The sequence below is a fragment of the Vigna unguiculata genome, chromosome 6 (genome assembly GCF_037176805.1).
Source record: "Vigna unguiculata cultivar grain cowpea cultivar isolate G323 ecotype 2 chromosome 6, ASM3717680v1, whole genome shotgun sequence".
Classification (NCBI taxonomy): domain Eukaryota; kingdom Viridiplantae; phylum Streptophyta; class Magnoliopsida; order Fabales; family Fabaceae; genus Vigna; species Vigna unguiculata.
Genome location: NC_140797.1, coordinates 40,318,008 through 40,450,430, shown reverse-complemented (window position 1 = coordinate 40,450,430; position 132,423 = coordinate 40,318,008). Strand labels below are relative to the sequence as shown.

Genomic DNA, 132,423 nt, shown 5'->3' with positions numbered 1-132,423 from the left:
GAGGAGAGTTATGCTGTTGCACTTTTAGGGTTAGGAGAATTTGGATTATCTGTTGGGTTTTGTTCTTTTGTTTCTCTATTGTGTTTCCATAATACACTGATTACCACTAATTTTGATGTTTTAAAATATATTGAAAAGGTATTTAAAATGTTAACACAATGTATTTGTATATTTTTAATGTTCATCAGAGAACAACAACAAAAAAGTCAATAAAAAATCTGGACTCGCGTTAAAGTGAAGTGTGAGTAAATGAGTTAGTTTTCGTTAAATAGAAAAGAGAGAAGAGTTTAATATTTTTTTTTTATATTTACTGCTAGTGAAGGATACTTTTGAAAATTGAAATCGTTTAGTGGTGCAAAAGAAATATTGGGGTGCAATAAGAAACCCTAATTTATCATATACAAGATGTGAACAAAAATGCCCAAAATAAAAGTGATAAAGTAAAACCGGCCAATCCTAAAAATATCGAGGCTTCTCCCTGCATCTCAAAATACTGTTTTGTACCTCCAATTTTTTTTTTTTTCTATTTTATCCCTCGATTAAAATAACAACTTTTTTCTCTTTCTAACCGACTCACTCCAAGTTTTTTTTTTTTTTTCAACGGATGTTGTCGACATCTAGTACTTTTTTTATTCTACAGAAATTCATATTCTATATTTTTTATTTAATTTTTTTCTCCAATATATTGGAACAGTATTTTATTTTTGTTCTATGGAGTTACTGGATATCGACATCATATACATATAAAAAAAAACTTTTTATGGTTTTATTTTATTTACTTTTTTAACCGTTAATTTTCTTAAAATTTATTTTTATTTTAACTTTTTAATTTATTTAATATATATAATTAATTTAGTTTTATAAAATATATAAAAAGTAAATAATATTTTGAAATAAATTAAATCAAAAAATAATTTTTTTAACAAAAAGATATATATATATATATATATTTTTTTTTTCATTTATATTTTATTCTTTAATTTACATTTAATTTTAAATTTTCATTGTTAATTTCTTTAAACTTATTTATATTTTAATAAATTAATATATATTACTTTAAAATTATAAAAAAATATTTTTTTAAAAATGTTAATCGGATTTCCACAACGGTTAACATATAAAAATTTATGTTATTTTTTTAATTTATGCTAATTTAAATATTCAATAATTTTTATTAAATAAAAAATCAAACAAATATAACATATTTTATTTCATATTAATTAATAAAAATATTAAAAAGTTATTATATTAATATTTATTAATTTTAAAGTTAAAAAAAATATAATAAGAAAATTTATTCGGATTTCCACAGAAGGTTAACATAGGTAAAATTATATAAAATTGTGTTATTTTTTTAATTTATATAAATTTAAATATTTAATTTTTTTAAAATAATAAATTAAAAAAATAAAATATATTTTTTATATTAATTTATATAAATATTTTATAAATGTTATATTAATATTTATTATTTTTAATTTAAAAGAAACATTTTTCAAAAGAAATTGTTAACCGGATGGTTAATATTTGTTAAATTATTTTAATTTAATCTATTTTAAAATTGTATATATTTTTAATATATTGTTATTAAAAAGTTATATTAAACAATTAAAAAATTAAATTATAATTAATTTTTTTTTTAAAAATAAGAGTAAGAAAATAAAATAAAAATAATTGTATTAAAAAATAAAATAACAAAAAAAGAAAAAAAATATTTATATTTAAATGATGTTGACATTTTATATATATATATATATATATATATATATATATATATATATATATATATATATATATATATATATATATATAAACTATAACATTGTAAAAAGTATTGTGCTATTATAGTTGTGTAAAATAATTGTTAAGTTATAATTCACTTTCAATCATGATGAATCCTTAACTTATGTGATGATATGTTTTATACACATTGTGTATTTGAGTAGGTGGTGTAGTTAGCAAGGAGGGTTTTTGGATCTTGAGTTGTTAAGTTTTTAGTTTTTGAAACAGGACCAAAACAAGAGGTGTACTTAGGAAAAAGTAGCGCGTCCTTATGTATTTTGGAAGACCTCTCTTTTTAAAACTAAAACAAAAACTCAATCTATACATATTTTCCTAAGATCTTTCCCTCTCCTCGTTCAAAGACCCAAGGGCAATTTCTATCGTTCCTAAAGTATATTTTTGGAGCCTTCAACCTTGTGAAGAAAAAGTATATTTTCTATTTTGGAGAATGACTCTGGCATAAGGGTTTTTTTTTTTGCAATATATTTTTTTTCTTGAGTAACATGCATATGTTAGAGTACTCGTTTTTTATGATTTGATTTTAGGTTTTGAAATTTGGATTTGGTTTACTAGTTTTTCTTGTTATGCATTTGACTCCTTGTCTTAAAAGTATGGTATTCATAATGTGAAAAAAAATAAAAGTAAGAAAAGCTAGTTTATGTTATTATAATTTATGATATAAGAGTGTACCTACACATGATAATATACTTTTGTCAACTTTATAATTATAATAGCTACAAGTGGGATTTTAAGTTAATCATTGTTTAATGTTTGGTCTTTAGAGAGGGGATGTTCACTAGAGAGTGAAAGTTATAACATCAATGAGACTTGAGTTCAACTACATAAGTGATTGACATCACTATCAACTCAAAACTTATATAATGAGTTTATGGATATATTTTTTTATATGATGTTTCACTTTCTCATTTCTATCAAATGTGAACTTAAATTAATATTTGAATTTCCAGCATTCAACTATGTCTTGTCTCGTTATATCATTATTATTGCAATTACATGTTGGTGAACAAAATATAAATGATCATTTTTTGGAAAAGAAAAAAAAAACAACATATACTACAGCGTTGCAATCTTAATTAATATAATATGTGTAATCTTGATTAATTTATCTTCCTTTCTTTCTTACTATATTTTAGTATCTGTTTAAAACAGACAATTGATCAACCAAAATTTTTGAAAAAACATTGATGAAAATGAAGTTTTATATGAAACAAGTAATATAAGTTAATTATAAACATATCCATCAAATTTTTATTGTTTATTTACTAAAAAATCATATATCTAGCTAATAGAATAAACCAGCACTTACAATATATACTTTTTATATTCAGGAATAATATATATCTTTGAAAAATGAAACTTGTTGTTGATCCAATCCACATTATATTTTCAATTTACAATCTTAAGTACTAACTCCGACATATTTTAGCTGCCAAATTAACAAAAAAGAAAAGTATAATATTTTTGAAGTCAGTATGAGTGAATGATGACGTATAAGAAGGAAGCAGGGTCCATGAAAAGAACGATGAGAGGGTAGTAACTGTGTAAGTAACGGAGTCACGTGCATGGTTTTAAGCCAATGAAAAGCATCGTTACGTACTTCTCTACACTAACTTTGACTTTGACTGAGCTCTACAATTTCGTGGGGCTAAAATCAGAATCCAAGGCTTCATTCGTAGAACAAAACAAAACTCTCTAAGCTTCTGTTATATATCATGAATGGATCCACTAAACAAAAAACATGCAGTTTTGAAGTCATGATGAGTGAGCCATGACGTATATTAAAGGGACCATTCACTAGGGTTTACAACAAAAATATATTATTGTTAACGAAAAACAAATAGTAACATCATTCTCCACATCCTAAAATCAAAAAAGTTATATCTGGTGGTTTAAATTTGATATATCACCCACTTATACGAAGTATTATTTTAGTTTGGTTATGTAAAATTCCAACTAAATCAAACTGTAAACGTTCCACACATTTGGGACACAGATTATTATTAATTTAAAAAAGACATAATAAAGAATATTAGTAAGGCAATAATTGGGACATAGTTGAATGCAATTTTATTAATTAATACTTCTATAGTACGCAGTATATTATTTTACTTGGTTCAATTTGGTATGTAAAACTTCAACTAAATCAATCATCCCTGATTTTTGGGACAATATTATTAAAATTTGAAAAACAGATAATTAAAAATGGTGAATGCAGTAGTTATTTTGGTTTTCTTTTTTAGTATAGACCAATCGCATTTTAATTTCTTGCAAGATAATGTTATTGAGTTGGATTAACAACATAATTTTAATGTTGGCTTATCTTATATGACTTCCATTTTTCTTGTGTTATTCTTTCTTTCAACGATACCTATAGGCATTAGCTAAGTACTCATTATATTCCTTTTTTCTATGTCATATATGTTAGGTTTATAAAGGGATTTTACCGGAAAGAACAAACACTAATGAGACATGAGTCCAACCACATAAGGCATTAACATTACTTTTAACTTAAAACCTTAAGAAAATGAATTTATGGGTCTTTCTTCTTATAATGCTTTACTTTCTCATTTATAGTTAACGTGGGAGTTAGATTTACACTTAAATTCCTAACGATATATTTGACGAATAAATTACTTTGTTGCTTGTTTCATGAAATTTAGCTACTTATCCAAGATTATTGCATACATTTCAGTGTTTCGTTGGTTTTCAAATATAAATTCATTTTGTTAAACAAAATAAAATTAATTTTAATTTAATTTCAACACATCTTTAACTTATAATCTTAGTATCAAATAGTTTAAATTTAGCACTTTTGTTAAAAAAGCAAATAATTTCAAATAAAGATTCTGCAACTACTCAAGTCTACAATAATGAATGATCATTAACAGACTGCTGTAGACACTACTACAACCTCTGCCTGCACTCGCCACCTACTATAACTACATTATTATTGTCAATCTCTGCTGAAAAAACAAAACATTATTGTCAATCTCTTTCTTACAGTTATCAATCACAACTACGTATACCTTGTTATAATCATTCTCAACGTGTTTACTATCAGAATTACCAATCATCGTTATCACAGCAACAACACTTTTCATTGCACCAAAACCCATTTTCTTCACTGTCACAAGTCTATGGTTTGCTATCTTGCCACATCTATTCCTTGCTGTTGGCTTTATCAACGAGTTTTAAAAAAAAAAATTATGAGCCAGTTTCATGAGCTATACATAGCATGTATTTGATATTTTTTTATTATTTTGATTTGCAGCATTTTTAAGGAGGAATAAAAGAATTTTGAAGTCAGGATGAGTGAATGATGACGCACACAAGGAAGAAGAGCTCATGAAAAGAAGGAGTATAGGTAGTGGTATCTGTGGAAGTAACACAATCACGTGCATGGTTTCAAACCAGTGAAAAACAGTGATAACATAACACTCCGTTGGTTACATAGTTACATTTCCACGTACAATACACCTGGGAAGTTTGACTTTGGGTTAGAATTTTGTGGTGCTAAAATGATGAACCAAAAGGGTTCTATTTACTGTGTGTTTGTGCTGTCACCATCCATTGCTGTTCCTCTGCGTCCTCTCGTTAGCTCCCAGTTTTATACTGACAGGTCAAAACTCAGACAATAAGTCAATTACGTTTCTCTTCACTCAGAGTTACATTTGTTTTTGTGCAGAACCAAGGAAAAGGTTGTAACACTTTTAGAAAGATTTTGACTCGCATTCAAAATAATTAAAAGGTTAAATATAATTTTGGTTTCTCTAACTTTTTTTTTTGTATTTAAAAAAAAAAATATATATATATATATATATATATATATATATATATATATTTATCACTCTTTTTGTTATGAAAACAGCCATCCCAATCTCATAACCGTTATAATGCATAATTAAAAATATCTTTCATTAAATTACTTATAAAAGTGAACAATTTTAACAAATTTTATCTTTGGAGTAAATTACTTATATTTATCCTTTTACTTCTCTTTCTAAACAATATATTATTTTTGTAATTAATTTTTTGTTTTAAGCTTTGTAAATATGCTGTTTTTGTTTTTAAGTCTCACGCGATTCTATAAGTATATATTGACATGATATTTGATTACATAATCGTCGGTATTTATGTAACAGTGAGGGACCATAATAAAATTTTAAAAATTATAAGGACAAAGTAAATTACATAACTATGGTTATAATTACATATATTAAAGTTATATTTAATCCAGTAATTGAATTAAGAACTTTTTTAAAAACATGACAATGATATATTATTCATTTTTTATGAAAATGAGTTAATATTACTTACACTCTAGGTGACAATTTTCCAGAAGGCATAATTTTTTATAAAAAATGGAAATATTTTATAAGTTGTTTGAATAAATATTTTTGAAAAAAATTAATTGAAATTTTATAAATTTACTAGACCAATTTAATTATTTAAAATTTGATAATTTCAAATTTCAGTTAAAAATAATAAGAATTTGATTTTTTTTTCTCTCCTCTCTCTAATCCGCATTTTTTAAACTATGTTTGCTTAATTTACTTTTAATTGTTTTTTATTGATGTTTGGAACAGTTTATTTTATATTGAAATGAATAGTACTTTTTTCAGTAAGTTCAATTCATAAATAATATCGTTTTGAACATCAATAATATTGTTATCAAAAGCGAATCTTCCCGATTAACGATAACATATACTTCTTTCCATTTATGATATTTAAAGTTGTTTTCAAACTATGTGAATCAAATAGGTTAGAATTATTTTTCAATCAATATCATTTATTAATTAAAATTGACATTGGTGTTTTCCAACTGATTCCAGCCAAGATTTTTTAATTAGTGTGAATTAAACTTCTCTATAATTGATAGAAATCAAATTTATCAGTTGAAGCTAATATACAATTTTTTTTTGTATTAATTTAATGAATCTATTATTGATGTAAATTAATTTTTTTGCCAGATGATATTAACATGGATTATTATTTTTATTTCAGATTATTGTATGGAATTTTTTTTATCTATTTATATAAGTCATAAGTATATTTTTTAGTTCGTATAAGTGTGTTACAGTTTTCTTGATTGGATTTTTTTTAGATAGGTCAAATGAATACTTTTAATTCAAATTTGTAGTAATTTTTTTTATCAATGTATGTAAGACTAAAATAGTAATTTTTTATTTAATGATAATTAAAGTATTTTATCTAAATATGAAAATTAAAATTAAATACTAAAGACGGGAAAGTGTGGGAAAAACGTAGTTTTAAAGATGTTTTGATAGGATAAAACATATTTAGTACAAATAATAATATAAAACATGTATTTTTAAAATAATAAAAAAATATTTTTTATTTTATTTTGGAAATATAAAAATATTATCTGAGTTATTATATTTCTTTATTCTTTTTTTAAAAGTATAGAAATTATGTTTTTTAATCAATGAGCGTTGAAATATCAGACTTGAATTATTTATAAAAGTAAAAATTATAATAGTAAAAATACCCATAAATAAACAAACACTTTAAGGATTAAAAATATATTTAAATTAAATTGCAATAGGTATTCCAAGATTTCGTAAAATTACATTATTATTACTAGCTTTTTGAATATCTAAAACTTTCCTTATAGTATATGTTGCAATGCTTTATAAAACTTAAAAGAGTAGTTACTATAATTTACTCTCAAAATTATATTATTCTTTATTGAAATACAAAATGATTAAATTTAGGCAGACTGTTGTAGATAACTTAAACTAAAATTATTACTGGTAAAGTTAGTACTGGTCATACATTTACCGAGTCATTGAATAAATTTTGGAATCTCTTGGACTATATATCTGACATTGAATCAATTCTGTTTCACAAACTTTTCTAAAATGTTATGCTTTTTCTCAGTTATGACATTTTGTTTAATTGCTGTAAAAAAATGTGTTTATAAACATTATTTTGTCATACGTGCTTACTCCGACAAAATAAAAAACAAGAAGAACCACGGATCATATATATTTCCAAGAATTTGTCGTTGTCCTCATTTTGTTCTGCATATTGTTCTTTTATGCAAATGCTTAAATCATAAGTGTATCTCTTCTGCGAGCATAGCTCAAAACGGGGAAGATGTTCCAAACTTCGATCATAGTGTTAAGGTCTGGTTAGTGTTTATACAATTTTGAGAATTTTGAGATGAACGGCGGTAGTTTGACACAAATATTACTATTTGATATTCATATAAATTAATATTTTATTTAAATAATATTTTATTAAAAAAAATAATGTCAAATGGTAATTATTTGAAAACGGTGGTGTCGAAATAACTTTTTACTTTTGAGATATATAAATTTGATATACTCCTAATATTTTATATATTCATTTCAGATTGGTATAACTTGTACAATGTCATTAGTTAGCATGAAACCATAAATGGTTATCTCTATTTATTATCTCTGGTGTTATATTCATTACTTGGAACTCAACCACCTACGTACGAGTGTTTTTGATATAACTATTAAAACAACATTCTCAAGAACTTAAAAAAATACTAAATGTTTTCTCGGAATAATTTGCCACAATTATTTCCCACATCAAACATTTACGAGAACTCCATGTAATTTTATTATCACAGAACAGAAGAAAAAAAATTGAATCAAAGATATTCAGAATACGATACACACACGTAGAAGAATAAACTTCAAATACCTTCTTTCTAATGTGTTATCACCAAGAGAGAAAACTATAATATAAGATGGGGATTTTAATAAAGAGATGCAAATGGGAAAAAAAAAGTTTGAAAATGATTATTTTCTTATAAATGCTTGATGTGAGGTGTATATTGCACCACTTGTTTATTGCGATATACAACCACCATTTGGCATTATACACAATTAGGGCGTGCTTTTAAAATAAATCATTGCGCGTGATGTGGACATTTTGATAGAAACACGGAAAAACACTAAAATTGAGATTGCGGTTTAGAGTTTATAATCACGATTTCCAAAAATACACATTGTAATAATAAATAATCATATTTATAATCAATTAATACTATGAAAACTAGTGTACGAAAAATTAGTAAAAGAACTTAAGGATGAATGAAATGAAGGAAGCAATGTGTTACATATGTAGGGTTACGTTATCATTTATTAACATGTTCTTGTGATTACATTTTCAAATATGAACCAATCCATCACTGTCATAACTCATTTTTTGTTGAAGACATTCTGCTATGGAAAATTGGAAATTAGAAAAGAACTCAGAAGCTTTAACACCAATTTTTATAAAACATTGTTTATGTATTCCCATGATTAGTTAATGCGGGTTGAGTTTTTCTTTGTCACTCGAAATCTCAAACGATTAAAAAGTGCAAGACTCTTGAACCAGTTAACCTTTTCCATTAAAACTCATTCAAGAAAAACCCAAAGCTCTTCTTTTTACCAATTATGTACCAATCCAAATACAGGGAAGCAGTTAATGATAAGAAAAGACAAGTTTCAATGAAAATATATTAATACTACTACTGATGATAATAATTATTATTGTTTATGACAACAGGAACAGTTGGCATATACGATGTAGTAATACTGATAGTAACATATTTATAAATTTATAAATAAGAAACATACCAAACCCTGAACACCATTAATACAGATACAGATTATAGACACGCCAGGAACGACGGTTGCTGCGGCGAAAGCTCCTCCTCCGTCCAATCGGCGATGTCGCCGGAGGTGATCCACGAGGATCCCCCGGGGCAGCCCCAGCAGCACTCGCCGTCCATCAGCTCCGGCAACTCAATCTCGCCCCAAAAATCGTCGCCGCCGCTGTCTCCGTCATCATCGGCAATGCTGCTTTTCACGTCACTGCCAGCCGCTTTCATCATGCGCGCCGCCTGGGCCGCCGCGGCCTGAATGTCCCTGGCCGTGCGGGACGGCGGAAGCGGCAGGGAGTCCACCTCGTCGGGGAAGTTGAGCTGCGCCTTCCGACCCTTGAGGCAGTACGCTGCGACGTCGTACGCTCGAGCCGCCATCTCTGGCACCGGAAAAGACCCCAACCATATGCGGTTCTTTTTGCGCGGCTCCCGAATTTCGGAGACCCATTTTCCCCAGCGGCGCTTGCGGACGCCGCGGTAGACGGGGTGGCGCGTGCCGGACCTCGCGGTGGCGGTGGTGGCGGCGGTTAGATCGTCATCGGGGCAGGGTTGATGGTCCATTCACAGTGTGTTGGAGTGGCATGCGTTTTGGTGTGTCGGAGATTTATAAGGTTGATGAGACGCTAAAGGGGGTGGTGGATGAGATTACGTAAGTACCCTCGCAGATTCATAAAGGGTTTTGAGACTTTAAGGGACCAGATTACTCTTTCGACGTAAAGACCCAGCATGCAATTAATTATGGATGCCATGTTTCATACATGACTACGCGCGGAGTCTTCGCTTCAAACTTTTTTGAACCACTTTTCATTTTTATTAATCAATTTTTCGAATGTTATAGGCTTTCAAAAAATAAAAAAATTGTGGATATCTGATATTTTAATAAAATCAATTAATTCTTTATGTTTCTAGTGATTTCAAACGGTATGCATGCATTTTTATCTTTTAAAGCGTCTTTTTAGATGAGCTGGATCAAAAGTATACACAGCAATATCTTCTTCTTTTTTCTTTCTCCTTCGCGGTCTCTGCTGTAATGTGACAAGTGTTGCTGAAAATATCTACGATCGTGGTCAAATTACGTTAATCTCTATTTTTGTTTTTCTTCTTTCATTCATGACTCGCGGTTGAAGGTTTGACGAAGACACACTAAGAACATTGAAATTAACGCGACGACACTGGTCTTTAACTTGACAGATTCAAAAATAAAGTAAAAATTCGTCCTTCAATTTAACTTGCTAAAAAATGGGAGATAAAGTTATAATAATAATAATACAAGAAACATAAAAACGACTTGACTTATACATTTTAACAAGCATGTTGGGAGCTATATTGAGAAAGAAGTGTGAAATTGAAATTAAGTAATTGAATCGAAAGCATGGAAAGAACGTGAGAGGCACGGCATTGAGTGGAGCATATAAAAGTGTGTGTGGATGAAGAAGATGATGTTGTGGGTGCAGTGACGAATGTGTCCCTGCCTTATTTGGTTGCTCACAGCTTCACATGGGGGAGTGTGGCACGAGAATTGGGTGAATGTTTCGGCTTTTGGTTTTGGTGGGTGGGATTATGGTTCGATTGATAATGATATAATTTTTTTTTTTGCTGATTATGTGATTGATAATGATATGAGGTTATTATGAACATAAACAAGGCCAATGTGTCAGTGTAATAGGCACTGGCTTCATCATAATATTGCCAAATCACATTTAATGCCCAATTTATGTTAACATTTCGGTATGATTGTCAAACCCACGTACTATACCCTACGTACTTACGTTTAATCATATTACTTAGCTGTAATCAAGATTATTAGCAAGTGCTTTTTTTACTAAATTCCCGTTCTTTTTTTTTTTTCGTTCAGTCTTAAACTCATAATTCGTTCTTCGATTTCTGTCCCGTGACAAAGATTGACCTAATTTATAGCATTCATGACTTTTCTCCCTGCTTCTATGTTAAACTTTTAATATGATCTTTATACGTTTTGCTAATTTTATGATATAGCATTCAAAATGCAATAATTTTGTTCTGTGGTATGCAGCTTATAATTAAATCCACACGTTGAAAAGAAAATATCTGAGTAACTTCACTTATAATAATTATGCACTTGCCACAGCTTAGTTTTATTTTCTTCTCTCAATCTAATCTTTCCTGTTTTTGGAAATTATGTATGGTTTCGAACTCTTTGCTAGTGCGAACAATTAATATTTTCTTTATATCATAGTAAATTAGTGATGCTTAGAAAATATAATTGGAACAGTTAATATTTTGTAGTTTTTCATGGTACTTTTTGTAAATTGAAAATTTTCTCTTTGTAAAGATGTCCTTAATAGCAACCCTTTTTGTGATTATACTCGTATACTCCCAATACACGTCTTGGTTACGGTCTACGAACCACAGTGGATATTGAAACAATTAATTTTGATAATGCTATAGTTAATTTTTTTTTTTCAGATTATGGGGTTAAAAAGACCATCTCTTTAGTTAAAGGATAAAAAATAATCTGAACTCAACAATAAAAAATTTAAACTTTTTTTAGTTAACTGTATAATTAACATTAAATTAGACATGGTTCATTTAATTATTATGATAGGTAGATAATTTTTCTTTTCTTTTTTTTTAAAGTATTTAATTTTGAAAGGATATAGTTGAAAGCATGTTGGTCATCCATTAATTAATTTTTACATATTGTCAACAATAACCGAGTTTATGAAGTGGTGTCTTAAAAAATAACCTAATCCCATTTGACTAAAAAAATATATGAGGAGAAATTTACTCTAAACCTGTGCTGAGAACCTTTATTGATAGTGAGAATAGATTATCCTTTCTTATTTATTCTCCGCCGTATAAGTAGTAAGTAATACACAAGATCCACTTGCAAGGGTGATGATGGGAGACTTTTTTTTTTTTCTTTTTAATTTATACAATATTTAAAATTTTATTACATTTTTTTTTTTGTTTAAGATTTCTTATAAAATAACTAATTCAAATGATGCTTATTTGTTTGTTTCAAAATTAAAAATTAGTTTATTTCCTTTTAATATACATTTTGAAAATATATTGACATTTTTTTTTCTTTTTAAATGTGCAGTTTTCTAAAATTCTTTACTGTATAGATAATTGTATTTGATTTTCATTTTTTTCGTGAGATATTAATTTCTTTTTAGTTTTTCTTTTATTTAAAGTGTTATTATCAATACTTATATATATAAAAGAGATTTGCATCTCCACAATTTATTTTTCAATTTGCCTCTTTAAATATATTTTTAAAACTAAAATAATTACTTTATCAATATTATTTTTTGAATGACATTTAAACTTAACCGTTTTTTTATTTGAACTTAATATTTTTTTTAAATAAAAAATTATCTACAAAATACATAAAAAATTTTCATAATAAAATTACAAAAACTATTTATATTTATTTTTATAATTATAATTATAATAATAATAATAATAATTTAATTGTTTTTTATTATCATATATAAAAAAAAGTTTACACAGGTAAAAAAGTGGATTCACATACGTTAATCTTTTAGAACAATAATTTATGTTTAAATTAATGTTAAGACTAAAACATATTTTCCATTATATTTTCTTCTTTTGAAATTATTTGTGACAGTTGAATATTTGAGTCTAGACTTATTATGAAATTTTTAGAATATAAATAAAATAGATATGGTCTTGCATAAATATTTAAAATTTATTTTGTAGATAGTGAGACGATTATCAGGACTTAATATTTTTTCTAATTTTAAATTGTTTGAAAATAAATTACGTTTTAATGTAAAAAATAATATTAAAAGTCTAATTTTTTAATTTTTATTTTCAAATTAAAAATTTATTTTCATTCTCATTTCTTATTTAATTGGTATCAAATTTTTATTTAATCGTTGTCACCATCTTTAAAAATTAATTAAATAATTTTTATAAATAAATTAAAATTACAATGAAGAAGTATTATATTATCAAGAATTAAGTATAAATATACATTTTATTTTCTCCATTGTTAAATATATAAAATAATTTACAGTTACACAAATATTACATCAGAATGAAAAATAATAATTAATTAAATATAAAATAATTATCTAAAAGTATAAAAATAATCAAATGCATATTCTAAAATAGAACTAAAATATTTAATGTAAAAAAATTAATTTAGTAATTTAAAATAAAACTTAATATCTAAACATATGTAGAAACAAAACAAATATATACATACTTATTTCTATCTTCAAATCAAATTTAAAAAACTCAAATACGATGTATATTAAAAAAATCCTTATCAAAATTGAACCAAATTGAAAATATAAGTAGTTGCCATTCCTACTTTTTATTCAATAGCCTTTCAGAAAATAATCAACAAAAACTTTCCTTAAAGGATTTATGTACCCTTAAATTTTATTTAATTTACAACTTATAAAATGAATAAATAATTATAATAACTTTTATTATTTAAAGAATATTTAATTATTTTATTCATAAATAATACATTTGACCCTGATCATATGAAAAGTTGGTTGTTTCCTAATAAATTTTAGTTAAATTTTAAAAATAAATAAATATAATTTTTTTAACTTAATTATATTATTAGATTATTTTTTTACATATTAAACACGTTTTTATGTAAACATTAGAATTAGAACATATCAATGGGTATAAATAACTTAAATACCGATGCAATAAACATTAAAGCAAAAATATATCAAAGAGTATAAACAGTCCAAATACTAGTATGAAACATGTTTTATATGTAATTTTTTTTATATAATTAGATTAAAATAACTATATTCATGTATTTTTTAGTTTGAAACTAAAATGATTCAAAAATTCACAATAAACAAGTTTCATTTTCACACAAAAGATTGAAAACATACTTAACTCTAAATTATTAACGAAGACATTCACCATCAATAAAATCAAAGGATACCGTCTTTTCTTATATTGTATCCGAATTTTAATTTATACACAAGTTTTTTATTATCTCATTATCGTGTCAATAGATATGACAAATAAATCTGTATCTGTGGGTATCACTTGAATTCATCTCCATTTTAACGGGAATCCCCGCAAAGACTAGGCATGGATAATACCTGAAGTTTTCAACTAGGGGTTGAGATGAAATGGGGATATATATATATATATATATATATTCCCACCCAAATACCTGTACCCGTTTAAATTACTAAAATATTTATAATTTATTAAGTAATCTAATATATATATATATATATATATATATATATATATATATATATATATATATATATATATAATTAAAGAAAATAAAAACAAGTGCAAATAATAATATTTAATTTTTTAGCTTTTTCTTTAATGTTTAAGCATATCTTCAAAGTACTTTTTCTTTTATCACAATCTTAATTATACATTTATTTTTATTTGTGTTATGTTCAAATTTATATTTTCAATTTCATTGAATCAAATTTGGGTCACACATTTAATTATCTTTACTCCTTTATGATATTTTTTATTTTCTGTTTGATAAAAATGTTTGACTCTCAATTTTAAGTATTCAATTGCATAGACCCTTAATTCAATTCAAGATCAAAAGATGAAGCATCTATGTTTAAATTTGAATTATTATTAATTTAATTTTTTTTATTTGTACTTTTAGTACTCATGGTCAGATATTAACTTCTCACTGCAGTCGACTTCATCAATATTACTATAGAGGTGATTTTGATGTGTACAAGAAATACGATATGTAATTCAAAACATCTAAGTAAGTTACTCAAATTTATTAATATTTATTATTAGTATTTTTTTTATGAATTCTCATTTAATATTATACATTTGGTGTTTGTAGGAATTAAAAAATTAAAAGAAAAAAATGTTCTCATGAGTGAAAATGAATCTGTTGAAGAAGGTACATTATATTTTAGTAATTAAAATTTTTAATTTTAATTATTATATCATATCTAATATTTTATTTATTTTCTATGTGTAAATGGATCGAATGCAAATGAAACTACTAATCGTTTGTAAAATTAATAAATATTTTGGTTATTATCAAATTTTAGTAATGTGTAATTGTTTAGTTTTATATAATTATTTGAAGTTTCTCTAGTTGTTATTTGATACTTTAATTTGAAATTTATATTATTACAATATTTTTTTTAATATTCAACATCATGAAAAGAAAAAAAGAGAATGACGTTTTAATATTGAATATTTTGATAGTATCATGATTCCTTTGATGTGATTTTTAAAATTTTTATAAAAATTATTTAATTGATATTTGGAAATGTGAAAAAATGAGCATAGGTATGGATATAAGAATATACCCGTTACTCAGTGGAGATGAAAATAAATAAAAAAAGTTGTATACCCGCTGAGTTTGAGATTAAAGATGAAAATTAATTTTTATTATAGGGATGAGAATAAGATCATAATACACGTACCCGCTCCGTCCTGTTATCATCGTTACATGTCAAAAAATAATTGAAAAATTATACAATTTTTAATTTACCTTCTCGAAAAGATCAAATAACCCTTAAAGAAGAGAGAGTTTATAAGTTTGACGGTACAATAACAAATATAATAAAAGATATTGAGAAAATGTAAAATATATGAAAAGGAGTGTGTAATAATAACTAAAAGTAAAATGTTGTATGGAAGTACGTATACAAGTGGAGGAACCATATATGAATCCATGGCATGGCATATAAAAGTTTCATCTGTGCAGAAAAATAAACAGAGAAACAATGGTTATATGTGAGTTGTAACTGGAAGGTCCTTGAATATGAGAAAAATAAATAAATAAAAAAGTGAATTAATGATAAGGTGGTAGAGGTAGGATTAGGATGAATTGAGTTGAGATAATGCAAAACCACCGAACCAACATCGTACAACTACAATCAATGCGTAAAATAGTCTTCCTTATTTAATGAGAGCCTTGAATTGTTTGGCCCAATAATCCATCCTTTTATCCCCATTGGATTTTATATAAAAAGAAAATAATAATTACGTTTATATAAAAGAATAAATAAATTTTATTATTTTAAATAAAAATATTATGTTTGATATTTTACAATAATTCATATCGATGACGATATCTTGTTATGCAACATATTTTTAATGAAAATGATAAAATTTATTTTTAAATTTTATATTAAGAGCAATATTATTTTACGATTATTATGGTGACCATTTCTTGTTATGAAATACATTTTTTAATTAAAATAGTAAAAATTATTTATAATTTTTATAACAAATACAACATCATTTTATATTAATTACAAAATTTCACATTTTAAAATATAAACATAAACAGATAAAATAATTTTGATAAGACAATAATTACGTCAATCAACAAAAATTAAAACACTGAAAACTCAGTTAAAAAGTATAAAATTTTAAAATATTCAATAGATAAAGAAAACTAATAAAAATTCATTAAAAATATTCAAATTTACAATGTGCTAAAAGCTTAATTAATTAACATAAAAAAATGGTCCTGGACAACTTAGTTTACACACTCCTAAAGAAGTCTATATTCAATACCTCTTCATATGAATTTAAAGTGAGTAGAAAAAATGGTATCATTTAATTTAACCTTCTTTTTATTTTACATGTTTTAATTCATTTTCATGCTGCTCCCTCCCCAAGGTTGTTGGCATATGTTAAGAGGTCAGAGTCATTTTTTACTATCTTATTTATTTATTTTCTTTTTATTTAGTTCATATAAAAATATGGCTTAAATATCTTTTTGGTCCTCATTTTCGTAGTGTTTGTTGCGGATGATCCTCATTTTGATAGAATGTTTAAAATGGTTCTCATTTTTACGAATGTTTGACATGGTCCTCATTTTCGTAATTAATGTTTTATTTGGTCCTTTTCTGTAACGTCGTTTAAATCATTAACGGAGCATTGTACAGGTGACACATTTTGTATTAGGGTGTATTATGTGTACTGTACAGGTGACTAATTAAGGTTAATTTTTCAATTTAGGGAAAATTTTACAATTAGGAAAATTTCTTCATCTTCGTCTTTCCTAAACTCGGATTTGCAGAGGAAGTAGCTAATACTTGACCTTTCATCATTGGATTGCAGTTGCGCTCTTCATTTCAATTTTTCAATTAATCATCATCAACGAGGTAAGTGAGTTTAGGGTTTTCTGGGTTGTGTTTGCTCGTGGGTTAGGGTTTTCGTAATTCTATTTTGGGGTTTATTTGTCTTTTGATTATTGTGATGTTCTACATGGTTTCTAAATTACATGCTGAGACTGCACCAGATGCCCAAACTTCTGAGAATGCACCAAGTGCTGAAACGGTTGAGAATGCACCAACTGCTGAAACGGTTGAGAATGCACCAACTGCTGAAACTCAAACAACTCAACCACCAAGGAATGAAGTGGAGAGTCAAGCAGCACCGCTACCAACACCAGAAGAACCATCTCAGCAGTTTAGGATGAAATTACAGATTAGGAGGAGGCCATGATAGCAGTTACAAACGTCTTAGTTATTTTTTGGAATTTCTGATATATAATTCATTATTGATGTACTGTATTTTGACTTTCCTTAAACTTCGTTCAATTTCACTTTTGTCAAACATTGATGTAGTACATTTTGATGAGGATGAATTAATGTTATGAATTTAATTTTTTTCAGACTTAGATCAATTTAATTTTTCCCAAGCTTAGATCAATATCACTTACTTCAATGCTCAGATTAAGATGTCATTTTGAACATCAAACTAATTCATTTCTTCATTTAACAATAGTACAAAATAGATTGGACTTTAAAAGATTACATACAATAACACTACGAATAATACAATAACAACACAAGTGAACCATATTACTAATTGCAGCCTCTTCTCAGCAACCTTCAATGACTTCTCCACATCATTAATCTATCTCATTTGTGTCATGATGAAGACATCCTTTTCATCAACACCACCATTTGAAAAAGTTGCAGCCCACATTATTGAAACCACCACTTTGTAAATCAATAAACCAAAAATTAAAACCAATTTATTATTAACACAAAAATAAAAACAAATTGTACTGTTCTACCAATATTCTTTGGAGTTCTTGTCATCCTCAAAGCTGCCATCTCTCCGTAGCCAGCTACAACTCGGGTTAATCCATCTCTCGTTGAACCACCAACAGTGCACGAAGATTGGGACCGTAAAATACCTATATAATGGGATTGCAGTAAGAAGAAGATTGCAGCAAACACCAATTGGGAATGGAGGAACAAGATTGCCAAAACTCACCAACTGCCCAAATATTCCTTACCAAAATCCTAGCTCACTTATTTATTCCCAAATATCTAATTACCACGCCTGTACAGTACACGTAACACACCCTAATACAAACAATGTCACATGTACAATGCTCCGTTAATGATTTAAACGGCGTTACAGAAAAGGATCAAATAAAACACGAATTGCGAAAATGAGGATCATTTTAAACATTCGGTAAAAATGAGGACCATTTTAAACATTCTGTCAAAATGAGGACCATCCGCAACAAACACTACGAAAATAAGGACCGAAAAGGTATTTAAGCCTAAAAATATTTAGAACCTTTTTTTCTTATTTTGAGCTTTGAACTTTAAACCTTCTCACAGGGATCTTTAGTTTATATCTTACATAATTTTTGATTTAGGAGATTACTGACCTTAATGTTATCATTAGGATAATACAAGAAAATGAATACCGACTCTTTTTTTTTTTCTAAAGCCTCGTCATAATATAAAGGATAATGATATTTTAATCTATCTTTTTTGATTCACTTTTAATTCACTATTTCAATCATCATTAAATTATCTATTTTTATTTTTTGTAGTACTGTAATGTGATGATCTAATGATGATTGAAGTGATAAGTTAAAAGTAGATGAAAAGAAAATAGATTAAAGTATCATTGTCCTAATATAAATAGTCGGTGTTTCTGATCTAATAAATATCTTTATTCTCTTTCTCTCTTTTTTTTTTCTTATGTTAGATTTTGCTTAGAACTTGTTAGTTGTCATCTTTAACATAATATAAAAAAAAATTGTTTAATTCAAAAATATTGTTGGAACATATAATAGTACCTTCTTAAAAGTGTTGTCAATTATTGAAATATTGAAGAATTGTGTCTTCATATGTTTTTCTCAATATATCAAATATTCTTTCATCAAACAACTACATGATGGAAACCTCTAAAATTATATACTAGTTATTCACACATGTTGCAACTATAGATTGTAAGACACAAAGGACCACCTATTCAATAATGAAATACACTAAATTATCAATAATTATAAACTAAGAAAATATCACATATAATAACAATTCAAATAAAAAGGACATGTATGCATATTAGTGACAAGAATAATTCTAGTCAAACCTGTAATAAATTCTAGGGCTTAGTTTTACTGTGTGTGCAAAATGTTGAATGTAATATTCGTGAAAATTGAATATATATTGAGAGATTTGCAAATTTGTGTAAAATAATATCATAATTATTTAAGATAATAAGTTTCATTAAATTTTTTGTTCTGCTTAAAAGGAAACTCGTGACCTTTTTTATCATAATGATTGCAGATATTTTTCGAAAAAAAAAAATTCACAAGTTAAAATACAATGTAAGGCGAAATATAATTCATTCATTTCATATGAAATTTATTTTTGGTCCTATAGTTCCATGAATAAACAAATTTGATATTAGATCGAATATTTGATTTTTTGAGTTTTTTTTTTTAAATCAAACAATTTTTTGGCCCCATTTCATTATTAAATGAAAAATAACACGATGTTATTATGCACCACATAAGTAATATATATATATATATATATATATATATATATATATATATATATATATATATATATATATATATATATATATATATATATATATAATCATCTGTATCAACAAATCATTGAGTTACCAAATAGACTTGGACATAAAAGAAAAAACAGTTAAACAGTTACAAATATTAAAAATAAAAACTGTAATTGTATAAAATAAAATAAAAATGGATAATAAAGTAGTATTTTATTAACATACACAAATATTTCAGACTTAATTATGAAGTATAAATTCGATTTAAAATTCATATAAAATAATAGTTTAAATACCACAAAAAAAACGACCCGATTATGTATTATGCAGCTACAACTTTTGTTGACCAAAATATTTTATATACTGATCCAGAAATTTTTTATAATCCATCACAAGATTACGAAAGTTTCTTTTAAATATATTAATATATTGATGGTGACAATATAAATACGAGTTAAGAGGCTATATATATATATATATATATATATATATATATATATATATATATATATATATCTTTGAAAAAAATATTAAATAACAATAAAGATTTAGAAATCAATAATAATTAGTTATTATATTAAATAATTTAGACATCATTTTAAAAATTAAAAGTGATTGATATTTAAAATAGTATTTATTTTTAATAAAAAATATAATGAATAATTGTAAGCAATAAAAACTTTGAAAAAATCAATTTAAATTTGAATTCACAAATTGATTATAATTTTTCATTAATAATAAAATTTATTTTAAATACTAATAATTTTTAACCTAATCAATATAATAACTAATTATTTTGTTTTTAGTTTGTTTTTTACAGATAGAGTAGTATGATTTTAGAAGTGAATATTTAAGAAAAGGCAATAAATAAAATAGTGTGTTTTACCAGTAATTTATCATTTTTTTGTTATCATTGCGCAATATAGACGTTTTCTTTGTTGTTGCAAATAAAGTTTACGTTTTTTTTTTGTTATGTTGGAAAAATAAATGCTTATATTTTGTAGTTGTAAAAGTATTCTCCTTTATCTTTTAGAAGAAATATACATTATGATATTAAGCTGACACTGGCATGATGTTATAATTAACATATTTTAATATATTAAAGTAATATAAAGTATTTAAATTTTACAAATACAAAAGTCATGTAGACTTCGAATAACTTAACTACATACATTATAAAAGTCACTTAATTTGATAATTTGATAATCACTGTGACTTTCCATTTCATTTGCATCATCATTTCTGGTAGTCACATCACCCAGAAACTAAAACTGAGATCTTATTTTGTCGGTTTTTTTTATTTAGGGGTTCTTCTAAATTTAAATTTATAAAAATTGGTCGGTTGAATTTTTTTTTTTTGCAAAATAGAGTCAAGTCGACATTATAAGTGAAATCGTCTTCCACCATGCCGGTTTCTTTTTTTTTTTTCCAAAAAACGAAACCGTGCTCTGAGAGACCGATTTTCATTCACTTTAAAAGTGAAGTCGTCCTTATACATGGAAACTTCACTTTTTGATTTTTTTTTTTACGTTTTATGTATATTTTTTAAATATATATTATTTATTTATTTTTTAAATATTTGTCTACAGTAAAAATATAAAAAATAGTTTTAAAAAATTCTAAAATACGTAATCGTTAAATCTTAATACAAAATTAAAAAGATAAAATAATACAAATAAAAAATTATTAAAAAATCGTTTGATAATTATATTTGAATATTTAATTTGTTTAGGTTTATTTTATTTGTGGTTTAGTTAGTCTACTAACTATCAAGTATCATTTAATAAAATACTAAATTTGTAAAATCAAACGAAGAAGTAGAGAACGTTTTGACCAAATCGGAAGAAATTAGCGGAAAAATTGCAAAGGAGGATGTCACTTTGTTTCTCTACTGTAAATAAATATAATATATAATTAAATATATATATATATATATATATATATATATATATATATATATATATATAAAGCTGAATGTAAAAAAAAAAAAACAAAAAGTGAAGTCGTCAGGCCCAAAGACGATTTCACTTTCAAAGTAAATGGAAACCAGCTTCTGAGAGCACGGTTTCGCTTTTTGAAAAAAAAAAAAAACCGGCACGATGGAGGACGACTTCACCTTTAATGTTGTCCTCTACCTCGACGATTTGACCCTATTTTGCAAAAAAAAAAGTCAACAGAACCCATTTTTACAAATTTGAATTTAAAAGAATCCCTAAATACAAGAAAAGTATATTTTGTGAAATGAAGGTTTTGTTTTAGTTCAACAATATTGTTCAAAATCTGAGTTCTTCAAATTTTGAGTTATTCGTGAAACTTTGAAGTTTCACTGCCAAGACAAAAAAAAAAAGGCAGAAATTAATAGGAACTTGAACACTGGATTCAGCTGAAATCCAAAATGGTAGACACGGATAAGTTTGCAGATATTGAGTAGCTATTACCTTCATAAATACTTCCCTCTTTGTCTTTTCAAACTTCCTGTAATATTTCACTGTTCTTGGTTCTGGTTTACAAGTTCAACAAATAAACTTTATACTTAGAACAGACCGCAACCATTAACGCTCAAAGAAGAAAGCAAGAAAAGTTAGTGATCCCAAATTGTTACTAACAAACAAGGATGGATTTGTATCTGAATTACATGTAGCAGGAAATGATCATGATAAAAACATTAACAGAACCACAACATATATTCCAACAGGACCAATAACGGAAGCACGAAAACACTTTGATTCAGCCATAAAAACTCAATCTTAATTACCAGTGTTCGCATGGTGGGTTCATCCATTCTCAGTTTCCTGTCATCTTTTTTGTCGGCATTCTTTATCTATAAAGCTTTGACCTGTTCAAGAAGAAAAGAATTAAAATTAATTTATATAAATTATTTTATTAAAGTTTTACCATATAAATATTAAGTATTTTAAATTTTAAAATAAAATATATTTATCTTCTTCTTTATAATTTACATGCAAAACTCATATTTACATGTTTTCTAACTTTTATTTTGAAATATTTTTTAAAAGAAAAACATTAAAACAATACGAATTGAATGAAGTGAAACATCCAAGTTAGTTCTAGGAAAAATACTTATTGATGTTTTTCTTTTGTAGGACACAAGATAAAATGTTAAGAAACATATTATTTAAAGATTATGTTCTTTCAAAATTATTTAATAATTTACCCTTCTCTATGTAACTAAGTGTGTCTCTTAGACATAAGTTGCCAAGCGATATTATATTGAGTTCCCTTTCACGTACATGTTTAAAATCCCATGATTGGAATGGGTCAATTAGATAGAAGGCTAATTGAAGCCTGTAAGTATCAGGCCTAATGGGCTAGTTGCATTTGGAAGCCTGTCTCACGATTGGGTTCATTTCTCTGCCCAAAGAGCGAACTTATTTATTGGAACTGTGTACAGGGCCCAATTTTGCGAAAATTGCAAAGCCGACTTCCGAAATTTCAGGCCAGATAAAGTGTTTTTTCTATTTGTATTGGTGAAAGAACTCTTTATCAAAGTAAATCTCAAGGAACTCAAATCTAGTAATATTACTGTTCCAAACATATATTCATATTTAATTTGAATATTATTTTTAAAAAATATAATTAATTTTTTTTATAAATTTAAAAAGTTAATTAATAGTAGATCTGTGCATTTCGGTGTATTTTTGTATGTTAAAACAATCATAACATTTTCTTTTTCAAAGGAACTGTATCTTTCTATTCATAATATGTGTTTTGGATAAGTAAAATGTAAATTATTATATATATATATATATATATATATATATATATATATATTTAGTTTAAGTTAATATTATTAACAGAATGATTATTTTTAGTTGTGATTTTGCAGTAAAGTTTTTTGAAAATAATTAGTCTAGAAAATTCTGTTATTGTTGGAGAGATTATCTGTCAAATTCAGTTTTGAATAAAAAGAATATATAAGAAATGGTTTATTAAAGTAAAAATAAACTAAACAAATGTACAATGAACATGTATTCGAAACATAATTATTTAAAAATAAAAAGTAGATTCCGTAGGTAATAAAAGACTGTGAGAGGCCAAAGAAATTATTTATGAGATATTTCAAGAAAATTTCACTGCAAATACATAGGAAATATTTAATTCCAAATACATAAGAAATTTTCATAAATCTAAAAGTAAAAAATATGAAACAAGATCAATATAATTTTACCTGTTAATTTTTTAAAAGTTTTTTTTGAAAGAAGAGATGATGATATGATTGTATTGGCAATGGATTATTGGACGACGCGGCGGTTTGCATTGCTAAGTGCGAAGGCACGCAACGTAACTTTAATGCACACGCCATCCTTGTGTTACCAATATTCTCTCTTTCTCTCTCTTATTATTCAATTCAGAGAGGTTTAAATGCACTTCACGTGCTTCATCCACTCAGTTCCGATCCCCTTCACGTGCCTTTCATGAGTGGGCCCACACGGCTTATCGTCTTCAAAGCTTAAGATGAATGATCTAGATCAAGACACGTGGAGAGGTGAGTTCCAAAATGAGGCACGTGTGAATAAGTGTGATGCTTGGAAACGTGTTCGATAGAAGCCTCACTGTTTGCGTGACGCTCCAGCTGGCTGGCACCGCACACCGTTCTGTTCTTTTCACGCGCCACCAATGCATCTCATCTTAGTGTGGTGATGAAATCAAAGCCTTTATCCAGTATCTGCCAAAATCACCATGTGATTTTTTTAACCGTTTTCCACTTGCCCAACCATGTTTCTTAAAAAAAAAAACATTTTTTTTTCTTTTTCTTATACGATACTATGTACTATTTTAAAAGAAAATCATTCCATATTTAAGTAAAAAATTGCAGTACTCATTCCAAATTCCAGTACATCATAAGATGTATTTTCAAAATTATTGATAGAAATTGATTTTCTTTTTTATTTCTTTTACCTATACTCCTAACAACTCTTGCTAACATGATCCATTTTAAATCATTAGTAACACTACTAAAATAAGCTCACATATTTCATATTTAACAAGATTCTTTGATTGCTTATACGCTAATTAAGCTAAATTCTAAAATCATATTGGTTTAATTCTTAACTACGTGTACAATTTCTTCACTGAAAACATCAAATTTATTTCAGTATTTTATATTGCTCCGGCAGAATAACTTTTTATGCTGTTAGCAGATACGTGAGCGTTGAGTGCACAGAAAATATATACACTCCATTTTAAATATACAACCAATTAATTATTTATTTCAATTTTTAAAAGCAATTTATTGGGTGCTGATTAATCTTTATTGTTCTAAAACAAGTATAGTTATTTGAATCATTTGATTCTATAAATTGCAACTAATAAGTTTAATTAGGAACTTCAGTTTCAGTTTAATTTTCGAGGCACTAATTTGATAATTTCACTAATATATTTATAATTAAAACTGTAAACACAAACAAATATTTAATATTTTAACTTTTAAAATTCAAAGGCAATAATATTTTTTTTCTAACAGCAAAAAAAAAAAACAAGGGTCAATACGGGTCTCCATCAATATAATCTGTTTCGGTACTTAACTTCAAAGTATACGAATTAAATATAAAAAAGAACACCAACAACTTCAGTTTTGGGTGACTTTTAGCTTTTGTTAGCCTTGTGTTCCACTCAAATTAGAAGCGCAATGAGGTATATTGCGTTTTTATCTTGAGAATTCTAAAGAAACCAAAATGTGTACAATTTCCTAGGAATCATCTTTTGTTTAACTTTTGACATCATTGTTTGATAAATTAATGTTTTTGAAGGGTTTGGTTGTTTTTCTTTTGATTAATTAAGGTTTGGAAACAGCATGCAGCACTTGGTCAAAACCGCTTTTACTTTCTTGGTGATCACACTTGTCTTTACATGGTATAATAGTAACAGACCCATCAGAGAAAGAGGGAGACGAGTGAAAGTTTTAAAATAATTGAAAGATAACAAAATCCAGTACAAGTTTTTATTGTTACAAAACTTCACAACAATATAAAATGATAGGTTGGCCTCTGACCCAAACATTAGAGTATACAAAAAAACTCTTGTTAGAAGAAATCAACTCTGTAGTTGGATCCTACTAATGTGAGTCACACAGGTTTAGTCTCTTGAATACATAACAGAACTTTATTCTGATATCTTATAGATTTAATAACACCTGGAGAAAATGTCTTCAACAAAAACATCGAATCTAAACCTATCAATCTCAATTTATTTTATTGGGAGTAGTTAAAATAAAATATATGATACAAATTTTGTTTGAATATTTGTTTTTGTTAGAATTCTCAAATACATCAGAAATAATTTTAATTTAAAGTACATAAGTGAATATGAATTTTGTCTTGTGACTCAGTTTTAGGAAGTTTTATGAGATTGAGTTAGATTTAAAATTTATATTTAATCATGAGTTATATAGATATCGAGAGATTGTTCTTTTATATATAACATTAGTTTTACACATACAAGACATTTGATATAACTTTTAACCTAAAACTTTAAGGCAATAGTGTTATGGATCTTTATTTTTATATAATGTTTAACTTTGTCTATTCTATCTAATATGAAACTTTGACTCACAATTATATTATTTCAAACAATCTTCCCTCAAGGACGAGTCTCCTATTTTTTTCTTTTTTTCTTCTTTCTTTTGTTATGGTTATGCGGTCAATTACTCCGATAACCTTCTTTTTTATGTTATATTTATACTATCAATCACTCGTCGATTTTTATATTAATGTTGGAATTATATTATATTATATGTATTATAGATAATAAAAGTATATAACTAAATGTAAGTTCATCTTACAAATCACATATTCGTAGGATTAAATTAAATTTAGAGTTTAACTTTTAATATTTTTTAATTATAAAAAAGAAAAATAAAATAAAATAATTTTATAAATGAAAAGTAACTTAATGCACGTTACCTTTCTTGCTTCTTGTTTGCAACTGTTTGTAGGTAGAAGACCCTAGCAACCACATGACGCAGATAATGATGTGGAGGCCTTCATACTCACTCTCCTGCAAATGCTCCTTTATCCAAACATTTGCAATGCCTCACTCAGGTTAACTTCAACACATTATCTTAAAATATGTTACCGTTTCAAACCGAAAGAGAATACTTCCATATGAACCATAAAAGAAAAAAAACATTTTTTTTTTGTCTCATAAGTATATGTTTTCTACATTTAAACTATTAAAAATAACTTTTTGGGCGTGTGTTTTTATTAGCTTTTCCAGTGTATTTTAGAATCATAATAGGTAAAATATGATCAAGTTATAATTTAAACTTATTTGTAAAAACTAAATGCTTATTCCTTTTTCATTTATTTTAATTGTTTTACCATCAATTAAACCAATTATTGTAACTAAATGTAAAAACTTTAACGTACGTACATGTATTTTTCTTTAAGATTAAAAACATGTTATTACTATATTTTATTTTTATTATCATTTAAATGGTTTAATCTAACTTTTTTTCGTAATCATTTCCAACACCGTTACTTGAATTTTAATATTTTTAAAAAATATCAGTGGTTAATAATAATAATAATGATCTTAAATTTAAAAAATATAATTTATATATTCAAACCGTTTATTTATCACATATTTGAAAGTTCTATTTATTATATATCTTATCATACAATAAACATGTATACTATACCATATATAGGCTAAAATAATATTTGTTCAACGATTCTTCTGCCCTCAAATATAAAATACATAGCAGTATTTAAATGCTTTCTTTTCAATCAAACGTGGATAAATGAATAAAAAACGTGGATAAGAAAATTTGACAATATGTTCCATTTAATTAAATAATAAGAAAAAAAAGGGTGTTGAGGGCAGGAGGCATGGTTTGATAATTGTTGCATACTAACTATGGTAAAGTGAGAAAGGTAGGTTGACCTAACCATGGTTTAACGTTTTGCGTTTTGCAGTTAGAAGTTGTAGAGACTATAGCAGAGTGTAACCTGCATCTTTCAATTCTCTCTCTTCTCGTGTGTTTCTCCTTCTCTACCCTTCGTGCCTTGCTCCCTCTTCCTTCTCCTTTTCTCCAATTTTCACATTCCGTTACCAACCAAGCAACAAAACACTCTTTTCTTTTCATTCGGTGGCGACACACCTCCTTGTCTCTCCTTTTGTTTCCTTCCACTCGCAGTTTTTTCCGAATGTGTGTTTCCCCTCACAACTTTCCTTTCTCGTCCAGTTTTGTCTCCCCTTTCCCAGCTTAACCTCATAACTGAATCCCACTTCCTGTTTCTATCTTTGTCTCTCTGTTTTTCTTTTGGCTTTGGTCGGCGAAGCCCAAATCTCAAAGATCTGAGAGCGCCTTCATGAGATGGAAGCGGACAGACAGTTGCATTTCGGTTATTAAAGGAGGTTCGTGGTGTTCGATTGAGGGCGTTGAAAACTTGAGATAATTGGTTGGTGGGTGGTAGTTTTAATTTGTTTAGGAGATGAAGATTGACGCGGGGTTAGGGCGCGTGGTGTGGGACGAGGGGGAGAAGGCCATGGTTGGGGCTGTTCTTGGTGGTAGAGCTCTGGAGTTCTTAACGACAAACTCCGTGTCGAATGAGAGTGTTTTAATGGCGGTTGGGAGCGACGAGGGACTTCAGAACAAGCTCTCGGATCTGGTGGAGCGTCCCAACGACTCAAATTTCAGTTGGAATTACGCGATTTTCTGGCAGCTCTCGCAGTCGAAATCCGGTGACTGGGTTCTGGGTTGGGGAGACGGGTGCTGCAGGGAACCCAACGAAGAAGAGGAGAGTGCGGTGAGAGGAAAGCTGAGGCTTCTTCGCGTGGACGAGGAGATGCAGCAGAGGATGAGGAAGGGGGTGTTGCAGAAACTGCACACTACTTTTGGAGGTTCGGATGAGGACAATTACGCCTTTGGCCTCGATCACGTGACCGACACCGAGATGTTCTTCCTTGCTTCCATGTACTTCTCTTTCCCTCGGGGGCATGGTGGCCCAGGTAAGTGCTTCGTTTCCGGGAAGCATTTATGGCTGAAATCTATTTCTGATTACTGCGTGCGGTCTTCCTTGGTTAAATCCGCTGGAATTCAGACCATTGTTATGATCCCTACCGATTTGGGAGTGGTGGAGTTGGGTTCTGTGAGAGTATTACCCGAGAGTTTTGAACTCGTGCAGGCCGTTAAAGCTGTGTTCTCCACGCAGTGTTCGCCGTACCCTGGGGTGAACGTGAGCGCCGGTGGGAACGCCGTTTTTACCGGTTTGGCAATTGGGGATGGTAGTAAGGTAGATGGCGGAGTTCCAATTCCCAAACTTTTTGCAAACGCATCTGGCAATCGGACGCATTTCAGAGAGAAACTTGCAGTTAGAAAAATGGATGATAACAGGCCTTGGGCAGGCCATGGCCTCCCCAATGGGAACAACCTTAGCAACAATCCGAATGCAAGGAATGGTCTTCATGTTCCGGGTTGGGCAGTGAATTCGGGCGTCAGACAGGGTGGTCCTGTTGAGATTTTTGCTTCGAGGGCATCCTCGAGCAGTGTTGCAGCGGAGCTGGCTAATGGTGGTAGACAGGATTTCAGGCTGGGCAACGGCTATCAAGCTCAAAGGCAGGTGCAAATGCAAATTGATTTTACCGGAGCCACTTCTAGGCCCTCTCATGTGAGACCGGTTGTTGGTGATTCAGAGCTTTCTGATGTTGAGGCCTCTTGCAAGGAGGAGCAACCCAGTGTTTTGGATGAAAGGAAGCCCAGAAAGCGGGGTAGGAAACCTGCTAATGGAAGGGAAGAACCCCTGAATCATGTGGAGGCCGAGAGGCAGAGACGTGAGAAGCTCAACCAACGGTTCTATGCATTGAGATCTGTGGTCCCTAATATCTCCAAGATGGACAAAGCTTCGTTGTTGGGCGATGCCATTGCCTACATCAACGAGCTTCAGGCGAAGGTCAAGATCATGGAGACTGAAAGAGAGAGATTTGGAAGCACCTCGAAGGATGGATCAGTTTTGGAAGCTAACTCAAGATCTGAAAATAAAAATCAAGAGAAAGAAGCTCCTGACGTGGATATTGAAGCAGCTCAAGATGAGGTAACTGTAAAGGTGAGTTGTCCTTTTGATACTCACCCTGTTTCCAAAGTAATTCAAACACTCAGAGAGGCACAAATCAGTGTTGTAGAATCAAAACTTGCTGCCGCAAATGATACTGTTTTCCACACATTTGTAATTAAGTCCAAAGGACCCGAACAACTTACAAAGGACAAGTTGATTGCTGTTTTTTCCCCACCAGAATCCAACCCATTGCAGCCATTGTCATCAGTTGGATAACAAAGGAACTGCAGTTTAGCAGTTTAGCATAGGCAATAGGGATTCATACATAGAGAAAAACCGATTTCTAAAGCTTCCTCAGAAATTTTTGTTACACCGGGAGGATCTAAAAGTACAAGCGGTGGGAACTAGAGTAGTAGAATAATAGTTCCCATTAACCATGTAGGCAGCCATTTTATGTTTTGTCTATAGTGTATACACATCAGAAATATTGTTCCTGTTATGTCAATTATTTTATTTAGTTTAACCAATTTAGTTGTTATGGGTAAAGAGTTTGTTTATATGTCTGATATCATGTTTTTAAGGTTTTCTTTTTCACTCTTGTCCGAGGGGAGAGTATTAGTTAATTTTTTGATTTTTTTTTTATATTGTTTAGATGTGTTCTTTCTTACTAGAAACACATATAATTGTAAATCGTTTTTATTCTGTATGTTTTAAGTTGTTTTTCCCTTCATAAGTATTCAAGTACACTTGTTTCTCTGGTTTTGGTTTTGTGTTTTATTCGTTATCCTGGAGAGTTTGTCTTTCCTGTCTTTCCAATCTCCACGAGGACATAAATAATAATAATAATCTGAAAGAGTGACATCGGAGAACTTAAATGCTTTATTTACTATGAGCTTGGACATAAGGTGAACCTTCATTATTTGGTTGACTAGTGGCAGTGTAGAGATAAGAAACTGAACATTTATGCAAAGTGAGTGGATTGTATTTTGTGGTACAAGTTGCACTTAATTTGTTTGATTTTGTTTCGTTCCCCACTCACTTTATCTGCAACCAAATGAGTCCGAATATTTGATGCACATGAAAAGGAAGAAAAGTATTGCCATATTGGTACTGCTCTTAAATTCTTGACCGTTCCTTTGTTATTACTACCTTTCTATGGAAATCGAGGTATCTCTATTTCATGTACAGAAAGGAACATTAGGCTAAAAGGCTATCTAGGAAAAAAAGAAAAAAAAATAAGGAAGCTAAACTTGTCCTATTTATTTTATTAATATTCCCGGGCAGGAAATAAAATATACGAAAACACAAGTACCGTTCTGCAAAAATAATAATACTAGCATATAGCATAGCATTGTGTTGAGTGGTCCTGCATCATAGGTGTCGGTGTCCCTGTTTTGAAATTTGATATTTTGGAAAATGTTCACGTGCTAAGGTACTTTTGCTAATGAGTTCTGCAATGACAACAATCATGTGGTGCATGTGTTGCCTTTCTAAAGTGATTGAAACTTGCAACTTGGAAAAAATAAAAACAAATAACAAATAAAAGAAAATTGATTAAAAAAAGAACAGTTGTGTGACTAAACGCAGCGTCCAGCCACCCTCAACAAACCCCATTCGTGTTTCTTTCCACATGAGCAGTGACTTCTGTTTATACGGATGGTGATGAAATCACGACCCGTACGTAGTACCTATCTCACTATTAGTGTGTTAGACTGGGTTGAAAAAATTACGCATAATTAATGATTTTGAGTCTGATTAAAAAAAGTTAACCCATAATTTACCAACAAGAACCATGTTCACACTTCGGTGTCATTAAGTGATATTGATTAGTACGTACAATACTTAAATTAAATGTTGTTTGAATAATAGTTCACTGTGATTTAAGTTTAGGAGAATTTTCACAAGAAACACATGTAACTTAGATTCTTCCTATAATTATCTCTCCCATCATCCACAAGTGCATGTATAAGTATACATATTATAGTTATATCTATCAAAACTGATAAAAATTAAACAAGCACATGCATAGATTATATAATAACAAATTCACATTACTTCTTCACAAGGTCTATTTTTAGATTACTTCTTTCTTTCTCTATCTCCAAATATACGTTAGTTTATTATATTGTGAGATTTTACAATATTTTTAATCACAAAAGCACATATTAAGTTCCTACAACCAGTATCTGTTGAGATACAAAATTAGGAGGCACATTGATTTGTAAAATTCTCATCTATTTTTCTTAGGAAAGTGCTATCTCCAAATCTTGTCGGTAATTACAACAGATATATAGAAAGAGGCAAGTCAAGTGTTGCCACCCAAGTCATCAACTTTGTGACAGTAAGATGTTTTACTGCTACTGCATCACAGAGTTGCAGATCTCTGATCTTTTAACTTTTGAGAGTAAATCCAACCCTTCAAGATCTAAGAGGGGTTAGAATAAAAATGAAGTGGCCATATGAACATTTTGGAGACACATGACTAATAACATAGTAATGAGCAGTTGTAGCCATTTACAAAGAGCTTATATTCTGCATTTGGTGAGTGGAATCTTACTTCTTGGCCATTCATGTATATATGCCCCACTAAAATTTCTCTCTTTGCTAAAAAAAAACCTTCTTCAATGTTGCACTTATAGAAATAGGGATAAGAATTTTTGTGTAATCTATCTACACTATGAATTATGCAGGATCTCCAAATATGCTAACTGTGAGATTAGCAGAACCAGTATATTGATACAATTGGGCTTGGAAAAGATTTCTCTTCCTTATACCTGTTGATCTTCTAATGTCAATAACTGTTTTTCTAGTTAGACATGTCATTGTCACATAGTATAACTTCGGTAGCAACACCTAACTTCTATCTTCTCACATGTCTGATATATATTTTGACAAACTTTTAGCATGTCATATTTCAGTATTTCTCTCTCTCTCTCTCTCTATATATATATATATATACAAACTTTAATAAATTGTACATGACATACCTTATTGCACTCATCAATATAAACAAGTAGGAGACAAACTTGAATAACTATATAATGAGCAACACTGTCCAAGTTTAAAACATATAAGTACGTGCAGCTGAACAGTGGATTACTTATATTATTATAATGAAAACTTTGCATATAAAATGTAAGTACTAAGTAGTCCTAGGAACAAGACATGGGGAGCTGAAACATGCATAGTATTATTGTTGTCATTGTTACACGTACATGAAGAGTAACCTGAAACAAGAGAAAATGTGAGGAAATAAGGATCGAAAAGGCAGTGGTCGTAACTGAACTTGGTCGTTGCCCATACCTCAAGTGGCAGCAACATAGCCTTTATTCCACTTTGGATGATGATTCTAATCTTCAATGTTTAAAGCATCCTTGTCCTTTCTCTTTGGGGGTGGTGAAGGATTAGTTGTATGGATGGGATGTGGGGTTGGTTTTGTGTAATAAAATCTGAAATAGAAAACATGCCATGTGTGGTGGTGGTCACTGCTCTATCAATATATGTCCCTTTTTTTTTTCTGCATGCATATCCACATTAACTTCAAAAGCAAGGTGTGGGATCCATATCCATCCAAAAACAAAGATATAAACTGAGAAAATAATGTTTGATTCCATATGAGGAAGGAAAGTGGGTATGATTGACCTCATAAGCTCCTTCACAAAACCACACGTTAGGCTGTCCCATCCAGTTTAATTTGGTTCCATGGTTGCTTCAAATTCAATGGTGAATGCATGTCTCTACCACTGATTTAGATAATCAAAATAATTGGACTTCAAATTATATATCCTCACTACTATGACGAGTTAAACGAGGAACATTACTCGCATGTGTTTCTTATTTTTCTTCGTTTTAATTTTTGGGATAGGTAGCACCTAACCTAACCCACTCCTTCATCTTCTTTTTGTTACTATCTCTTAAAAAAGTCAGTTGTGTAGGAAAAATATCATTGTCAAAATTTTCTTAAAACTTCATAAACGTAGATATTTTGTGGGCACGAAAGCAAGTTGTTAAGTTTCACAATCAACTTCAATCCAAAGCAATTAAACAAGTAGGGTCTTATTTGCAATTTTGTAGAAATTAAGCATGAACTTAAATATCAAGAAAATAAATATGCATTTGTTGTTGTTGCTAATAATAAAAGTAATATCAAAGACCATATTTACTTACTATTACCATTTCTTATCCAATCCAATTTGATGTGTACCTTTAAAGTGTTTCTGAAATCATAAAAAAAGTCAAAGGATTTTCTTCCTGCATCGTCGTGTTTTCTTGGTGCATCCATTGTCTTATTGAAATGATTTAGTTGCTTTATATTAGAAAATGATTTAAAACTCTAGTTTCGTTTCAGGCTTTCTGTCATCTTTCAAATTTATATTTCAAATTGTACAATTCAAACTATAGAAATACATTATGGATATCCGTAATTGAATTTAACAATTTATAATGTATAAAATAAATATTTTTAAATTTTAAATTGTATCATCTAAAATATCACAGATTACACAATTTAAAACTACAGTCAAAATACGGAAAAAATATTAGACTATCATTTTCTATTAGTTACAACAAGGGTTAGAAATCATGGGGGTGCAGAAAGAAAATACGAGGGTGCATAAAAACAAAACATGGAGTTAATCTAAAGAACTATGTGTAGTAGTAAAACAACACCTTTTTATGACTCAATTTGAGCAGTTTCTTACTACACCTCTACATTATTCTTCCTACACCCTATATATAAAAGAAGTTTTCCATTTTATCCTTTTTAGATTATCTGAGAGTGAAAAATGATTTCCAGATTACACAGTTTAAAAGGTTTTTAAATTATATAATCTGAAAGTAAAAAATAATTAAGAAAGAAATGGTTTCTAAATTACATAATTTAAAAGTCATTTGACTTTCAAATTACATAAACTAAAAGTTATTTTTTTAAGAAAAAAATATGACTTCCAAATAGTTAAGTTTGAGATTTTTCAATCTGAAAAAAGGTAAAATAAGATTATCTTATATGAGGGTGCATGACGAAATATATAGAGGTGCAGGAAGAAGCTACCTCAATTGCAAATGATGTGAAGAACCCCAAATATTTATTTTGTTACTAAAAAACGATTTTGTGAATTTTTTCACCAATAACATATTTCACTTTTCGAGCACCTATATGCATGTTTTTGTTGTGATGATTTCCCTATTGTTTCAAACCATAAGTGTGAGAAATATCTTATGTAACACATTTTTTTTTTAAATTATTAATTGAATTTTTTAAATAATAATTTCTTAGGCCTTGCGTCATATTTGTGATTTTTCCATAATTTATAGCTTTCAATAGGAAACAATTATAAATATTTTGAAAAATAAATTATCATCGCTTATCTCAATATAAATTTTGTCTGCATAAAATTAACATTGACAAGGTAGTTTATTTATAAGAAGGTTTCATGATTACATCTTAATTTTTGTTTGTTATGAAATCTATTTGAAAAAAAAAAAATCAACAATTAAAATTAGCTTATCTAGTTGAACAACTAACAAAACAATATAAATTATGTATTATATATTTTGTATAGCCTCGATCTTCCAAGATTAGATCCAATAATTGAAGATAGATAGAACATCTAATGGCTAATCTAAAGTCTAAGAATTAAACCTAAAGAAGTTTGATTTAATTAACACATCTTATAATCTATGAGATATTTTAGTTATTATTTTTGTGTTTTGTTATTATCCTTTGTAACTAGAATATTTTTTAATATTTTAGAGAATAGACCATTTATAATTATTTTGTTTATAAATAAAATGTCAACTCTCACTGTCAAGAAACAAAATTATTTTAGTTTTAGAGTTATTTCATATACAATTTTATTATTTTGGTTTATGTATTATTTTCATATATATATATATATATATATATATATATATATATATATATATATATATATATATATATATATATATATATATATATATATATATATATATATATATATATAGATATATTAAAGATTTTAGTTTAAATATCACTCAAGTAACATCTTAAATATAATTTTTTTGATAAAATTGTTTTATGTAATGTTTTGTAGAAAGGTAACAAGTTTGTTGTATCTATTTAGTTCAAGATTTCAACTTATCATCCCATTTAATTTTTTAAAATAATTAATAACATAAACTTAAATCACAAATATTTATCCAAGAATTATCATATAATTCCAAATTATTTGATTAAAAAATAATTTATAACAAACATATTACTAAAATAAAATCTTAGAGAAACAAAAAGATTTGACAACAAAATTAGTAATCTCTCACTTGATGTGATTCAAGATCCAATAAATGAAATTTCAAACAAACAAAAGATTAAAGATCAAGCTAGCTATTTAAATATAAATAAATTAAATCTTCTTTCACAAAGGATGATTGAATTAGTGACAGGATGATTGAATTAGTGACAGAAAAAAAAAACTAAATTGAACATAAATTAAGAATCGACTTACGATAGAAATATAATTTTAAAAAATCTTGTGTTCGTTACATTTTTATGATTGATATACTTGAAGAATATTGGAATGACTTTAGCTCTTACATCACTTGTTGAAAATATAGTTGAAGCTTCTTTAAAAACGTTTGACCACCTTACAATAAAGAGAGGTTAAGATAACCTCTTACATTTCCTTGTTTGTTTCTTAACTTGATTCTTTATATTTTTTTATTATTCAGGTATAGTTTATAATCGAGTTAGTGATGAGGAACAAACTAGCTTGAGTTAGAAATTTGTTACTTTTAAGTATTTATATTTATTTTTTAGTTTTATCTTTTAATATTTATGTTTTACATTAAAATAATTATTTTATTAACATTATTTTTTAAACTACATTTTTAATAGTTTTTTCAATTTAACCATTTTTATAAATTTAACTATTTTTTATTAAAAAATAATCTATAAAATAAATAAAAATTATTTAAAATAAAATTATAAAATTTATCTATATTTAATTTTATAATAATAATAAATTTTTTATTATTACTATAAAAAAATAAACGCACACATTACATTGAATAATTTCAGTTTGATCATATTTAAGAAAAGAAATAAATGTATTTATTTTGTCAAGTGTATGATGACACGAAGCAGTATTCATTGCCCATGTCATATATTACTTTTGTCATATTCATTTACTTTTGTCAACAGGTAATCTTAATTAATCCACGTCATTTATTATTATATAATGTATCACTATTAAATGTAGTAATTGCTGATTTAACATAAATTAGAAGAAAAAAATTAAATAGTAGTATGAAATAAAATAAAAATATAATAATAATAATAATAATGAGATAACTGTTATTTAATTTTAAATGTAAATGAAAATGTTGGCAAGCGAAACAGCCTTAAAAGATCAGAAAGATAAAAGCTTGGATTCGGAACTGTGTTGGGTGAAGCATTTAAAGCATGAGAGGTAGGGTTCAGATGTCAGAGAACTTTAACAAAATGACGAAAGTACCACTGCTAACTGCTATGCTTTGGTTTTGTATATTGATATTTAACAATTCAAAATAGCAAAGTTTGGGAATTTGACAAATTTGAAAGAAAGCAGAGCAGAGCAGACAGAGAGAAGGATAGTCATCACAACACAACAACAGGGTTTCATTATGTCTCAGCTTAACCACACGGTGAGCTTCTTTTTCGTACCATTTTTCCTTTGCTTTTCTATGTAATATCTTATGCTCTAATTTTTATGTTATTTGCATGAACTAAATCTTAACGTGAATGAAGCTAATGCGAAAGGTTAAAACTTCCTACGAAGGTTGGTTTTTTGCCATTAAAAGGTTGTGCAGCAAGTTCAGTATTTTCGGTTCTGGTCCAGCAAAATTTGGAGTTTTCTCCATTTTATTCCTCAATTTTTAAATCATAGGTTAATATTCTTTAAATTCCTACATAATGAGGGACTTTGGGAGACCCAATTTGTGTGTGTAAGAATGGTTGTTACCGGCCCTTCGCGATCTATTGAATTATAAGAGAACTCTGTTGAGGTTAATTGGCTGCAACTATGGGTGTGAAAACTCTGAAAGATACTGTTTTTATAGAGTACTGCTTTTCGAAACCTTTGTTGGTGATACAAAACATGATTTGATTTGGGGGCATGGCTCTTCTGTTGATTTTGTGATAAATTGATTGAAGAAAACCAAGATACTTGATTCCAGTGAAGGATATAGTAGGGTCTTTGCACCATGTTTTTTATGAATGACTTTTTTTACTGTTTGTTGCAGCCAAAACCCTTTGATTGCAGGACCTGCATTTTGTTATTTGATTGAGTAATAAAAGTCCCATGAAGAACCCATGACTGAATGTAATATTTGTTGAGAATCTGAAAGTGGGTTGAACCAAGTGTTGTTGATGACTTCATGTTACTATGTTGCCTAAATGTTTTAATTGTTCTGGTGCTTTACATTTTTTATGATGTTAATTTTTTCCACGTCATGTTCTTTTGCTGTTTCAGCTGAATCTAAACGATGACATCAGAGAGAGATCTAAGATTATCAAACAGCACGAAGATAACCTTAAGTTCCTTAATTCTCAATCAAACCAGTTAGCTGAATCAATATTTGACTTGCAAGGTATGTCTAGAAATCAATCTGGTTTTTAGAATTTTAAATAACTGCTCGATTTAATACTGCATCGTATCATTACTCATTAGTTGAGAGAGACACTTTAATCAAGCTTTTGTTATTTAACTCACTCCAATGTTTTTTGCTTATGAAATTTTTAGTGAGTCTTGCAAAGTACCATTCAAATAATGTAATTACATCAGATAGTGGAAATGGTTCCTTTCATACTGAAGAGGAAACAATGGAACAGATACTGAAGAAAGAAAACTCTGCTGCTGGTGTGTTTAGTTGGCTAAAAGGTAATGCTCAGACATCGAGTTTGACCTTAACAAAGGATGTTGTGGGAGTTGTTGCAACCCTTGGCAAAGTTGAGAGTGATGATCTTAGCAGGTTAATATAATTTATTTTATTTCATTTTCAAATTTTTAACACCCATCTATATCTCTTGTAGTCTCATTTAATTTTCAGATTTAGAACATGAGTCTCATTGTTCTTTTAATACAGTCATTAATACTGATATGAAATTTCCAAGCACACCAGTACTGGTGTGAATCTTAGAACAAGAGAAAGAAGCATCTATTACAACTATTTAACTAAAAACACTTTCGGTTTTGTCTAAATTCAGGATCCTTTCTGAGTTTCTGGGCTTGGAGACAATGCTTGCGATTGTGTGCAGTTCCTATGAAGGTATCAATGCACTGGAGAAGTATGATAATGAAGGCTTGATAAACTGTAATGCTGGATTGCATGGCATAGGGTCTTCAATTGGAAAGAGAATTAATGGCAGGTTTTCTGTCATATCTCTTGCAGATTTAAGGCAAGTTTGACAATTATGTAAATTTAGCTCCTCTTGTCACATTTTTTAGCAGCATAGGTTCATATAAAGAGAGACAGACATAAAGATCCTATTTATGGTTAAATTTGTGTGCCATGTGCAGGCCTTTTTGTCTATTATTCTCTTTATAAGATGTGAAAAGTAGAAGGGGGAGAAAAATATCTGCAAATAAAATCTGACACAGTACTTTGACACCAGAATTCTTTTATATCCATTTGACACTATCCTTCACTCTATGGTGTCAAATGACTATAAAAGAATTCTGATGTTAAATACCATTGTCCCATCTGACACATTAACAAGTGACATTTGCCTTCGAAAAAACAAAAATCTCTGTCATGCATAATTTAGAAGGAATGTGAACCTCTTTGATCATAATTTTTAAAGCAGTGTTGTGGTTGTTGTTATTTATTGCAGGCCCTTTGTTGGAGGGTTGGTAGCGGATGATCCACAAAAGAAGTTGGATCTTCCAAAGCCAAGATTACCTAATGGGGAGTGCCCAAGTGGGTTTGTGGATTATGCAGTGAACATGATCCATTTGGATTCAAAACATTTATCTTTTGTTACTGAGATTGGGTATGGTCTTAGAGAGACACTGTTTTATGGACTTTTTTCTCGCCTACAAATATATAAAACCCGGAACGAAATGCTGCATGCTCTCCCATGCATTCATGAAGGAGCTTTGTCACTGGATGGTGGGATCATTAAGAGAAGTGGCATGTTTGCTCTCGGTAGCAGGTCAGTGTCAAATTAAACTTCCCCTTTCTATTACATCTTTGATTTGGTTGATTCTACTTTTATTTTATTCCCTTCTTTTTGGTTTGATTAAGATAAATATTTCAGTAGTTCAATTTTGCTCATTTCAATGACCTAGGGGAATTTTATTTAGTTGATACTTCATCCAATTGATTTATATCCCCACAGTGAGCATAGTCTGCTTTACACATTAGTTTTTTTTATATGCGGGTTGAATTTGTTTTTAGTCTAAACTTGTCAAATTAAAATTCGTTTATATACCAAATTTTAATATATTTTGGTCTTCAAGTTATAAAAATGAATAAACATATTATTTTTAATCAAACAACGTTAACATTTTTTACATTTTAAACACACTATTATAGGTTATCATTTGAGGTGGGACGTGATAAATTGTGTAAATAACTCAAATGTCAACCTAGAACAAAAGTTAACGTCATTGGATTAAAATTACTATATCCAATTAGTTTTAAAAGTCTGAAGGCCAAAATGTATTAAAGTTTGAGACAGACAAATTTTAATTTTGTGTTTAAGTTTAGGACTTAAAAACACATTTAATCCAGAAAAAAACAACCCACCAATTTTTATATGTTCTACTTGATGAAAAAAGATTTTTTTCCATAGTAGTATATTATGAGACATATTTGGCAAAAGTATTTGATGAAATTATTAGTTAAAGGAGCTTATAGAAGTAAATTACATAATTGGACATGTTTGTATGATATTTGAGATAAAAATATATTTTTATTGGTAAAATATATTTTGAGGGTGTTCTAGTTTTATTTTTACACCTGTATAATATTTTTAAGTTATAGATTACTTTGGGAATATATGTATTGTTTTCAATTGTCAATTTTTTCAAATTGTCTATTTATCATTAAACTAACTGATACTATTTACAGTATTTCTGTTCAAATTTTAAATAAAGTAAAACTAATGTATTTTTAGATAAACATTAGATATTTAAAATAAGTAAAAATGGAGTTAAAATGCATAATGTAATGCGAAAGATATTTAAAATATACCATCTTTCAATATTAATGTGTTGAACTATAATCCTGAAATAGTAAAAGAATGTTGTAACTGATATAATAGTTGAAATAAATTATATAATATAAAGAGTATCATAGTGATAATAATAACTTATTGTCTATCGTTGTCAGTATTTTTATTTAGTAAACGATTCTAAATAAGAAACTTTTACCGTCTAACATGAATTAAAAATAATAAAATCATGTCTTATGTAGGAAAATTTTAAAAAGGAGATTTAATAACTTTGTTGAAGAGCAAACTAGTAGTAGATGTTGAAAATTTGAAACGAGCGTTGTAAAGAACTTTAGTTTAAAGAACGTTACTTCTGGTTAGCAACGTGCATTGAAAGAACTTACTTGTGGTTAGTAACGTGCAAAAGCTTCAGATTTCTCTGCTAGGTTTTTCTTTTTGTGATGTTGGTCTATATATATATTTTTAATATATTTTAAAGTATAAGAATCGGTGTCTATTAATGTATGTATTTTAAATGCACAATAAAAGGAACATAAAAGAAATCTAGCAGATAATCTAAATTAATATATATATATATATATATATATATATATATATATATATTTCTAATGACGTTTTTTAAAGAATGGTACAAACTACCGAAAAAAAGCTGTGTACCAAGTGCTAGTTTCGTAGAGGGTCATTCAAACTTTTAAACTTGCAAAAAAGGTAGAAACTAACTGAAATGAACATAACCATGCATGTCAATGGATCGGTAATTGACAGTTTTAATTGGGGAGCTGCTATGGTACCAAATGGATAAGTTTCGAGGGGAAAATATGTAATTTTTATTTTTAAATTTAGAGGGAAAGCTATAACAGTGTTATGATATAGGTAATGGAAGATTAACCATGTATTCGCATTATGAATATGATCAAAAGTAATGCTTTTCTGAGGTGTGATCATCATCAAATATATAGTTACATTAACAAGAAATAATTCTTTTTTTTTTTGGTTAAAGCACTATTTTCTTTCCCTCGCTTTCATCTCACTCTGGATATATTTTTTTTTGGCCTTATCATGAATGACATTTTTCACAAAACTCTCCTGCTGCAGGAAAGATGTAGAAGTGAAGTTTCCTTTAATTTATGGAGGATCTGGTGTACCTCCAGACTACATTGAAACTGAAGAGGCAGTGAGGAAGCTGAATTGGGAAACATCTAAACTTAGTGCAGATAAGCACAGAGAGCAGCAATTATTAGATTATAGAAAAGGGAATCTTCAGTAGGCGAACCTCAAGTTATTTTGCAAGACAATGTTAACAACTAACTAACCACATTTAATTGTGTATCAGCTACTAATTTTGTGGATATGTATGCATAAAATAGACACGACACAGTGAACTTCTTTATGTAACCTAAACAAGTACCTATGCTTGCTTACATCTGATTCTTAATTTCCAGTCAGGAGAAACCTTGGATGGTTTAGATGCAACTTGCTAAGCACTTCTACTTTCTTGGAAATTAAATGTGTTGAGCACATCCAAGTTCTTATTTTCATAAGTCTTCTCTTCCATTTCCAAATCGTTCTCTGATTAAGATGATGCAACATGTGGAACTTTCTTTGAATTAATTTCAGTAAAATTGACTTAAAAATTCTAATTTTGATACAATTGATTATGATATATAGTTCTTTTCACACACAAAAAAAGAAGTTTATGTAAGATTTAATATTATTGTGAAAGTAAATTGAGAAAAACCATGTTTTTCGGTTGACGAGAACTATTTCTAAAAGACAAGAAATAATTTACAAATTTCATAACCAAAGTCATTTGATATTTTTGTCCACTGCAATTACACAACCCCACACTATCGTCCAGAATCAATTTGCTACAATAGAATAGTTCAAAATTGGTAGAGCGCACAATAAATTTGTTACTAATTCAAAATTGGTAGAGTCCTATCATGGAGGACACTAAATCAATTAGTCAGTAGTTTGAGAAAATTAAAGTCATCAAGGGTATCTGGCACTAAATGAAGTTGCTATATTAAAAAAATGAAAAGGGGACACTATACTAACTACTATAATTCAAAGACATTTCCCTGTCACATAAATATCAAACTCACTTGCCTGCCCTAAAAAAGTAGATTTATGTGCCTTTGATCAAAATACAAAGCATGTTTTCGTACAAACTTACTCGGTAGGAATAGAAGGCAGAGTATCAACTTCTGTGGTAGGTGTGCTCACATCCTCTTCTGCTCTCCTCTCATTAGTTTGCCTGTCAGTTCTTCTCCAGCAATTTTTTGAAATGTGTCCCCTCTTGCCACATATATTACAGGATAAGCTCCTGGCATTGATTTCTGGCCTATTCCTACAGATTCCTAGTGGCTTATAGTCAACCCTCCTCTGTCCACCACCTCTATTGCCCTGGTGAAATCCCATACTGTAAGAATGTTCACCCCCTCGTTGCACTCCACACCGAAATTCTTCCTCTACCTGTATACATTCCATTAACTTCCAGAAAGGTAAATATTCCTCACGCAATAACCTGATGCAGAAGTCCTTCCAGGATGGTGGAAGCTTTGAAATGATGACACTAACATGAAAGTTATCGTCAATGAATATTCCAGAAGCAGCAATAGAATCTGCAATGCCATTTAGTTCTCGGATTTGCTCAATCACTGTTTTTTCATCATCTATCTGAAATTCAATATACTTTTTCACTTGAGATCTCTTGGTTCCAAATTCCTCATACTGATAAACCATCTTTAGCTCTTCCCATAATTCCTTGCTGCTCATTTTTCTGTTCACATACTGGTTGAAAAGAGGATCGGATAAATGGCTCAAGATATTGCGACAACACACTACATCATCATTCAACCATCTCCTTTCTGCAGCCTTGGCTGCAGCAATGTCTTCGGCCTTTGCACCTTCCCCTAATGCAGCATTCGGGCATGGTTCAGTTAGTACATATTCAATCTTTAATTGTTTCAATAGTGATTTGATCTGCTGAGCCCAGAAATGGAAATTCTTCCCATCAAAACGGACAACTTCAATAGGGACTATAGGCTCAAGTGGAGCAACAGGAATAACAGGCTCAAGAGGAGCAACAGGGATAACAGGCTCAAGAGGAGCAGCCGCGACAACCGAATTTGACCCATCTTCATTTTGCTTACCATTAAGCTCCGATCTACATTATGTTGATTACATGTTCTAGGTTAGACTAGCCTATGAATAAATGTTTTTACTGCAGTTATAAAACAATTTTTACCATACATTTATCTGCATACCTAAATACCTAGCAACATGTTTTCCTTCCAGAAAAAAAGAACACAGAAATTTCTTCAACTAAACTTATAATAAAGAATATCATAAATTCATAGTTGGTAGTATACCAAGAGACTAGAAAAAAAAAAAATTCTGAGCATATGCACTCAGCAATTTCCACGGCATCACATTTCAATAACTACATGATCAATATCATTGGAAGTCATAACCTTTCATATTATCACATTATTGCATACTCACCTGATCCTTCCTTCCATCTTTATGATAGCCTCTTCTATTGCAGGAACACTCTTCTTGAAGATTGACCATTGCTCAGAAGGTAAACTTATGCCTAAAATCGTATACAGGAAAAAGGACATGTTTAGTTTCAAAATTCAGATTAACCAAGTTCTCAGCGAGACAGAGTAACCATATTCTCAGCAGAACAGAGCCACATAAACTCAAGTAATGATCCTCTAAAGCTAAATCAGATGACTTTAGTTTTGTCTCATTAGATGACTTTAGTTACATTAATCAAGTGAAATCATCAGACATTAAAAGGTAAAATCTCAAGGATATTATTGACCATGAGATTCTTTAATATTATTTCTTCTAATGTAGCCTCCTCTGCAAATTTTTCAAGAACAAGTGATGTACTCTCCTCACTTTGCCATAGTGGTTTTCTTTACATCAATATGACCTAAAAGGAATGTAGTGTTGGGTATCTATTGGTATCCGTGTGCACTAATAATGAAATTAATTGATTACTTGGGAAAAGATACTGTAATGTTGTTCATACCTGTGTTGTTTTGCAAAATAAAAAAACCGTTCGGACAAACCAATTGTCTTAACTTAAGGTCTTAGGTCTTAGGGTTGAAGGTGGTTTCAACCCCTTATATGAATTGGTTCATGTCTCATTGGGACAGTCCCTCGAAAGACCCATCAAAGACAAGGCTCTCACTGACTATAACTGATTTTTTGTCATTCTTTTCAATAATATTCACACTAATATCTTACCCTGGGCTAGCAAGATAAAAAACACAGAGTTTTTTACACGATAATAGGGTTAACTTGGCAAAAACTACGACCATGGTCAACATACAAACACAAAATTTAAAATTCCAGCAAAATTTACAGTGTGAAGAAGCATTATATAAAGCAGGGAACAGCAAATTCACATGAGTAAACAAAAGATTATGTAATCACCTTTAGAACCAGGAAGTAGTTTTCCATCTTTCATATAGAACTCCCTAAATGAGACTAGTGATGTCCCTCTGAATGCTTTCACCGACACGTTCCTCCTGCTCGAAAGCTAGACCAATCAAACAAAATTTAAAAACAAAAATTAAATACCGTCAACAAGTTCGTAAATTTGTACAAATTGGATTTGGGCTCTTCACCAATTACACATTCTTAAACCATAGGATCCAGCCTAACAAAAAGAAACACAGGTTTTAGGGCTTTTATTGAATATGGAGGAAGGAGAACTTACATGACAAATAACACGTTCAGGATCTTCCCTCTTCAGTTTCAGCGCCTCCGTCTCCTCATCGGCCTCGACCTTCACTACATTTTCCTTCTTCTCTGCCTTTCCATTGGCCATAATGGAGAGAAGATACGACTCAACTATGCTTCTAACAAAGTGTTTATTGATCGAGTCGGAGAGGTCGATACCGAGTCTCTCCGAGGCAGCGAGCCGTATGCCGAACTCAGTGGCTTCTTCCATGTTGGATTTGTTCAGTATGTCCAACACTGTTTCCTCTATTTTTCGTTGAGTTTCTGATTCCATACTCATAAAAGTAAAAGAAATTAGAAAATCATTGTATTTTTGATTCAGCCCCCAGATATATGTTGTGTTGTGTGTGTGATAGAGAGGGAGAGGATGAATATAAAAAAATAAAAAATAAAAATAAAAATATATTTATAAAAAAAAAAAAAAAAAGCAAACAAGGTTCCACCGAGATTTGAACTCGGGTTACTGGATTCAGAGTCCAATGTCCTGACCACTAGACCATGGAACCTGACAATGTTGGTTTTTTTAACATATTTATATTATTTGTTTGAACTAATTTTGTGTCTCACAAAAATCATGAAGGTAGTAAAAGATTACATTTAAAACCAGAGGTTCCACCGAGATTTGAACTCGGGTTGCTGGATTCAGAGTCCAATGTCCTAACCACTAGACCATGGAACCTTACAATTTTGACTTTTTTAACATTTCAATATTTCGTAATCGTGTACTTGCATTAAATAATATTTGTAATTGATAAAATTATATTAGACATGTTGAATATTTGATTTTAGTTAACACTCGAGAATACACATTGCATTATTTGGAGTGATGGATTTGTAGATGTAGATCATGTTTTTATACGCTGATTTGTAAGAAAGTGAAAAAATAAATTTATAATCTCATATCGTCAAAGTTGTAAAATTTGCAAGGATAAGATGTACTTTTACCATTATATCCTTATATGTGCCATCAAAAGAGAGAGAGAGGGTGATGGTGGTTCATGGTATGGGAAGTGTGGGTGGGTGACGAGTGTGTGAGTGTTCCCAACTTTTGTTGCATCATCACACTCAAACTGTTAAGGTCGTGGAGATGAGAAGCATGGTCAGGGTGTTTGGGGTTTTAGGTTTGATTCATAAAAAATGTACAAATCTAATGATTTTAATTTTTTAACATTACATAAAAACAAAAAATATCTTCATATAATTTAAAATGTTTAAAGAGTAATTAATTATGAACGATTCTTGGAAAGATTTTACAATTTCATTTTTAATGTTTTCATCAAATTATTTCTTTTTGTAAAACTCAAGTTCTTCTAAATTCGATAGTAAGTATTTTTTTTCCCACTTAAATTATCTGTTTATAGAAAACCTAACTTTAAATTATGCTCTAATTAATCTATTATCCATCAAAATACTAACCACTAATCTAATTGATAGTTTTGTAGGAAAATTTCAGTTTATTGTCAAAATATATGTTAAAAAAGTTTTTAAAACTCGTATATCGAAAAATACCGAAACACATTTTTAATTTTAGTATAAATCTAAAACAGAATAAAAACTACAACAACACAAATAGAAAGAAAAAATGTACTAACAAAAAATGAGGATAAAAATTTGATATACACGAACAATATTAGATTGAAGGAATGTAATATGCCTATATCCTAAATAAATGATTATTAGAAAAAGATAAGAAAGACAACAAAAGTCACAATAAGATAGAAAAATAAAAGAAAAAAAATAAAATTATAAGAGAATAAAAATAGTTAATCATTATCTTCTTTGTAAGCAAAATTATAATTCACGAAATGAAGGTTTTAACTCATTAATGACTATTTTTATTATAAAAAAAATTTAACATACACTAATAAAAATTTAATTAAATTATATTCTCAAACATAAACTTATAATTAATATAATAGAACTATATTAGTAATAAAATATTCTTTTGAGGCCTTTTTTATCTTAAACATAATTTTATAATTAATTTAATATTGATATATTAGTAAAAAAATATATTTTGAGGCTTTCTTTTCTTTAAAAAAATTATAAATAAAAAATTAATAATGATATATTATTAATAAAATTTGATTTAAGTCTTCTTTTGTTAGAGGCCTAAAGCGACTGATTTTATCCTTGAGACGATCCTGGTTGATGAAACGGTCAATAATTCTAAATTTTTAAATCATTATTAAAAAAAATTAATACAACATGTCATCATATTTTTAACACCAATAATAATTCATATTTAAATTTTTCATAAAAAATAAAATTTATTATTTATTTATTATTATTATTATTATTAATTTTTTTATTAAAACAATTTTTAAATCAAAATATTTAACTCATCAAAATATCACTTCATATTACTTTTTTTAATATAAAGAAAAATTTTATAATCTTAATTTTTTCTATTAAAATTTTAGTTTTTATCAATACTTGAGACTGAGACGTTAAAATATGAGTAGTGGACAACAGTACCACTCTCCTCCTCTTCTATTTATAATGAAGCAAGCAAGTACATATGAAAAGACTACTCTAAGATACTAGGCATGATTACATGCAATAGTAGATACGGCAGTAGGTAGTTTCCCACACTCAACACCCTACACATAGGGTTAATGATACAATAGGTAATAATTCTAACACTCCCCCTCAAGCTGGAGCGTACAAATTGTATGAACCAAGCTTGGAACAAATGAACTCAATCCGAGGTCCCCTTAATGACTTGGTCAACACATCTGCAAGTTGGTCATTTGACCCAACGAACTCAGTACAAATTTCCTTGGTCATCAATTTTTCTCGAACAAAGTGGCAGTCAATTTCTATGTGTTTAGTTCTCTCATGAAACACTGGATTTGATGCAATGTGGAGAGCAGCCTGGTTGTCACAATACATCTTCATGGTCTGAATTTCACAGAAGTTAAGCTCTCGAAGAAATTGCTTTACCCATATGAGTTCACACGTGAGAGACGCCATTGCCCGATATTCAGCTTCAGCGGTGGATCGAGCCACTACATTTTGCTTCTTACTTTTCCAAGAGATAACATTTCCTCCAAGGAGGACACAATATCCCGTAGTAGAGCGTCTGTCAATAGGAGAGCCTGCCCAATCAGCATCACAGTACCCAGAGATTTGAACATTTCCTTTATCTTCATATAGCAAACCTTGTCCTGGAGCCTTCTTGAGGTACCTTAAAATATGGATGATGGCATTCCAATGTCCAAGACATGGAGTCTGCATAAACTGGCTAACAATTCCAACTGCGAAAGATAGATCAAGCCTCGTAATAGTGAGATAAATTAACTTTCCAACGAGCCTCCTATATCTCTCTGGATCGGAGAATAATTCGCCTTCTTCTGTTGTTAACTTCTGATTTGGGTCCATAGGACTCTCTACTGGTCTGCAGTCAATCATACATGTTTCTTGTAATATATCAAGAGCATATTTCCTTTGAGAGATTACAACTCCATCTTTTGACTGAGCTACTTCAATGCCCAAGAAGTATTTGAGGCTTCCGAGATCCTTGGTTTGAAAATGTTTACACAAGTGCTCCTTCAGTTGAGATATTCCAGTAGTATCATTTCCTGTAATAACAATATCATCAACATATACTATTAGGTAGACACATTTCCCAGGAGAGGTATGTTTGTAAAAGACTGAGTGATCTGCCTCACTGCGTCTTAACCCAAATTTCTGAACAATGGAGCTGAATTTTCCAAACCAAGCTCGTGGTGATTGTTTGAGGCCATATAAAGATCGATGCAATTTGCATACCATACCAGACTCCCCTTGAGCAACAAACCCAGGAGGTTGCTCCATGTAAACTTCCTCCTCAAGATCACCATGAAGGAAGGCATTTTTGATATCCAATTGATGAAGAGGCCAGTGACGAATTGCTGCCATTGCAAAGAAGAGACGAATAGTAGTCATCTTGGCCACGGGAGAGAAGGTGTCACAATAGTCAAGGCCATAAACCTGAGTGTACCCTTTTGCAACCAATTGGGCTTTGAGTCGATCAACCTGACCATCGGGGCCAACTTTAATTGCATACACCCATCGACAACCAACAGCCTTCTTACCCGAAGGGAGGGGCACGAGCTCCCAAGTATGATTGCTTTTAAGAGCCTGCATCTCTGCAATCATGGCTTGTCGCCATCCAGGATGATCAAGTGTTTCATTCACATTTTTGGGAATAACAACAGAAGACACTGAGGATAAAAGTGAACAATAGGAAGGCGATAATCGGTGATAGCTAAGAAAATTATAAATGGGATGTGGATTTCGAGAGGAACGAGTACCTTTTCTGAGAGCAATGGGCCAACCTGAATCACCTTCACCAGGAGTCGTGGGATCAAGAGACGAGGGAAAAGAATCTGAAGTAGGGGATTCACCATGTTCTTGAACAACTGGACTATTCGTCGGTGTCCTGTGTTGGAGAGAATCAATAGGTGGAGATGATGGCTCAGGAAAACTTTGGTCGAGACTTGGAGGGACAGGGACATTGGAAATATTGTACTCAACCACAGGAATAGGAAGGACCTGCTGTATGACATGGACGTCTTGAACAGATGGAGAGAAGTAAGGGGTCTGTTCAAAAAATGTAACATTGGCAGACATGTAATATTTCTTGGTTTCAGGAGAGTAACATCGATACCCTTTTTGAAGTCGTGAATAGCCCAAGAAAACACATTTGAGAGAGCGAGCGGAAAGCTTGTTTAACCCGGGAGACATGTCATGAACAAAACATACACAACCAAAAACTCTAGGAGAAGTGTGAAAGAGAGGATTGCCTGGAAACAGAATGGAGAAAGGGACCTTATGATTGAGAGAGGAAGATGGCATCCGATTAATAAGAAAACCTGCAGTTAAGATGGCATCTCCCCAGTGATGGACAAGAACGTTGGCACTAAGCAAAAGGGTACGAGCAGTTTCAACTAAGTGTCGATTTTTTCTTTCTGCTATACCATTTTGTTGTGGCGTATGAGAACAAGTAGACTGGTGCAGGATACCATGGGAACTCAAAACATTAGAAAGAGCAGACGAAAAATACTCTTTGGCATTGTCACTTCTTAAGATTTTAATTACTTGACCAAATTGATTCTTGATTTCATTCAAAAAGGATGTGAAGAGGGATAATAATTCAGAACGATCTTTCATAAGATAAACCCAAGTACATCTCGAATATTCATCAATGAAAGTAACAAAATACCTAAAGCCAAAAGATGAGACACGACTAGGTCCCCAGATATCGGAATGGATGACAGAAAAACTAGAAGTACACTTTGATTGAGATCTTTTAGGAAAGGTAGATCTAACATGTTTTCCTAGTTGACATGACTCACATTCTAAAGTCTGGAGACGACTAAGTTCAGGAAACATTTTCTTTAACTTGGACAGGTGAGGGTGACCAAGCCGATCATGTAACATTTTAGGATTGGGGGCTGCAACACATGACACACGTGGACGAGATCCAAAATGGTATAATCCGCCCGCTTCATATCCTTCTCCAATCCGTCTCCCCGAGCCACGCTCCTGTATAACAAAAGATTTGTTATCGAAGGTTACAGAGCAATTCAATGTTTTGGTTAACTGACTTAAGGAAATTAAATTGAAAGGACAATTAGGGACAAAAAGGACAGATTTTAGATTTAAGGACGGAGATAAGATGGCTTGACCGACTCCATTTGAGGATGTTTTAGAACCATTTGCGAGGGTTATAAAATGAGATTTTTCTTGGAATGAAATGGTTGAGAACAAGGAGGTATTACCAGAAATGTGATCAGAAGCACCAGAGTCAATTACCCATGAATTGTGACCTTCCATGGATTGAGAGATGCAAACAGTTGATGTACTTGGAGCTTGAGATGATTGTGCCAAGTTGTTGGATTTGAGGCGTAGGTACTCTTGATACTCGTCCTCAGTGAACTTGGAGTCAGTAGTCTCTGCCTGGGAGACATTGGCTGTTTTGGCAGGAAATCCATGTAAAGTGTAGCAGTTTTCTTGGGTATGACCCATCCTTTTACAATACGTACACTGAGGTCGCCCACGACCTCCACGTCCACCTCCTCGAGTTCCACGACCTCCTCTTCCTCGGGTGGCAACCATGACAGATGGTTCCATTACAGCAAGAGTTTCTGGAGTTTGAAGAGTTGGAACACGTATCATGCGGGAGATCAAAGTTTCCATGGAAGGAACCTCATGAGAGGTCAAAAGCTGATCTCGGATATGATTAAAGTCTGGGTGTATAGCGCGGAGGATCATTACCATATAGTACTTGTCAAGCTTTTTCTTCATTTCATCTAGAGAGTCGACTTCCAAGAACATTCGAAGTTCTTCCACAGCAGCTTGAGCGTCATTCATGAATGACATCATATCATGGTTAGTCATTTTCATAGATGCCAACTTGTTCGCCGAATCATAGAGGCGTTGAATATCATTTGCATAGATATTCTGAGTTCGCTTCCAAAACGAGTGGCAAGTTTTGAAGGCCCGTAGGGACATCAAAAGTTGTGGTTCCACCGACTGCCACAATAGAGCACATAGTTGGAAATCCGCTTGTTTCCACTGTTCAGCTTTTTCAGAAGGTACGTGGCTGCCATCTTTTTCAAGGTGTTCGTGGTGTCCTTGACCGAGAAACCACATCTCGACGGCAGCGGACCAAGATAAGTAATTTTGGCCATTTAGTTTCTCGGACGTAATGCAGGGGCTTCCGGAGAATGAAATAGCACTCCCAGTTCCTCCAGTGGCCATGATATGATCAAGAGAATAAACAAAAACAGAGAGGTGCTACTGAAACAGTGACGAAAACAGTGAAACAGTGATGATTTTCGAATTCGAAAGGGACGATTTCCACAAGAGGTGCTACTGAACTTCACCGGAACAGAGATTTGATGGTCGAAATGGGTAGAGGCGGCTCCGGCGACGGAGACGGAGGTGGCGCGACGACGAACAAGCGACGGGAAGGCGGCGCGTGGGCGGCACGCGCCTGGCTGCAGCGAACAGAGAAGACGCGCGTGGAGGCGCGTGGCGACGGCGCTGCCTGCGACACCGGCGGGGTTGGCTGTCGCGCGGAGAGGCGGTTCAGATCCGGTGGTTTCCGGACGGAACTGCGTCGATGGACGGCGGCGGACGGCGGCGGACGGCGGCGGACAGCGGCGGAGGACGCAAACAGTGGCGGACAGTGTTGAGAAGTTGTTTGACACTGTTGGGTAGTTCAGAAACGAGGTTAACCGAACTTAGACAGCCACGGACAGCGGCGGTGACTAACGGCGATCAACCGCGGACAGCGGTGACGGACCAGATGAGACAGAAACCAGAGCGGGATCGACCCGCTCTGATACCAACTTGAGACTGAGACTTTAAAATATGAGTAGTGGACAACAGTACCACTCTCCTCCTCTTCTATTTATAATGAAGCAAGCAAGTACATATGAAAAGACTACTCTAAGATACTATACATGATTACATGCAATAGTAGATACGGCAGTAGGTAGTTTCCCACACTCAACACCCTACACATAGGGTTAATGATACAATAGGTAATAATTCTAACATCAATTACATAAGTGAAATTATTAATATATTTTTATAAATTTTACTTTTCAAATACCTTAGTTTCACCCTCGGATTCTTTACAAAAAACAATATCAACTTTATCTCTAAATCCATTCTAATTCATTCATTTACTTTCTTTCAAATCCATTTTCTTAAATACATGTTACATGAGTATACGTAATTATTGATTTTATAAATTTTACTTATTAAATACCCTAGTTTCACCCTTTAATTTAAAAAAAAAAAATAACATCAACTTTATCTCTAAATCCATTCATTTACTTTCTCTCAAATCCATGTCCTTAAATACAAATTCGATGTTACATGAGTATACCAAATCATTCTTTACCTTAGTCCTTTTAATTCAATAATTTAATCTCTTTTTTTATTTAATAAAATACATAATTAATTTTTTTACTTAAAAATTACTGCATGTATTTTTTAACATTATTTTCATAAAATTATATTTTAATATTTTTAAGGATAATTTTACAAAACTGTATATTTTTATAGCTATACTAGCAATAATTAACGTGTTTTACTAATAAATAATAATTTTTATTATCATATAATATAAAACAATTATTTATATAATAAAAATTATTATTTATAGTATACATAGGGGTGAAGCTAAAGTGGATACATAAAATAAAAATAATAGAATTTTAATATATTATGAATTCGCTTCTGTATATATTATGTTTGTATGAATTAGATTTTAAAAATTTAAATGCCTATCTAGAATATTTTACAGTACTGATTTTAAAGTTAGATATTTATGAAAATAAAAAAGTTAGTTTAAAAAGGAAAAAATTATTAGTTTAAATTAAATAATTTTTGACTTTATATTTTAGTAAAAATTATATATTTATTATCATTTTTAATTCATATAAAAAACTTTGAACTTTGTCTACTGCTATAAAAAATATTATTATTCAGTAAAGAAATTGGAAAAACATTTAGTTATAACGTCCGTCGGTATCAAAATCTTTTTTATGCAGAAATATTACTTTTTTATAGATGACATTTTTCATAATCAATATTATTAAAATTATTTTATAAAAAATTAAATAACATTTCATAATTTATTTTTTAAAATAATTATTTGAATAATAAAATTTGCATCATTTATTTTAGAAAGAAAATGAAAGAATAGATGTATGTAAAAAATTGCATCATACAATTGGTGAGATTACGGATAAGAAAGTCACGAGAATCTTGGAGCATGAAACAATAATTTTAGGAAGACGGTGACATAGACTATACTATTTAGTCTTCGATTGATAGATATAATATTTTATTTTGTAGATTTATTTTGAGACGGTAGGTGAATGAATCATGGATGGCCCATGTTCTGAAATCTCCATCAAATGCAAATCAGCTTTTGGTAAGAGTTGGATAAAAATATTAAATCAAAAGAGTAAATGAGAATAGATGAAAACTATGTCGACTTTATTGTTAATAAATAAAACACCAATATATCTCTGAAAAAGCATGTGTTTATTTTTTTTTCTCTACTTATCTCTTAATAAATAAAACATAAACTGATATAATATTAATAATATTTTTAAAAAATATTCACATATATCTTAAGTATTTATTAATATAAGACAAAATGGTGTATAGTTTTACACAAATATTTGTGATAGCAGGTTAAGAATGAAATCAAGATAAGTAATAGGTAGGTCTAGTATAATACATAGCATTGGGTAAGAGTCTAATCAATACTAAACCTACATAACTAAATATGTAAAAAGATTAATTTTTAAATAACATGTTGAATGTTATTGGGATTATGTTGCGCTTAAATTGAATGAACTTTACTTAAGTTTTAATTTTCACATGCAAAAAGGTTATCATCGATCACCCACGATCAAAAGCAACATGAACAAAACCAAATCCCTCCACATCCAATCAAATGTCCTAGTCACATGCTTTTGTTTGTAATTGTTTAAGTTTCTATAAGCCTAAACTCATTTTATCCTCTAGATTAAGAAAATAATCACGAATTGCAGTGAAGTGAAAGATGGAAGATTTAGAATGCATGTGCATTGTATATTTTGAAACAGCAGAACAAGTTTATGGTTACTGTTTTAGTTTTATGTATATCTTTTTTAGAATCTTTTTAATCTTTGATGGATCTTTGATTATTGAATGTCATATTTTGTAAGGTTTTGATGCCAAACTTTTGTATCATTTTATACAAATTATTAATTTTTTTTTAAAGGATTAGAACATCCCATAAATACTCTTCTTTAATTTATTCATTCTTTATTGATAAAAGAAAATACATATGAGTTTCACTTATATCTATTTTTGGTCAAAACAGTAAACATTAGGTTTCTATATTAATAACATAATCTATATTGGCATAAAGGTAGCAAGATACTTTTTTTAATATAATAGACAAATATGCTTCTAGATTATAAATCACAATCCATGTGACATAATTAGAATAGTTGGTGGAATTTTGGACATTTAATCACCAATACATCAATAGGTCAACCCTATAAACATTGGAGCATGATTTTCATTTTTGTTGTGGTCCACAGCTTATAATTTAGTTTCCAACAATACATATTTGTTGATGACAACTTTACAAATTTATTCAAATCCTAAATATTATCAAACAAACGATCATGCAAAACTTGTAAGAATAATTATGCTTCCAATTTCTGCATAAATTAAATACATTAATTACACTCAATTTCTTTACAACCCGATCTCTGACTCCTTCAATTAAATATTCATCTTTACTTGTAAAGTAAGTTATATGTTGCATCACGTATTAAATTCATTATTGACGTGTGTGTGCAAAGTAAATGGTTTGATTTGTGAAATGAGTATTTCAAGTTTAGATTTAGTTTGTGGGATAAAAAACATTTAACATTAATCATATTTTCAACCAATTAAACGTAAATGTTCTTATTAAAATATATATATATATATATATAGGATTTTGTTATTGGAATAGTATTCAGATCTCATTTCTATGATTTTATGAGTATCAAAATATAGACATTGACCATAGTAAATATCTTAACACTGAAATTTAAAACATGAAAGTTTGTAAAATATTATCCTCTCTGAGATTAGTCCTTAAGTTCAAAATACAGTCAACTACAATATTAAAATGGCTTTTTACCTAGATTTCATTTATTGATGATGACACCTCAGTTCTATTTTAACATTGATTTCATAAAAAATTGGTGGAACAAAAAAAATCAATTCAAACAAAATTCACATTGAATTTTAAGTTTTAATATGCATCATCCATTTCAATTAAAGCAGTGAAAAATTACCACTAAAAGCATCAACGTAATCGTTCCATTTTAAGGAAAATTTCCTATTATGATTATTTGTCATGTAAGCTAAGGTTAATATTTTACCCTTCAAAATCTCATCAGATTTTGTGTTGCTTTAGTCGAGTTTTTCTTATAAACAACAAGAAATGATGCATATATGACTTGATATAAAAATACAACCATATAACAAAGAGATGATATAAAAAGGATAGTTGTGGATGATTGTTATTTTTTATTTATTTAGTACATAAATAAATATTAGATAATCATCACAAACCAAAAAATAAGAATTTGTTTGGAATGATATTTGTTCAGCAAACTACGTTATGGCAATGAGATTCATTCTGAAACTGCACCATCACATGAATTGCCTTGATATTTAATTTCAAATAGATGAGTATTTATATATGTTCTTCTTTGGGACCATAACTTGATTTTCTTCACATAGATATGTTGAGATCAACCTAAGCATTGAATATTTAAATTGTTAAGCTCTTAATATAGCCTAATAATGCTGACTTTTGCTTCAGTTTGTTTGGTATAGCTTCAATGCCACAAAGTTTGTTTGGTATGGCTTCAATGCAACAAATATCTCAACAACGAGAATACAAACATATACAAAAATACCGAAAGAACTCTATTCCATAACATATACAAACGTTCATAAACATGTGTGCGTATGGGAAGAGGTTAAAAATATCTATCTCATAAAAATTGTCTATTACTTAAAGTTAACAATGTAAAATATTGAATAAAATAAATTCAATGTTTTACCTTATAAAAACATGATATTTTGAAATCCTAAAAGTTATCTGTAGGTCTTGTAACTCTTGATTTGAGTATTTAATAATAATAAAAAACAATATATAATATATTTGTAATTAAATGTTATAAAAAATATTAAAACAACAACAAGAGTTAAAGCACAAGGGTCAAATTATCGGGACCCTACATTATCCAACAAATATTTTTCAAGAGTTATGTATAACTCTTGATAAAAAGGCCATTTATTTTTATCCAAAAAAGTGTAAGGAATGAATGCATCTCTTTATTTAATAAGAAAAAATGGCACATTAATTATTTAATTATTAGTCATGTTTGAATTTCCCGTATTTAACTGAATTTAATCCAACTCCCAGATGTCATATTTGGTGGTAACCAATACTAGAAAGTGGCAAGAAAAGCCTGTGAATTAAAGTAACCTTGAGAAACGAGTGTGAAAGAAACCTGATTTATGAAGGGTAGTAGTAAGCAATGTATCAGTGCATGTTTGGTTTACTTTGAAAACTCAGGTGATCAATTCTTAAAACTAATTCATTCCTATAAATTCTTTAAAACACCCAAAATTAATTAAAAATGATAAATTTATATGAAAATAAAAATAATTTTTTTCAGTTTCTCTGTTAACCAAAATTAATGTTCTCCCAAAAGTAGAATCCATTTCTCCATAACTATTTCAAAGAGACCCATAATAGATTTGCATAGAAATGATTCAGATGTTGTGTTGCCTACCCTACCCCACCCAACTCAACCATCCTCATAATTAACTGCGTCACTATTTACAGTTTCTAACAGTAACAACAATGGTCACAGAAGCCACCGCTTCTTCATTATTTATTTATTCTCTTCCACAAACTCTGTGCTCTCCCACTCGCAAACTGCAACCATGGAAGGGAAGAAGAAAACCACAAATGGCCTTCTCTTCCTGTCTCTCGCGCTCGCCCTCTCTCTCTCAGCCACCGCCACCCTCCCATCCCAACTCCAAACCCAAACCTTAACTCTCCACTCCCTCCCCCACCCACCCACCCTCTCATGGCCCGAAGCCGAAGCTCTTGCAGAACCCGACCCGGAAGATGCTCTCTCCCTTAACCTCCACCACATAGATGCACTCTCCTCCGACAAAACCCCGGAGCAGCTCTTCCACCTCAGGCTCAAACGCGACGCCAAAAGAGTCGAATCCCTACTCACTCTCGCAGCCCTCAACAGCAGCCACGCGCGCAGATCCGGCTCCGGTTTCAGCAGCTCCATCATATCGGGTCTAGCACAAGGAAGCGGTGAGTACTTCACCCGCATAGGCGTGGGTACTCCCGCTAGGTACGTCTACATGGTCTTGGACACCGGAAGCGACGTCGTTTGGCTCCAATGCGCCCCCTGCCGCAAATGCTATTCCCAAACCGACCCCGTTTTCGACCCCAGCAAATCCCGAACTTACGCCGGAATCCCCTGTGGAGCCCCTCTCTGCCGCAGGTTAGACTCTCCCGGCTGTAACAAGAACAAGGTTTGCCAGTACCAGGTTTCCTACGGCGACGGTTCCTTCACATTCGGCGATTTCTCCACCGAGACACTGACGTTTCGAAGGACAAGAGTCACGCGCGTCGCGCTCGGCTGTGGCCACGACAACGAAGGACTCTTCATAGGCGCTGCTGGTTTATTGGGGCTGGGCCGGGGCAGGTTATCTTTTCCTGTCCAGACCGGACGCCGGTTCAACCAGAAGTTCTCTTACTGCCTCGTAGACCGTTCAGCCTCGGCCAAACCATCCTCTGTTGTCTTTGGAGATTCCGCTGTTTCCCGAACCGCGCGGTTCACTCCCCTCCTCAAGAACCCCAAGCTCGATACCTTCTACTACGTGGAGCTCCTTGGAATCAGTGTTGGTGGCGCGCCGGTGCGCGGCCTATCCGCCTCGCTGTTCCGCCTAGACGCCGCCGGGAACGGCGGAGTCATCATCGACTCGGGCACGTCCGTCACCCGCTTGACCCGACCCGCTTACATTGCACTCCGGGACGCGTTCCGCATCGGAGCCTCGCGCCTGAAGCGAGCGCCGGAGTTCTCACTCTTCGACACGTGTTTCGATCTGTCTGGGCTCACGGAGGTGAAAGTGCCGACGGTGGTCCTGCATTTCCGCGGTGCTGACGTGTCACTACCGGCGACGAATTACTTGATTCCAGTGGATAGTAGCGGGAGCTTCTGCTTCGCTTTTGCGGGAACCATGAGCGGTTTGTCCATAATTGGTAACATACAGCAACAAGGATTCCGGGTATCATACGACCTGGCGGGTTCTCGGGTCGGGTTTGCCCCGAGGGGTTGCGTTTGAGTCGTGGGAACTGGAAACAACCAATTCCCCGTGTTTCCTAATTATTAATATGAATTAATGTTCGCATCGTTTTTTATAATTTATATAAGATTAAAAAAAAAGTTAGATTAGAAAATGAAGGCGAGATCTCAATCTAGATCTGGAAGAGGAACTAAGATTGAAGAAAATGAGAATGTTTCTGTTCTGGTTTCCTTTTACCCTTACGTTGTCGCTTATTGTATTTTTAATTTCCCAATTAAATACAACAACTACTTCAATTTGGCAGAGTTTAATCTTTCATTTGCTGCTGCCAGTGTACGTACTACTGGTGATACTCCTGTCTTTTGTTGTGGTGAAAACTCCACCTAGCAATGTAAATGCTATAAGATATTTTGCCATTTCACCGATCCTGGATCATAAACACTTCCACCTGTGCTGCGTTCATTGCGACTAAATTTATCTCTTTCTGTTTCCGTGATAGATGAAGCGCCTGTTGCGGATCTAACTTCGATTCATTGAACCCTTTTACAATTATTCTTGAATTGAAAATTCATCTCTTCTATTCTATTCATAAAACTATCATCTCAATAATTGATACATCAGACCACATCCACAAAATTGATCGATATAGAATCTCCCAAATGAATCAAATGATGTCTACACTACATAAAGAAATCGTGGAAAGACAGACACGTACGGAAGGACTGTCATCTTCTTATTGTGAGGTTCCGTACGATGGTGACATGTTTGTCTGTTATTAGCAAGATTTATTAATCAATTATTTGTATTATATTAAGAGAGAAAAAAAAGTTACATAATAAATAATATGTTAGTTTTATGATAAATTTATCTGTTTTATGGGAAAATTTAGTACAAGGAAAAACGAATTCCTCTAAAGTATGTATATTGTAAATTTGGAATGTTTTCTGCAGGTGCTGTAGCAGCCAAGCTAATTACGTACGAGTCTGGTTTAGAGGCTAACACGTGGAACGTGTTGAGTGTGTTATGAAAAGTGGTAAAGAGGTGTTATGATCCGTGAGGTGATTGATTAATGGGTGAAGAAGCACATGGTAGCATGGCCATGTTGCACATGCCAGAGCAACAGAGTAGGTCAACAATATGCACCGCTAACATGAACCAGGTCATGCTAAAAAATGAAGAGGTAGGAGAGAAAACAGAAATAGGAGAATTATGTGAAATGTTAGGAGGTGGGTACTGTAACTTTTGGAAACAGAAAAGCAATTGCTTCTTTTCCAAATTCATGGATGGATGGAGTCTAGCTGTTAAAGAGGGACTCAAAAGTGGAGATGGCACTAACACGCACCACTTTGCTTTTGAAAATCACAATGATGCGTGTGCAAGCTCAACCAACCTAACTCTGCCTCCACCAATTCCACTACCCTATCTACCACTTTAGATCTACTTTCTCAGTAAAAACTTTCTCTTCTTTTCCTTTCTATCATATTCTTATCGATATTCCTAAAAGAAAATCCTTTAAGTTTTTCTTAATTTAATTTTACAAGATTCACTTATAAGATAAATATACACTTATTTGTATATTATAAATTAAATTTATCTCAAATCGATCTAAAACTTTCAACGTACTTTTATCATATCAAAACATCAAAATTTTGTGCATAAAACTAAATGTTAACAATCCGATATCATATAGACCAAGAAACTCAATAAATAATACATTTTGTTAGGATAAATTCAAATACATAATTCCAGTACTATGTTAAAAAATTAACTTTACATATAACTAGTGTGTAAACATTTTTAAATATGCGTGTTATGAAATTAATATATAAAATAAAATAATATTTATTAAAAATTTAAAATAAAATAAAATATATCAGACAAGATGAGAGAATAATTGTTAATAAATAGAAAAAAATAGAAGAAGTATAGATAGACGGTTTTATAAAAAATTTGTACAAATAATGAGAAATTTTCAAAAATTTAATAAATAATTATAGAATAAAATTAGAATTTTGAAATGTGCACACGAAAAAGAAAATCTCTTTATATATTGTTATAGATTTATGTGAAATTTTGAACACAAATTTTGGAGACAAACTTGAATTTAATAAGAAGTCACATTACAATTTAATCATTTAAAACAATAATGGAATTTGATTTATTTTTCTATTATTATTAAATGCTTTTCTATAATTTATTCAGTTTCACGTTTATTATAAATTTAAATATTTCTAGTCGAATTGTTATTATTTTTCCATTTAATACTTAAAACTTAGATATTTCATTTTAATTTCTATTATTAAAATTGAAGAGGAAATCACAACTTATTAATTTTACAAATTCCTTCCAATTTTGTAATAACACAAATAAAAATCAATTTTATGTTCGTGCTTAACTATTACATTTGTAAGCATGTTCTAATATGTTTGCTTTATTAAAGGAGTGATGAGTGTTGAACCTTGATAATTAGACAACAAGCAACAAGAGAAAACTAGTACCTTTAAAAATAAACCTTTACTAATAGCAGCAAAAGCTATATTTAGTTGTTATCAAACTTTCATTTAATTTATCACTTTTATAAAGTTATGATTAATTTATTGTTTGAATATTCAATTTATGTATGTCCTTATTATGACTTCAACTATACTGCATCAACATATTTACTGTAGGGAAAATATTATTAACTTTGAGGTTGATTTATATCTCATGATTTTATATCTAAAAAGATTAATTAGTTAAATAATTGATTGATTACAACAAATATTAATATATTTTATTTTTAATATAATAAAAAATTACAATGTAACAACTTTAATTATTAACTATGTTTGTTTTATTTGAATTCAGTTAATCATTAATTTAATTGATGTGTCAGTACTTAATAGTAATTACTTGTGTTTATTAAAGAAATTATTAATGTTAATATGTTATTAATTTGAAAGAACTATTAAAATTTTTAACCTTATAAGAAAAAAAGAAAAATAGTTGAGAGGTAAAAGACTTATTTTAAAGTTAACTAGACATTAATATCAAATCTCCTTATGTAAAAGACTACTGGACCAAAAGTTACAAAATTTTTAAAAATGTCACATAATACGTGTCATCAACTTAAAATAAAATAAAATAAAAATTATATCTCCAAAATATGAGTAGATAATTACTAATACTAACAAAAATAAAAATTAGTGTAACATGTATGTTAAAAGAACTACTTTTCGAATTGCAATAAATTAATTTACGGGAGAAACTCATATAAACTAAATTAAAAAAGGCTTAAATACCTTTTTCGTTATTATTTTTTAGTGTTTGTTGTGGATGATCCTTATTTTGATAGAATGTTTAAAATGGTCATCATTCTACCGAAAGTTTAAAATGATTCCCATTTTTACAATTCGTGTTTTATTTGGTCATTTTCTGTGACACCATTTAAATCAGTAACGGATCACCATCACAACCAACACTACGAAAATGAGAACGAACAAGTTATCTAAGCCAATTAAAAATAAGAGAAAGTTTTTTCTATCTATACAAATGTAGTGTAACGTTAATTATAACGTTTATCCATTAATTTCCTTTTAAATTTGTTTATTTATTTGCTTTTTAATTAAAGACAACAAATTATTAAATTCATTGTAATTTATAGTAACTAAAGTGAATAAACCAATATACATTATTATTAAAAAATCAATTAAATTATTAAATTAGTTAGTTATATAGCATAATTTTATTGGTTAGCATAACAGTTAGTTAATATTACTTAAAATTTTTGTTTTGAAGTAAGTATATTATATGTAAATCCAAATTTAATCAATACTACTTTAACAAACTATAATTCGTGTTTCACTTGTTCAGTGATGATCTGTTAAATTCAATTTAAGAATCAATAATATTCATTGTGCAACCTATATTATATGAACACTTCTGAAACGACAATCCGTTTCATCAAACAGAACCTTCGAGGCCTCGACGACGTAGCGCGCAAGCCAATATGGGAGAAGGTGGAAGATCGCGACATATATAAATTAGGGTTTTTTCAAATTCAGATATATACGGAACGGAACACTGAGTTTGAGATTGGGAATCGATGGGGACGGAGGAAGGAGGGCACGGAAACGGAACGAAGGTGATACCTTTGATTGAGAAGGCCACCAACTCCACCGCGCCGGAGGTCGATCCCCGTCTCCTCAAGGCCATTAAAACTGTGGTTCGATATTCCGATTCGGAGCTCCGCGTCGCTACCCTTACCCTCATGGATCTCATGAAGCGCGACCATGCTCAGGTACTATTCCCTTTGGACCTATATTTATTGGGGTTTCGCTTTCCTTTCTCCCGGTTTGCAATTAGGGTTAATTGACCATGCATCGATAAATTTCAATTTGAATTAAAAGCTTGTTCAAATGATAATTGGTCAACAAGAAAGGGCTAAGTTGATACAAATTCATACATGTGCTAAACAACAAAAATGACAATTCCTAAAATTGACTATTATGTTCTTCCTACTAGGTTTGATGCTTTAAGGTTATAAGGCCATGAAATCCCATTCATTTTATTGCTCTGCTGAGAAACCCCACTCATTAGCTCAACCCTTGTTTTAACTTTCAGATTCCAACTTTCATCTACAGCAAAAATTCCTCTGATTGACTTTGACAGACATGTGTTGCAGGTCCGGTACCTTGCGCTTCTAATAATCGATGAACTATTCATGCGTTCAAAGCTTTTTAGGACCCTTGTTGTTGAGAACATGGATCAGTTGCTGAGTTTGAGTGTTGGATTCAGGCGAAACGTGCCTCTTCCTGCTCCACCTGCTGTTGCGACTGTTTTACGTTCGAAAGCCATTGAATTTTTGGAGAAGTGGAATGTGTCGTTTGGGGTTCATTACAGACAGCTTAGATTGGGTTATGATTATCTGAAGAATACACTTAGACTCCAATTTCCTAACATACAAGCTAACGTGGAGCGGGTTCAACAGGAGAGAAGGGAAAGGGAGAGGAGGTCAAAGGAGATTTTACTGAGCAAGTATGAATCTTTGAAAGAGAATTCATCTTCAATAAAGGCAGCGATTTTATCTACGATGGATGAGATTGATGAGTGTTTGGACATTTTGCATGCGAAACGAGAGGAGTGTGTGTCAGATGATGTATTGGACAGCGACGAACACGGTGACTTTCATTCTTTGGAGCTGCAGCAGCTTCGTCTTGAAGCATTAAAAGAAGGGGAGAAGGTTTATGAGAACAGTGATAATACAGTGGTTTTTGATACATTGAGGGAACTATACAAACTTCTGGTGGCAAAGCACTTGATTACAATCCAAGAGTGGATTTCTGTTTTAGTAAGAGTTGAAGTAGCCGACAATAGATTCAGAGATTCCATTTTGAAAGAGTTCATTGATATCCGAAATCGTCTAAAATCGGTTAAAAGTAAATGTGAAGAGGCTGGTTGTTTGCTCGTAAACTCATCAAAACATGATGAGGAAGATTTTTGGGAGGAGGATAACGTTGTTTCTATGAAAACCTCATCTAGCATACCCAATAATAAAAATAAACATGTTGGTGCTCTTAAAATGAATAATGCTAATCTTGGTTTGCACAGTAACGGGTCTAATGGCTCTGAAACGGATAGCCTGCGTCATCAGGTACATGAAGTTGAGTCAGACCCTGAGAGGAGTAAACTTATAGCTGAAGCTCCTGTGGTACGATGGAGTTCTTACTTGGATAATTGGGGTTCAAACAGGGTTTTTATGGCTAACCAGCGGGGTTTGGAGCTTGATAGTCACTGGGGTAGGGTGGATGCTGATGCAGTTATTCCAGCAGATAAAATTGCCGAATTGAATGTTCACGCAATGCCTTATGAAGAGAAGAAAACTGAAATCCAACCATGCCTGGCTCCTTTGAAGAAAGGAGGATTGTGCCAGAGAAGAGATATGAAACTTTGTCCATTTCATGGACCTATCATTCCTCGAGATGACAACGGGACGCCACTCAGTCAGATCTCTTTAGAAGGCGTGAATGTGGATTTAAGGACTGATCTAGTAGAGCAGTTAGCCAAACAAGCAGTGAAAAATATTCGTGAGAGAGATCAAGAGGGGGCAAAGAAGAGAGAAATTGATAAACAGTCGCTTAAACGTGCAAAACTAGCAAAAATTCGGGAACACAATGAAGCTGTTTTACGGGATGCTGCTTTGGCTTCTACTTCAAGATCAGCCACGCTTGGAGAAGATGGGGAGTTAACTAATGAAGATAAACAAAGTCTTGCGTCCATGCTGCGAAAGAAAGTAACATCAAAAGATAGAATAGCTGAGAAACTTTTAAGTTCGCGTGCAAGGGTTACTTCAGATAGGCAGCATATGTCAAGTGAGGATGCCAAATATAGAGAAGCGTTCCCAAATCAATGGTAAACTGGTTAGAATCTTTGTTAAGCTTGTCTGATTACTCTGAAGTCCGAACCATACTTCAGATTTTGGGTAAAACCATGCCTGTTAGTCATGGGGCTGGTTAGTAAGTAAAATAAAACAAAACAAACTACATCTATTCTTGTAGACAGACTTGTAAGGACCAGCTTGGCTGTAAGGGATAAATGTAAGCAGTTGCTTGGTCAGTTCCCGTGTTTCAAATTTTTAAATTTATTTTGCTCATTTTCTGTAAAATGTTTGCATAACGGTAGATGCCAGAGGATTACTACATGTTCGGCAATCACGCTACACTAAATTTCTCTTGTATTTATTAGCACCATCACTGCTTTGTAACAAGTCTTCAGTCCATTAAATATTACTATTATTGTACTAAATTTCAAAATCACATAGATGCACATTGACTGTGGATTTCTATCGGTGAGCAAATTAAATTGTGGGGTTGAAACACCAGTTGGAACCCGGAAGAAATCTTGGAATGCCTTGTGTGATGTTTTAGCTACCAGAAAGGTGTCATAAATGGTTCCCATTACCATTAAAGAAGAGCAGTTGACCTGTCGGATAAGTGGTCTGAGTTGTCGCTGCCGGTGGTGGACCTTCATGGCTACTAAAGCGAAGTATTTATTCCCTCAACGAGAAAATATTTTTGAGAAAAGTACAATCCCGCATGATGTGGAAAATTTTCAGCTTACTCAAACGCCTTGAAGTATCCTCAGGTGTTGCTTTCATCAGTAAGAGGGTTTTTATTTTTTATTTCATGATTTCAAAATAAAGGGAGCACGAAGGTGGAGAAGAGTCACTGCCTCACTGGGAACTAGAAAAAGAATATTCCTCTTGCCCCATTTTTTGGCACCAAACCTGAACTTTTGCTGTCAACTGTTCTCTGTATGGTTATCACTTGTGGCTCGCGAGGGAAACTTTTGTCAGTACACTACACAACCACTTGGGCAAAAATGTGACAAAAAATGTAATACTTTTTATAATATATCTTTAGGCACGGTGAATGTTGCGTTGAAGCAGGAACAGATGCTAATATTTTATTGCAAACCTTCACAGGTTGAGATGATGAGCGCACGACGGGAATCAGCTCAGAAAAGTCAGGGAACTACTACCGATACGTTTGAGCAACTAAGTATTTTCATGCAATCCTAATACTATAATAGTGCACTGATTCTCACACCATGATTCTTGTTCTGCTTTGATGCACAGTGGAGGAGCTTACGGGTAAACAAAGGGAAAAAAGTTACTTCAGATTGTTTGTTCTCTCTGTGACATTATTCGCTCTAATCTTTCATTGGAAAGCGTTTTCTTCTTACCATCATATTTAACCCAACAAACCCCATTATTAGGCATGACTTTCCTAAAGTCGAGTTGATATTATGACTTTCTTCTGTCGTCTTCATGATAGTAATATTTAATAACCCCCACTGAAGGAAAAGATCTAGCACAGTGTTACTCATTAATTTTAATAACATGCGTTGTAGGATGAGATCAGTAACAAAGTAAAAAGTATGATATGTTATGTTTTTAATTTATACATATTTTGTAAATGTTAAACTTATTTCTAAATAAGTTATTTAAATTTCGTTCCTTAGTTTTCACTTACCATACGAAACACTCCTTAACAGTAAAAGTCAAGGAAAAACAAAAGATGGAAAGATTTACAAAGAAGACAGGATATGCACGATAGAAAGTATAAGAGAAGAAGAGTGAGGTAATTATGTCGACGGTTACTGAAAATGAAAGGGAAAAATATGTCATGATCAGAAGTACCTACTAATAATTAAATTATCATCTTATGAACAAGTGTAACTGTGCGAGCCAAGAAATATAGAAATAAGTAAACATTTTTCCCGCAAGTGGCCAAAAATATTGTTGAAAATTGTTGAAAGAAGATCCACAAGGTATACGTGTTTTAAGAGTGTCCTCAAATTACGCAATGGTATGACTAAAGACAATTAAGTCGAGAAAGCAATAGTATAAAAAAGAAGCAACAGTTTGAAGAGGCAACTAAGAAACTAAATATTTTAGAGACTCTGCGGACAAGTGTGGCATCCACGCCAAAATAATTGATAGTGCCATAGTGGACCATTGGTATATCCATCCATTCTACACAAAGCTGTAGACCCTCTTTTCTCAATCATTCAAATCAATTTGCGCTCCCTTCAATGGTGCTCACCATCAGATCACACCACATCCTCCACTTCTTAAACGACCCCATTAACTCCCTCATCGTATTAACTATGTCTGTCATGTTTCAAATGACGACACCTCATTCTTCATTTCATAATAACTCCACAAAACAAACTAATATAACAGTAACATAATTCATTCTTCATCATTTTACCTTTTATTTCTCTATCAACTGATAACTTTGTCTTAACTGTCAACTTTACTGGTGTTTTCTGTGAGGTATTTTAACTGAATACTATTTTTTTTTAAATGATTCATTTTTATCGTGTTACGGTTAATTGATTTTAAAGGAATTCAGAACAGCCAAACTGGTAATTTTTATTTCATCAGTCAGTTTGATTTTATTTTAATTTTTTTAATATTTTAGATGTAAAAAGTAGTTTTATGTTCATTTTCTAAAATAAGACGCATATAAAATCGAAGGAATTTTATTATTCAAGATTATATTCTGAAGTCACTTCAGCTTATTTAGTGAGATATGACGCTTAATAATATTTAAATGAAATTTATGGTATTTTATTTTAATCTTTAATTTGGTGTGTGTAAAAAAAAAAAAATACCGTAAAAAGTGGGTGCTGTAAATAAATTTGTATAGCTTGCAGTCTGAGAGTGTGTCACATGTGGAGAAGAGAGAGAAAAATAGTGTGTTTAGCTTGACTATGGCGTGGCACAGCGAAGATTGTGGTTAAAAAAGGTTCCTCATTTACCTGCCCCTTAAATAATAAATCAGTAAAATAAACAAGCACATCACTTGATCTACATTATTCTCTCTCATCATTCTCCAACCTCTACGTTATTCTCCTTCTCCATCTCGATCTCTTTATTGTCTTCTCTCGTCCTGGTTTTCCTTGGGGAATCCTGAAAACCGTTTGATTTTAATCAAAGGGTCCTCAGGATTCGGACACCCATATCTTGTAACACTTCTATGTTGTCTTAGAAGACCAAGGAACCGAAGAAAAGCATCAATTTTTGCAAGCAAACAGCTTCCTTTTCCCCCTTCTTCATGTCTTAAAAAACACACACAACCACCCAGCTGCTGAAGCTCAACCGTCACAACTCACATATGATCCTGATGGCTACCAATTAAGCGTGTTGGTGTTTGTGTTATAAGTGAGAGAATGGAATCGAGTAGCATTGAGAGCAGCACTGTCTCATCGATGACTATGATGGAGGATGATGAACATCCTCATCAGTTTTCTTCAATCTCGAAGCTGCATAACAATGGCCCCACCACTACCAGTGTCCACGACCTTCTTGAATGCCCTGTCTGCACCAACTCGATGTATCCTCCAATCCATCAGGTCTCTTATCTGATCCATTTTTCCTTTTCGGTTTGCTTCCAAAAATTACTTGATTTGGTGGTACTTTGTTTCTTTCCTTATACGTTCTGTCTATGCGATTTGTTGATGCCCATATTTACTTTCCTTTTCTCATTTGGTCCAATAAAAGAGGGTTTTTTTTTTTTTTTTTTCTTTAATGGGCATGTCCAGTATGGAGGGTTTGGATTGTTTTTGTGATAGCATATTGAAGTCTTTCGATCAAGGCCATGTGCGATTGTTGTTGGGAGCTTTCCCCCCTTTTTAATGTGTAGATCTCATATTTTGCTGTAATTTCAGTTTGTATGATTCCGCAAATGAGGGTTGAGGATTTGGTTACTATGATGGGTTACTTTGATCAAAGATTATATCTAGCTAGTCTTTCTTTTCTGAGGTTCTGAGTCCCTTTTCACCTCTTTTTTCTTGTTTGCTTACGGTGATATTAGGATTGGTGATGGGGATGGCAGAATTTGAGAATGGATGTTCTTTTTTCGTTTTCATCTAGGCCTACTCAGGTCAATTTTTTAGACTTACAGAAGGTATGATGAGAAAATATATGGCTATAAAAAGGGCTTAATCATTATCGTCAGGTGTAAACTTTCTCTTGTGTACCTTCGTTTGTCAGCGATTCAAAAATAAGAGAAGAAACTTAGCTGAATTAGTTATTATTAGGCTACACAACTTCTTATTCTTGAGTAGGCAGGACTTTGATCATTGTCACTTGATCAATCCAGTGAACTTAGTTAATTGAGCAGATAAGGATGTTGGAAAGGCATGAATTGAAGAGAAAAACAACGTGTACAGGGTTTGTGGCTTACTGGGCTTGTTTGTTATGTCTGTTCTAAGTCACTATCCCAGAGAATCCTTTTTTGTTGGGATGTGTCGTAGTTTATTCCTTTTATGCACATTGCAGTAAGAAATATGCTACCAACACATATTTTATTATTGGATATTGGTCTATTCTTTAGAAAGCCACTGCTTTCTTTAAGAGGTGACCTATTTTCAAGATAACTAATTTTGACATGTTAAAGAGAGGATTATTGTTAGCATTGCTCATCATAGTAGTTGACTTAGAATTCTATCGTACTGTCCTTCCTGTTTGTAATTTATAATTGGAATCTGGGAGGTTAGTTATCTGTCTTGTCTCATATATTGACATGAATCACATGATTGTTCATAATTGGTTTTGCTACGATATCCTAAAATGAGTATTAATGTCATGAGTTATGAGTTAATGAATGATTAATATGTCCATGATTAAAGTTGTTGGATGCTGCTAATAGGCCAGGAAACCTGACCTTTAATAGGATGTATTGTCATATAGTTGAAGTGACAAGTTCTATAATTTTATTATGGAAGTTGTCACAAGTAATTAAATCCTTGTTTAAGCTTTTCCTTTGGGGTGGTACTGTTGTAGCCCAAAGGAAAATTAGATACGTATCTTGCAAGAAGGAAGGCAAATATTAAATCTTTCTTTTACTCTTTGGCATGCCATTGAAGTCTCTCACTTGAATTGATAAGCAACAACATTGCTGTGAGAACATTCCATTCCAGTTTATTGTTTTAGATGAACGTCTACGAACTTGACTTTTGGATTGTGTTAATTCTCTAAAATGATTTGGTTGAGTTTGAAGTGAAATTCATGATTGGTAATTTTTATACCAAAAGTAAGTTTGTAGTAAAATTTTAGAGCAAACCTCCCTTGAACAAGCTTTTGGGTTGAGTTAAATTCAAGGAACTTTTGAAGAGCTTAGATGGACTTATGTTGTGACAAATACCGTGTTAGTCTATTGTAGAGCTTATGTCAATAATATGTTCATAAGTTTTCGAGGGTAGCATATGAAAACCGCTTACCTTATGACTTGTATGAAAATAGTTTAACCGTGTTTTTTGTTCTACTATATCCACTTTAATGATATTTGTTAAATAAGTGCTTAAATTAAGTTGTTTACTTAAACACACCCTAATATAGTATTAGAGCAATCTTGATTTTGGTGAATAACATCCAGATCTAATTTTTATGCACAAACGCAGGTGTCGCCCGGGTGTTTGTTTGAGATATTACAGCACACATCCAAATATGCAGTTATTAATTTATAGTGAAAATTGACTGAATGGAAAAAATAAATAAAAGGAGCAGGTGGTACTTTCTGTTTTTGCAGAGTGAACTGGTGTTAGTAAATTCAGTATCTGAAGCAATGATTTCCCTTCATTCATCACGAGTCATGTGAGACATCTTGCATATTTACCAAAAATATTATCAATCAAATCTGGTGTTATCTTAAGTTCTGTCATTATAATGTGAGGAATAGAATGAGCATATTGTACATAACATTGTCTTCTGCGATTTGGTTATAGTATTGTTTCAGTATATTGAAACCTTCTGCCCAAGTCCTTTGTATAGATAACTAGATATAGTTGAATAATGATGCTAACAAAACAGTGATTGATTCTTGAAACAAATTTTACCATGCAGTGTCACAACGGGCACACACTTTGTTCAACTTGCAAGACAAGGGTACACAACCGATGCCCAACTTGCAGACAGGAGCTGGGAGATATAAGGTGTTTGGCATTAGAGAAGATAGCAGAATCACTTGAACTGCCATGTAGATATATCTCTCTTGGGTGTCCAGAGATATTTCCTTATTACAGCAAACTCAAACATGAGGCTATTTGTAACTTCAGACCATATAACTGCCCTTATGCCGGGTCAGACTGTTCTGTGGTTGGGGATATTCCATGCCTTGTTGCTCATTTAAGGGATGACCACAGGGTTGATATGCATTCTGGATGCACTTTCAACCATCGCTATGTAAAGTCTAATCCCATGGAAGTGGAAAATGCTACATGGATGCTAACGGTATCTTTAAAAAATTCTGCATGTGTTTCTCTAGAACTTGATGTCATATTCCTTCATTCCATGCACAACCACAACTGCATTTTGCACTTGTTGATATCAGAGACGGATTCGGTGACTTTTTCTTTTCTTGGGAAAAGTCTACTTCAGTTACTGAATCTGTTCCTGATGAAATCCCATCCATATTGTTTGGTTAACTCATTTTTGTTTGTGTTAGGTTTTCCATTGTTTTGGGCAATATTTTTGCCTCCATTTTGAGGCCTTCCAGCTAGGCATGGCGCCGGTGTACATGGCATTCCTCCGATTCATGGGTGACGAAAGAGAGGCGAGAAACTACAGCTACAGTTTGGAGGTGGGTGGAAATGGACGAAAACTAACCTTTGAGGGGAGTCCAAGAAGCATTAGAGATAGCCATAAGAAAGTGAGAGACAGTCACGATGGTCTCATCATTTACCGCAACATGGCGCTTTTCTTCTCAGGTGGAGACAGGAAAGAGTTGAAGCTACGAGTAACAGGAAGGATATGGAAAGAACAGCAAAACCCTGAAGGTGGAGTGTGCATACCCAACCTCTGTAGCTAGGTTGTTGCATCTTCTCTTTAATGCTTTTTCTTTCTGTAGATAATTTGACAAGTCTTAATCTTTGACTGGTGAATGTTTATGGCAATTTCAACTTCCAAACAAAATAATAAAAAAAAAAACAACTAAGTTCTAACCAATGTACTTGTCGGATATTTGGTCTCTGCGTGTATGTATCATATGCTAATGATCACTTGAGTTTTTATGTAAGTATTGAATTTTCAGAATCAATGTGCTTTGGAGTTATGCTTCTCTTTCTATTTAAATCAGGAATGGATCAGAATCAATGGCGAGCAACTCCGAGATAGCAAATTTGAACCTTTTGAATCCACAAAAGAAAATTGTGCATGTGAAAAATAATTTAGATAATACTGCGAAAGGGTTACTACTACTTTTTTGACATTAAAATATCTTTATGCACAAGGGTTACAAAATTTGCAAAGAAATAATAATATTAATGCGCACGTCCGCAAGATAACACCCTTCGCAAGCTTTTATATTTTTGAAGCTGGTGTTAGATTGTATACGTATAGTATATTATATAGTGAAAATAAATAACTATTACAACTGAAAAAGTGCTGCTTGAAAATACAACTGAAAAACAATTGTTGTATTTCAAGCTAAAACAAGTCATGGTAACGTCAATTGCATTACGCTGTTGGGAATCTTAATTCGAGGTATCCCTTTAATTTGAGCAATTATTGTGCAAATGTGATTCCAGCGATGCGTTCATAAATCCCTTAAAAACCTCTGGGATTTTTAGGTTGTCATTAGTACGGTATGGAAGAGAAGAGAGCTTAGAAGCCTTGCTCAAATTAAAGTAGAGCTAAAAATGAAAGAGGAATAGTTGATACTAGACTTTGCATTAGATAACAACACCAAACAAAGTTATGTAAAATTAACTAACTTAATTGTTTATCTATGTAACATAATTAGGGTTAAATATAATTTTAATTCATAAATTTGAATGTAAAATTGAAATTAGTCATAAAAGTTCATATTTTGATTTTCAAACATTAAAAATAAATAGATATAAATAGTCTTTTTAAGTTAATAACATTAATCTTTTAAAATTTGGTATATTTCAAGTGACATTTGAACTGAAAAATGTTAAAACAATCAAACACAATAAAAAATTACATTTAACACTTAAAAAAATCTAACACAATTGATTTAAAAAGATTATATCCCTCTTAACCAAAATATATTTAACTTTTTAAGTAAACATATCTAAAAGAGATATTCATGTGCCTATAAAACAACTATATAGTTATGTATAACTTTTTTAACCAGAACACTATACATCATAATATGATGCAGTGGAAAAAATAATTAACTTTTGAAATATTTGAAATTTAGAAAATGTGAGATATTTCATGACAATTTTCAATTCGATGATTTGATTAATAAAATTTACATTTTTGTGAAAAGATATCGAGAATTCTAAATGTTTTTAAAGACAATAACCCATGTCCACACACACGGTTGGATAGAAAATAACAACACATACTTAGTTATACCGAATCCAAAATCTGTAAAAAAAAAAACTTCATTTTCCACATTCCCAATTTTCACACTCCTAACAAGCACAACCTTGCAGTTGAAACAAGACAACACGTTACGGTACAAAGAATTTCACACTGCAATTCAAATGAAGACGGGTAGTCTGCTATTCTTAGAATTCAAATTTAATAAAGGAATCAACAACAAACTTGAAAGAATTTGTTAACGGCAGGAAACTACCAAACAATAAAACCTAAGAAGTTAAGCTAAGAACGGTTTTACAATCGAACCAAAGAAAATAGACTTCCTTTGTCAAGAACTAAAAATCCAACTATTTGAGCTTTACATATGCACACAGTATGTACCTGCTGCTACTATTGCAGAAATGCATGCTATTATAAACGAGATCTGACAATCTCAGCGAGGCGCAGATCCATGATTTGGGAAACAGCATCCAGCAATGTAGCTTCACTTGTGCCAGGAAGAACAGAATCCAGTGCTTCTTGTATTATTTCTTCAATCACAGACTCCTTGTTCAAGGATTCCCTGCACATCATGCTTCCAATGGTGAAGGGGGTCAACCCTCTTTCTACCCCTTTCTTCAAAAGCATGGTTGAGATCCTGAGAGTGCGAGCACATTCAACCGGCAGATCCCATCCGTGAAATTTTAAAAGGGCAATATCTTCTTCAGCATCCAGTGACTTTATGTACTCAATAGTTTCTGGGGAGTATGGCTGGCAAGCTTGGGGCCAGTAAAGCCACTCAAAGGTACAATCTTCAAACTGTTGTAATGACAAATAGGTCAATTGATGCAATATAGATATATGGTGACAAGGCAAAGACAGGGAAAATATAAGAATATAGAAGTATAACTTCATGCACTGAAACACAAAAAGATCATAAAATAAGATGCTTACGCTTGTAGGCAAGCAGTATCCATGATCAATTGGAATCAGAACAGACTGGTTGTTGCTTTCCTCTTTGCTGATCAAAATATTCCCAGCATGCCGATCTGCATTTGCCAGTCTTATGTCCAGAACAGAAATTTTATGTACTTCCTTTACTGGGAAAGCCCCAGGGCCCATATCTTCACAACTTCCACTATTTTCTGTGAACATTTGCAAGGAACCAATCTTAGGAGTCAATTCTCTAGGATAGTTAAATGCTTTATGCAAGCACTTGGTCATCAATGTTGGAGGGACACCTGCAAAGCCTGTCTCATCACCAAATAATTTGCGGCGCCCACTCAATGGATGATCTAGAACATAGGCTGCAACTTCCCTGAATGCACCTTGACCAACCCTTGTACCCTTTTTTAAGCCTTCACCATCTAATGACAATGGAAGACCTCGAGGGTTATTCACGGCCATTGGTTCTTCGTCAATAGGCTTAAAAACAGACACATACTTTTGCCCCGCTGAATCAAGCATAAAGTAAGCTCCTCCTGTACCCTCTGCAGATCTGATTGGATATTTTCCACTGTCAAGTCCATCATATGTAGAATTCACCATATTCCAAATAGATTGAGCTAATTCAATTTTAGGGTTAATAATAACCGGCTCCAAAATAAAATCTCTGTCGGGAGGCTTTCTCGGCACAGTTCTTTGAATGGCATCAGACTTTCTAATAATATCTTCTTTACCAACATCATAATTCCTCCTGCATGTCTCTCCATTGACATCGTTTTTCTTCTCATCAGTCAAATCTGTTGCTAAAATGGACAACTCAAGGGGTCTCCTCTGAATTTTAACATTCTTTTTTCTCACAAACAGGTGTACCACAGCATCATTATGCTTGCAGCAGATATCATCAATAAGCCTCTGGTCATCAAGCCTTTCCCCATTGCACACAAGCTCCTGTTCCTCAGGATCATCAAACTGTTTCTCTCTTTTGGCAATTCGCCGCTTTATGTACCTAACATCCCGACCTCTTTCAACCTGAAACGAGAACTCCTTCCCGCTAGAAGTTTTCACATTGATGACCTGAACATCTGACAGTTTGATTATCAAATGCAAAACATTTCCACCGGTTACTCCATAGTCCTTGAGCAGAGAATCACTCCGCGCGAGTTCTCGGCCAGCATAAACCAACTTCTGCTTGTTTGTTAAAAATGGAAGGCTTTCACACCTTTGGATTTTGAACTTCACAGACTCAATGGTATCCCATTCCATAACACGGATTGGAGTCAACGAACCAGAAAAGGAGAGATATATGAAAATAGATTTATCTTCCAAAGACAAGTGTGACGGGAAAGGGAATGCCTTTGGTGACAACAATGGCTCAGGGGGAACCACGCTAAGAGTACTGACACCGGCTGAAGACATTTTCACTATGGGTATTGAACAAGAGAATGAACACAGAACAGATCAAGCTAAAAACTAAGAACTGCACAACTAAAACCCTAAAAAATTAACAAAAATACTGTCATTTTTTTGTACAATAGGCTACCCAAAGTGATATTTAGAATTTACACCCCTACCCAGGCCAATAAGCAAGCTGAAACAACAATTTTTTACAACATGGTACAATCTTTCGAAAGGAAAGATGAATAGATCCAAACCCCAATGCACTAATTCCATTTCCTCATTTGGGAACCCTAATATTTCTTAAAGCAGAACAAATCCCAAATGGTGTAAATCTGAACCAGCGAAGAAAAAACTCAAAACAGAAAGAAAAAGATGGCGGATTCTTACCGCCCAGAAGATGATGAAAACGAGACCAGAGATCACAGGCTTTTCAGTAACAACATCAAAAGGAAGTTAACAAAAAGACGCAACGGGTTATTGAATTGAAGCTTGAATTGAAGGCAGGAAGAAGTGGTGATTATGAATTACGAACTCAATTATCAGAAATGGGTTGCTGTTGACTCTGACAGAAGGAGAAAGCGAGAATGAGAGAGAGAAAGAGAGAGATAAAATATCGTATAAACGCGTGTAGCCGCCTGGTATAGGATACGGAGTAGAAAGGTTTGTTGACGAAAGAAAAAAGAGTGGGCATCAACTAAAAATGTGGTTTGATACGTACACGTACGCGTATGTATACAGGTAGGAAGAAGAAAATAGAATAAGGTTGGTGAGTGACTTTACAGTGACATGGCGTAACCAACCAACACGAGACGCGTTGATAAGTAATCTGACGTGGATATGCGTAGGAGGGTTGAGATGAAAGCAAGTTCTTTTGTGTTTGTATTTGTTTTTACTTGTACGTATTTAAAAATAGATAATTGCATGTCTTATTTCAGTAATAAAATGAAGGTGCATGAATGTTGCAAGCAAGGTTTTTAAAGGCTTCCCTTATTCTATTGTACTTACTCACTACCACTCTCAATGTTTCTTTTAAGCATTTATTTTACTTTTTGGTCTGCTACCATCTCCTCCCACTCAATGAACCTTCCTTTGTTAGACACCACAAACTTTCATAACGGTCCTTTCTCAACATAATCAATTTATATTCATATATTTAAACAAGCTTCTCCAATCACTGTTTTTGCAAGAAAAAATAATTAACTTATATATGAACTCGTACCATTTTGCACTAGTCTACATTAAAAACACTTAAAAAGGATTTTATGAAAAAAGTTTATTCGATATTTTTTCATATTCTTGTATCTTTACCAGATCACTCACAAATGTCACTGCTTTATTGCATTTACTGCATTTGAGCTGTTAGCTGTTAAACGTGTTCTAGTTCAAACATCATGTGATATGTTAGAAAATTTTAAATAACTAAAATAAAAAATATTAATTTATTTTTAAAATTTGGATATAAAAATACATTAAAATTTATGATAGACAAAATTCAGTTAAAATCATACTTAATAATTTTTTTCATCCTCTCAAAAAAACATTTTTAAATGTGTTTATATGAAACAATATAAATTATGTTTTAAAACAGTAAAAACTTATAATTATGTTGTTCTTCTTTGTTACATATGAACAAAATATCCTTCTCTCTAAGAGAGTAACAAATAAATAGACACCGAATATAAAGTCAAGGAATATCAAACAATTTACTGGTGATACATAATCGAACTCTCTAGAATCTAGGGTGCATAATGCAGGGTTTCCTCTGCAACATGACATTAATTTTGTCTTCTTAATAATATCAAAATGATTTACTAAATGTTAGTAACAAAGAGTCAATATAAGTGATAATCCGAACCAAAACGTTTACCCATTGAATAGACTTTTGAGTCATTATAAGCAAGCACATATTATGTAATACAAAAAAGTATTTCAGTAATATTTTAAGGTATAATTTATTTCAATAATTCCATGCCAAACTTCAAACAATAGTAAGACTTGGATATAATTATTTTCAAACTTTTGAAACTAGAATGCATCTTAAAATTAGCTCAATTCTAAACTCGAATATATCGTAAGCTATATTAAATTGTTCTTCACGAGTTCATGTAAAATACTTTAGAAAATTACATCAAATACTTTAAAAATTGTAAAAATTACAACTAATAACTTCTATCTGACGTGAAAAATTAGGTCAAGTGGGCCTATTATAATGTGTCAGAATTCGCTGTAAAATTGATTTGTTGATTTCCAACTTTCTGTCTTTGGATAGAGTTGTACAAGAGGGACATGCAAATGGGCGTCCCTTCAATCCGCAATTCTACCATTTGCTGACTCATTTGATTATTTTATCAAATGAACTTTAGACAGCAAGACATATGAACAAACAAGCACAAAACAAAGATAGTTCAACATACTACCATAATGTATCATCTTATGATGTTAGTGTAAAGTTTAATGTAATAATTATGACAAATTATTATTGTTATCATTTACTTAAATATGTCAATCTCAAAAGACTTTTTAACTGATAAACTCCTCTTTTTAACTAAATAAGTAAGAATTTCTTGTCATAGCTCCACAAGGCTTGAAGTAGACTAGGTTATAAATTTGCTCGCAAGAGTTTTAACAGGGTTTTATGGATAAAGTAGGAAGGTAAACATTCAAAAAGGGGTGCAAGGTCGATGTCTCCAGGATTTTATTTCATTTGGAATGTAATGGTGAGCCTTCAAGTGTAAGAAACTGAAGGAAAAAAAATGTCATTTACATCTGCTGAAGTTTATATTTTGTCCTTAGATACAGTGAAGTGATTAAGAAGGTCATGTCATGTACATCAGGACAAACAATGATATCAATAAAGTTTGACCAAAAATGGCAATGGAATCACCTAAACTCCCACTACAGAAGCTTGACAGCAGAAACAAGCTACTAAAAAGCCAAGCAGAGCACCAGCAAAGACTTGAGATGGAGTGTGACCAAGAAGTTCCTTCAGCTTCCTTTCACTCATTGGATGCCCTTGAAACAGGTCAGCTACAATCAAATTAAGCACCTGTGTGGATCCACACAGTTTTCTGGTCAAACATTTTCTTCCAAAGCATAAGTTAAACACTATCAAATTACTACATAGATAATGAACAATGAGAACCGATTAAGTTAGATATCTTTCTAAATTGACGAACAATAAAGATAAAGACAGATTGGAGCATGCAGACTAAAAAATGTAAGTGATGGCTTCTAGATTTTTGCCATCTTCAATAAACTTCAACAAGGAATGCTTAAAATCTGCACAGGCCCGACAAGAATAGTTCAAAATCACGATTTTAATATTGATTGTTAGACTTCTACGAGCCATAAAATTTTAGAACACTGTTCTCACAGTTCTATCTTGCACCTCAGGTCAAGATTTTGTCACTTCTCTTTTGCCTTTCTTGTCTATGTTGAAGGCTCCATCTCTTAATTCAAAGGCATCATTTTCTCACTTCTCTCACAAATATGTTCTCTGCTCTCGTATTTGAGGACAAAAAGGGAGACTCTCTCTCTTGATATGCTGTGTGTGATATAAATTGTATTCTTGCATCTGATATAATTGTTTTATTGTGTCTCATTAATTTCGATATGACGTGAAAAACTAAGGGCATCTCCATTGCAGGGCATACAGAGAGAGTCATAAGTTTAAGACTTGGGTCTTATAAGACTACAATTTGGAGTCATTTATAGGTATTTTAATTTTTTTTTTATATAAACTAAACTCTTACCAAAAGTCAAGTTTTTGGAGATTTGACGAGTTTACACAAGTCTTCATTTTACAATATCGCCAAGGTGTACAAGTGTAAATTTGCATATAAATATCAACATCATACTATACTTTCAGCTCGTTTGCAATTCAGGTAAAAATAGTACGTAGCATTATAGTGACACACTCAAAATGTCAACGGCGTACAACTTTGCAGAGCAAGCATTAACGGAGAATCAGCTATTTTTAGTGGCGTAACAAAACCTAGCTAGATGGCAGTGATCTAAGCTTAGTTTTGGGCTTACAAAATCCTCTAAAACCTCATGTTAACATTCACCAAGAGTCCAAGATAGCAGCAAACCAAATATTTGTAAATCCATAAGTCAATTCTTTCAACCCTTAAAATTAAAGTTCCATTTCGACAGAAAACATAGGTACACTAAAGGATAATGTCTCTGATGTGAACATAATATATACATTTGCATCCACTAAGGTTGTGTTTGGACAGGTATTTGCTAATTTGGTCCTTCCTGAATCACACATTTGAGAACCAAACATGCGCTGTGGAATGTGCCAAAGAGTTTGTCTGCACTACGCATAATCAAGCTCGGGAAAATCGAATGTGATTTTGGCCCCAACATCAATACAAGAAGCTTAAAATCTGTTTACAAGCAAGGGCCAAATACTGCCACATATTGGGTTGGGACGCTTAGTATCATCGAGTATGGCATCAAACTTCGTAGTATGAATTGGGACTCTAAGTATGTGTTCGGATAATGATTCAAATTTTATCTCAAGTTCACATCAATTTCCCAACAGCAACACAGTATTATCAGCAGACCAAAAGGCTAACTAAATAATTATCAAACAGGAATTGTCGGAGGCAGTTACCTGAGCTTGCATGCCGGCATGTCTCCTAACGCCGATTGCATCATACATGACAATAAGACTGAACCCCAAACACACCGGAAAGAGGGAATCGGCGACGCCGTGGCAGATAGCGACGGAGGTGGTGAGGGCGGTGCAGAGGGCGGAGTGCGAAGACGGCATTCCCCCGGACGCAAAGAGGAGCCTGAAATCCCATTTCCTGACGAAGAAGAAATTGAGTAACACCTTAAAGGACTGCGCTATGAGCCACGCTAGCAACCCCGAAACGAAGGTGGGGTTTGCCGCCAACGTGGCGACGAAGGGACTAATCCGAAGCTTGGCGTTGGCGGTGACGCTGCTGAGCAGAGCCACGCCCAACCCTCCGCTCTGCAAGCAACCGTGGCCGCTGCTACGGGGCTGCAAAGCACTCACCTTCTTTACGGTTTGAGCAAGTTTTCTGTGTGAAGGGGGTGCGAAAAGAGTGAGGGAGGTGAAGGGACGAGTGCAATGGAATGATGGGAGTGTGGGTGTTAGAGAGAGGAGAGAGTCCATGAGTTGGAGTTTGTGTGATTTGGAAGTTCAGTCAGCATTGCAGAGAGTTATAGAAGGAAAGAAGAAAACATATTGGTTCTTCTTCTTCATCATCTTCGCAGGAACAGCATCGGAGGGAACTTGAAACTGCGTTTTCAGGGGGATAAGAAAGCCTGCAGTGTAGGGTACCCTTTTGTCTCTCTTTTTATCTCCTGCTCCGAATGATTTAATGGACAAATTTGGTATATTCCTTTCCTGATAACAAATGCTATTAAGCTTTCTTTACCTGAGATATACACCTATGTTAAATTTTTAAAAGGATCATTTTTTTTTATATCAACCTTAAAAAAGGATTTCAAAAAAACCAATTTCTAGCTACTTGGCCCCCATGAAACAATACTTGACTTTCCAAGAGGAACTAGAGATTACTTGTTGTTTCTTAATTCTTCAGGAATTGGTAACTTCCCAACAGCACAAACCACCCAATGAAATATCCACATGTGGACAACTTGTGCAATTATTCTTACACCAATCACATAGTTGCAACTCATAATAATTATGGAAAACATGTTCTTGTCCTATGTTAACCATTCAAGTATATGAATACTAACATAGTATGTCTCAATCAGAACATAAAACTTATTCCTCATGAAAATATAAGTTGAAAGTCAGAAAATTACATTAAATGGAGATGCAGGGAATCGAACCCTGTACCTCTCGCATGCAAAGCGAGCGCTCTACCATATGAGCTACATCCCCTACATTTTCTATACCAAGATATGTTTAATTTGATTATAAAACTAGATTTGTATGAAACATCAAACGTTGCAGCTGTCTTTCCATCATGTTCCATTTTGTAGAGTCCAGAACTGAAGATCCATCAAAATATTGCCATATTATGAAAATATTGATTTCTCTTTAGTTGTTTGCAAATATGAAAACTATGCAAGGTTGCTCAACTTGCTAAATCTCAATACTGAGATCTGTAGTGGTGGCAAGAAATTTGGATGGGAAAACAAAAGGGTTGGGGTCTATGTAAAAAGAAAGGATGAGAAAGTATCAGTTAGATCTCTAAAGCATTCTGTAGGTAAAGGCATGGAAGTGACTACGCTTTCCAAGAATGACGAAACTGATAAGAGAGCTGGGGTCAGAGACGGTAGTAGCAGAAAAATGGGTAAGAGTAAGTGGGTTGCCAAGTTTGATGAGGAAAGTGTTGAGGAGCATGCATATATTCAGGGTTCCCCAGATTGACATGTTGTGGAATCAACATTGCAGCTTTCAAATACTGCTAGAAAAGAGTTATGTCTTTGTTGTCAAAGTGCTTAAAATGCTGCGAATGAGAATAATACAGTGCGTGGTTTGTGTTGATTAGAGCTTTTAGGAAAACAAATTGTTCTTTATTAAAAGCTGTAACAGTATTTGTAAGTTGTTTTAGATACAGTTGATCCAAATACACACAGAGGATTTGATCGGTATGAATAGTATATGAAGTTGTCTATTGTTTTCCTTCTAGAGCAATCTTTTTGAGCTATTTGGTAACTGGCTTCAGCCTTTTTTACTTCCTATTTTGCTAAATAGTGTTAACTTTTTTCTGTTCTATCTTGTTTCTGAAGCAAAGCCTTTCCTCCATCTTCCCCAGATAAGATAGCTATACAAAAGTTAAGTTGCACAGAAATTTGAAATTTAGAATATATATTTGAGTATATTTACCACTGCTCATAGAAAGGCGAGTAAAAAGCTCCAATCCTATCAAAGAATGCAGTTGAATGTAGTGTTCTCAAGAATAGAAGGGGGTGATGATTACCTCTCGGTACCAACTACTATCCCCACCCACCAAGCCAACAACCAAATTCGAACCTTCAAACGCAAGAGACTAACACCTCTCAACTGTCTTGTTAGACCCTCATATTCATATTTCCTTCTTATTCTTGACCTTGGTAACCACAATTGTTGTAGCCTTGGATCCAGTCTATGAATGGCAAAGCTAAGATCTTGGACTCAGATATGGCGTTCTATTGTCGGAATGTGCATTCTGAATTTTGTTTTGAACTTCAAGATCGTAACGTTAGCTGATGACACTGGAAGTAACAGTATTGTATCAGAAGGTGACTGCAAGAACACAAATTATCAGATTTTCCTCCCTCCACCATATCAGAATATATCCTCCACCATTTGCAAACCTGTTTGGCATTCATACGAATTGAGGGTAAGTTCAAGCTGAACTACAATTCTAATGCTTGGTTGTAGGATCTATTCATTTGCTTGCTCTTTTTATCTTAAGAAACCGTACACTTGTTGAAAATAGTATACACTGTGATCTGTTCTTTGGTAATGCGTGGCCTCGTTTTTCATGAGTTTAATTTAATAGCCATGCACATTAATCAATAAAAAAAAAACAATCTTTGCTATAATTCTAAAGATAATCATTATGAAACCAATCAACAAACAAGTTTACCATTTGACAGATTGTTCAGTTTGTGATAATTTGTTTTAAATAATTTTAGAACTGCCGGATTCTATGAAGTAAAACCTATGTTCCTGCAAATTATTGATTTCTCATAATTTGAATGTCATGATTGCTCATTTGCCTTTAATTTGCGTTGCAGTACACCAAAACAGGTGATACAACAACTATCATATTATCTGCTCCCTACACAGTTGGATGGGTGGGAATTGGATTTTCCAGGGATGGCATGATGGCTGGTTCCAGTGCGATGGTAGGATGGGTTAACAAACATGGTCATGCAAAAGTGAAGCAATTTTATCTAAGGGGTAGAAGGCAATCAGAAGTAATTGTAGACAAAGGTGAACTGCCTCTGAATACTGTACCAGCTGCAGTGGCAACAAACGGAGCTGAAATTTATATAGCTTTTCAGCTACAAGCGACAACTCCATTTGGGAAGCAACCGATTTTATTGGCTTTCAGTACTAAACGTCCACTGAACCATCATCTATCAAAACATGAAGACAAAACAGCGGTTATATTTGATTTTTCTTCGGGTGTGTGCAAAATCAGACGTGCCACTTTACTTCATAATTAATTATGCTTTGTTGCATAAGCATTTGAATAAAGCCTGGTTCATAAATCACTTTAATTGATGTTTTAGCAAGTTAGTTTGAACAAGTCCATTTTTTTTTTCTACTTTTAGGATCCAAAGTGGACAACATTCATAAACTGGAATTAGGGTTTATTCAAATGTCTTTTTCATATGACGTGATTTAACTTGCGTAGCGTGTACTGTATGATAGAAAATTTCCAGAAAAGAAATTTGACATTGATACTTGTTGTGGCAGGTTCTACGGGCCCGGTATCGAATGGGTTGATTCAGATAAGAAAGAGCCATGGAATAGTGGGTGTAATAGGGTGGGGCTTAATCCTCCCTGTGGGGGCAATTATTGCTAGGTACTTCAGGCACAAGGATCCCCTATGGTTCTACCTCCACTCAGTCATTCAATTCGTGGGATTTGCGTTTGGTCTTGCCACAGTCCTTCTTGGATTACAACTCTATAGAAGTGTGCATGTTCACATACCAGCTCACAGAGGCATAGGCATCTTTGTCCTTGTCCTAAGTATTCTTCAGGTAACAATATTTTTGAAGTTCTATTAATTAGTAAAGAAAGTCTTTGACTTGCATAAAATTTAGCTTGATGCTTAAGATATATGCTTTCCATCTAATGTAGAAATTGAACTGACATTTTAAGCTGTGGTTTGGGTTCAGATATTGGCATTTTTCTTGAGGCCAGACAAGGATTCCAAGTTTAGAAACATTTGGAATTTGTATCACAGTTGGTTTGGAAGAATGGCGCTTTTCTTTGCAGCCTTGAATATAGTGTTGGGGATGCGAGCTGCTGGTGCAGGGAATGATTGGAAGATAGGCTATGGATTCCTTGTTAGCATTATACTTGTGGCAGTTATCGTTCTCGAAGTAATGGCGTATTTGAAAAGGTCACAAAAACGTTCTCTTCCTCACACTTTCCAAATGGACTCAGTTGGAGAAGCAACCTTTCCAACCAATCTTGCTAAAGGTACGTGCGATTTTCCCTTGTTTCATACTACTTCATCTGTTTACTGAAATTTATGCTGAAGAGCCAGCTTATTATGTGTGATACTTTCTTGAACCAGGGTGAATGTGTTTGCTCCCAGTTTTGTTTGCACTTCTACAAGTTGTGTCAATTGTCGCAGTCAGCCAATTCAGACTAAACCTCATTCACCCTGCTACATGTGAACTGAGATGGAGCTTTCTTGGTGTAGATAGATATTTTAGCCACCTAGAAGTTTGCCAAGATGGACATTCCTAACGTTTGTCTTCTTCCTCAAGTGAACCTGTTACTTGAGATTGAACCTTTTTGCTTTCTTCATTGGGTCTTCATGATCAGGAACATGATGCCCACGTTTACATTTATATTGTTACTCTTCTGTGAAAATGTGTTGAAATTTACGGATCGGAGTTTGGTGAGTGATCATCTCTTGATTAAATGGGGACATAGTTCCGTAACACAGGTATCGCTTTTGTTAGAAATATGAAACCTTCAAGCCGTCGATTTTCCAAGACACGACTTTGCAATCTGTTCTTCAAACTGGCAGGAATGGGTTTTGCTGTAGTCCCAGCTGTACGCCTAAAAAAATCAACAATGGATTGGCAGGAAAATTAGAAATTGACACCTTGGCAATAAATAACTCGCTATAAAATGACCTTAAAATTGATAGATTAATATTTTTGAACACTTGATTAATACCTCGTTTATTATAACTCATCATATCATATCGCTCATCTACCAATCTGTTTCTATTCTATTCTTTTTCTCTCCAGGTGTAGACACTTGTTTGGATGTCCATGGAACATAATAGTATATAATAGCACTACTTGTTCCCTATACAAAACTCAATTCCAACTAAGTATTATTCATCAACCCTTTGTTTTTGTAAAATTGAAAGAAAATGCATATATTGATTCCTTGACCAGTGTGTATTTACACCAGTTAGCAGGATTCAAATAATTGAATGTTTTCTTCCCCTTTTTAAGTAAGCAAAAAATTAACAGATGTTAATCAAAATAAATGTTGCTGCCGCTATTCAGTTATTCCATTAAATACATTTTAGTGTACCTTATTTTCTTGTTACACTTAGACTGAATTACAAATGACGTAGCTAATTGTTTCTAACTGTACATGATAAGTGCAAGTAGATCAAAAGAAATCTGCTCACGCGCGCACAAAAATTGTACTCAGATATAGTTCATACTTCTACTCAATTGTACCGAACAATGATCTTCATTAATAGAACTTTCACAAGATTCTAAATGTAACCAAAAAAGATATCAAGTCAAACAGAAAAAGAGAACCACCAATACACGAGAAATTACTCAAAGGAAGTAGATACAAAAGAACCAAATTAATTAACAAAGCTATTGTCAATGATGTAACAAAAGGAAAATTAAACACGATCTTTAATCCTGTAATTCAACATGTCAAAATTGCCTAACTAGATATTGAAAAATGTTTTTCACCGTCAAGGTCCCTCAGAGACCCCAAAACTGATAGCGATGACCCTGCATGCTGAACAAAGATAACTATTGGCTGCTGTTTGCAGCAACTTCAATAAGATTTTGATTCACAAGAACATTTCCAAGTCCCAACTAATCATCAAATAATGCACCCTAGTCATTCCGGATGATAAACTGCGACTAACTCGGACAACGGAATCAATAAAATAGCTCCAACTTTTGTTAGAAAAATAACCCTCCTGATCTTTCAGTCAAGGTCAAATCTTAGTTCCATGACGTAAGAGGCTTCACTGGTGCAACTATATTTTCTTCAAAAAATAAATGATGCATTGTTTTTAGCGCACGTGTTGTTTGGGGCAATGGACAGAATGAATAAATTATACAACATTGTATTAACTTTTCCAGAAGTTAAATTTCTGCAGGAAAGTAGAATACTCACAGAAACTTCCCAAATGGCAAGGCAGATACATAGTTAGCTGCACGGAAATTGTGATCGAGTTCCGTAAATGATCGAAAACCACATCTCCTTTTGCATGTGAAATTGTGAGATATCTCTCCATTTATTGGCAGTAATTCTGCTATAGTTTATTAGTAACAACAAAGAGACTTTGGGTTAAGCAGTAGCTGTACAATCTCTTCCAGAAGACAAGTTGATGGACTTGGGTACATCACTTCCTCTGACAACGCGGTTATAAGTAACCTTGAATGACTGTGAGCTACTGGGTCTAGTTAGCAAACTAATTGGCATTCTTAGTGTCTGCTTCCGGTTTCTTCTTCCCCTAATCAAAATACTGAAGGTTTTCTCACCATCTATGTTCTTTTCATTTCTGATGATCTTATTCAAGCCAATGTTATTGTTGGGTTTGTCCTCAGCACTTTCAAACCCATGAAAATTAGGATTCCCATTTTCTTTCACACTCTCTGCGTGAACTCTACCCACTTCATCCTCGCTAGTCTCTGATTCTAAAGGTTGCCCCTCTTTCTTGTATCCACCATCATTAGTAATGCCCTCCGGCAGAACAAAAGCTGAGTTTGAACTTTTTGAAACATGACACTGTTTTTGGGGCTCCAAAATGGGATCAGGCATTGGTTTGATGCTGGGTGCCAGAGGAGGAAATTCCACTGGATGACAACCAGGCCATACTGCATTTGGACCAAAATTAGATACAGTTGAGTTCATATTACATTGCCATGCGAACTGATTGACATGAAATGCGCTGCTAGTAACTGGAAAATTGTTGGATGGTATTGATTGAGGCTGAGTATAAGGAGGATACATAAATGGCAATGGTTGTATCATGTTTGGTGTATGTGGAGGTGATGGGTATGCATGGTGAGGAGAGGAACACATTTGTGTAACTGCTGGTAACATGGTAGCAGGTCCATGGTGAACATTCATATTTACTGGCCAGGGGCCAATCGGCGGAACAGCACCAGAAGCAGAAGGAACTGGTGCAGCTCGTGCAATGCCTGGTGCCGGATTGAATGGAGCTGCAGATGCAGATAACTTCTTATATGGGATGCCCAGGGAATCACCCTGACTTGATGGAGAAACACTGACTCTTAAATCTTCACCTTCTTGTGAGATGGAAGTAGTATGATTAGAGAGTTCAAAACAGTCAGAGTTACTAGTGTCAATTTCAAGTTTATGAGAATCCACAGGATCCTCCACTGCATCAATCATTATGATATTATCAACTGCTTCATGAACCTCAACATCCACAGAATCAACCCCTTCAGCACTCTCGAATTTTTCTTGAACAGAATCAGTAAATTGTGTTTGTTTCCTCTCAGGATCATTAGTATGATTTGAATCATCCAAAGAATCTGACACAGAACTTTTGTCCTTCTCTTTTAATGTATTTTTTACCTCTTCCAGGGTTGGTTCAGAATTTGCATGAATTTTAAAATCTTCCTCTTCATGTTTGCCCACGCCAAAAACAGGAATATTACTTTGAGGATTATAGACTTGCAACTTGGAAATTGTCCCAGGAGGAGCCACTGCCACTTCTTTGTATGAAGGAGATTTCCCAATACTAACTATAGAAGTCTTAAGAGTACTATTACCATTTGGTGATGAAAGTGAACCCATTTGTGAGCAAGAACTGATTAGTTTATCACCAATTTCTGATGAATCCTTTACAGTAGTCTTATCAGATGCAGACATGGACTTCACCCTGTATGTAACAGCTTTCACCACTTTCCTTCCAAATTTAGTTCCTTGGGATATGTTTACAGTATGATCATCAGCATAAACCCCATGGGATATTGTTCTCTTCTTCAGAATATAATATCCACTATTCTGTTCACTACTCTTCCCATAAGTATAGTCTATGCCAGATTCCATCTTCTTTTTCTGATAATAAACTTTACCAATTGTTGCTCGTCTTTGCTTCAGCCGCTGGCCATATGAACCAGATGATCTTGGCCGTTGAACTGGTTGCCATCCATCCTCACCATCAGCATGTGCTTCAGACAAGATTTCAACAGAAACTTGTTTTTCATCCGAGGTCTTTTCTAAAAGGGCCTGTTCTGAATCAGGTGCAGAGTTGGTCTCCAGATCAGTATCTACATCAACACCTGCTCCAGGTATGAGTATTACTTCATCCGAAGTCTCTCTTGGAGTTTCTTTCCAAGACTCATCAGAACTTGCTGAGCCAATGTTTGGGCAGGATTCCATCCTCATCTGCTAAATATTTCTTTGTGAAATTAATATTATGAAAATACGTACAAGAAACACCAAATGTATGCAGTTAGTGAAACAATTCAAAATATTTTTCATGAAGTAAAAACTGTTACTTCATGGCTCATGCAGTAACAGTTCAACATTAAAGGGAAAAATAAAAAAGAGGCTCTGTTAGGTATCTGATTCCTCCAATGCAGTTTTCTTCTAACTATTGACTGAATTAGTCATGAAGTTTATTCCATGTTTTTTCAGTTAACACATTGTACAATGGTGTTAAACCTATGCAAACATTTTAGCAATATCAGAAAATGTATATAAGTAACAATCAGAAATCAGAAAACTATTCTGTATACTTCTAAATCAAACTAAAAAGTTGAAAATATCAAGATCGGTAAATCTGCATCATACCTTAGCTATCTGGCTTCTTTTCCTTAGTGCAATATCTCTCCCTTTGGGATCATGACTTGGATTAATGTAGTCAAGCAAGTCTGACACACTGAAAAATTCCATGGAAATATTATGAGTCGGGGTAAAAACTGTTTGAATGTATGATAGATATATAACATATGTCAGATTCCAAATTTGAAGAGGTTAATGGGAAGTTTTGACACACTACAAATAGAAGATGTTAAACATTTAAAAGAAAAAAGGAATCATGTTTGTGCTAGACATATACCGGAATCTGCCACCCCAAACTTCAATGAACACCTGAAACCCTTCAAAATTTTGCTCTGTTGCAGTGTTCATGCCCATATCATGTTCTATATCAATCTAGTTATCTATACATTTCAGAATTGGAATTTCATCCAATTAAAATGAACATGTTGCTCATGATTCAAAGCATTATAAAATGAAGACAGTCAAGACCAAGAGAACAACAAAAGGTTGTATCAATAGTCATTAGAAATATCAAATAATTTCCAATAAAATTACATATTATAATCTCCCAACCAAAACTTGACAGAAATTCTCCCATAAGTACGAGTGGAAATGGGTTGCCTTTAATAGGCCCGACCACTCCCAGATCAAAGGTCCAAGCTTGGCCTATTACTTAGACACAGGCCTTTCATGGAGGATTCAAGCTTAATCTGACCTACAAGTCTATCAAAAAGGCCTTTTTCTTCCTGAAAGCATCTCATATGTTCCGAAAAGCTTGTTCTGGAATGCATTTCATATGGTCTGGAAATCCTGCTCTGAAAATTCTAGAAAACTTGTTCCGGAAGATTTCTAACAAGTAATCCCGAAGTCACATTTATGAAGGGTAAAATGGTCATTTTAAATTTATGGGGATGCAGTTAGAATTATGGGGGTGCAGAAAGAAAAAACCTTAAAAAGTCTATATAGAAAATCTATTATACAGGCCCACAAACCTACTTTTAAATAGATGAACCCATGTTTGGTGGGTCAACTGGTCTGAGTCTCTTAATTGAATAAAACGTATATAATGTAGAAAGATTAGAATAAAAGTTAAATACTATAATAATAACAATAATATTATTATTATAATATTTATATTTATATTTACTTCATAAGATCATTATTCTATTTGGCACAAACAGCTTTAGAAATGGTCAAAACCCTGACATTTTAACTAAATAGAAATTTTAAAAAATGTTGGCCTAACTTCTTTAGTAAGTAGTTCTGGACTTGGCTGGCATAATGGGGGCTGGGCCACTGACCCTCGTTTGCCACCTTACCTATTTTCGTCGTTACCTGTGAGGTCTATTAAAAGACACCTATGCACAAGTAACAGCTACTAGTACTTGATTAAATTACAACTGTGCTTGAGTAATGGCTATAAAAGTACCCGATCCATACATCCCAGGCAGTTTTATTATACCTTAGATGGCCCTTGCTAGCAATAGATGTATCTGGCTTTTGAGTACCATTCCGTGCAGCTTCTTGTTGTTCTATAGCCTTGGACTCAAAATACTCAAGCCAAGCAGCAGCATCCTGTGACATTTTATAAAAAAACTTTAGATTATGGAAAACTGTACTAATTTTTTGTAAGACCAGTAAAGGGGAACTTACTAAATGAACTATTAGTCTAATGAGAATGATAAATAGGTATATTTTAATTGTGATACAAACCACTCAAACTCGTAAAATATGGACTTAGGGTTAACCCAGGTCTACAAAGCATACTTGTAAATGAGAACTGCCCAAACCTAGTTCTGTTTAAGGTGGTTTTCCAATACATATACAAAGTTTTGTTATTTATACCTGGGTCCGCAAGTCATCTGGACCAAGTTTTGCCCGCAGAATTTGCAATGTTGTTTGCTCATGCTGTACACTCAAAGGATATGCTTCCATCAATGAGAGTGCTATTGCTATTGCATGATAACTTGCAGCAGTCTGCACAGAATTAAAATTCCAAGAATATACACATTAAAACAAAGAGATGAGAACTCATTATTTTGGAATTTCTGATGAATTTAAATAAGTATTGGAACTAATTGCTGTACAGATTTTGTTTTATAATTCCTAAGTTTTATCCTCATTAATAGAGTCCACCTTTTAGAATGCACGTTTTATCAATTCATCCAAGAACTCAAATATTACATTTTACATCAAGGATCTCAAAAAATAAAACAAACTTGGCAAAGGCAGGAAATAAAATGAACATAAAACCTGAATATGATCTGGACCAAGTAATCTTTGGTTGCACTTTAGAGCTTTGTGAAGATACCGAAGAGCAACATTTACATTACCAAGCCCTTCCTCCATCATAGCCACATTAATGTATGTTGCAGCAGTGTTTGGATGAGATGGACCACAGGTTAGATGCAGAAGATATAATGCCCGCTTTACATACCTGGTTGATAACAGTTCCAGATCCAATCAGTAAACAAATTATTAAATCATCATAAAAATTGAACAATCTAAATCCACACCAACTATTTTAAACTGGTTATCATTAATCTTATTTTGTGAAGAACATCAGACTAGACGACCCAAGTAGGCAGTGATGAGAACCCAAAGCCAAAGCCAAAGATGACTATATGTCTGTATTTACATTCAAAATCAATAAACAAATAAAAGAAATCATCATAAGTATTGAGCGAACACTCAATTTTCTAAATCCATAACCACTATTTTAAATTGGTTATCATTAATCTTATTCTGTTAAGAATATCAGACTAGACAGCCAAATTAGGTAGTGATGAGAAACCGAAGCCAAGTTGACTAAGGTGTGTAATATGTAAGGAGAGGGAGTTGTGGTACACCTGCCAACTGCCAATCTGGCAGTAGAGAAGGAATGTGAGTTGGTTGTGTGGAGAAAGAATCTAAGAGTAGGAAATCATGGAGAGGGGTAAGGGCTAGAATTTCAGAACTGGGGCCTTGGAAGACACAAGGCCTCTTGAACACTTAGACTTTTCTTGTTAGTCTTTTCCCTATTTTCCTATTGCAAAGAATAATTTCATCTGTTTACAAGTAATACATTCTTCTCTATTTTCCCTCATAATTTTCCAGTACACCACAAGATGGATATGACATCCTCTCCTGTCTATGTAATGTCTTTTCTGTTACCTAATAAATTATTATTTTGAATTAATACGTTAATATTTAGTCATATAAGGTAAGAAAAACCAAGGGAATTTTTAATTATGAGAAGTCCGTGTACAATTATGCATCACCACTGCAAGAACAAAACATACTTCAGAGCAAGCTCTGTATGTTGAAGTCTGTAGTAGAAAACTGCAAGATCCCCATAACTCTTCATAGTATCTGGATGATCAAGACCCAGCTCTCTCTCATTAATATCCAGAGCTTTTTGTTGATAAATTGTAGCCTGTAGTTGGAATAAACAGTTCAATGAATTGGAGTTGTATTCAAAGACTAAAAAACTTAGATTACATATTTGACATTGAACAATAGTCAACACAAATGAAAAACTGCAAACTAATGATTGAATGTTAATTGTTTTGACTGTATATCTAGGCTATATATGCTTCTTTGGTTTGTAATGCAACATGCCTCGAAACCAAAACAAAATGACAACAAACAACACCTGATTGAAGTCTCCAGTGTGATATAAGACTACAGCAAGTAAGCTGTATGCTCCTGCTGTCATCCGATGATAGGGGCCACAAACAGCTACAAGTCTGGCAAGAGCCTGTCCAACAAATTATAGCGGTCATATGAAAAGGCATTTACTGTTGAAGTAAATTGTCACAAGTTCATAGAATTTCCTGACAAAGGGCACTGAAGATAGAGATACCTTTGTTCCATAGGTAACAGCGTCTTCAAGCTTTCCCTTGTCTAAAGCTGTTTTTGATGACTCTAATAACTGCCTGCCATCTGCCGATGAGCATGCTGCTTGCTGAAAAAGATGTATAGTTTACAAAGTTTGGATCAATGAGTAAATTTCCAAACCATTAGACAAGAGAACGTACAATGGTCTTGTTTATGTTATTACCTTATGAACTGGGACCAAACTGACAATGTCAGATTTCTGGAAGGGAATTGAAGAATTCATATCAAGATCCCTTGGAACAAGCTCAATGCCAACCTAACATGAAAGGTAGCAGCAAAAAACAACTGTCAATTAAGAAACAACTTAAATGTCATTTTTAATTGATAACCATAAGAACTACAATCTATAGATTAGTATAAGTCAGAACATATGTACATACTGTACCTAATTACCAATATATACACATGCATATGGGGAAACCATTATGATTCATGGACATCCTTATAAACAATATCAAAGATATGCACTGCCTGGCTTTTTGCCTTTTTCTTTGGAAAAAAAAAAAGATTATTTTGATTTTTTTAAATCATCCTTTAACAGTTTAATATACTTAATTTGACGTGGGAATCTGAAAGAGAGTAGTGGATGGTTTGGAGAGAAATCTAAGGGTAAAAGTCTAAAACAATGTGGACACCAACACATTATGATTGTGCAAACCTGCCTTACAGGCAAATAATTATTAGAGGACATTTTACCTTCAAAGTGATGAGCACCAGTAGAAAATCCAGCCACCTATACACTCTATTTCATGATCACAAATTAAATCTGTAATCTGATAGTGACTACGGTATTATAAGAAGCCGAAGTAAGTCCCACATCAAGTGGAATGATCAGCGGACTACTTAAGTAGCTTGGGTACTCAGCATGCAATTATCATAGTGAATCATAAAATTTAGCCCAAAGAATCTTAATAAATGAAAATATGAAAAGAACATAAATGTATGACTCCATTGCTATGCAAACTAAAATGCAACAGATACTGCATATTTCATAGCCTACTTCCATTACCTTATGACATAAGCCACGCAAAATCGCAAACTTCCTCACATTACTGTAATTCAAGCTGCTAAGATCCCAATCAAATCGCTTCTTCAGAAACACCTCTAGCCATTTCCATACAAGAGGGTGGATTTTGCATGATTTATCTGACTGTCTATCTTCAGGAACACCAAGCAGCAAATTCAATGCAGCAGTAATGGATGCAGCCATCTTTTCCTTGTCAACAACTGCAATCACTGCCCGCAGGATATGCTTGAAAGCTCGAACTATCATCTCATGAATACAAAGTGATTGTACATGTGATAGTTTTTCGGAAAGCTTGACCTATGAAAATAAAAATAAGAGGCAAACGTCATGAAACATGAAAAAGCCAATATAAATTTACACGTAAGAAACAAAATCCTTCCTCTTTTCTTTTGAAAATAAAAGCCTCTAAAAGAATAGAGGTAGACAGTATAACAAGGGTGGAAAACAAAGCAGTACATAATTGGGAGAAGAAATCTGGATGTCAAAAGAATGAGCAAATAGGGGTGAGTAAGTGGACTGGTCCGGCACACTCAGTCCACAAAACATGCTCTTTAAATGGCCCGGACAAGTCCATTTCAATCTTTTCTTCTAGGTCCGTATCTAACTTACAAATGCCCAAATATAAAATGGACCAGTCAGCGGGCCTAAATAGTGATCCAGAAGAATGAAAAATCTACTAATAAAAAAAAAAACTATTTAATAGTTTTTCATTTTCTAAAGTATCATCTATCAGACTATCAAACTATTATCTGTAAAACTAAATTGAAATTTAATAAACTAAACTTTTTTGTCTAAAACGCTAAGTTTGAAATCATGGATTAAAGCCAACATGTTTAACAGACCAGGCTGGTAGGTTGAATATAATCATATGGATGAAGAAAGAAAGAGTCCATTATACATGAAGGTTGGTGGGCCTGGGTCTATATATGCACCCCTATATAATAGTGAAGAAATCTGATCACCAAGTGTTGTAACGTGAATATAATTATGCAGTTTAAGAAAAAAAGAGTCCGTTATCCATGAAGGTCTGCGGACTTGGGTCTGCATAATTTTTGAAGTGAAATAATTTTTGAAGAAATCTGATGGCCAAGTGTGTTTATAGTCATATATTCAGAGAATTAGAGTGGTAATTAAATCATGAAAGATTTTAACCAAATACTTACAAATAAGTTCTTTTGAAAAAAGCAGAAAGTATTCAACCATAAAGAGGGCCACATGATACCTGCTTTTGGTCGATATCATTATTTATTATTACAACTACACAAAGTAAGAAAACAAGTTTAGAATACTAACAACATGTCCAAGAGAATGCATACGTAGACCCCTAGTATGCATAAAATCAGTTAAGGTGCGACCATCAACTGGAGAGAGTTCCAACGAGCCAAAATCTGCAACCTGTATTGCATATAATAATTATTATTGTTACTACTACTAGAAAGGATGATCATAATCTTATCAATTAGAATGCCTTTTAAGAGAACTAGGCAAACAAAAATCATATCTTTACCAGCTTCGGGAGAGCAACATCGATGTAGTATTTTTTAGACAAGTCAATCAGGTCTTGCATGGACTGATGATAAAACAAAATCAGTTAAGGTCAGATTTTTAATGTAACAGTTAAGTTCAAATACTGGAAATTTTAGAGATACTTTGTTAGACCTTGAAGAAAATACCTTGCTGTGAAGTCCAGTTCCTGATTCTTTTAACCGAGTAAAAGCTGCTTCAGATAGAAATCCCTTTAGTACAAGCTCATTTTTTGCTGCTGCTGTTTCATGTTTGGATTCTACTGAGGGCACCAAAGCACTTTCAGGCTCTCCATTGACACATGCCACATGAGATTTGGAGTTTTCAGATGCCAGCTTCACACTACTTCGATCAGATTTACTTTTATTACTCTTGAGGGCTTTGAAGGGTTTCTCTAGCCCCTCAACCTTCATTTCATTCTCAGCCTTACCCAACAATGGTTTTTTATCTTTTTCGCTATTGTGGTCTTGCAAATGTTGTATCCAGCATGCTCCAAGTTCCCATCTTATGAAATTGTCCACACCAGGTTCCTCTTCCTCAAGCTTAGAAAGGCTTTCTTTAATAAGCCTCTCCACAAAAGCTTGAGAAACTCCAAGCTCTTCAGTCTCAGGCATTTGCATTTGATTGGGTCTATTCTTCTCGGACTGTGCTGAGTTGAGAATTAGTCTTAAACTGCAAAAAAGGAAAAATAATTACAGGCCCAAAGATCTTGTTTTTTCTTTATCGGCACAGGCCCAAAGATCTTGTTTTGGTTGATGAATAAGAATTAGATCAATGGATCAACCAAAGCAAGTTATAAATGTAACAAAAGCCAAAAAATAAAAACAGACAAGCTAGAGAACTGGAGTAGCTCCAAAAATGAAAATTATCAACAATAAAAAATCCTCCAAATACAGAAGAAAAAGAAATAGCAGAATAAATAACCAAATCAAGCTTACGAATTTCATCAAAAGAAACCCCCAATGGAACTTTTTTAATCACACATCATACACTATGAAGCACAGACTCTACCACAAACAACATCACACAACAAATGTCCAAAATACAAGATACACACACACACACACTCAATAAGACAAAAGTCTAAATTGATTAGAATCAATATTTATAAATATTACCTTCTGAAAACAAAGTTGTTAAGATTTACAATTTTCATACAACAATAATTGAGAAGGTTTGTTACACAATGCAATCTTTACAAAAAAGATCCCACAATAAGAAGATAAACCATATCTCTTAAAACAATCAGTAAAGTCTATGATATTGTTTCTCAAAAAATATGGAGTCTCACAACATTAATAATATAAGAAGACTCTTTTTAAATAATGATCATTTTTTACGACAATGTTTAGCCAAAAGCAAAGCCAGCTCGCTCTCTTAGCCTGTGTTTTGGAGGTGCTCGAGCTGAAAAAAGATAAATAAGTTGTGACACAGTAGATGGGTGTCCAACATGTATCCAAGGTGTATGGACAAGTGTCCTGGTTTGTGTTTGAAAAATGTTAGGCCCATTTGTGTCAGTGCTTTATAGACACGGGATAACTTTAACAACATTGAATTAGATTCAAATGCTACAATCTTAGATATAACAAAAAACATCAAAACCATGGTTAGATCTTATTCATAAATACAATTCTCACTCGTTTTGTAGGTCCAGCTAATAACATTACAAACCATAATACACAGACAGGAGAGAGAGCACATAGTTTACGAGCACAAGAGTGTAATGTAAAGTAGTAAAACTACTTCATTCAATGGTTAGAAAATACTGCCCTAAGCTCATAGCCAGTAGTAAAAAACTAATTCACGCTAAATCAGGAAATTAACATCACTAAATTTTACTAAATTCATTTTAAAAACGATTTTTCCCAATCTGTGAAAATACAACCCCACTTAAATAAACAGTGTTTTGGGGATGATATCATTAAATAGGGTTAAATTAGTTAAGATTTGTTTATATTTTTGGTTCACTATAGATGTATTTTTTTCACATATATTTGAGTTTAGAGGGAGTACCTGTTAATGTTGAGTGCATTGGCACCACCATCTGGCTGATCAAACAATTCAATACTTTGATAAGATGAAGAGTTGACATTTTCATTTTCTCCCCCTTCAACTTTCACAGAAACCAAATAACCACAGTATCTTACAACAACAACACCTAAAGTGGTAACGTCCTGCATGCAGAATGTGGAGAGTTTATCAGTTATATGATGGCAAAGAAACAACTCTAAGGAACTACAACCACTCTTTCTATGTAAAAGTTATCATACATGGGCTGCAGTATTCTCGTCAGCAGTGATTCCTTTCAGTAGATTTCTCCCTATTAGATCCTTTTGATTTATTCCAGTAGTTTCAACTCCATCAATTTTCGAATCAACCTTGCAGTTAGCGAGAGAAGCATCCTTCATGACTCTGATACTCAAGTCACCTACTCTGTCGGTGAAATGAATACCATTTTCTGTAATAGAACTGTGGACATCTGACTCTCCCATTACTTGTTTAACAGCCTTAATAGCTCTCAAAATGGCAACATCAACAAATAAGGTGTGGAGAAGGAATGCTTTTCTATCACGAATTTGCCTTTCTTCTGCTGTATTGCAAGGCATAAATGCAATAAATGAAAACTCCTTGGCCCAAGGAATCAAATCAAATTTCCCATCCCTTCCTAGACCGCCACCATTTCCTCCCCAGTTTTTATCCTCCACAGGAAGGGGAGAGAAAACTGACGGTGATTGCGCCACTCCAGGAGGAACAAGCCATGTGTTGGCTCTGAAGCCGTAAGGGAGATTCCCAAACTGATGGGACAAAAGGAAATGGGAAATGGCAGAGCACAAGTAAGCACATGAAAATAGATATTAAACTGTTATACGGTACTTCCATGCACTAGTTATAAAAAGTTAAGTAATAAACATAGTGAACAAGGAAAACAAAATAAAAAAGGTGACCGGTACCTTGTTACGTTCTGAAAATGCTTTTAATAGATCATCATAAGCCTGAAATTGAGAAAAGAAATTCGTAAAACTAACCGAAGTTAGAACTAGCTTAAACCCTATCCAAAGTAAACATTTACGTAGAGGCATGAAAACTAACAGTATCAAAAGCTCTACTAAGCCGTGTTAACAAATCAACAAGGTTATGACTAAATATCTGCTGCTTTCCAACACTGAAAAATCCATTTCTGCAAGCTTCAACGTGCACTACTTTCCCGTTACATAGCTTCACCTAATAAGCATAAACGAAGAGATTTCATTGTTTCTCAATTCTCACTCAAAAAAAAAAAAGTAACAAAAATTACAAATGCGTAAATATATTTACATCAAAGGAGAAGAGATGATCCGCCTCCAATATCTCCGGAACTCGTCGTCTCACTGTTTTCTTTATATCTGTCGCGAACTCAGGAGTTTTAGACACGGAAACGAATAAAATAAACTCAAAGGAAGAGAAAGGATTGTACATTGGAAAGGAGGAGTCAGATGCGAAAGAGAGAAAAACTCGTAGAAGCTCCCGAGCCTAGGGCACGAGTGGCTTATCTCGCCATCTCCGTCAAACGCAGCCGCCGCTGGAGGCGGCGCGTGAGGGTTCACATTCTTCGCCGCCGACGAGTGGCCGAAGTTCGTCGTGCAGGCCACGATGTCCAGTAGCCGTCTGACGTGAGCCACTGCTCTGTCTTCGTCATAATCCTCTGCAAACGAGATCACGACGTCGTACAGTTTTAATTCATTTATTTCTTATTAATTAAAAATAATCTATCGGTAAATGTAAAAAGAATTTAAAAAATACCTTCGATTAAAGTGAGGACGCATGGCTTCAGTACGAACAGGTCCACAGTGTCCTTCAATTGCGATCCTCTCACCTTTATTTATACATAACCTTCGTTAAGAAATATTTAAATGGGCAATGATACTTTAACCTACTTTTTTTGACCCACTTTTAATCCACCATTTCAATCATCATTAGATCATCACATCACATCACATCACTAAAAAAATGATCTAATGGTGATTAAAGCAATGGGTTAAAAGTGGGTCAAAAAAAGTAGGTTAAAATATCATTTTCCTATTTAAATAATAACAAAAAGCATTTACTATAATCCTTTTTTATTTTTGTTTATACTAAAACTAAATTAAAGAGCCGTAATCTTCAGTATTTTCTTTTATAAAAAGTTGTTTGTAGAATGTGTATGCACAAAGAATAAAATATTATACTTACAACTCAATGAAATAAAAATACAAACTATAATTCGTCTAAAATACTTACAAAAGAGGACAATTTTTCTTCGCTATATAAGCAAATAATAGTTGTAACTCACAAAAACTAATTAGGAGGTTCTTTTTACTTTCTTTATGAAAGTTCGCACTTAAAAACAAAAGAAACTCCTTATTATTGGGGTTTAATTTATGTGTATCATAAATTTAAAATTTTGCGCATGTTTGTAAAACTTTTTTACACAAATACTTAAGAGGAATTCATTTCATGGCCACACCATTCATCTAAAGAACCGAATGACGATATAAATTCACCAAAAATTATATTGGACAGTATTAAAAAAGTTTTACAACAAAATGCGCGTATATTAAATTAATGATAATAAGTTAATTTTAATACATTATTAATGTAATGATTTATGTATAAGCATAATTTTTAAAGCAGTAATTACAGGATCTAATAACTTTTAATATGACAATTTGTGTAATTAATCATAATGTCAAGGTGTTTTAATTAATTTTAAAAAATATGAGCAAAATATACTGTAAAACTTCAACTAGCTCAAAACTCCCAGGCAACAATAATTCAAGCTTAATTTTGGTTTACCTAACTCCTTCGTAGCTTCATTATTTTTTAATTTATCACTGTAATACTGAGGTGTTTCGTAATTTTATGTACTATCTAATTTATATTTTTGGCTTATAATGTAAGGTAAAAAATAACAAAATAAAGGAAATAAAAAAAATTGTTGAAAATATGATTATGAAATAAAAATGTTTAAGACAAGATTATCATGTACTATACATTCTCTTTCTTGTATACCATTAATATTTTTTAATAATTCACAAATAAACTCTCTCATTAACAATTATCTTACTTGAACTCACGTTAGCAACAGATTAATTATTTATTTTTGCAAAGAAAAAAAATTAAAATCCCCAGAGTCCAGATTGCTACTATAAAATGCTTAAAATAAATAATTAATATTGTGCAAAATTTACCTCATGAGATAGGGAAAAATTAGTGATATAACAAGTCTCTGTATTCACTGATAAAAGCCTACGAACATCAATTATTTTGTCCGTCGATATCCCCTGTTTCACAAGAAAACACTCAGTCACTTCCAACAAGTATTTTGCAGAAATTTACAAGAAACATAAGAATAGCATGAACAAAGTGGTGAAAGCTACCTCATACATCTTATATTCAAATCATTTACCTGTACGCTACAGAGAAAAAGACTTGTCCAGAAGTTATTTTGGTTTCAGTTAGAACTTTTTTTTTCTTCCATGTAAATCTTGTCATCTCTAAATAACAGCTTAGTACCCAACGCTTCTATCCCTTTCGGCACAAATTAACATGTTCACGGAAAATGAAATACATCTAATAAACCCAAAAGATGAAGGTATACAGAAATAATGGATTTAGCCTTGTCAGAGAGTTCATCAAGTTTTTGGATTTATAATAATAAATTGTTCAACACTAATAAGATTAATGTTACATAATATATGTTAAATCAGGATCAGTTTTATTTTAAAATATGTTAGAATCAGTTTTGTTTTAAAATTAGTTTATTATACAGTGTTTTTTCTGTTCCGCTTGTTCCTTAAACATAGTACATTTGTTGAACTATGATAATACGATTAACAATCAGTATTCTCCTCTTAACTCTCCTCTTAACTCTCCTATAACTCTCCTATAACTCTCTAAGATTTAAGATTACTTTCTAACATTATAAAACATGACATGACAAATATCAGGAAGCAAACTTTGTATTTGTTAATCATCTAATATTACTAATTAGTTATAATATGTTCACAGATTATATATACAAACCTTGAGAACAACATGTGTTTCACCAGGCAGATTAACAGTGATATCCATCACACCAGGAAGAACTGCAGAATTGCAAGAAAAAACAGCCCATCAATCTGGCATTATCATGATAAATGCAACTTTTAATTTCATAACTTTTACACTTTGGCATTATCTTGATACTGATTAAACGAAGAAACTATTATCGCTATTGAAACGCCTCTAAATACGATAAGAATCGAGAAGCATTGAGCTAAGGAATTTGTTACCCTTCTCTTCTTTCTTTTTCTTCTCTCCTTTCCCCTTTGCGCGACTGTATCTGGGTGCCATTGAAGCTGTAACGAGGAAAAAGATAAATGATGGAGAAAGAAAGAAAAGGAAAAGAATAACAGAAAATGAAAAACTAGAAAACGCACCGATAGAAGTGGATGAGTAATTGAAATTTAGTGTGGAGGTTGGAAGAGTGAAAGAGGTCGGTAGAAGGTGGAAATGAGTGTAAATTGGTGATTGAGTTGAGAGGCAAGAAAAGATAAATAGAGGGAAAGATAAGAGTAGTGTGATAAGGCATGAAGGGCTGAGATTTAGTTGTCAGAAATCAGATTTGATAATTGGCAGCTTCTGATATTGTGGTCATCTAATCAAGATGATTTTTGTTAATGTAAACCATATCACGTGATCAACACAACTAATTCTTAAGAAAAATTTTCAGCAACCACAACCTCAACATTTTAATAAAAACAAAATTCTAAATTTTGACTACATAATTTATATTTGTAATTATTTTTAACCATACATTAACAAATTAAATATATATGTATCTAATCAATTCAATTAAAAATGTATGTAATCAATTAATTACTTGATCAATTACAAAATTTATATAATTAATTAATGATCTCTTATGGTAATTTAGGAGTGCACAAGAAATAAGTTGGGGTGAGTTTACCCTTAAATTTTGATTAAATCATCTTTTAGATTCAAATTTATCCCTATTAAGACGGCACGGAGCCGATTCAATCTAGTTTTTTCAAGATGATAAGTTAATTTTAACATAGTTAAATCATAAATAAAATTTTATCTATTAATTTTAGCACAATTAAATCATAAAATAAAATTTATATTTAAATTAGGGTGTATTTTAAAACATTATTTAAAAGGATATATAATTTTATTGCAAATATTCTAGAACATTATGTATTACATAAAAAAAAAAATTGTTATTAATGCACATTTCTTAAAAAATTATATTGGTAGGAGGTAAAATAAGTGCTAGTTATTTATTTGTTATTACACGGCATTTTTTTTTTTTTTCAACTTTTGTTTACTTGTAAGTTAATGTTAGATTTAATATAACTTGATAGCTTGTGTGAATTAAATAGACATCTGTAAAGTTTACCTTAAATTAATTTAATTCTCTTATAAGACAAAATTATGTTGTACACCCAATAAAAGACTTAAATGTAAAAATCATTTTGTTCCATCCCATGCCAAGCGTGCATTCATTTTATATCTTCTTTCTATATTTAACTAAAAAAGTCTGATAGTACAATACAAATATTTAATTGTAACTGATAAGTTTTTTTATTTTAAATGAAAGGAAATATTTTTTTACTCAACAAACTCTTTTAAATATCTTTTGCTTTGACTTTAACTCTATTTTTAGTTTGGTTAGTGGTAAAAAGTGATTAAAATTTCTCTTATTTATTTTGTAAATTCTTTTAGTTGGAGCTGTTTTTAGGTTAGTGAAGTTATTCGTGTAGTTAACTATTATAATTGAATTAGAATTGGATGTTCATATTCGTGCACGCAGGTATTCTATTCTTTTAGAATGAGTTAGAATGTTGAGCAACACAACATTTTTTTAATATGGGGGTAATGAACTTTTTCTAAACTTAATATATATATATATATATATATATATATATATATATATATATGAATCACAATTGAAAATTTTAATAGGTTCAACACCAAGGTGTCAAACGCAAAAAATTTGAGATTTGAGGATTCTTCTTCAAGCATCAATAGAAGCTGTCAAAATAGTTATACAAATACATTAATATATGCATATTGAATAAGGAAGTAAAGAAATTTAGATGTGTACTGTTCATCTTATATTTTATTGGGTTAAATATATTTTTGGTCCCTTAATTTTTAGTGAATTTTAGAATTAGTCTATTTCAAAACTTTGGACCAATTTAGTCCTTCATCTTTTGAAAAATACGTGCATTTAGTCCTTTTAATCAATTTCTTTTAGGTTTATTTGATGTTTTGTACACATTTTAAGATTGTATTTTAGTTGTTTATACTGTCTAACACATTTTCCTTTAATGTTAAGTCATATACTAACGCGCTTGAAATGTCAAATAAACTTAACAAAATTTGATTAAAATGACTAAATTCACGTATTTCGAAATATGAAAGATTAAATTGGTCCAAAGCTTCGAAATGGACTAATTCCAAAATTCACTGAAAGTTAAGGGACCAAAAACATATTTAACCCTGTAACATCCCAATTTCAGCAGCTTAAAACTAATAAAAAAATAGGAAGTTTCATCATAGTTCCAAAACAGATAATCCAGTGTACCCAATATATTAATACAGTCTTACAAAAGGTATGACTATAAAAATATATCACTTATACACTTAAACTAAACTAATAAACTTTGTACTACTGACCACTGCTAACGCTCCCACTGGAAACCTCCTCTTCAACACTAACACGATGGCTCTTCATCCTCCAGAAGTGCCTTTGACACTGCAACCACATCTGCTCCCACCGAATAGGTGATCATCGCAAAAGGAAACATACAACACAAGACAGGAACACAAAAAGCAAGGGTAAGCTAATCTGATTAAGGAATCCTGCAGTTCAATTATAAACAGAAATCATGCAATCTTTCTCATTTTCACCAGAATCACATAGACCACCACGACCACAATGCAAATATATTACTCTAGACTCGATATCCGGATTATGTAAGCGACATTGGATCTCTGGGTGGCTTGCACCTGTGACGGTTCCCAAACTCTGCAGAGTTGGACACAAGGAGTTATCACCCGACCGCTCACAAGGTAAGTCCCCTTCGCGTCTAAGACTTGATCAAGTCCAAAGACTAGGACCTCCTGCTACTCCTCACGACATAATCCATTATGCTCTATCTGAGCGTGAATGATTATTGGAGTTTCAGGATACCAACCCATACGGAGTCCTTATGTCCTTACATACACTAAAACATTCCTCTTAGAATTTCCCTTGAAATCCTAGTTCAACCACTTCTTCTCATATTCCAACTTCATGCAATTTCACCGCACATATTACCAGTCATAACAACTCATGCATATCATAACTAAGTTCATATTTTAACATTCAAACATAGCTTCATCCATTAGAAATAAAGAAATAACACTCAACTGCAGGGTTTCTCGCCCAAGCTAGAAGGTCTCGCCTAGGCAAAAAGGCTCTCTCGCTTAGGCGAGTCATTCTCGCCTGAGCGAGGCTCAAAACAGAGAACAACCCAAACTCTGGGCGAATTCTCGCTCAGGCTAAGTTGTCTCGCTTAGACGAGAGTGACTCTCGCTCAAGCGAGACTGGCTCGCCTAGGCGAGATCTCGCGCAGAAACAGGGGATAAGTTTCTGGTGTTTTCGCTCAGGCGAGAGCTGCTCGCTTAGGCGAAAATACCAGATTCTCAATCTGTTCTCACATGCAACAGTAAAGAAATCTAACACAATCCAAGCATACACTCAATTACACAATTCAAGCGCTCATACAACAATCAATCATGCAATTCAAAGTCATCAGAATGATTTCTAGATGAAATTCAAGTAAAACAGTTAGCTTCCCTTACCTGTTATCCTGCTTAGACAACTTTATAAATGTCAACGCCTTAAAAACGTCAACACCTCTAACTCCACAGGATGCTCTATCTACACATAGAAACATCACAAGAACGATCAAGACATATCGTTATGATCACTGATCAACAGAGACTCATACTGATGATTAAAACGTCGCATGCAAGCGGAAGAGGGCTTGCATGCAACAGAAAAGACTAGAAAAGAGAGCGGAAACTCAACTTACCCGAACGGAGAAACTGATCGGTCCAATTTGAAGAGCTCACCGAGAGGATCAATCCTACGGTCTCGGTTCTTCAATCAGACGACCAGAGAGACAGAACCTCTAGAGAGAAGTCAGAGAACTCTAGAAAAGTGATTTCTAGAGAGATGGTGTGTTTTAAAATAATGAAACTCGTTTATAACAATTCTATTTATACTAAAATCTTTTAATATTAAAATAATCGAGTCTCACTATTTTTAAACCACTATCATTTTTAAAACGCCATTTTCTAGGGTCTTACAAACCCTATTTTATTTAATTTTTATTTCTCTGATTTATTCTTGTAAAACTTTTGTACATGGACTGTAATACTTATTTTATAGTATGTTTTTAATAATATTGTTTCTCTAAAAACCAAACTTGGTTCCCATATTGAGTTGCATTTAGTGACACTACCTTGAACTGTGTGATCTTTCCAACTAATCAACACAATTGTTTGCAGAAAAGGAAAACAACAAAAGGAACACAGAATAATTTAATTAAAAAAAAAAAGAAACACAAACAAACACGAGTCAGAAGGACTAAGATAAAAAAGAAATCAATAATGACTAGAAAAATGTTGAATCCAATGAATTAATTTATAAACATTCTTATGCCAGTTCAAGAAGTTAAATAGTGAAAGAACGGAGAGCGATGATTTAATATAAAAAATGTTATTAATTTTGAGTGTAAGAAAGTGATTAATGCATAATGATTTGTGAGATTACATCATATTTTTTATCTCGTTGTTTCAGAGAGATATGCATAATAATTGTGCCAAATTACCACTCTATCCTCTTATTATATTGTAAAATACTCATCTGCTAAAAGTGCATGGGTTCGAGGTCTGCATAAAGAACCATAATTTATGTCCCTTTATGTGTTTTTTTATCCAATTCCAGCTTGTTTGTATCCGATTCGAGCTTGCTTGCATCATAGAATCTCCTCTCCAAAACTGTACGTGAGATTTTCATCTCATACGGCTCCCCCCTTATGTGTGTAATGAGAAAAATCCATCAAATCAAAAAATATTCCAGTATTCTCATTCTCAACTGAACAGAGCTAGTGTTTTTACAATAAATCTCTAGCCAACCTTCCTGTCAAAAATTATTTCTTAACATTAAGCTCTTAACATTAAGTATGTAGGTACTTGATAAAAAAAAACAAGAACTTCAACAATTTCTTTGTCCTCTACGCTGCTTAATTTCCTGGAATTAGTCACCTCAATAATCTTCGATGTCTAGTCGTTGCTTTTTTTCATTTTTTGACTGTGTTGATTAAAAATTAATCATTCTTTTGGTAATGAAAAAAATTAAAATAGTTTATTTTTTCGATTCAAATACATTAAAATATTCTTTTTCAATTAATATTTATCTATAATATTTATATTTATGTAGAAAAAAAATTAAAATTAATTACAACTTATCTAATTATCATTTTATACTATATTTAACATCAAAGCAATTTGGTAATCTAATTTTTTTATACATTAAATTTTATTTTTTATTAGTCACACTCAAATCTTACACAAACTTTCACAATATTTACTCTTAAATCTACTTCACTATCACCTCCAAATCTCTTAAAAAAAAACACAAATTTTATCTTCAAATTCACTAGAATCAATCATCTCCCTATCTTTTAAATCAATCATTTAATAAGAACACACCCTAAATTTTAGAAATCAATTTAAAGACCAATTATACTATTTTAATAATCAATAATATTTTATTTTATAAATTGAAATCTAAATTAATTATTAAGGTATAGTGACTAATAACTTCTAATCATTAATTGTTAACGAAATATTTCCTTGTGGTATAATCAGGTATCATCAACTAGTTTTTTTATTATTATTAATAGAAAAAATCGTTTTTAAGAAAAAAAAAAGGTAAAATTAAAGAGAGAAACACAATTAAACAATACCTCCTTTTATTTTTATTTTATTTCACCGTTAATCTGCATCCCACTCTGTCATATAACATATTTTAAAGTTATATTATTTTTTTAATTTATATTAATTTAAATATATAATAATTTTTATTAAATAAAAAATTAAACAAATAAAATATAATTTACTTTATATTATTCATTTATATAAATTTTAATTTATATAAAATATAATTTCACACATCCTCACCTCATCGTGTTCTGATTATGGGCCGAGTATTTACTTCCTGCACCTTTGCATTATAAAGATGTTTTTTATTTGGGACTACCTTCTCCTTTTTAAGGACATCTATTACTTTATTTAACATATTTTCTTTTTTATTTTTACAAAATATGAAAATTTTGACTCTAGTTATAATGAAATAATTTTTAATTTTAACTTTTCAAGAATTACAAATAATTATTTTTACTTTTTAAAATTAAATTTAAAAATAAGTAAACAGCATTTATTTTATAAATGATAAACTTTTTTTCAGATGTTCCATGTTGATGTTATATTACATGTTGTTAGGTAACACCAAGGTATTGGTTAATTAGTATTTTATCTGACGCATAGATAGTTAATCAGTATCATATTAAATCATAAATAAAAATCATAATTTTTAATTTTAAGCAATCAAATATAATAATGGAAAGATCAAAATCAAAACTTTTTTTTTATAAGGAGTAAAAAACATATTTAAGTAGAAAAAGTAAAGTTAAACTGAGAAACACAATTAACTTATATATTATGGTTCATAATTTTTTTAACCAAATATGATTCATCTTACATTTCCTTTGTGAGATTACTTTTAAAATGATTAAAAACACTATATAATTACACAAACCACCACCAACTACAAACCCAAATTGATGATATATATCATCTTATGATTCATAATTTTCTGGTTAAAATACTCCCTTGGTCCATATTTTTGTTGAAAAATCTCAAATAGGTTTTAAGATTTTTTTTAGTCTCAATTAGGTCCATATTTTTTAAAATGTGTAACAATTAGGCTCATTCCGTTAGTATAGAGTTAACGGTATTAAAGATGTGCCACGTGTCAGCTCCACATTTTTTTGATTTTTTTTTTTGAAAATTATTCATGCCACGTGTCACGTTAGTATTGTACCACGTGTCAAGTCAGTAAGGTGACACGTATCAAATCATTTTCTTAATCTCAATTTGGTCCATATATTTGTTATTTTAATTATATTTCAGTCCAATTTCTTTTAATTTTTAATTTCATCCTCTCCAAATTGAGATCAAATTTAACTTTTATATAAATTTTAGGTTAAAATACTCCATTTGTCCATGTTTTTGTTGAAAAATTTCAAATAGGTCTTAAGATTTTTTTTAGTCTCAATTAGGTCCATATTTTTTAAAATGTGTAACAATTAGGCTCATTCTGTTAGTATAGAGACAACGGTGTTAAAGATGTGCCACGTGTCAAGTCCACATTTTTTTGAATTTTTTAAAAAAAATTTAAAAATTTAAAAATTTTTTTTTTGAAAATTATTCATGCCATGTGTCTCGTCAGTATTGTGCCACGTATCAAGTCAGTAAGGTGACACGTGTCAAATCATGTTCTTAATCTCAATTTGGTCCATATATTTGTTATTTTAATTATATTTCAGTCCATTTTTTTTAATTTTCAATTTCATCCTCTCCAAATTGAGATCAAATTTAACTTTTATATAAATTTTATAATGATATTTTTATTAAACATTTTAATAATATTAAGTTTATTTTATATTTTGTTTTAAAATTTTAAGATATTTATTTTAACTTGTTACAAAATTGTTTTCAATAATTTATATACAAATGTTAGAGTTGGTTTAAAATTAACAATTTTATAAATTTAAATATAAAATTTTAAAACAATTTTGTAAAAAGTTAAAATAAATATATTTAAAAAATTTTAAAAAAATGGACTGAAATGTAATAAAAATAACAAATATATGGACTAAATTGAGATTCAGACAATGATTTGACACGTATCACCTTACTGACTTGACACGTGGCACAATACTGACGTGACACGTGGGATGAATAAGTTTCAAAAAAAAAATTAAAAAAAATTAAAAAAATTAAAAAATTTTAAAAAATTTTAAAAAATTCAAAAAATTGTGAAGCTGACACGTGACTGGGGATGGCAACGGGGCGGGGCGGGTACGGGTATCATGATCCCATCCCCATCCCCATAATAAAAATTCATCCCCATCCCCATCCCCAAACCCAACGGGTATACAACTTTTGACCCATCCCCATCCCCACCGGGTAACGGGTATTTTCTTATACCCATACCCATACCCATTTTTTTATTGTTCCATATATCAATTAAATATTTTTTATAAAAAAAAATTAAAAATCACACCAACGGAATCATGATACTATCAAAATATTCAATATTAAAATAACATACTCTTTTTGATTTTCATGATGTCAAATATTAAGAAAAATATTATAATAGTATAAATCTCAAATTAAAGTATCAAATAACAACTAAATAAAATTCAAATAATTATATAAAAGCTAAAAAATTACACATTACTAAAATTTTTATACTATTAAAAATTTATATTATACCACTTAAACGAAATAGCACAAATAACAAAATTAAATTAATAATAATTCAAATTTAAACATAGATTCTTCATCTTTTGATCTTGAATTAAATTAAGGATTTATGCAATTGAGCACTCAAAATTGAGAATTAAACATTATCATGAAACAAAAAATAAATAATAAATAAAATTATCATAAAGGAGTAAAGATAATTAAATGTGTGACCCAAATTTGAGAATATCCATTTGAACATAACATAACGGAAAAAAAAATGTATAATTAAGATTATGATAAAAGGAAAAGTACCTTGAAGATCTGCTTAAACCTTAAAGAACAAGCCAAACAATTAAAAGAGAGTAAAAAAGTGTATAACCAAAATAACAAAAAGAAGAGCTACAAAATAAGAGTCAAACATTTTCATGAAAATAAATAAATAAATAAAGATAATCAAATGTGTAACCTAAAAATTATTTCATAGAATGAAATTGAGGAACACCTATTTGAACATAACCATGTACAGAGTGTAAAAATTATGTAATAAGAAGAAGAAAAATTACCTTCAAAATTAAATCTTGAAAAACAAACCAGACAATTGAGAGAGTAAACAAAGTGTATAACAAAAAACAAAGAAAATGAGAAATATGTTATATATATATATATATATATATATATATATATATATATATTATATTATATTATATTATATATTATATTACTATGTATATATATATTATATGTGTGGATATCTTATGTTTATATATATATAATTATTTATATATATTATATTATATTATATATTATATTATTATTATTATGTATATATATTATATGTGTGGATATCTTATGTTTATATATATATATATATATATATATATATATATATATATATATATATTTATAGATATTTATTTATTTTAAGTATATATTATATTATATTATATAATAATATATATTATATTATTATGTATATATATTATATGTATATACATAGATATTTTATGCTTTTATATATATATATATATATATATATATATATATATATATATATATATATATATATTTCTTTTAAATTTTTATAAATTTGTAATGTTATAAATTTGTTTATAAAAGATCTCACTAGTTAAATGATTAATTTGTTTTATACGTATATATTATATATATATATTATATTATATTATTATGTATATATATTATATGTATATTATATTATATTATATTATATTATATTATATTATATTACATGTATATGTGTAAATATATATATATATATATATATATATATAAAAGTATATTTTATTTATATGTATATATACTATATTATATTATATTATATTATATTATATTATATTTTATGTGTAAATATATTATTTATTTATATATATTTTTTAGATTATTTAATAAATTATAAATAGTTTAGTAATTTAAGCGGGGACGGGTATTTGGGCGGGTATATATATATCCCCATCCCCATCTCCAGTTGAAAATTTCGGGTATTACCCATACCCATACCCATACCCAGTCAAAGCGGGGATTCCCGTCAAAACGGGGACGGGTTCGGGTGATACCCACGGGCACGGGTTTATTTGCCATCTCTACACGTGACACATCTTTAACACCGTTAACTCTATACTAACATAATGGGCCTAATTGTTACACATTTTCAAAAATATGGACTTAATTGAGACTAAAAAAAATCTTAGGATCTATTTGAGATTTTTCAACAAAAACATGGACCGAGGAAATATTTTAACCTAATTTTTTTTATCATAAATGGGACACACATTAGTGTATAAAATAAACCACACATTAGAGTTCTAACTTCTAATTAACCATAACAAAAAAAGATATACTCACCTTCCTATAAAGAGAGAAAACAAAAAGTATAGATATGATACTGAAATGAAGACCAAATCTCATAACCAGTTTGATTTAGAAGTGAAGAAGCTAAATGATATTTATATGAATTGAGATCATAACAAGACAAAAGAGTTTTTGATGCACATCAACTTTAATGTTCAATGTATAACTTAATTAATCACATTTATTTTAAATCTCTATTCATTCAATCCTTATTAAATCTAGTTTTACAATTGCTGAAAACATTCAAAATAATAATTATAACAAAGTTTTTCCATATCTTTTATCTACCCTTTAATTCTCCAATTTTTTTTTATAAACAATATTGGCTATTTTTTTTAATTTTTTAAGATAACATGCTTCTTTTAATTATATTTTTAATTTTATCTAGGTAGACAAAGAAAAACGAACAAGACGTGTAATGATACATATGTTGAAATAAGAAAACTAAAATATTTATATTATATAATTCACTTTATTTTAAAACAAAATATAAAATAATTTCATTCATTTTTTTTAAAATAGTAATTAAACGAGTATCGAAAGAGGAATGAGAAAATGTAAAACTTATGGCTTTAATTTCTCACATCCACGTATATTAAAATTTGTGATAAATAGTGTTTGTATTATATAAAATATCATGTTTACCGGTATAATCAAAGCATTAATTAAGAATAATTAATGTGCCTTAAATTTTACAAAAATATATAACTAATTATAATATTAAATGAATCTTAACATGATTTTTTTAAATTTTATTTAATTTTATTTAAAATATAAAAATACTCGTAAATGATATATGATTATAATTAATAATTTATTTGATATACATATAAAAGGTTAAAAAGTAATTAAATAATGAAATAAAAATATTTTAAAATTGTTAAAAATTAAAATATAACTAAGCGTAATAAAATTAATTTAAAGGAATGACGATAAATGTTACCAAAAAAGAGACAACTTTTTTCACATAAAATTGTAATATTTTTATCACAGAAAAATTTAAAAAGAATTATAAATTTTAAATGGATACACCTTTCTTTTTTTAAAAGTTAAAGACGGTATCTTTCAAAATTTTCAAACTTTTTTTTGAATACCCTTCAAATATCAAAAATATTTTTTTTTCTTGCATTTTAATAAAGAGTCGATAGATTTCAAAATATTTGTTCTGTAACAAAGATATTATTAAAAAAATTTAACAGACATTTTTATTTTTATAAAATTTGTTATATAAATTTATATTATTTTAATTAATACAATTAATTATTTTAATTTGTACTATAAAAATAAAAAAAATATTAATTATACTTTAATACAACCAGTACATCTTATAATTATTGAATATACGACAAGATTGATTACACTTAATTTGTGAATCACTAAATGTCATATCACTAATAAATGTGGCAGATAAAATTCACAAAATACTTTTTTTTTTTCATAAACATATGCAAAAATAAGTAATTTAAGATAACATACTTCTTTTAATTATATTTACAAAATGAAGTCATTAATAAATTAGAGAGAGAAAGCAATTAATAGAATGTAAATGTGTGGCTTTTCAAGAATAATAGTACATCCCATGTTTATTAAATTGAAGCATATGTAAATTTGAAGAGAATAAAATTAATCTAAAACTTATTTGTTTTTCTTAATCTTTTCCTTTTGTTCGCGGTTGTTGTTTAATGTTCTTGGCATTTAGGTACGGCAAAATTTGTTTATATACATGCTGATAAAATTTGCGATAAATAGTATAATTTATGTGTATTTTTATTTGCAGATAACAACTATGTTAATATTTATTTCTAATTGGATGGGACATGGATATTATACTATCAATATTCGCATGTATTCGTTTTTCATGAAAAATTTTAATTTAATTTAAATTTTATTAAGTTAAATTTTATTAAAATTAAAATTAAATTTATATTTTATTAAATTTAGTTTAATTTATGTTATATTTTTTTTTATTTTTTTAAAAAAAATTATAATTTTTTTTAAATATTCACGGGTATGCAAGTATCTAAGGATTTTAAAAATTTTGCAAAAATTTACCACGTGTCAAGCAAACATCGTGTCACATGGCAGTGACAGTGTGATGTGGTAGTGATAGTGTCACATGTCACTATTATGTCATGTGTCATTTTCTCATTATCAATTTGGTTCCTGTATTTTAATTTGTGTCTCAATTTAGTTCCAATTTTTGTAAAAATTAAACAATTTTGTCTCTTTTCAAATTGAAACGAAATTTAATTTCTATATAAATGTACACGTGGCAAATTTTTAAATTTTTGAAAAATTAACAATAATAAAAAAATTCAAAAAATTTAGAAACTGACACAATACCTCTTTAACGTTGTTACTGCACCACTAACAAAAATGACTTTATTGAATCAAATTTTTCAAAACAGGACCTAAATTGAAATAAAAAAATAAAGAGACTAAATTAATATTTTGTTAGAAAAACGAAAGAATGTTAAAATGGAAGAATGTTAAAATAAGAAGTCAACACTTCCAAACAAACATCAAAGCATAAGAAAAAATTTCAAGCGTTCGTTCATTTACTATTACTATTATTAAAAAATATTATTATGGATTCAAAATACATATCTAAATGCACAATGACATTACACGAAGGAAATTGCAAAGAAGAAGAATACTTGTATTTTATATATTAAACATTATTGGTGCATAAACTTATTTTGGGAAGGATAACGATATTTTTTTACAACTAAATTTTGACAATTTTCTAGATATTGAAGATGACATCTTCTAAGTAATTCATAAAATGTAGAAAAATAATATAATGAAAAATGAAAAATCACTCGGAAGATGTCATCTCATATTATAATAGAAAATTGTCAAAATTTAATTATTAAAAAAATATTTTTCTTTTTTTTCTTTTGGAAATAATAAACTCTCGTCACCACAAGTAACATCAATTTTCGGACAGTTTATGAGTGAGGTTCCATTGGATGTCAAACAAATCCTAATTTGATAGAGAGCAGTAACATTGAGTTTTGGATCATGATAACAAGAAAGCTCAGGATCATGGCTAGTGTGGTTCTGAACTGCAGCAACAACGGAACTAACATTATAAAGTTTTTTGTCATCTGGGACTATCTGCTCCTTTTCAAGTATATTCAATAAGTTATTTTGCTCATAAAGATGCAAAGTCAGGTTGAAATATTCCGCTTTTGGGATGGCTGCCTCCGAACATCCTCCATGCTTTGTCCACTGCGTTTTCCAAAAGTTAAAATCTTCGCCAACTAAATTTGGCCAATCCGAATGAAGTGCTTGTACCAACGGATTTATATCCTAAATAAACATAATTTATTTTTTATCAAAACAGGAAACACATTAGTGTATTAAATATAAAATAAAACACACATTAGAGTTCTAACTTCTAATTAACCATAACAAAAAGAGATATACTCACCTTCCTGTAAAGGTGAGTCTTAGTTTTGCATTTAGGAAGTTTACCATCCTCTCTGTGAGGCCACAGTCCATGAATAACAAATTTATCTGGTATTGAATAACATTTTCGTTTTCCAGAAATAATTTGGTAATCGCAAAAGCCTTCCGGCCATTGTTGAACAAGCATGAAATGATCCCACTTATCTTTTTTTTCTTCAGCAATGCACGACTTTGGTACTTCTAAGAGAAGAAGAAGCGAGAAAACAAAAAGTATAGACATGATATTCAAATGAAGACCAAATCTCATAATCAGTTTGATTTAGAAGTGGAGAAGCTAAATGATATTTATAGAAATTGAGATCATAAGAAGACAAAAGAGTTTTTGATGCACATCAACTTTAATGTTCAACGTATAACTTAATTAATCATATTCATTTTAAATCTTTATTCATCCAAGCCTTGTTAAATCTATTTTTACCCGTGCTGAAACAATTCAAAATAATAATTATGACAGTTTTTCCATATTTTTTATCTACCCTTTAATTCTCCTTTCTTTTTTTTTGTAAACAATATTGGCTATTTTTTAATTTTTAAGATAACATACTTCTTCTAATTATATCTTTTTATATCTTTTAAACGAAGAAGACGTATAATGATACTTACACATACGCTGAAATAAGCAAACTAAAAGATTTATATTATATAATTCACTTACATTTATTTTAAAAAATATATAAAATAATTTCATTCATTTTTGTAAAATACAAAATTAAACGAGTATCGAAAGAGAATGAGAGAATGTATGGCTTTAATTCTTCGACACTCACATATTTAAAAATTTGTGACAGATAGTGTTTGTTTTGTATAAATTTTATATAAAAGGTCACGTTGACTCGTATTCTAAATATGCTGATTAAGGATAATATGTCATGAATTTAAATTTTTACAAAAAAGGAATCATTAAGTGTAATATTTAATTTTGACCTAATCATCAACTACAATTATATTTTATTTAAGGGAAAAAAATGTCCATAAATAATATATAACTCTAATTAATAATTATAAATTTAAAAAAGATATATTTTTCTTTTGCAAAAATTAAAGACGGTACTTTTTAAACTTTTATTGGGACTATTCAAGTATATTTTTTCTTACATTCTAGTAAGATCATATAAATTTTAAAGTATTTATTTCGTATAAGAGATATTGTTAGAAATTCTAAAAGATATTTTTATTTTTATAAAATATATTATATAAATTTAAATTATTTAAATTATTGAAATTAATAATTTCAGTTTTTAATATAAAAATGGAAAAATAAAAAATTATTAATTATACTGACATTAGCTACAATTATTTAGTGTTCTTAAAGAATTATTAAAGAATTAGTTTAGGTATAATTAATAGTCTTTGATTTTACCATTTTTATATTAAAAATTGAAATAATTAATTTCATTAATTAAAATAATATAAATTTATATAACAAATCTTATAATGATAAAAGTGTCTTTTAGAATTTCTAAACAATATTTTTGCTACAAAATAAACATTTTGGAATCTCTAAGACCTCTACTAGAAAGCAAAGAAAAATCTCTCTAACACTTGAATAGTCTTTTACTACAAGCTTGAAATATTTGAAAGGTATCGTCTTAAAAAAAGAAGAAGACTTTTTTACAATTTATAGTCTTTTTCAAATTCTTCTATTATGCAAATATTGTACTTTCATGTGAAAACTTTCTTCATATGATTTGTCACTCCTTCAAATTAATTATCTTTTTTTACATATAATTATATTTTAATTTTTAGCAATATTAAAATAGTTATTTTATTATTTAGTAATTTTTTTAAACTTTTTATAGATGTGCATAAAATAAATTATTAATTAGAGTTATATATTATTTATGGACACTTTAATCCTTTAAATAAAATAAAATTACATTTATAATAATTAGATAAAAAATTATTTAATATCACAATTAATTATATATTTTTACAAAATTAAAATCATATTAATTATTCTTAATCGGTAGTTCACCAAACCCTATAAATAATGGTGCTAGAATTTACCTGTTTAATATAAGGAGAATGCTAACCAATGCTTTAAGGGCATTGGTTAATGAATAATTAATGTGCATTGGTACCATCATTTTTACATTGAAAGCTGAAATAATTAAATACACTAATTAAAATAGTCTAAATGCACATAACAAATTTTATAGAGACAAAAATAACCTTTTAGATTTTTAGACAATAACTTTCTAATACAAAAGAAGGACTTTGAAGTTTTTAAGGTCTTTACTAACAAGCCAAAAAAAAAAAAAAATCAATGAAGTCTCAAATTAGCACTTTAATTTTTTTTTTATTTGAAGACGTTTAACACTATTTTTTTTGTTGATTTTTTTCTTAATTTAAACTTTCTTATGTTATTTTTTTTTTTGTGTAAATTTCTAAGATGTTTAACATTATTTTTTTGTTAGTTTTTTTGTTAGTTTAAATTTTTTATGTTTAATTATATTTAATTTTTAGCAACATTAAAATATAGTTATTTTATTATTTTATTATTTTTTAAATTTTATTTGTGAACATTAAATAAAATATTAAACACACATGTATAATATTTATGATTATTTTTGTCCTTAAAATAAAATAAAATTACATATATAATTATTAAGTCAAATTTTATTTAATATCACACTTATTTATATATTTTTATAGGATTTAATGTATATTAATGACACTGGGAGATCTTACGATGAGTACATCTTATAACTATTCCATATACAACAATATTGATGACACTTAATTTGTGAACCATTAAATGTCATATCACTAATAAATGTGGCAATTAAAATTCACAAAATACTTTCTTTGTTTCAAAAACATGCAAAAGTAAGTGATTAAGATAATGTACTTCTTTTAATTATAGGAAAATGCTGATGAGGGTCCTAGGGTAGTGGTTAAGAAAAATTAATTTGCATTGATTTTTTTATTTTTATATTGAAAGTTTAAATAATTAAATATATTAATTAAGATATTATAAATGTATATAACAAATTTTATAAAGACAAAAATATCTTTTTAAATTTGTAGACAATAACATATAGAAGAATGATTTTGGAATTTTTAAGTCTCTACTAAAAAGAAAAAAAAAAAATCTCTGATAGCACTTCAAGAGTCTCTCAAAGTAAAAGTTTCAAATGTGAAAACTATAAACCTTTAAAAGATATCTTTAAGTTTCACAAAAAATTGATACTTTAGTTATTTTTTTTTTATAAATTTTTTACATGTTTGACACTAATTTTTTGTTAATTGTTATGTTAATTTAAACTTTCTTATATTTAATTATATTAATTTTTAACAAATTAAAACTTAGTTATTTTATTATTTAATTATTTTTTTAACTTTTATCAGTGAACATTAAATAAAATATAAAACCCATATTAAATTAAAATTCAATAAATATTTTAATTAGTATAATTATTTTTAAATATTTTTTTAAAATAACAATTTATATTTTATTTGTTTGAATTTTTATTTATTGTTAGTTTAAACAGAATTTATTAATTATTTTAATTAATATAGTTTAAAATCTTAATTTAATTTATTAGAAGTTAATCGGATTTCAAAATTCAATTTTTAAAATGGTTTTGTAAGTTGAAATTCTAAATTCTTTTAAGTTTTGTAACTTTATTTTTGAAATTTAATAAGTTTTTTAATTGGATTTCAATAAATTTTTTAATCGGGTTTTGAAATCAGTAAATTTCTTAATAGAATTTCGAAATCCCGTACATGAAATATATTGATGCATATATTTGGCATTATATTAAAATTTTGGGGTGCAGAGAAAAAACATTGGAGGTCTCGGAAGAAACCACGTCATATTTCTAACATCCACACTTCATCGTATATTTACTTCCTGCACCTTTGCATTATGAAGATGTTTTTCATCTGGGACTCTTTTCCTTTTCAAGGACAGCTATTACTTTATTTAACAGAATTTTTTTTTCTAGTTTTTACAAAATATGCAAATTTTTACTTTAGTTCTAGTGAGATAATTTTTAATTTTAACTTTTCAATAATTTCAAATAATTATTTTTATTTTTAAAATTAAATTTACAAATAAGTAAACAACATTTATTTTATAAATGATAAACTGTTTTTCAGATGTTCCATGTTGATATTATATTACATGTTGTTAGGTAACACCAAGGTATTGGTTAATTAGTATTTTATCTAACGCATAGATATTTAACCAGCATATTACATCATAAATAAAAATCATAATTTTTAATTTTAAGTAATAAAATATAATAATTGAGAGATCAAAATCATTTTTTTTAAGGAGTGAAAAGCATATTTAAGTAGAAAAAGTAAAGTTAAACGGAAAAACACAATTAACTGATACTTATGGTTCATGATTTTTTTTAACATAATACGATTCATCTATTATTTCCTTTGTGAAATTACTTTTAAAATGATTTAAAGCGCTACATAATTACACAAACCCACCAACTACAAACCCAATTAAATGATATATATCATCTTATGATTCATATATATTTTTTTAGTTAAATATGATTTTGTCTCTTAATTTTCAGTGAATTTTGAAATTAGTCCATTTTAAAACTTTAAACCAATTTAGTCCTTACTTTCGAAATAGGTGGATTTAATCCTTTTAATCAAATTTTGTTAAGTTTATTTGATATTTTAAGTACGTTTTATAATAATATTTGACATAACATTAAAATAAAAATATGTCAAACAGTATAAACAACTAAAATAAAATCCTAAAATGCATACGAAATATCAAATAAACCTAATAAAATTTGATTTAAAGGACTAAATTTACGTATTTCGAAAGATGAATAACTAAATTAATCCAAAATTTTGAAATGTACTAATTCCAAAATTCACTGAAAGTTAAGGAACTAAAAATATATTTAACCTTTATTTTGTTAACAAAAACGCAATTCATATTTCATGTTTTATGAAATTAATTTTAGAATGAATGATTAAAAAGACCATAATCATACAAACCCACCAACTAGTTCTTTTTATATTTAGAAAATGTGGAAGAATGTTAAAATAAGAAGTCAACACTTCCAAACAAACATCAAAGCATAAGACAAAAATTCAATCAATCGTTCATTTATTTTTGTTATTATTAAAAGAAATATTATTATTTCATATCGTAATGCACGTTGCACTTTAGTGGTATATATGGATTCAAAATACATCTCTAAATGCAAAATGACATTACACGAAGAAAATTGCAAGGAAGAGGAATACTTGTATTTTATTTATTAAATATTATTGGTGCATAAATTTATTTTGAAAAGGATAATGATATTTTTGATAACTAAATTTTGACAATTTTCTCAATCGAATATGACATCTTTTAAGTGATTTTGAAATCTAAAAAAATAAGATAATGAAAAATGAAAAAACACTCAAAAAATATCATCTCATATTATAAGAGAAAATTGTCAAAATTTAATTATTAAAAATTATTTTTCTTCTTTCTTTTTTGGAAATAATAAACTCTGGTCACCACAAGAACTATCAGGGTTCAGACAGTTTGTGAGTGAGGTTCCATTTTTCGTCAAACAAATCCTAATTTGATAGAGAACAGTAACATTGAGTTTTGGATCATGATAACAAGAAAGCTCAGGATCATGGCTAGTGTGGTTGTGAACTGCAGCAACAACGGAACTAACATTATAAAGTTTTTTGTCATCTGGGACTATTTGCTCCTTTTCAAGAATATTCAATATCTTATTTTGGTCATAAATATGCAAAGCCAGGTTGAAATATTCCGCTTTTGGGAGCGTTGCCTCTGCACATCCTCCATGCTTTCCCCATTGACTTTTCCAGAAGTTAAAATCTTGGCCAACTAAATTTGGCCAATCCGAACGAAGTGCTTGATCCAACGGTTTTAAATCCTAAATAAACAGAATTTATTTTTTATGAAAACAGGAAACACATTAGTGTATTAAATATAAAATAAAACACACATTAGAGTTCTAACTTCTAATTAACCATAACAAAAAGAGATGTATACTCACCCTCCTATAAAGGGGCGTCTTACTTTGGCATTTAGGAACTTTACCATCATTTCTTTGAGGCCACAGTCCATGAATAACAAATTTATCTGGTGTTATATAACATTTTCGTTTTCCAGCAATAATTTGGTATTCGCAAAAACCTGTCGGCCATTGTTGAACAAGCATGAAATAATTCCACTTCTCTTCTTTTTTTTCAGCTTTGCACAACTTGGGTACTTCTAAGAGAAGAAGAAGCGAGAAAACAAAAAGTATAGACATGATATTCAAATGAAGACCAAATCTCATAATCAGTTTGATTTAGAAGTGGAGAAGCTAAATGATATTTATAGGAATTGAGATCATAACAAGACAAAAGAGTTCTTCATGCACATCAACTTTAATGTTCAACGTATAACTTAATTAATCACATTCATTTTAAATCTCAATTCATCCCATCCCTTGTTAAATCTAGTTTTACAATTGCTGAAAAAATTCAAAATAATAAATGTAACAAAGTTTTTCTATATCTTTATCAACCCTTTAATTCTCCAGTTTTTTTATAAACAATATTGGCTCTTTTTTTAATTTTGGCTTAAATACTTTTTTCGTTCTCATTTTCGTAGTGTTTATTGCGGATGGTCTTCATTTTGACATAATGTTTAAAATGGTCATCATTTTTACCAAATGTTTAAAATGATCCTTATTTTCACAACTCGTATTTTATTTTGTCCTTTTCTGTGACGCTGTTTAAATCATTAACGGAGCATTGTACATGTGACACTGTTTGTATTACGTTGCATTGGGGTGTGTTACGTGTAATGTACAAATGTGATAATTAAGAAACCATGCAGAACATCATAACAATCCAAGTACAAACAAACTCCAAAATAGAATTACGAAAACCCTAACCCCACGAGCAAACACAATCCAGAAAACCCTAAACTCACTTACCTCGTTGATGATGATTAACTGGAAAATTGAAATGAAGAGCGTGACTGCAATCTAACGATGAGATGGCAAGTATTAGCTGATTCCTCTGCAAATCCGAGCTCAAGAAAGACGAAGATGAAAAAATCGCCTCCAACGATGAAGAGCACGACTGCAATCCAACTCAAGCCCTAATTGCAAAATTTATCCCAAATTAAAAAGTTAACGTTAATTAGTCATCTGTACAGTACACGTAACACACTCCAAATGCAACGTAATACAAATAGTGCCACCTGTACAGGACTTCGTTACTGGTTTAAACGACGTCACAGAAAAGGACAAAATAAAACACGAATTACGAAAATGAGGACCATTTTTAAACATTCGGTCAAAATGAGGACCATTCTAAACATTCTGTCAAAATGAGGACCATCTGCAACAAACACTACAAAAATGAGGACGAAAAAGATATTTAAACCTTTAATTTTTTAAGACAACAATATATGACTTCTTTTAATTATATTTTTAATTTTATCTGGGCAACATAGAAAAACGAAGAAGACGTAAACTGATATTTACACATATGTTGAAATAAGAAAACTAAAAGATTTATATTATATAATTCACTTAAAATTATTTTAAAAAATATATAAAATAATTTCATCTACTTTTATAAAATAGAAAATTAAACGAGTATCGAAAGAGAAATGAGAGAATGTAAAACTTATGGCTTTAATTCTTTCATACCCATATGTTAAAATTTGTTATAAATAGTATTTATTTTATATAAAAGATCTATTTAATCAGTGTTTTAAGGATATTGGTGTGTTCTAAGAACACTCGTTACAAATAATTAATATTTTATTTTACAAAAATGCATCGTTAATTATAGTATTAAATTAATCTTGATTTAATAATCACAAATACAAATTTACTTTATTTAAGGGATAAAAATGTTCCTAAATGATATATAGTTCTCATTAGAAATTCATTTGATGTATACCTAGAAAAAAGTTAAAAAATAATTAAATAATAAATTAAGCGTAAAAAAAAGAAATTTTATTTGAAGAAGTATCGAAAGATATCGGGAAGGACGAGAGATTTTTTTAAAGATTATACCTTTCAAACGTTTTAAATGTCCAATGGGAGACTATTCAAGTGTAAGAGATATCTTTTTACTTACATTCTAGTAGAGACCTTAAAAATTTTAAAGTATTTATTCTGTATCATAAATATTGTTAGAAATTCTAAACGACATCTTTGTCTTTATAAAATCTGGTATATAAATTTAAATTATTTTAATTATTGAAATCAATAATTTCAGTTTTTAAGATGAAAATTGTAAAATGAAAAATTATTAATTATACTGGTTCTGGCTAGCATTAATGAGTGTCCTTGGAGCATTAGTTAAGGTATAATTAATAGTCTTTGATTTTACCATTTTTATATTAAAAATTGAAATAATTAATTTCATTAATTAAAATAATATAAGTTTATATAAGATTTTATAAAGACAAAACTGTCTTTTATAATTTTTAAACAATATCTCTTATACAAAATAAAATACTTTAAAATTTTTAAGACCTCTACTAAAAAGCAAGATAGTCTTCGATTTTATCTTTTATATTAAAAATTGAAATAATTAATTTCATTAATTAAAATAATATAGGTTTATATAATAGATTTTATAAAGACAAAAATATCCTTTAGAAATTTTAAACAATATCTCTTATACAAAATAAAATATTTTGGAATTTTTAAGACATTTACTATAAAACAAGAAAAATATATTTTTCTAACACTTAAAGAGTCTTTTAGTGCAACTTTGAAATATTTGAAAGGTACTGTCTTTATTTTTTTTTTTTAAATCTCTTTACAATTTATAGTCTCTTTCAAATTATTCAATGGTAAAAATATTGCACTTTCATATATTAAAAATATTTTTCCTTTCTTCATAATATCATTTGTGCTCCTTTAATTTTTTTACGTATAATTATATTTTAATTTTGAATAATATTAAAATATAATTACTTTCTTATTTAATTTTTTTTATTTTTTAGAAGCATCCTTTAATTTTTTTACGTATAATTATATTTTAATTTTGAATAATATTAAAATATAATTACTTTCTTATTTAATTTTTTTTATTTTTTAGAAGCATGCATCAAATAAATTATTAATTAAACTATATATCATTTATAAACACTTTTATCCTTTAAATAAAATAATTACATTTATAATGATTAAGTCAAAATTTATTTAATATTATAATTATTTATTAACTATATACCTTCACAAAATTAAAAACATATTAATTATTCTTAATTGCTGGTTAAACGGACCCTACAAATAATGGTGCTAGAATTTATCTATTTAATACAATGAGTACATCTTATAATTATTAATTATTATTGAATATACGACAGTATTGATGACACTTAATTTGTGAACCACTAAATGTCATATCACTAATAAATGTGGCAGTTAAAATTCACAAAATACTTGTTTTGTTTTAGAAACATTTAAGGTTATGTTAACTGGTGTTATCGGACACCATTAAAGGAAATTAATATGTATTAAATTTTATAAAATATATATAAATATGATATTAAATTAAATTTGATCTAATTATTATTAATATAATTTTATTTTATTTAAAAGACAAAAATGTTTATAAATGATATATATATATATATATATATTTCATATTTTATTTAACGTTCAACAATAAAAATTAAAAAATAATAAAATAATAAAATAATTATGTTTTAATGTTGCTAAAAATTAAATATAATTAAACATAAGAAAATTTAAGTTAACAAAACAATGAGCAAACAAAAATAGTGTTAAATATATAAAAATTTTATATAAAAAAAAAACAACTAAAAAATTCAGCCAAATCAAAATTTCTTTCATTGATGCTTTTATCTCTGTCAGTATGTTCATCTAATGTGCAATTTACCATTTACAAAACATATTCAAAAAAAAAAAAATTGAAAGAGTAGCAGAAAGACAATTTTTTCACAAAAAATTATAATAATTTCATCACCAAATTTTTTTTTTCAATACTTAAAGACATATCTTTCAAAAGTTTACGATCTTCACATTTGAAACTTTCACTCTAGGAGACTCTTGAAGTGTCAGAGATATATTTTTTTAGTAGAGAGCTTAAAAATTTCAAAGTCATTCTTCTACATTAGTAATTAGTGTCTAAAAGGATATTTTTGTTCTTATAAAATTTGTTATATGCATTTTACTATCTTAATTAATATATCTAATCGTTTCAACTTGCAATGTAAAAATCTTAGAACCAATACAAATTAATTATCCTTAACCAGTGCTCTAAGGACACTTATTAACATTCTCATTTTTTTAATTATTTTCACAAAAATAAAGTCATTAATAAATTAGAGAGAGGAAAAACAACTAATAGAATGTAAATGTTTGGCTTTTCAAGAATAATAATACATCCCATGTTTATTGAATTGAAGTGAATGTAAATTTGAAGAGAATAAAATTAATCTAAAACTTATTTATTTTTCTTAATCTCTTCTTTGTGTTCGCGGTTGTTGTTTAATGTTCTTGGCACTTTAAAGACAATCAAGAGATAGCATCTTAAAATTTGTTTTTATTTTATTCAAAAATACTTTTGGAAGTAATAATTTTTGTTACAAGATTTTTTTTTAAGGAATTCACCTTTATCTTTGTTATTGTTCAACCTTTATATTCTTACATTTGGTTATTATTGTTTGTTTTGATAGTTATTTAAAATTGTTTTTTTTTATGCAAAACAGTTGCACATCTCCTTACCTTTTCTGATTTTGGGGAGAGTTTCAATCAATTGATGTCTTTATTTTACCGTTGAAAATGATATTTTCTGGAAAATTAGAATGAACATTTTTCTTAAATTAGTTGATACGAGTATCTTGAATCAAAAGATAAACAATCCTCTTATGACTAATAAGATTGTTGATAATATTTGAATTCCTAAAACTTTATCTAAAATAATGATTTATTTTATTCCTTTTCTTTATTAGTTGATTTCTTTACTTTTATGTATATAAAATAATGATTTATAAATAAAGATTGTTTTTATATTAGAAAAACAGAGTGTATGATACAGAAAGAGAAAAATAAACTACTAAAAATAATCATAAACTACATATTTTCAATTTCATAAAAATATATTTTTTAAAACAAAGAGTTGTTTTACAAATGTTAGCTAGAAGTTCAAACACAGAACTGAAGTGCTAGTGGTTCTAAATTTAATATTACAGTTATCAAGTATATCATTACCTAAACTAACCTACATCAAAATTTCTTGCGTAAAAATTGGTCTACCTATATTAAGAATCAAAATTTCACTGCACACAATCGACCTTTTTTATTTTGGACTGGATTGCTATTTACTTTCTGCATGGTGTATCACATTGGAGCTTTCTTCTCGCGATTTCTTCTGCATCCCCAAATTTTAGCTTCATGACTATAATGTTCCTTCCGAATTAACTAGGTAAACAGTAATTACTGCTTAATTAGCGAAGCTTCTCTATGCTCCAAGCATAGAAGACTTCATGAGTGATGGTAGGCACGCAGAAGAAAAGATAAGTGTTTGTGGAGGTCTTGGTTTTGGTAGTTTAGTGAGTAGAATGGTGTAATTTGGTGTTCTCGAGTAAGCTTAGGTCAATACTCAAGAAATGGTGGTTAGAGGAAATAACATGGAATGCTATATTCTTTACTTTAGAGACAAGTAAGTGTAGACAAACAATTTGCTAACATAATTTTACTAATCTCAAAGTGAATTTATAAGAGGAAATACACATTTATTATAGTCTAAAGTGTTTCAAAATTTGGAGATGCAAAAAATTCTAAAAACTCTAACTTGGCTAAATTGGAATCCAAGACATAAATTCTCTCTAATAGGAAGAGGACATGTAGCCATTCAAGGAGGTGCGAAATACTCTTTATTCCTAGAGTGTCATGTGACCGGCCACTCAGAAAGTAGAAAGATTATCTTTGTCATGTGACTACTCAAGAAGGTTTCCATTCCTAGAGTGTCATGTGACCACTTAAATTTTTTTTCCAATGAGAGCATGACATATGACCACTCTCTCCCAGAGGAGACAAGTCTCTTCCTTACCTTCCAAGCTACCACATATGCGCATATTGACTTCGTAAAGTTAATGGGAACGCACTCCAACTAACTTATGGATTTTTCTAAGGCCCAATAATCCTATCCCATGCTACTTGACCCATTATACAAGATCCAAAAGAAATCCTACACTACTAGATTCATAATACAAAATCCAAAAATAAAAATATACTACCAAGAGTTCTCTAAGATGGCGTAAAAGAATAAGAGTTTGGGTCCACCTTTGACGGATGAATCCATTTAATAAGTTAAGATTTAATAAATATTTTAATTAATATAATTATATTTTAAATATTAATTCAAAATAACATAAACAAAAATATACTTTATTTGTTTGAATTTAATTTACTAAAATTTGAAACAAATTATATTAATTATTTTAATTAATATAATTTAATATATGTTAACTGAATTTTAAAATACGGTTAACATATTTTATTTAAATATTTTTTAAATTAAAATTCAACAAATATTTATTTAGTATAATTATTTTTAAATATTTTTTTAAAGTAACATTAATTAAAATATATTTTATTTGTTTGAATTTTTATTTGTTGTTAATTTAAACAAAATTTATTAATTATTTTAATAAATATAGTTTAAAATCTTAATTTAATTTAATAGAAGTTAATCGGATTTCAAAATTCAATTTTTAAAATGGTTTTGTAAATTGAAATTCTAAATTCTTTGAGTTTTGTAACTTTATTTTTGAAATCTAATAAGTTTTTTAATTGGATTTCGATAAATTTTTTAATCGGATTTTGAAATGCAATAATTATTTTAACAGAATTTCAAAATTCAGTACATGCAATATGTCGAGGGATATATTTGTCATCATATTAGAATTACGGGGTGCAGAAAAAACATCTGGGACTATCTTTTCCTTTTTCAAGGACAGCTATTACTTTATTTAACAGATTTTTTTTTCTAGTTTTTACAAAATATGCAAATTTTTACTTTAGTTCTAGTGAAATAATTTTAAATTTTAAATTTTCAAGATTTTCAAATAATTTTCTTTTTAATTTTTAAAATTAAATTTAAAAATAAGTAAACAACATTTATTTTATAAATGATAAACTGTTTTTCAGATATTTCATGTTGATATTATATTACATGTTGTTAGGTAACACCAAGGTATTGGTTGATTAGTATTTTATCTAACGCATAGATAGTCAGCCATTATCATATTACATCATAAACAAAAATCATAATTTTTAATTTTAAGTAATAAAACATAATAATTGAGAGATAAAAATGAAAACTAATTTTTTTAAGAAGTCAAAAGCATATTTAAGTAGAAAAAGTGAAGTTAAACGGAGAAACACAATTAACTGATACTTATGGTTCATAATTTTTTTTAACAAAATACGATTCATCTTTTATTTCTTTTGTGAAATTACTTTTAAAATGATTAAAAGCACTATATAATTACACAAACACACCAACTACAAACACAATTAAATGATATATATCATCTTATGATTCATGATTTTTTGTAGCAAAAATGCAATTCATCTTTTATGTTTTATGAAATTAATTGTAGAACGAATGATTAAAAACACCATTATCATACAAACCCACCAACTAGTTCTTTTCATAATTAGAAAATATGGAAGAATGTTAAAATAAGAAGTCAACACTTCCAAACAAACATCAAAGCATAAGAAAAAAAATTCAATCAATCGTTCATTTATTTTTACTATTATTAAAAAATATTATTATTTCATATCGTAATGCACGTTGCACTTTAATGGTATATATGGATTCAAAATACATCTCTAAATGCACAATGAGATTACACGAAGGAAATTGCAAGGAAAAGGAATACTTGTATTTTATTTATTAAATATTATTGGTACATAAACTTATTTTGAGGAGCGATAACTATATTTTGACAACTAAATTTTGACAATCATTTTAATCGAAAATGATATCTTTTAAGTGATTTTGAAACGTAAACAAATAAAATAATAAAAATTAAAAAATTATTCAAATAATATTATTTTATATTATAAGAGAAAGTTGTCAAAATTTAATTATTAAAAAATTACTTTTTCTTTTTTATCTTTTTTGAAAATAATAAACCCTTGTCACCACAACTATCGTCAGTTTGGAAACAGTTTATGAATGAGGTTCCATTGGTTGACAAACAAATCCTAATTTGATAGAGAGCAGTAACATTGAGTTTTGGATCATGATAACAAGAAAGCTCAGGATCATGGCTAGTGTGGTTGTGAACTGCAGCAAAAACAGAACTAACGTTATAAAGTTTTTTGTCATCTGGGACTATCTGCTCCTTTTCAAGGATATTCAATAGGTTATTTTGGTCATAAAGATGCAAAGCCAGGTTGAAATATTCCAGTTTTGGGAACGTTGCCTCTGAACATCCTCCATGCTTTGTCCACTGCGTTTTCCAAAAGGTAAAATCTTTTCCAACTAAATTTGGCCAATTCGAATGAAGTGCTTGTTCCAACGGTCTTATATCCTAAATAAACAAAATTTATTTTTTTATCGAAACAGGAAACAATTAGTGTATTAAATATAAAATAAAACACACGTTAGAGTTCTAACTTATAATTAACCATAACAAAAAGAGATATACTCACCTTCCACTCAAGGGGAGTCTTAGTTTTGCATTTAGGAACTTTACCAGCATCGCCGTCAGGCCACAGTCCATGAATAACAAATTTATCTGGTATTGAATAACATTTTCGTTTTCTACCAATAATTTGGAAATCGCAAAAGCCTTTCGGCCATTGTTGAACAAACTTGAAAGAACTCCACTTATCTTCTTTCTCTTCAGCAATGCACGACTTGGGAACTTCTATGAGAAGAAGAAGAGAGAAAACAAAAAGTATAGACATGATATTGAAATAAAGACCAAATCTCATAATCAGATTGATTTAGAAGTGGAAAACTAAATGATATTTATAGGAATTGAGATCAAAAGAAGACAAAAGAGTTCTTGATGCACATCAACTTTAATGTTCAACGTATAACTT

At 30.7% G+C, this 132,423-nt stretch overlaps 11 protein-coding genes, 3 non-coding genes and 2 pseudogenes across 19 annotated transcripts; 7 read left to right on the top strand and 9 right to left on the bottom strand.

The window, feature by feature from the left end:
* Positions 1-9,291: 9,291 nt before the first annotated feature.
* On the bottom strand, positions 9,292-10,196 carry LOC114189002 (Integrase-type DNA-binding superfamily protein). Its single transcript, XM_028077696.2, has one exon. The coding sequence runs from the start codon at positions 10,010-10,012 to the stop codon at positions 9,458-9,460; it is 555 nt and encodes a 184-aa protein (XP_027933497.2). The 5' UTR covers positions 10,013-10,196; the 3' UTR covers positions 9,292-9,457.
* A 17,968-nt stretch (positions 10,197-28,164) lies between these two features.
* Positions 28,165-30,815, top strand: LOC114187922 (transcription factor MTB1 pseudogene; annotated as a pseudogene).
* Positions 30,816-37,692: 6,877 nt separating this feature from the next.
* On the top strand, positions 37,693-42,993 carry LOC114187226 (protein DEFECTIVE IN MERISTEM SILENCING 3-like). The gene is made up of 6 exons (XM_028075411.2): positions 37,693-37,920; positions 38,748-38,865; positions 39,018-39,246; positions 39,482-39,673; positions 40,109-40,429; positions 42,548-42,993. Exons 1-6 carry the CDS (start codon positions 37,900-37,902, stop codon positions 42,717-42,719), a joined length of 1,053 nt encoding a protein of 350 aa, XP_027931212.2. The 5' UTR covers positions 37,693-37,899; the 3' UTR covers positions 42,720-42,993.
* Positions 42,994-43,345: 352 nt separating this feature from the next.
* LOC114187044 (zinc knuckle (CCHC-type) family protein) lies at positions 43,346-46,561 on the bottom strand. The gene is made up of 4 exons (XM_028075147.2): positions 46,191-46,561; positions 45,905-46,010; positions 44,960-45,050; positions 43,346-44,621 (listed from the first exon to the last, which is right to left on the bottom strand). The coding sequence occupies exons 1-4, from the start codon at positions 46,491-46,493 to the stop codon at positions 43,625-43,627; spliced, it is 1,497 nt and encodes a 498-aa protein (XP_027930948.1). The 5' UTR covers positions 46,494-46,561; the 3' UTR covers positions 43,346-43,624.
* An 86-nt stretch (positions 46,562-46,647) lies between these two features.
* TRNAQ-CUG (transfer RNA glutamine (anticodon CUG)) lies at positions 46,648-46,719 on the bottom strand. Its single transcript has one exon. It is a non-coding gene; the product is annotated as a tRNA-Gln (tRNA).
* A 101-nt stretch (positions 46,720-46,820) lies between these two features.
* Positions 46,821-46,892, bottom strand: TRNAQ-CUG (transfer RNA glutamine (anticodon CUG)). Its single transcript has one exon. It is a non-coding gene; the product is annotated as a tRNA-Gln (tRNA).
* An 11,816-nt stretch (positions 46,893-58,708) lies between these two features.
* On the top strand, positions 58,709-60,435 carry LOC114188810 (Eukaryotic aspartyl protease family protein). The gene has a single exon (XM_028077454.2). The coding sequence runs from the start codon at positions 58,739-58,741 to the stop codon at positions 60,161-60,163; it is 1,425 nt and encodes a 474-aa protein (XP_027933255.1). The 5' UTR covers positions 58,709-58,738; the 3' UTR covers positions 60,164-60,435.
* A 3,619-nt stretch (positions 60,436-64,054) lies between these two features.
* Positions 64,055-66,767, top strand: LOC114188078 (ENTH/VHS protein). Of its 3 annotated transcripts, none has more exons than XM_028076588.2 (2): positions 64,055-64,403; positions 64,788-66,767. In XM_028076588.2, exons 1-2 carry the CDS (start codon positions 64,209-64,211, stop codon positions 66,516-66,518), a joined length of 1,926 nt encoding a protein of 641 aa, XP_027932389.2. In that variant the 5' UTR covers positions 64,055-64,208; the 3' UTR covers positions 66,519-66,767. The 3 variants fall into 3 exon arrangements, with proteins under 3 accessions (XP_027932389.2, XP_085531359.1, XP_085531360.1); XM_085675233.1 differs by having other exon boundaries at positions 64,060-64,403; positions 64,727-66,767; XM_085675234.1 differs by having other exon boundaries at positions 64,061-64,403; positions 64,775-66,767.
* A 2,701-nt stretch (positions 66,768-69,468) lies between these two features.
* Positions 69,469-73,722, top strand: LOC114187981 (E3 ubiquitin-protein ligase SINAT3-like). Its single transcript, XM_028076446.2, has 3 exons — positions 69,469-70,024; positions 72,516-72,902; positions 73,117-73,722. Exons 1-3 carry the CDS (start codon positions 69,842-69,844, stop codon positions 73,477-73,479), a joined length of 933 nt encoding a protein of 310 aa, XP_027932247.1. The 5' UTR covers positions 69,469-69,841; the 3' UTR covers positions 73,480-73,722.
* Positions 73,723-75,009: 1,287 nt separating this feature from the next.
* On the bottom strand, positions 75,010-77,835 carry LOC114187783 (phosphatidylinositol 4-kinase gamma 4-like). The gene is made up of 2 exons (XM_028076152.2): positions 75,897-77,835; positions 75,010-75,761 (listed from the first exon to the last, which is right to left on the bottom strand). Exons 1-2 carry the CDS (start codon positions 77,301-77,303, stop codon positions 75,375-75,377), a joined length of 1,794 nt encoding a protein of 597 aa, XP_027931953.1. The 5' UTR covers positions 77,304-77,835; the 3' UTR covers positions 75,010-75,374.
* Positions 77,836-79,405: 1,570 nt separating this feature from the next.
* On the bottom strand, positions 79,406-82,633 carry LOC114187373 (Acid phosphatase/vanadium-dependent haloperoxidase-related protein). 2 transcript variants are annotated; one of them, XM_085674808.1, is made up of 3 exons: positions 81,907-82,633; positions 80,170-80,331; positions 79,406-79,642 (listed from the first exon to the last, which is right to left on the bottom strand). In XM_085674808.1, exons 1-2 carry the CDS (start codon positions 82,432-82,434, stop codon positions 80,170-80,172), a joined length of 690 nt encoding a protein of 229 aa, XP_085530934.1. In that variant the 5' UTR covers positions 82,435-82,633; the 3' UTR covers positions 79,406-79,642. The 2 variants fall into 2 exon arrangements, with proteins under 2 accessions (XP_085530934.1, XP_027931415.2); XM_028075614.2 differs by lacking the exon at positions 79,406-79,642 and having other exon boundaries at positions 79,954-80,331.
* A 183-nt stretch (positions 82,634-82,816) lies between these two features.
* Positions 82,817-83,954, top strand: LOC146885891 (uncharacterized; annotated as a pseudogene).
* Positions 83,100-83,172, bottom strand: TRNAA-UGC (transfer RNA alanine (anticodon UGC)). The gene has a single exon. It is a non-coding gene; the product is annotated as a tRNA-Ala (tRNA).
* A 203-nt stretch (positions 83,955-84,157) lies between the features above and the next one.
* LOC114188260 (Cytochrome b561/ferric reductase transmembrane with DOMON related domain-containing protein) lies at positions 84,158-86,872 on the top strand. Its single transcript, XM_028076839.2, has 5 exons — positions 84,158-84,619; positions 85,020-85,413; positions 85,708-85,994; positions 86,133-86,439; positions 86,537-86,872. Exons 1-5 carry the CDS (start codon positions 84,389-84,391, stop codon positions 86,539-86,541), a joined length of 1,224 nt encoding a protein of 407 aa, XP_027932640.2. The 5' UTR covers positions 84,158-84,388; the 3' UTR covers positions 86,542-86,872.
* Positions 86,873-87,786: 914 nt separating this feature from the next.
* On the bottom strand, positions 87,787-103,992 carry LOC114188259 (protein REDUCED CHLOROPLAST COVERAGE 1-like). 3 transcript variants are annotated; one of them, XR_014995850.1, is made up of 25 exons: positions 103,849-103,992; positions 103,702-103,767; positions 103,454-103,515; positions 102,619-102,711; positions 101,192-101,264; positions 100,866-101,093; positions 100,727-100,794; positions 100,502-100,633; positions 100,363-100,404; positions 99,682-100,206; positions 99,425-99,585; positions 97,561-98,083; positions 97,395-97,457; positions 97,181-97,282; positions 95,870-96,184; positions 95,024-95,116; positions 94,826-94,927; positions 94,616-94,720; positions 94,263-94,396; positions 93,235-93,418; positions 92,827-92,958; positions 92,444-92,556; positions 91,012-91,099; positions 88,357-90,606; positions 87,787-88,225 (listed from the first exon to the last, which is right to left on the bottom strand). XR_014995850.1 is itself a non-coding variant. In XM_028076837.2 (24 exons), exons 2-24 carry the CDS (start codon positions 103,760-103,762, stop codon positions 88,531-88,533), a joined length of 5,475 nt encoding a protein of 1,824 aa, XP_027932638.2. In that variant the 5' UTR covers positions 103,763-103,767; positions 103,849-103,992; the 3' UTR covers positions 87,787-88,530. The 3 variants fall into 3 exon arrangements, 2 of the variants coding, with proteins under 2 accessions (XP_027932638.2, XP_027932639.2); XM_028076837.2 differs by having other exon boundaries at positions 87,787-90,606; XM_028076838.2 differs by having other exon boundaries at positions 87,787-90,603.
* A 12,529-nt stretch (positions 103,993-116,521) lies between these two features.
* Positions 116,522-117,604, bottom strand: LOC114189189 (ribonuclease 1-like). The gene is made up of 2 exons (XM_028077895.2): positions 117,324-117,604; positions 116,522-117,202 (listed from the first exon to the last, which is right to left on the bottom strand). Exons 1-2 carry the CDS (start codon positions 117,579-117,581, stop codon positions 116,753-116,755), a joined length of 708 nt encoding a protein of 235 aa, XP_027933696.2. The 5' UTR covers positions 117,582-117,604; the 3' UTR covers positions 116,522-116,752.
* Between the last annotated feature and the right edge of the window lie 14,819 nt (positions 117,605-132,423).

Bases quoted from the DNA above. Each gene is read 5' to 3' on its own strand.
- LOC114189002 (XM_028077696.2), bottom strand. From the start codon at position 10,012: ATGGACCATCAACCCTGCCCCGATGACGATCTAACCGCCGCCACCACC.
- LOC114187226 (XM_028075411.2), top strand. From the start codon at position 37,900: ATGTCTCAGCTTAACCACACG. The intron at 37,921-38,747 runs GTGAGCTTCTTT...TTGCTGTTTCAG, and splicing joins TGTCTCAGCTTAACCACACG to CTGAATCTAAACGATGACAT. The intron at 40,430-42,547 runs GTCAGTGTCAAA...CTCCTGCTGCAG, and splicing joins ATGTTTGCTCTCGGTAGCAG to GAAAGATGTAGAAGTGAAGT.
- LOC114187044 (XM_028075147.2), bottom strand. From the start codon at position 46,493: ATGAGTATGGAATCAGAAACTCAACGAAAAATAGAGGAAACAGTGTTG. The intron at 46,011-46,190 runs GTAAGTTCTCCT...TGATTGGTCTAG, and splicing joins CTGAACGTGTTATTTGTCAT to CTTTCGAGCAGGAGGAACGT. The intron at 45,051-45,904 runs GTGATTACATAA...ATACGATTTTAG, and splicing joins ACTACTTCCTGGTTCTAAAG to GCATAAGTTTACCTTCTGAG.
- LOC114188810 (XM_028077454.2), top strand. From the start codon at position 58,739: ATGGAAGGGAAGAAGAAAACCACAAATGGCCTTCTCTTCCTGTCTCTC.
- LOC114188078 (XM_028076588.2), top strand. From the start codon at position 64,209: ATGGGGACGGAGGAAGGAGGGCACGGAAACGGAACGAAGGTGATACCT. The intron at 64,404-64,787 runs GTACTATTCCCT...CATGTGTTGCAG, and splicing joins TGAAGCGCGACCATGCTCAG to GTCCGGTACCTTGCGCTTCT.
- LOC114187981 (XM_028076446.2), top strand. From the start codon at position 69,842: ATGGAATCGAGTAGCATTGAGAGCAGCACTGTCTCATCGATGACTATG. The intron at 70,025-72,515 runs GTCTCTTATCTG...TTTACCATGCAG, and splicing joins TGTATCCTCCAATCCATCAG to TGTCACAACGGGCACACACT. The intron at 72,903-73,116 runs GTATCTTTAAAA...TGTTTGTGTTAG, and splicing joins ATGCTACATGGATGCTAACG to GTTTTCCATTGTTTTGGGCA.
- LOC114187783 (XM_028076152.2), bottom strand. From the start codon at position 77,303: ATGTCTTCAGCCGGTGTCAGTACTCTTAGCGTGGTTCCCCCTGAGCCA. The intron at 75,762-75,896 runs GTAAGCATCTTA...TCATTACAACAG, and splicing joins GATACTGCTTGCCTACAAGC to TTTGAAGATTGTACCTTTGA.
- LOC114187373 (XM_085674808.1), bottom strand. From the start codon at position 82,434: ATGGACTCTCTCCTCTCTCTAACACCCACACTCCCATCATTCCATTGC. The intron at 80,332-81,906 runs GTAACTGCCTCC...GGATCCACACAG, and splicing joins ATGCCGGCATGCAAGCTCAG to GTGCTTAATTTGATTGTAGC.
- LOC114188260 (XM_028076839.2), top strand. From the start codon at position 84,389: ATGGCAAAGCTAAGATCTTGGACTCAGATATGGCGTTCTATTGTCGGA. The intron at 85,414-85,707 runs GTGTGTGCAAAA...TTGTTGTGGCAG, and splicing joins TATATTTGATTTTTCTTCGG to GTTCTACGGGCCCGGTATCG. The intron at 85,995-86,132 runs GTAACAATATTT...GTTTGGGTTCAG, and splicing joins TTGTCCTAAGTATTCTTCAG to ATATTGGCATTTTTCTTGAG.
- LOC114188259 (XM_028076837.2), bottom strand. From the start codon at position 103,762: ATGGCACCCAGATACAGTCGCGCAAAGGGGAAAGGAGAGAAGAAAAAG. The intron at 100,795-100,865 runs GTACAATCCTTT...AGTTCGCGACAG, and splicing joins TCTGACTCCTCCTTTCCAAT to ATATAAAGAAAACAGTGAGA. The intron at 94,721-94,825 runs GTATCTCTATCT...TTTGTTGGACAG, and splicing joins CTGTTACCTATGGAACAAAG to GCTCTTGCCAGACTTGTAGC.
- LOC114189189 (XM_028077895.2), bottom strand. From the start codon at position 117,581: ATGTCTATACTTTTTGTTTTCTCGCTTCTTCTTCTCTTAGAAGTACCA. The intron at 117,203-117,323 runs GTGAGTATATCT...ATGTTTATTTAG, and splicing joins AGACTCACCTTTACAGGAAG to GATATAAATCCGTTGGTACA.